The following is a 109179-nucleotide window of genomic DNA, read 5'->3' as shown; positions in this document are numbered from 1 at the left end:
GTACCAGAGTACAGACTGCATGGTGTAGGGTTAACATCATTTGTTTAGAGTTCAGTTGGATGAGGGACATTCGCTAAACTCCTATCTTGAATATGGTCCATTTTTGATCTACTCTACATTTCAGGGCCCGTCACTTGTCCGTTTCTTCCTTGTTTCAGTCTTTCTTTTGGTCTCATGGATCTTCTTTTGCCAGAATGCCAAGGTAATTTTCCACAAACGAAAACATTTGTGGTGATGTTGGAAGTGTGTAAAACCAGTACAACATAACCATCTAGAACAAGGTTTTAAGCCAGGATTTGGTAAAAGGGGTCCACAATTAATTTTCTTAGTTAAATGTCTTGCTCCGAACAACTGGGACTCATACCCACATTATGCTGAACAGAAACACAAGAGCTTGAGTTCGGTGCTCTTATCCGCTCGGCGATGACACCCCACCTTCCTTGCATGATTGGTCAGTCAGCCACTTGGCTGTGTAGAAAAATTAGAACACTTGACGCAACGAAACATACAAGTTGCTTGTAAAGATAGAGTTGATCAGGAACTATGTATAAAAGAGTGGACCAAAGGGCTCCTCTTAATTATTTAGAATCTGTTGATGTCAATGGATGTATATATTTCTAATCGTCAATCTAATACAAAGGAATTTTCCTATTTGTTGATCTTCTATTTTTTTAAGAAGTGTGAAAAGGCTTAAAAGTAAATGGACAGTGTGTAAAAACCACGTACAATGTGCCTTTGAAAGTTCTCTCACATGCTTTAAATCATCCATGCGTGCATTACCGTAATAACAAAAATCAGCGCTTATGGAAGCAGGTAGTTCCACGCTTAGGTATTTCACGAGTTAGCAGCAAATTTTGCTTGTGCGGGTTTATACCCCATGTTACTTGGCATTCTTCACCTACATAGCTAGCACAGAAATTTGGTGTCTGCCCTGTAACTGAAGATTAGTGATCGTAAGCGCAGAATTTTGGTGTTAAGCAGTCGAGCCATGAAATTAGGCTCCCAAGTTTATTCACTGACTACATTGTTTGACTTGAGTGCCAGGCTTCAGATATGAATTACCAAGGATGGTGTGGGCCAATTTTATAAAGCTTTTAAGCAGAAAACAATTTCTTTGCTAGGCAAAAAATTGGGGAAACCAATGGCAACAATTTAACCTTATGACATTTTGGTTTGTAACCTGTTTTAGCTATTAAAGGAGAAATTTAGCTTTGTTGTCAAGCAGCTTATTTCCATTCTCTCTCTATAGAAAAGTTAATGGCATTACAAAAATAGTCTGGTTCTACATATGATAAAAGATAAAGAGATCTTGTACATGTCAAAAAAGGAACTTGACAAGTTTTAATCTTATGTAAAGATACAGATTTCGTTTACTGCTTCAATAAGTATCCTCATTTCAAGAGAAAACTAAACTAAATTCATTTGCAGTTTGTGCCAAATAGTGTCAGTTTTCTTTTTTATATATTGATGTACATCTGCAGAAATCAGAGTTTAAATTTAAAAGGGGGTAAAAGTTTTATATCAACTCCCACCTTTTGTTCAAAGGGAAAATCCTTGATTTGAAGCTTGAAGTAAGAGCTGAAGAACTAAGCCCTTTTAATCCAATCCCAATCCCTTCCCTTGGTCTACATAAAATCTTATTTAGATGTTTGTTATTTAATTTTACGTGGGATTTATTAAAATGGCACTACCATGATTATGTGATGATGATGTCGTGGCCTAATTTCATAAAGCTGCTTAAGCAGAAAATATAGCTTAACAACTCGGCTACTAAGCAGAAATGAATAGGATCCAGTCACTAACGGTACTTGTGTTGTGGTTACCTTATTCCGGTGAGCATAATTTTGTTGTGCTTAGTATCTGTTTAAGCTTAAGTAGCTCTATGAAATTGGGCCCAGGTGTATTGGGTAACTTGTAGTTGTTTTGGAGTATTGGTGGAATTGCATTATTGCAATATTCAACTATTTTTGCTGTTTGAGTTGTTTGTAGTTGCTGCAAGCATAAGGGTAACACTTATCAGTTTATTATATATATTTTTAACACAAGAAAATCAACGTTGGATGATTAAGGATTACTGATGATTTGTATAGATTCTTTTGTAACTGTACATAAGTTTCATGTATATTCAATGAATATAATTATTGAAAAATCATGAGCACATTGACTGTGTAATCAGAAACTATGTTATTTAATTATGACTATCTTTATTATTATTTTCCCCTTCTTCTTATTTTTTTCAAGTAGATAACAACTTCAGATATTATATTTTTGGTGTTCATTCCACAGTAAACATCACATAAAAATGTGTGCGCTTTTAAAATAGGCAAATGATAACCTTTGAGCATTGGAGAGCTGTTGATAGTACAAAACATTGTGGGAAACAACTCCCTCTGAAGTTATGTAGTTTTTGAGAAAGAGGTAATTTCTCACTAAAATAATAAAAGACTTCTAGCTAGAAGTTTTTTATTCCTATCTGAAAGCACACAAATTTGTCTAACAAGGGTGTTTTTTCTGTCATCATTTTCTCGCAACTTAGAGGACCGATTGAGCCCAAATTTTAACAGGCTTGTTATTTTACGCACATGATGGGATACACCAAGTGAGAAGACTGGTCTTTGACAATTACCAAAGGTGTACCTTCCCTTTAATCCTATTTTAATGTAGATCCAATAAAACTAACCTGTGAAAATTTTATTTCAAAAGATGCTAGCATTTTTTGAGGTGTTGCTGAAAATCTGGAGTGACAAATCTGTGAAACATTTAATATGCAGAAACATTTCTCAGATTGAAATGTTTTTGAATCCCTCTGTCTTAAACCACAATCCTTAGAGGGTTATCGATTCTCAGAATTGTTATACATTATCAACAGCTGTCACAGTGCTTCTTACCAAATAAGATTTTATGGTCATTTATTTTTGGAGCAATTTTCAATGGTATACCACTGTACCCTCCAGAGTCCATTTAAGAACGTAAAAGAGCTGGGTTGAAAAAAAATTTGCTAGAAAAAGGTTGCATGTTAAAATCGGGAGTTGTGTGTACACAGTTTTTTAGTGGTTCCCAACTTAGTTGTATAGTTATATAATAGTAGCTCTATGAAATAGGGCTGTTGTAACGACAAAAAACATGCTGGGAACCACTGGAAAAAAAGAGAAAAAAATGCATGATGGTGATAATGTTCAGAAAGCTGAGCCTCAATTTATGATGGCTGCTTACCACATAATTCTGCGCATATAGCCCTTATGTAAAGCATGTGATCCTATGGGCTGTAAGCACAGAATTCTGCTGTTAGCACGGCATAAACTTGGGCCCTGCTTCAATAAAGGGCCAAATTCCGGCTTAAAATCCTCAACAACTGTTATATGTCATTCAAATTTCCTTCATTTATTTACTATTTTGAAATTGGGAGAAAGTTGTATTCAGATGTGGAAACAACTTTTAAGATTTGTTTGACAATCAATTCCTTGCAAGGAAGAAACAGTTTCCTATAAATCTGGTAGTAGTCTTGAAATCAAGTCGGTAATTGTTAAGCACGGGAGCGGTACACTCATCCTGGATCCCAGTATGTGTGTGAGTCAGTGGCAATTACCGCTACCTACGACCGTTGTATGAATGACTCGCACTGTGACTGTTGCATGAACGGCAGAATGTGTGTTTGTAACAAATAGGCAGCGCCTAACGACTTGTCATCAAGTCTAATCTGGTAGTAAAAAACATGACTGTCGGATGTCATTGCATTTGCCGGTACATGTACATGTTTTACTAAACTTACCATCTATGCATTGCATCATGAAATATATCTCTAGGTAATAGTAGTTGTTCGTTTGTTTCTCATTGTATTGTTCACAACTTGTGAATATATTCTCGATCTTCACACTAGTTTTAGTTAGTCTCAGATGAATTATTTTGGTCCTAGAGTGACCAAATATTTTAACAAGGCCTTGAAATCTGCTCTTGTAATTAGTCCAGATTGTTATTTTTCTTTAGTATTGTCTTAAGTGATCCCAACGACCACACCTAAACTTCCATTTCTCTTTCTGGATTTCAGGGCCTGTTGGTTGTCATTTTAATTTACTTTCAGAGATCATTAAAAAGCTTGAATTGTGCCCAAGATTTTCTTATCTCAAAAGTATCCTCTTATAATTTGGGAGATATGGATTAATACTCTATGATTATTATTTGCTGATTTCTATTTATTACTCAAAATTTGTTGCAAGGTCCGACATAGACGGTGCAAGTCTCACACATCATTATTCTTCTTGGACAAAGTTTGTCCCAAGTTGCTATTTGGGACCAACTAGTTGGTCTTAACCATATGAAGTCTTATGAGTGTGCGATTCTGTTTACCTCAAATACTTTAGTTTAGCGTAATTTATGGCTACAAACATTATATTATAAACATATGAAAGTCAAATAAATTTCACAAATCAACAGAGAAAATTCAGGAATAAGACTTGACTTCCGTTTCTGATTACCAGTCACGTACTTATTTACAATGTTGCCCAACTGAGGTTCATGTTATCATAAAACCTATGCAATGGTCATCCACAATCAGTCATGGTTGGCAATTGGGGTTTCTAAAAATCAAAAGCATCCTTATCACGAGTCTTGTGTCAATGTTAGTTTCAAAAAAACCATTTAGATAACATTCAAACTGAAATAGTATGTATTGCAAACTGCTTAGGGTGTACACACGTATATATACTTATAAGACTGGTATTCATAGAAAAGTACAGTCTTCATTTGAGTTATTTCCCGTTCTCAATACGCCCACAACTTGCAGTCTGTAGCCTTCAATCTGGCAAGAGTGAAAACACCCATACATTTAGTAAGGTTGGAAAATAAAAAAAAAACGAAAAATGGACATTTGGCCATTTCTATTGAAAGGTAAATTGCTTTCCACTTTTTCGTGGGTGATAAGAGTGTGAAAGCTGGCTACGAGAAGATGGAAGGAAATCACCGGGATCTGAGGCAGTTTATTCAAAAATACATCCTGCATCTTAACAGTTGAGAGTTACAGGGAAACTAATTTTATTAGACAACTCTGAACACAAGTTGAACAAATACAGTTACCTATAATAAGTAAACAAACCTCAAATAAAATACATTTGCATAAAAAATCTTTTTTTTTTTTTACTTCATTATGGCATTATACAGCAGCCAACAATTTTTCAGACCTGTTTTGCGTTTGGAAAAAAACTGTATAAATATTAATTTTTTCTTTATCCTTCTTTTTTTTGCACATGCATATTAACTATCAGTCAATGAAAGGTCTTCTATGACTTAAGCGAGGGCGCTATTTAAGCTTCTGATGTATATGCGCATAAGGTCTATAAGTTAAGTTGATATGGAAACATTTCAGGAAAAATAAACGGTGCACAGGAATTCTATTAGCTTGTCACTATAGTATTATCAATTTGTTTAAAGGCAGTGGACACTATTGGTAATTACTCAAAATATTTATCAGCATAAAAACCTCACTTGGTAACGAGTGATGGGGAGAGGTTTATAGTATAAAACATTGTGAGAAACGGCTCCCTCTGAGGTGACGTAGTTTTTAAGAAAGAAGTAATTTTCCACAAATTTGATTTCGAGACCTCAAGTTTAGAATTTGAGGTCTCGAAAATCAAGCATCTAAAAGCACACAACTTCGTGTGACAAGGGTGTTTTTTCTTTCATAGTTATCTCGCAACTCCGACGACCAATCAAGCTCAAATTTTCACAGGTTTGTTATTTTTATGCATATGTTGAGATACACCGACTGTGACGGCTAGTCTTTGACAATTACCAATAGTGTCCAGTATCTTTAAGACGTGTTCATTGTCTTTAAGATGTGTTCATTGTTATTTCACTAAAAAGCTTGTCCTCTGTAGGTCAACAAATTATACTGGAAAAAAACAAAACCGGCAAGAAAAAAAACCCAAAAGTTCAAGATATGCCTCAAAATCGGGATACAAGTCCCTGCAAAACTCAGCAAATTGCACACATTGTATCTGTAATCTAAGACAAAGAAACATGGATCATTAACAAGGATCGTAATCCAGCTAAGAAGCTCAAGAACAGTAACACAGTAACACAGTGAGGTTTGGCAACAAAATTATTGCTGCGTTCAATTAGCTTCCCTGGGTCTCCCCTGACAAGAACATCCCATTATTTCTCAAAACACAAAATCTCTTGGCAAATAACAATCCACCCTTAAAACCCACAAAGATATAACTGTTACGCCAATTTAATATTTTACGCAAAGCAGAGAGTACCAGTAATGGGCACAATAAATCATTAAGGCATCTTGGTTGATAACCTGCTCTCGGCATTCTTGTGAAATTTCTATATTCTACAAAAATTTTCTCTGCAAAGTTTAGCGCCTTCTAGTAACTGAGCTTAGCACTTGGATTCTGGGGCTTTGACTGGAGGAGAAAGGAAATATTCCCTGGTAAATTACAACCTTATAATTATTAAGAATTATGAATTCCTCTTTTGGAATTTTATACGGCACACATGTTTAAGTTGAAGTCATGAAAGTGTATACAAACTTCCTCTTACAGAGATTGTGTGTGAGGGGATGGTGTCCAAAAATTATAAGGAAGGACAATCTACAAAAAGCGCTGACAAGACTTTAGTCCACTTCCTCAATGGTAGGACCACCGCTGTTTCCACCAGCATCAGGAGCTTCACCACCCCCTGGCATACCGCCTGGCATACCCCCTGGCATACCCCCTGGGGCACCACCAGTAGTTTGGTACAATTTGGTGATGATGGGATTGCAGACTTTCTCAAGTTCCTTTTGACGATCCTCAAACTCATCTTTTTCTGCGGTCTGAGAAGAGATCAAACATTTTTAGCTTTTGGAAAGACAATTTTTTTGTTTTTATCTATAGTTATATAAGTTTGTAGATATGTCATCCTTGTAAGTGAAACCCAAAATACTTTGAACTTATATCAAATAGTATTTGATTACTCCTACACTTAACATTTGAATTCTAACTGGTCAATTAGAGAAACCAATCCATGAAGGTACCTACCTGGTTATGATCTAGCCAGTCCAAGACCTCCTTACATTTATCTAAGATGGTTTGCTTATCTTCCTCACTGATCTTATCCTTCAGTTTATCGTCTTCTACTGTGGACTTCATGTTGTAGGCGTAGGACTCCAGACCATTCTTAGCGGTGATGCGGTCAAGTTGAGAATCATCCTCTGCCTTGAACTTCTCAGCGTCTGCGACCATCTTCTCAATTTCTTCCTTGGAGAGACGACCTGGAGGCAAATACAGAATTCAAAATTGTGGTTTGATTGGTTGGACTGAAATTTGGTACAATGGTTTACAGATTTATAACAGTACTTGAAATACCCAGTGTACCACTGACAATTCATTTACTTTTTTAAGTCTTCCATTGCCTGCTTTATTTTTTATTTTTGCACCTAAAATTCCAAAATTTGTTTATGTTTTGAAACTATGTATTAATTTTTTTTTAATAAGTCTTTCTTACCAAACAAAATAAATCGTGCTGTTTGTGTTTCCTTGGTTCATCCCAACTTCAATAGTAATTCTTGAGTGATAAAGACCTCTTGTTCATTCATTACTATTCTTACATCTGTACTTCACAGAAGTGTTTACAGTAACGTGTAAAATGCTTGGACTGACCCTTTGACCTCATTTTGACCTGGACATGACCTCAAGGTCACGGACTCACCTTTGTCATTTGTAATGGTGATCTTGTTCTCTTTGCCTGTGCTCTTGTCTGTTGCTGCTACATTGAGGATACCATTAGCATCAATGTCAAAGGTCACCTCAATCTGTGGGATACCTCTCGGCGCTGGAGGAATTCCGGACAGCTCAAACTTGCCCAGAAGATTCTGAGGGTCGGGAAATTAAATCATTTACAAATCTAAAACAAAATCATTTCATGTAATAATCGTTGGTGTGAAGCCAAGGACCCTAAGAAAACAAACTTAAAGGAACACGTTGCCTTGGATCGGACGAGTTGGTCTATAAAAAGCGTTTATAGCCGTTTGTTATAACATGCATATGGTTGGAAAGATGTTTTAAAAGTAGAATACAATGATCCACACAAATTTGCCTCGAAATTTCATTGTTTTCTATTTACTTTGCGAACTAAGACAATCGGCCATTTATGGGAGTCACAAATTTTACTCCCATAAATGCCCGACCGTGTTCGTCGACGAGGTAAAAGGAAAACCGTGTAATTTCGAGGCGTGTTTGGGTGGATCATTGTACTCTACTTTTAATACATCTTTCTACCCATATGCATTTTATAAAAAAAACGCTTACAAACGCTTTTCAAAGACCAACTCGACCGATCCAAGGCAACGTCTTCCTTTAATCACTGTACTAGCCTAGAACCCAATGGAGAGTTTAGAAAATCAAAACAAAATCATTTAATTTAATTTCTTAATTCTGGTTGTGAAGCCAAGGATTCTCAGAGAAGCAAAACTTATTCACTGTACTCGCCAAGAACTTCATGGAGAGACGACAAGGAAGGAAGTTTCAGTTCTTGATGTGGTAGGAAAACATAAGAGAATTATTCCAGGGAAAACCAAATTAAAAAGTGCCCTGGGTTGGATTCGAACCAGGGGTCCCAGAGGTGGAAGGCGAGGGGACAAAAACACTACCCCAACCCAACTGCTCAGAATTTGACATCTAAGATATATTCAACTAAAATACAATTTTGAACTTGCAATATACAATTTTAAATTCCATTTAATAATAAACAAGGTTCATAAAAAAGACAATCAAATGCAAACAAATAAAAGCATGAATGAACATCTTAAATGACATTCTAAAGGCAAATTTAAAAAAACAACAACAACAACGATATAAGACATAAGATTTGACAAGAAGATGCATTTTCAAAAGCATAACAATTTTTATGATAAATATATACTTAAAGCTACATAAGATGCTAGAGATTTTTGGGTAATAAGTAATAATAAACAAAGACATATTTTATAAAAAACACAAATACATATTAAAGTTACTACATGAATGGAGTAATTTTTTAACAACCATTTTTTCCCAGAGAAATTATAAAATAAAAATTTTACAAAACCGAAAAACTTACATTGTCTTTGGTAAGAGGGCGTTCTCCCTCAAACACCTGGATGAGTACGCTCGATTGATTGTCAGAGTACGTGGTAAAGACCTTGGAGTTCTTAGTAGGGATGGTGCTATTTCTCTTGATCTGTGAAGTCATGACACCACCGGCGGTCTCGATACCTAGGGACAGAGGAGCAACGTCCAGGAGCAACAGGTCCTGTACTTCTTCTGATTTGTCCCCGGACAAAATGGCCGCCTGAACAGCTGTTAAGAGATATAATGGTATTGGTTTATTTGCTCATTTCATTACACAACCTTAAAAGTACAAAGTTACACAACAAAGAAATGTTAAATTTTAGCCTGAACAGGTTTGAGAGGAAACAATGGTATTGGTTTATTTATTACTGTTTATTACACAACAGTACGAGCACCAATAACATGATGAACAGGAAACAATGAAAAAATGGTCAGTTTTAGAAGTGGGGGGAGGGGGGGGGAACCCACACAAAGCTAGGACTGAAAACCCAATCCACATGAAAGGCTCTCATCTGAGGTGAGATTCAAACTGGGGTCTGTTCAGGTGAAAAGAAGGGAAAGAAACCACTGAGCCAACCTGACTCCATGTATATGACATTAGGATTATGGTCATAACAATGCACACTGGTTAATTATATTAATCATGTATATAATTCATTAAAAATATACTCTATCAAAATTCTGCAGCAAGCCAAGAAAAAGCTGAGGGAAAATTAAGCAAAATAAAATGCACCACAAGAATACACAGTATTGACAAACACCAGATTTGAAACAGTAGGTAAACAAATACAGTACAATTATAATACAAAATAGTACAAAACAGAATATTGCAAATGCTTTTTAAAACTTTGTCAGAAGTAATGAAGAACTACAAACTGCAATTCTACAAACAATACAAATTACTATGGTAATACTGACGAGTCATCTTAAGATGCATCTTAGTGCTTTGTGAAACAAAGCTCAGGTCATTCGTTAAAAAGAACAATCTTTCAAACTGGTGCCCTGTCTCTATCCTGTTAATTCAGTACAAAGAGAGAGAACCAGTCTACTTGATTGACATGCGATCTTACCTGCTCCATACGCCACAGCCTCGTCAGGGTTGATACTCTTATTCAACTCTTTCCCATCAAAGAAATCTTGCAGCAACTTCTGGATCTTAGGGATGCGGGTAGAGCCGCCAACGAGCACCACCTCGTCAATCGTTTTCTTCTCCATCTTAGCGTCCGACAGAGCCTTAGCGACGGGGCCCATGGTGTCGCGAAACAACTCGTTGTTCAACTCTTCAAAGCGAGCACGGGTGATTGACGTGTAGAAGTCAATTCCCTCAAAGAGCGAGTCGATCTCAACACTGAAAAACATTTATAAAAAATAACTTAAATTTTCGTTTGTTATCTCAACACTGAAAAAATATTTTAAAAAAATAACATTAATTTTTGTTATCAGATATTTCAAACTATTACTGCCACACCCTAAATCCCCACAGGCAATCACAATCACCCACTCTTATGTCACTCCTCACCAAATTGTTAAGACTTCAATAATATTTGTCTTCTTTGTAGGTACATGTATACATTGATACTCAAGAAGATTTGGAAATATTCATGAGACTCGTAGTCAACAGTGGAAGTGTCATGGCCGAGCGGTTAAGAGCACCGAATTCAAACTCTGGTGTTTCTGATCAGCATAGTGTGGGTTCGAATCCCCAGTCGTGTCCTTGAGCAAGACACTTAACCATTTCTTTGTCCTTCGTATGGGACGTAAAGCCATTGGTCCCATGTGTTGTGTAACGCATGTAAAAGCACCCAGTGTGCTTATCCGAAAGAGCAGGGGTTCGCCCCGGAGTTCCTGGCTGTGGCTGCTGTATGCGCCATAGCACCTTGTGAAACCCTTATAAGGTGCTAAATAATTTGGTCTCAGAGTTCATCACTGCAATAACCTATCCTCCTGAAAGTTTGTACATACTCTGCGCCTTGAGTACCTTGTTTGGTAGATACGTACGCTAGATAAGACTTCGATATCATTATTATTATTATTATTATTATTTCACACAAAGATATAATTATGTGATGTAACATATATGATGTAACATATGTTCAATTGGTAACACAAGACCATCAGGCTTTTCCAGTCTGGAGTTTACTGTCCCAGCTCTGAAATCACTTGCCTAGGGCTTGCGATCCAGACTTATTTTGAAGTTCCAAACTTACTTTGCCTGTGTGCTTGATGATAGAGTCCTCTTTGCTCGTTCACACGCCGTCCTAAGACGTCTTAAAGATCTCTTGTTGGCTGAGATGTCTTTCTTGTGTTTACGCTTGAACTGCTCAATAAAGTGGTTGACCAGTCTGTTGTCGAAATCCTCCCCTCCGAGATGGGTGTCTCCGGCCGTTGATTTGACTTCAAAGATGCCGTCCTCGATGACCAAGATGGACACATCGAAGGTACCGCCACCTAAATCAAAGATGAGAACATTGCGCTCTTTCCCGACCTATAACACCAAATAAAAAAGTTCCTTGTGTCAACCATCTACAAACCGTCAAACCCCATCTACAGTACCAATAATTGCAAGTCTACAAACTCATCCCCTACTTTCTTAGCAACGCCCTTGAGACTATGATCGGGGGACTAGTGACAAATAAAACAATTGTAGATCGCAAGGTGAAATGAAGTACGCCATTGCAGTAAAAACAACTTTCTTGCAACAATCTATCAGAGCAGACAATGACAATTTGGCGACTACTGAAATTCATGACTCGACTAGTTGCCCTACTAATTGTGGCTTTGACTCAAGTCGCACTAGTCACCACTAGGCCTACTTGAGACAACTCGCAATGACATTAGCTCATCTTAGAAAAGACTTCCCAAAAAGATTGACAACTAGCCTCTGCTTATGTTGCTGAAGATTGTCTGATTGTTTGCTTTCATGTTCACCAAACCAGTCGATAAGAAACTGGTTTGAAAATGAAAAAGAAAGAATTTTTCCTGTAGGCACATTGATTTTGACCAAGACGATTGGATTTACGTTCAAGGACAATTTTCAGAAATGTGCCTTTCAAGGTAAAAGATACCTTTGGTGTTTTTGAACCGTTGGATTAATTTCATTCTATATAAAAGTAGATATGCAACAAAAATAGCTTGTGAAAATTTCATGTGGGAGCGTTTTTAAGATATCAACGAAATCTGGAGCAATTATGTCCATGCAGGAAGAACAATCCGTAAGGTGAATACTGAGAAATGTTTCTTGCATGAAAAGTTTTTCATATTGAAATTTTTTGAATCCCTTTTTCTAAAACCAAATTCCTTAGAACGGAATCGTTTCTTAAAATGATAAACATGATCAAAAGTTGCAGTGCTTCTTACCAAGTTTTTATGGGCATTCATTTTTGGAGTCATTACAAGAAGTATACCTTCCCCTTAACCTCTTCTAAGAAAATCAAAAAGTTTGAAATAAATTTAATAAGAAGAACAATAGAGTGAAACCACTTACCTTCTTATCTAGACCATAAGCGATGGCCGCTGCAGTTGGCTCATTAATGATACGTAGAACCGTCATTCCCGAGATGGTTCCTGCGTCTTTTGTAGCTTGGCGTTGAGAGTCATTGAAGTAGGCTGGCACGGTCACGACGGCATTTGTGACAGTCTAGAGAAAGATTTAAAAACTCAATGATGTGAACGAAACAAACAGATTGTTGAAAACAGATCAAAAACAGACACAAATGCCCCGCAAGCCAGTCCTTTTCGCGACATTTGACCTAGCTGGTCTGTAAAAAAAAAGGCTTTGTATCCCAAGACCAATCCACACAGCAGCTCATATGCCAAGTCTTTTGAAAATTATCACTAGAACAAGTTTTCTGCAACACACCTTCCCGATATTGGGCCAGGTGTCAACCAACTTAGCATTCTCTAGAATGATCATAGGGCTTCACGAAAAGACAAACCTTTCCAAGAAATGCTTCAGCTGTCTGCTTCATCTTAATGAGTACCATAGAGCTGATCTCCTCGGGGAAGAATGTCTTGCTCTCTCCTTTGTAGTCGACTTGAATCTTGGGCTTACCTCCTTCCTCGATGACGTTAAACGGCCAGTGCTTCATGTCTGCTTTCACCACAGACTCGGAGAACTTACGGCCAATCAGACGCTTAGCATCTGCAAATGAAAACAGGAAGACATAGGGCATTTAAAACTCAGAATGTTTTTAAATCTGTAAACTTGTATATTTCAAGCTGCATAATTGCACATTGGCCCAAAATATGGAAAGTTTTAAAATTCTTAACAATAGTTGTGCTCTTTCCATACCTATTAAACACCAAACCCAATGAGTCCCTCATATCAACCATCTACAAACCATCAAACCCCATCCACAGTTCCAATCATTTCAAGTCTACAAAGTCACCACCAATTTCTAAGCAACACCCTTTGAGACAACTCAAAAGGATATAAGCTCATCTTAGAAAAGAATTCACAAAATGATCGACAACTAGTCTCTGCTTAAATTGTTTGCTTTCAAGTTCACCAAACCGATCAATCATAGACTGGTTGGAAAAATGAAAATGAAAGTAATTTTTCTGTAGGCACATTGATTTTGACCGAGACGATTGAATACGTCCAAGGGCAATTTTCAGAAATGTGCCTTTAAAGGCAGTGGACACTATTGGTAATTACTCAAAATAATTATTAGCATAAAACCTTTCTTGGTGACAAGTAATGGGGAGAGGTTGGTGGTATAAAACATTGTGAGAAACAGCTCCCTCTGAAGTGCCATAGTTTTGGAGAAAGAAGTAATTTTCCACGAATTTGATTTCGAGACCTCAAGTTTAGAACTTGAGGTCTCGAAATCAACCATCTAAACGCACACAACTTTGTGTGACAAGGGTGTTTTCTTCTTTCATTATTATCTCGCAACTTTGATGACCGATTGAGCTCAAATTTTCACAGGTTTGTTATTTAATGCATATGTTGAGATACATCAACTGTGAAGGCTAGTCTTTGACAATTACCAATAGTGTCCACTGCCTTTCAAGGTAAAGTATAACTAACGATTTTTGTTTATAATTCTGAACAATAGTTAAATGTCAAACATGTAGGTGTGTCATGGCCGAGCGGTTTAGAGCACTGGACTTAAACTCTAGTGTTTCTGATCAGCAGAGTGTGGTTTCAAGTCCAATTTCACAAAGATCTAAGATTGATCGTAACTGCAAATCAATCGTAGTTGCTAAGTAAAATGTGATGTCAGAATACAAATCACTATGGTGATACCGAAAATTTGTCATGCGATGAATTTTATTGCTTTGTGAAATCGGCACTATGTGACACCCTTCCTCCATGGTGACATTAAAGGAACGTTACAGAATTGGTAAGAAAAAAAATCGGGAAGATCACAGATTTACATAAATCTTACACGATCTGATGATGATGATAGCAGAAAACATCCCTTGAAATATTTCTGTCTAGAATTTCATATTTGATGAGAAATAAATAATCTAATTTCGCGTTTGGAGTTCATCGCTCAGTAAGCGTTTTATTCATTTTTGTTTGGGCGTCGGTGCAATGCAAAATTTGAAATCGGTTTTTCACTATTCTCTCGTGACCCAGATGGTCGATCAATCTCAAACTTCTACAGGTTTGTCAGTTTATGTATATGGTGAATTACATAAAGTGCTTACACTGCCAGCAACTGTTTTGCTAGCAAAACCAATTCTGTAATGTTCCTTTAAGCTATAGAACGTGTGTACTTTGGTTGGTAGTGCACGTAAAAGAACCCAGAACACTTATCTTGGAGAAGTAGGATTAATGGTTAACCCATGTGTTTTGGGTTCACACAGGTTTCCTCAGGCATGCGATGTAGAGGGACTAAGTTCACTTTGACGCATCCTTTGTTTCATGACTAACTCACCAAAGACTGTGTTGCTGGGGTTCATTGCGACCTGATTTTTAGCGGCATCCCCGATGAGACGTTCTGTGTCTGTGAAGGCTACATAGCTTGGTGTTGTTCTGTTGCCCTGGTCGTTGGCAATGATTTCTACTTTTCCATGTTGGAAGACACCTACACAGGAGTATGTTGTGCCAAGGTCAATACCGACAGCTGGAGCGGTGGCCATGTTGAGTTCTACAAACGAAATTTTTAAACCTTTCAATATTAATATTATGGTAATTTTGAATGCTGACAGACGGAAAAGTTTCCGTATGGCGCCACCACTCTTTCATTCGATATGAAATAATATAGTATCTAATTTACCTCAATGAGATATCCCTTTTTGTAAAAATGAGTGAAAAGGTGGTGGCGCCATACGGAAAGTTATCCTGACAGACACTCCCAGTACCTCAACAATGAAGTGAATGTGATGAACATAATCAATCAGCAGATCAGTGACAAATGTTGTATGCAAATAACAAACTGTTTATCTTATCTGAAAAGTTTCAGTATGGCGCCACCACTTTTCATTTGATATGAAATAAAACAGTATCATTCTTAATCTAACCTACCTAAATAATGAGATATCCCTTTTTGTAAAAATGGGTGAAAAAAAGTGATGGTGGCGCCATATTAATAATATATACGGAAAGTTATCATTCTTATTGGAAAAGTTTCCGTATGGCGCCACCACTTTTTCATTCGACATGAAATAGTATAGTATCTAATTTACCTCAATGAGATATCCCTTTTTGTAAAAAATGTGTGAATAAGTGGTGGCGCCATACAGAAAGTTATCCTTCTTATTTATTATTAAATAAATATTTATAGTCCATGGTACTTAATTGCTCCATGATGATGTTGATATGCGCTCTGTTGATAAATAAGCATAAGGATAACTTTCCGTATGGCGCCACCACTTTTTCACTCATTTTTACAAAAAGGGATATATCAATCAGGTAAATTAGATACTATATTATTTTATTTCGAACGAAAAAGTGGTGGCGCCATACGGAAACTTTTCCAAGCTTAATTAGAAATAATATTAATTGAATACAATGACATTTAGAACTACTATCACCACCCCCCCCCCCCCCCCCCCCCGCCGGCTAGGCCCACTGCACTGTTTGACCAAAAAAGGACAAAACCCAAAGTCAAAGCCACGAGGCGAGAGTACTCGTGGTGGAGGACAAATGAAAAGGGCTATGAATATTATTAAACCACCTTTTTGGGCTAGCTCCATAGGTTGAAACACCAAAGAGAAAGGGCAGATATTTATTGCTCTATGTATGCTGTGAATACACACATCACATCATCCTTGATCACGCCTCACATGCATAAAGCGATAAGAGCAAGGAATGCGGCATGCCATTCGAATTCTCAATCTCTGATGACCGAGTTCGGAGACGAAACATGAGGCGAGGCATATAATTATGACCACGCAACACATGACCCGAGAAAGGGAAACTACACATCATAAGAAATAACATTTTTTAACAGCAGGCGTGCAGCATGCAGGACGGGGAACTAAAAACAAACTACAGGAAATATATTTCCCTAATTAATATCTTTAAACAAAGAATGAATTCCCATTTTTAATAAGAAACGTACCAATTTAGTCCAGGTTTCAAGAAAAATGAGGAGGAAGTCCCGGAGTATCGAGCCCGTAACGAGCGATGATGATGATGAACCCGTTTACATGCGTTTACTAACGTTAATTCCACATGCAAGGCATGCAGCAGCTAGCTACGCGTACGACACATCCCCATGCAGCCTAGACTTGTGGACAAGTCGTTAAATCGGCCCCACGTGCTGAGATAGTGCTCCCCCGACAACACTGCTCTCGCGCGAACTCACTGCTCTCGCGCGAACTGATGGCTCCCCGATTTTGACTCCTCAGGAGTCAAAATCGGGGAGCCATCAGTTCGCGCGAGAGCAGTGAGTTCGCGCGAGAGCAGTGTTGTCGGGGGAGCACTATCTCAGCACGTGGGGCCGATTTAACGACTTGTCCACAAGTCTACATGCAGCCTAGCATGGACGCATCCGCATCCCCAAACTCTACGCATGCCGCGCGCGAGTGTGAAGCCCACACCAATCTAATGACGTCATCATCGAGCAAAGGGACTTTGGTGTGCAAAAAAAGAGAGTTCTGGAACCCGTCGGTAAAAACCCACATGATGAAAGGCAACACGTGCTCTGCTACTACTCGGCCGTCCATCATGTGAACACCACAAACATTCATACAAGGTGTATTATGAATTTTGATGGGTTGTGCCCAATTGTATCCCAAGGTTTTCTTATCCCCACCCATGGTTTAATTTGCCCCCCCCCCCCCCCGGAAGAAAAGAAGAAAAAAAAGTCTTCGAAAAAAAGTACATCCCTCCTCGAGATCCTCTGATAAATATGAATAGGACTTTATGAAACACCAGTGGCATGAAATGATGATGTCATGAATTAGCCTAGTACTAGCTCAAGTGGTATTAAAGTGATTTTAGAAATATTTAGTGGGTTGCTTTTAGTGAACACCCGGCCCAAGAGAGCTAGTCGGCAATAAAATAAATAAATAAATCTGGACAAATATAAATGTGAGTTTACAGTGAATTGTGATTCTTGGGTTGGGTATGGAGCCTATGTGTAAAGGATGTGGATGGACAAATTTGCCTGGTGTCAGATGCAATTGTGTCCGCCATGCAATACTGTCCGCTCCGGACACTTTTGCATATGCAATCGTGTCCGGGGGCTATGCAAAAACGTCCGGCGGACATGTACATGACTGTACATTTACATGTGTGTGCGCGCGCGCGTAAGCGCGAGCGTGCATGTACTGAACCTACGTATATGCAGCATGAATATTCACATATAATTATTATTGCAGCGAATATCCATGTCATTCATACATGACATGCATTTAGCTTGTAAAAAAAATCGCGATCGTGTTCCGTTGACCCGGGGCGTTTAATTTACTGCAATGACGGTTTTGCACGGGGCGGACACAACTGCATATGCAAATGTGTCCGGGCGGACGCAATTGCATTATGCAGCAGCGTCCGGGCGGACACGATTGCATATGCAAAACTGTCCGGCGTACATTATTGCAATAATGTCCTCCGGAAAGTAATTGCATGCGAGACACCGGTCAGAACGACCCTTTATCAAAATTGACTAGAAAGGACGGGTATCTAGTTTAGGGTTTGTCAAATAAACCTTGTATTCAAAAGCACTAAATACGATCGACCCCGTGTTCGGCTATGTACACAAGTACTACAGCCGGGAACGTTCGATAGTAGGCTGTCTTTATGATATGAAACTTCGGGCACTACTGCTGCGGCTGTTCGTGCATGTCTTGCGTGTCTTATGTAAGGGTTTGTGGCTGCGTGTTTACTTGAAGTTTCTTCTTTCTTGAATGGTTTGAGAATATAGGAGATTCTTTTACAATGATTCGGTAAGTAAGTGAGACATAAGCTGTGACTTAGTCCCGTTCTATGGGCCTGTTAACTCTGCGGTGGTGGTGTACTAGTATGCAGGGCCAGTGCTGACTAAAATTATTGTTGTGTTGTTTGGTATACGTAAACTTTTTGTGTGCACGTTGAGATTGTGTGGTTACATCAATTTATTTTTAAGGCATATGTAGGTATTTAACTAAGTGCAAAAGGAAGATAAAATTACTAAATGATATATAATGCTGAATATATCGGTTTATGTATCAATCATGCCACTACTGTCTTTTCACTAATTTTAATCAAATATTTAAATAAATTAAAGGAATGTATATCTCATTTTAAATTTATAATATTATTATGTGTTTTTATGGATACATCTTTCTACTCCAGTTTAATTCTAGTTAAATAAGCCAAGGGGATAAGTTGGGAACAATTCAATGTAACAAAATAGTCAACCATTCCATGGGTCAACTTAGTTACTATTCTAGTTGCGATAACTAAACACTCCTCCCAATGCCAGCAGGAGGGTTACGTTATCGCAACTACATGTAGTACTAATACTATTCATCCTTTCTGACTTTGAGAGACAATTTCTTGTTTAATTTTATTTTCACTATCTATGCCAATCAATTGATAAAATTAATTGTTAGTTTAACATGATAAACCTGAGGCTTTATCATGTTTATGTGGCAGTCAGTCAATAATTTTTTGGGAAAGGTTTACATTTGTTTAGTTCAGAGTCATTTTTAATCTGCAATCATTTTAAATAAAAAAAAGGTTGCTCAGAAAACAACAATAAATTTTAAACAAATCTTCATTTCATGTTTTTTCTAGGTAGTCCTAAAAGTAAAGAAAACGACAGAATACAGCATGGCATCAGCTGCACTGAGCTACGCAATGGATGCCTGTATCCTCTTCAGGTGTCATTTACTTGAATTGTATCGACCTGTACATGTTGCAAGATGGCTCTCCACTCAGCGGAATCTCACGCCTTGTCACTCTTCAAACTTTAACCAAGTTATCAGAAGAAGACATACTTTAAGTGAGATAGGATTGGGCAACCAAAGAAGCACAACCAAGGAAAGGCCACTTCTTGCAAGTCACTACCAGCAGAGAACTTTAAATAGACTTTTGGGGATGCTGTCTGAAGATGCCATTCTTGACCAGATTTCATCCATGACAAATCCTACGGAGGTTCTTAATCTAACGAGTCGCCTCCGCTCTCGGCTGACACATGTTCACATTTACCACGCCTTCAATCATATCTGGCAACTTTCTAAAGCCTACAGTGGCCCCGAGCATCGAAGCTTCATCAAGGCTGTTAGGGGCCATCCTGAATTCAACGCACTCTGCGTTTTAGCAGAGAACAAAGTGAAAGAAGTTGAGAGTGGTCTTCTCGTGGATACATTCTACGCAGCTGTAAGACTCATGCCCGATATCTTTCATCCGTTTGTACAAGAGCTTCGTACTGAAATCTTCTATCGCCTAGATGAGCTTGGAACTGATGGCTTGTCGAAACTAGCTGTCGTACTTAACGATATCAGAGATAATCGGAGTCCAATGTTTGGGGAAGTCCTTCGACAGTTTCTTGCAAAACTACGTCAAGTGGACGACATCCGTGAGTTGTCTGCCTGGATGAAGGAGATGATTCACCTCATAGCCCCAGATGATAGGACGCTCATCTACAAGAAGGCCAGCCAGCTCTTGACCAAAGGGAACCCAAATGAAATCGGCGACAGCAGCCTCCGGAGAATCATTCAGAGTCTAGCAAAAGGAAGAGATGTGAATATGCCTCTCTTAAATCAATGTTCTCAACTCTTGTTACAAATGGTGGATGGCATCCACATTAAGGAGCTATGTATCATTCACAACGTGCTGGGGTTCCTGAACTATGAAAACCAGGAACTCAATAAAGCCATCAGGAAATCAATCTTCAAGAAACTCCCGGATTGTCAGGAACCAGCGGATCTTGCCTTCGCAATGGAACAGGTTGGAGGGTTTGCCTCGGCCAATGTTAAACTTCTCCTTACGGACAAAGCAGAGGAGGTTGTTTCAGAACTGAAACCTTTCGCCATCAGTAATATGTGCGCGGGCTTACGCATGATGGGTTACCGTGCCCAGAGCCCATTGGTGCCTAAACTGGTACAAAGAATCAGAGAAGAAGTCGACAACCTACAGGTTGAAAGCATCTCAAGCATCCTGGAGTTCTTAGTCCGAGTAGATGGTGTTGATCCAGAGGTCTTCATCGTTCTTCAAAAGCGACTGATGACTATTCTTCACTTTGCTTTTTCTCCCGGCAGAGTTTTGAATGTCATTTATTGTCTGTCTTTTCTGCCAGATGTGGACAATCTTGATCCTTCTGTCCTAAAACGCATACGAAGTAGTATGCCACAGCTACATATAGCAGGCATCAACCAGGTGCTGTTATCCACGAGCAAGATGGCTCGCAAGTTGGTCAAGACGGAGGGACTAAGTTCGGAGTTTAAGGAGATACGCCAAGAGCTGTTTGACAAAGCACAGGCCTCCATTCATGAGGTGAGGAATGCTGGCTGTTTTTTACTTCTCTAAATCCTCAAAAAGCGTCCTCTTAAGTTTTGCTTGAGTTTTATGGATTCAATGCATAGCCAGAGACTAACCATGCTTGGTTTGAGACCAGTGTCCAATTTCACAGAGCTGCTCAGGCAAACAAGGTTGCTTATCAATTTTCTGCTCAGCAGAAATGAGTAGCATACCAGTCACAAATTGTACATGTGGTATGGTACTAGCTTGGCTGGTAAGCTTATTCTGGTAAGCACAGTTATATTGTGCTTATTAGCTACTTTGTGTGCTTTCAGCAGCTCTTTGAGATTGGGGCCTGTGTACATTTCATAAAGCCTGCTAAGCACAACAAAATCTTGTTGAGGGAAACAGGTTACCAACCAAAGTACCAAACAGCTACTACAAATGGTAGGCCTACCTCAATTCTTGCTTAGCAAACAACTCTTTCTTAACACCTTTCTAACAAATCAAGCCCTAGGTTGCCAATATTTGCGAAGTCAATCAATTTGGGTTGAGCAATTAACATTTTGCATGTGTTAGATTTGTACAGTAATATACAGCGTCGATTGGACTATAGATCTATACTTTATGCTACAGAAATGCAAAATTACACAATCTAGTTGGATTTTGTTTTAATGTCCCAATTACTTGTTCCTTGAGTACAGATTACAAGTATCCACTTCCTCAACAACATTGTGGATATCATTCTACAAGAAGGTGGCCATGTTTTGGTCTTAGATGCCGCTATGAAGCAATTCAAGCATATCCTACATAGATTGACCCCTCAACTCTCTGTGGACTGCGCAAGGAATCTCTTCAAAGCAAGGTACTTCCAGAGAGAGTTACTGGACGCCATGGCTGAGGTAGCGACTGAGAAAATCCACAAGATAACCCCCATGCAGGTATGTTGGACGGATGGGACGTAAGGCCGTTGGTCCAATGTGTTGTGTAACGCTTTGCAGTAAAAGAACCCAGTGCAAATATAGTTCCAATGCTAAGGGTTGAATGTTCCTAATGGTCGTGGGTTAGAATCCCACCCGAGTGAATTGTCTGTGGATTTTTTTTTCACAGAACTCAAGAGATTACCGAGTATACAGTGCTTAATACACATCAGTGTAAAAAACAAAAATTATACTCTTTATCCCCGATGCAAAACTAACATCCATAAAATATGTTGAATTGTTATATTGAGATTCTGATCATGATTTATCCACAGATACTCTACATCTTAAGTCCGTACTGCACTCTGAACTACCTGCCGCCCAACGCCCAAGACTTCTTTGCTGCCTGTGTCTCTCGTTGTGAACCTTTCTTGGACAGCCTTCCAGCGGGGTATCTCGTGGACCTCACCCACATCCTGACCTTCCTTCAACAGTTCCCAGAAGTATTCATCCGGAGGATTTTCAGTCTTGACTTTCTGACGAAACTGGATGAAGAGTTAGAAAGTAAGCTCCTTTTTACTTTATTTCTCTTCTTTTTCACTTTTGTTTGGAGGTGGGGGTTACATTCTTAAAGGCACTGGGCACAAGGTTGTCAAAGACCAGTATTCACCATTGATGTATCCCAAAATGCATGAAATAACAAATCTGTGAATTTTTTTGCTCAATTGGTAATGAGAGTATAAAGAAAGACACAAACTTCTTGTTCAATGTTTTTTTCTTCATATTTAGGCGCTAACAGCCTTCGTGTATTCCACGGGAAGTCCAATAGGTAAATTTGGGTAAACAATGCCATTCTTAGAATAAGAGCAAAAACAGAAGAAGAGCCTTTTTTCTTAAATTCATGTTTTACTCAAATTTTTTATATATACATATATTTTGTTTTTTGCCCCCAGCAATCCCTGATCGTAGTTTGATGTACCGTCGTAAGCTGATGTATTTAAATCGGACAGTCGCCCTGGAGTGTCCAGAGTTACAAGTCCCCTGGTTTCACGAACAGTTCAACCAAGATCTACTCAAGAAACGTGAGTCAAAGATAAATCATTTTATGGAGAAGACACTTTTCAGTTAACCTTTATTTGGAAATGTTTAGTTCCCCGAACACAAGCTCTGGTGTTGTCAGCAGCAGAGTGTGGGGTTGATACCCCGTCGTGACACTTGTGCCCTTGAGTAAGGCACTTAACCGTAATTGCTTTGTAAAAAGTTTTGAAAGTAGTGCATTCTGTTCTACCAGCCAGGCTCCTAGTGGATGATACCCATGCCTACATCCTTAGGGACTGTGAAGGGGGGTAACTCGGTTCAGCCCCAGGAGTAGGTGGCTCCTAGTGGATGATACCCATGCCTACATCCTTAGGGACTGTGAAGGGGGGTAACTCAGTTCAGCCCCAGGAGTAGGTGGCTCCTAGTGGATGATACCCATGCCTACATCCTTAGGGACTGTGAAGGGGGGTAACTCGGTTCAGCCCCAGGAGTAGGTGGTATCATGGTTTAAAATCCGTACCCCTCACCTTAAAGTGGCAGAGGTGCAGAAAAATAAGAAGAAAAAAAATAAAAATAAAAAGATAAAATTGTTAACTTCATACTGGGTGTATGTGTTTTACATTTTCTAGGGTCACTGAGCTTTGACCCCTCGTTGAGGTCAGTACAGACGACCCTTGTTGAGGTTTTAGGAGGTGCACAGTACCTACGCTCCTTTGTTGTGTCACCCTACTACTATGACATATGTAAGTACATCTTGCCAAGCTCTAAACTAACCTGAAGGATTTCTGTTCAACATAAAATATTTCCCCCAAATTTTTATTTTGTTCGGTTAATAAGTTATTATATAAAAAGAATTTGGGATTGAACAAAGACAAATTGACTAGAGCAGGATTTGAACCTGCGACCTCCAGATTAACATGCCATTGTTCTATCTACATGTAGCCCAATGTTGGTGCTCTCCCTACTTTGTTTGCTAGTAGCAAATTTCTCCTGAAACCTGCCATAACATCAACATCGTATGGCGATAGATCATTCTCAGCTGCTGCTCCCAAACTCCATAACATTTGCTAAGTTGTTAGATGTTTTTAAAACTTTGCTAAAGACCATCTTTTTATCTGTAATTAAAACCTGTTTCCCTGACTGTGTATAGTTTCTGTGTAATTTTCTGCATTTACATGTAGGTATGTAATTTTAACTTTTTAGTGTAAAGAATAATTTTTCAGATCCTTTAGTTGTTTGTAGTATTTTTAATGGTTTCATTTAGTATACGTGCAGGTAACAGCTGGTCTGGCCTAATTTTATAATTATTTGTTTTGGGATTTAATTGGGGAATTTAGGCCTATAAGTTTTGTTTTCTTGTAATGCTTTTCATTTTGCTGTTAAGCGCTTTGAGGAATGCCAATTCATATTGCGCTATATAAATACTGTTTTATTATTATTTGTCAATATCCTGGTTCGGTTGCCAGTTAGAAGCCTCTTAATCGTAACTGCTGTGTAGCCAGGGATCACACCAAAATTTATGAAACAACCAGAATAAAAGAAAAACTCAAATTGTTTTTGGCGTACAGATGATAACCTTTATTTCCTTTCAAGTTAAGATCGTCTGTATTATGTGTTATTTCATTTTTCATATGGAAATTCAATGATATCCAAAACGTTAAATCAGTGGAAAGGTGAACAAAAATTCACTTATTATTAATAATGCCTGAAAAGTCTATTTGGTCCTACACCATAGGTACATGTAGGTCGACCTTGTAATCAATTAAAGTTGTCCTACTTTTTTCCCAAGGACCAAATATCATGACTGTTTATGGTACATTCGCATGTATTTGTATAAAATATATTTTGTTTGCTGAAAATACATGTACACATGTACTTTAAAAAAAATACTGTCCCAACAGTTTGATCTGATTTATTTTACCAAAACAAAGTTGTATTTTTTAAAATTTTCCCACAGCATTTGAATGTGTGTTAGACAGTGACGGTCACCCATTAGCCTGTGCTGACTACGGTAGCGTACTGAACCGCTCTGGGGAGAAGGTTGCCAATAGCATGCTAGCTGATCTAATGCAGTGGGGTACCCAGACTAAACAGCTTCCTCAGGGAGCTCAGAGGTAGGAGGCACCAGTCTATTTCCAGCATTGTGTATTAAACACTGCAGTGCTTTTTGGGGACCCCAACCAAAGCCCAATCGACTCAGCAAGTCAGTTACCGGTTGGTCTGAGAAGCATCGTCACTATGCTCAATCGAACACGTAGAAATGCTTAAACGATGACCAATGTTTCTGGTTTGGGTCGCCAAAACGCACTCGGTACTTTCCCAGTTCTGTGATACAAAAAACCGAGGCAAATCACTCTGGTGGGATTTGAGCCCGCGACCTTTGCATTGCTAGAGCAGATTTCTTACCACTAGACCACCTTGCTAGCCCAGTGGCTAGAGGCAGTTCCAATCCTATGTTTAAGCAGCAGGTACCGCGGGTTTGAGTCCCAACCAAGTGATTTTCCTGTTGGTTTTTTTTTCTTCATATAAAGCCCGGTTCATACTTCCTGTGTATGCGAATGCGAAGCGAATTTGACGTGAATGGGACGTCATGACCCTCCTTTCGCAGCGATATTCGCAAGTGAGTAGAGCGGAGTTCAACTGCTGCGAATTATTCGTTGCGAATCTGTGACGTCAACATTCGCTTCGCATTCGCATGAAGTATGAACCGGGCTTAACTTGGGGGAAAGTACTGAGTATGCAGTGAAACGATGTAAGGGTTAAGAACAATTTATATTTTTAATCACAGACACAAAAAAGTACATCTATTCAGATATAAGTTTGGGGAATTTGTGATATCTTAAGATTTTGTTTAAAAAACCTTGGATTTCAACTCAAAAAACCTGCCAACTATTTTCACATTGTAATATGATTTGTTAATATTTCAGGGTTGCCATTGACTTCCTGCCCAGTTCTTTATTCTGCCTCAACTCCAGACATAACCTTGGAATGGTCGTGATGAAACAACGTCATCTAGAACTCATGGGCTACAGATATGTCCAGGTAAAACAATCAGTGATTCATTTCAAGTTAAAAATTTCGGTGAAAATTTTGCTAATTATGTCTACTTCAGTAAGTTGCTTTGGCTAGATGACTGCATGAAAGGGAGTGAATGTCGATATTGCTGCATCAGCCAATAGCCACAGCCAAACCATAGTGTCCATGGCTTACCTGTGGAGTCAAACATTTGGTTCTACAAAATGGCGGACCGTGTTACTTCACAAAGTTAAGGCGAATGTATAAAGGATTTATGTGACTCCTGAAAGCATTGCTCTGTGATTTTCACATTTTTCTCTCAACAACATGACGATTAATGAGGCTGAAACTTCTACAGGTAAATTAATATATAACAAACATCTTCATTCACAGTGAGTAGTGATTCATGTATTAGCCAAAAACTTGATCTACAAAGGTATAGGTTTCGAAAAGGACCAATAGTTTAAGATTCTTTAAACAACTGTCATCCTTTATCCCAACAGATCCCCCACTTTGTTTGGAGTTCCCAAGCTCTGGCCGAACCAGTAGAGAAAGTAGAATACCTCCGTCAGCTGATCTTCTTCCCGGAAGCCGATAAAGAAGAAGACTTGATGGCAAGAGGAAGTAAGATCTTGACCGGACAAGTCAAGGCTAAACTACCGAGGAACTTTGGCATCAAAGAGGAAGGATTGCTTGAAGACGAGATGGTCCTTAAAGTGCTTCATACTCTGGACAGGTTCAGATGAGAGTCAATGGACTTTACTAAAAGAGTGGATTCAAAAAAAAAAAATTGAGAATTGCCCAACTCATAAGGCCAGCGGCCACTTCAAGGTGAAGGCTACACTTAACTGATTTGGGCACAAGGATGTAGGCATTGGCGTCATCCACTAAAAGCCTGGATGGTAGAGCAGAATGCATTACCTTCCCAACTTTTTACACTGCTAAAGGGTACAAGTTTCATGACTTGGAATCGAATCTGCGCTCTGCTGCTGAGTTTACCTCTGCTGGCACATTGTTCCCTACTCCTGGGGCCGAAACAAGGTTACCCCCTTCACAGTCTGTGAGGATACATGGATTGGTATTATCCACTATGAGCCTGGCTGGTAGAGCAGAATGCACTACCTTCCAATATTTACAAAGCAGTCATGTTTCAGTGCCTTCCTCAAGGGCACAAGTTTCATGACCGGGAATCGAACCCACACTCTACCGCTGAGTACACAGGGCCCAATTTCATAGAGCTGCTAAGCACAAAAACTTGCTTAGCATGAAATTTCACCCTTGATGAAAACAGGAATGCCAACCAAATTTCCATGTGATTTTGAGGACAAGCAAACAACAGCTGAATACCAGTAAGAAAGTAACATGCAACAAATGGAAATTCTTTTTTAATCAAGGAAGAAATTTCATGCTAAGCAAATTTGTGTGCTTAGCAGCTCTATGAAATTGGGCCCAGAGCTTGGGTCCGGTGAACTAGACTGCTTGTCCACGACAGGTCAGAGTCTGTTTGTGATACGATGCTTCAAATTGCCCAAGAAGATCAGGACATCTTTGACAAAGTCTAGTGAGACATGAACTTTTGAGAGACTGGAGAGTAGAGTTGAAATAGACTTTGGTTCTGTTTGTGACAATTGTAATCATAATTTTGATACAAACCATTTTCATCTTTACTTGCAGCTGAGAAGCTTAATTGCAAAGATACCATTCTCTGACTGAGAAATACTAACTGCGTGATTTCTCAAAATTCAAATCTAAAGGCTTAAAAACTCCACTCCCTACAAAAAGCTTCCGATAGCGAAATGAAAGCTGCAGTTTACACAAAATGTATTTTATAGAATGTTTTTTCCATGCCAAATGTGAACAAAATAATAAATTATATAGCGATGTTCACAAATTGCATTTACAGTCTTCTTTCCGTTTGTATGCTGTTGTTGGTGTAGGTCTCCGTTCATAATTAACTAAGTAGAACGCATCAGATTTTATGAACAGGAATAATCAAGATTTGATAACGGCAAAATATATCTAACGTCCTTCCTACTTGACTTGGAAACACTCAAACTTTTGTGGAGGCTCAGAACCATAAACAATGAATACACATCAAGAAAAAGTCAAACAACTCGCAAGATATCTTTCTGTCCACCCGTATATTACTGGCGCTTTTTTATTTTAAGTGTAAGACAATATTATATATAGAAACACCTGTATAAGCATGTGGTTAAAACTCTGGTCTCTCTGGACAAATTTTCCCCATTTTTTATTATTATTTTTTTTTCTCAATGTACAAAATTTACTGTAATGCTGAATGCAAATAAACTAGCTGAACCAAATGAGGTCATATATTTTATTAAGAAGGCAGTGTATACATAAAACAACCACATCTTGGTTGCTAATACACAACCTGGCAATCTTACAAGAGGTTGGGGTTTTATTATTTAAGACAAAGCTATGGTGTGGAACTCTGAAAGGCAAAATCAAACTTCACAAATAAATTTCCTCTGATATTGTTTTATAAATAGCGCCCTTAATTATTTGATTTTTCCCTTTCAGCGTGAACACCAAAGCATCTTAACAAACGGTGTTAATATATCCCCAAACAAGCTTGGGACATTTGACAATTTTATATATTGTATTATAGAGGTCTTGATTACTTCAGCTAAAAGCATACGCCTCAGAGATACCTTTTCGTTGTCAGTTGGAAATATTGAAACTGCCCGCCTTAATCACATTGAGGCTGCTCTGAATCGAGTCTGGTGCCTTTGTGCATTAGTGCTGCACTCACCTGGCTACAGGGTACCAGACACAGATAGACATAATGTGATTTAGCGGCTAGAGCTACAGCTGGATAAGTGCTAAAGTCCGAGCAGACAATCTCTTCATGCAATCCCAAGAACATTATTATACCCATTTGCCAGTTGAATTATCGTTAAACTCGTTTCAATAAGCTGTACAAATGGCACCACAGTCTACAGGAAACAACAGCTGCCTCTTACAAAAAATCTCAGCCAAAGATCTCCTTCTTTGTGATACTTAATTCATCCTTAATCGATCAAACATGATTAAATATATCAATACACAAAAGAGACATATTATATTCCCCAAAACTTAGAATAAATTGAAAGGATGAGTCAATAAAATAAAAGGGAAAATAATTTTGTAAGAACTTTGGGGGGAAGCATGCGACGGACTTAAAAAAGGTAGAGGGAAATAGTAATATGTTTTTTTTTTTTTAAGGTAATGCCAGAGAATGGATGGTGTGAGAACTCAGGATTAGATTCAACTCCGAGGGTTGTGAGGTTTAACCCCTCTACAACTGACCTTTAACCTTTGACCTTGCAACCCCCTTCCCCACACCAATCCATACTCGGTTAAAGTACACGCATAACAGTACCAACAAGAAAGATTACAGTGTATTAGGGAATTAACAAATCAAATTAAGTCCGATAAGCAAAGGAGCTGCATTTTTAAATATATTTTTCTTACTATTTGGTTTTTTGTTGTTAAAAATAACAATTTAATTTTTTAAATAACCATCCAGCTGCATTTTAAAAACCTTTAATAATTGACGAAAAACATGATAAATGGGAGGCATAAAACCGGAAAATTCACCGGATTTTAAAAATTAAATTTCTTTAAAGAAAGTTCACCAAGTGTACAAATGTTTCTTAAGAAGATTGATTTACGATGAGGTTTTGTAAGGATTAAAAAACAAAAATACATTTTCAGTTGCAGGACTCAATAAGGGTAAAATATTAAAAACTAACCTTATTTAGGGTGAGTTACTTAAGCGAATAGATAATAACTGACTTTACACAACATGTAAAATACAAACACACCTAAAAACCTGTTATTTTCACCAGAGTGAAGTGAGCTTTAAAAGGAATTCTTTAGTTTCAGAGTTAATTTCTTCTCTTCATCTAAAGTTATTATGATGGTTTGTGAGCGAGTTGAAAGCGTTGTCTAAGATAGTGTAAAGGCGTAGCAAAGTTATGTAACGACATCTTACAGATGCAAACCTCATCTTAAATTGATAATTGATTTCTTTAACATCAACCAATCAAAACAGGGCGCGCCACTGGGTAGTCAAGATAAACAACATATTCTGAGCATGCTCATTAAACTGAAGTAATCAATACAGTAGTTAGCGTCGATGAACATCACATCACATCAACTTTACAACAAGAGGGGAGTCATTTCGTTCCACATTAACAACGTGACCTCCCTCTTCATGTTGCTACTGGTTGGTGAACCTACACAATCGCCCGTGTTTACATACCCGTAATGATTTCAGAACCCTGGTCGTAATAACCATCACCAGGGACTCTTTTTTTAAAAAACAAAAACCGGGCCATTAGTGCAGTCACCAACCGAGAAGTAACACAACTAGCTGAGCAGAGGTTTTCTACTTATTTACAAAACATTTTGGGGGTTGAACAAAGAATTGACTAGAGGAGGATTCGCACCAACGACCTCCGGATTAACGTGCCGGCGCTCTACCAACTGAGCTATCTAGCCCTATACTGGCGGTGTCCCTATTTTGTCAATATCTTTGTTCGGGGGTGCCAGTCAGAAGCCATTCAACCGTTAACTGCCGTGTAGCCAGGGATCACACCCAAACTACGATACAACCTGGGAAGCGGCAGCCAGGGGATCACCTTAAGGGGATGCGACTTTTTGTTTGATATTTACAAAACAATAAGAATACGAAATTAAAAATACCTGCGTTGGACAAACAAACCACAAAAATGTTATGGAAGATATGTTTTGAAAGTAAATTAACTACAATAACTTACATACTTTTACAACCTATTAAAAATAAAATACTTTGAAATCTGAAAAAAAAAGAGAATAGTTTTTCTTGTTTGGCCAACAATGTAACCGTAGGATCTCTGATGTAAGAAATGGGGAGAGGGAGTGAAAAGGGAATCAAAACCATTCTGTTTAATGCTGCCAAGAAAGAGAAAGAGTGTCAGCAATTCTTTTGTTTTTTGATTCAAATGTGTTTGTTGGTTAAATTGGGGTTTTTTTCTTCTTCAGAATTCACTTGACGTCTCCCACCTAGGTAAATCTTGAAGAGCCTACTTTGAGCACTCAGTGCTTCAATTGAGTGTACATTAAATGGACTGGTAAGAGGTGGTCATACTATAAAATAGACTCCCTAATGGCAGATCAACAGTGATAAGTAACATGTAGCATCAATGGCCACGCAAGTCTTTTACTGTGTCATATCTGAAAATGACAAAACAAGCTTTTGTGGCTTTGTCAAACAAATCGTAAACCTGAATAATATTACAAACAAATCTAACCAATCCGAAGATGACTTTCTCATCAAAAATATCTTCATGATGATGCCCTGGTGGGAAAGTAAAGGGGTGTAATAGGAGTACAGTTCGTTCTGGAGAAAAGGCAGGATATAGCGTAGTTACGCCATAACTTCATTACCAGTTATATAATATCACATAAGGCCTGTTCAAATTAATGCTTTGATCATTTCGTGAAATCAGGGCATAAACTCTGGTAACAGTTACCATTTATGAATTCCATTAAATATTCTGATTTCAATTATTACATCGAGGTATGGTATAAATACTTATTGTTTAACCCTCCTACTATTGGTACCATTAAACACTGACGTGACCAATCAGTTGAAACCTTTCAACTGCATGTGTCATGTAGGGTGGCACAATTGTGCAAAGAACCATGTACACATGTACTAATTAACATACCTTAGCTATCATTCAAAACCACAGTGGATGGTATTAAATGGTCATACAGTAGGAGGGTTAAAAAACTTAGGGCTGTGATTATAATAATACTTATATTATTAAAACTAAGGGTAGGCATTCATACTCTCTTAATTACGAGGTAGGGATATGTATCACAATATTTGCATTGATCAAAAATTTGAAAACATATTACTTTTGAGCAGAATGCTGCTGTTCACGTCGGTAGAAAAAACCTTTGCCTGATCAGATTAAACGCAGTAAGCATACAATAATTGCTAAGCACATTGTACATGTTATCGCACTATGACATAAGCCATTTTCAGCTTCCTGAGTCTAAATATGGTAAGCCAAACTGTCTCACATTTGTACCAAATGAAACAAATCTGTAGAGATTTCAACAACAAAACACTTTTTTTTCTAGAAGCTTTGACAGATTGCTCTCATAACATTTGTTAGTTGCCCCCAAATTTGTGAATTCATTCGAGACATACATGGTCAACTACCAAATTTGGGAGGAAAATTCTGCAAAATAATGGATCTTTTTCTAAAGAGAGACGCCCCAAGAGTGGTGCACGTCTGAGAATGTTGAGAACAATTTATGATATTGGATTTTTGGCTTATAGATAGTCCCCACTTGATGTATAACAGTATAAAATTGATCCTCGTCACAGACGGATACATGTATATCATTTTTGGATGCACAACTTTATAAAATATTGTAAAATGGTTAATCGATGTACCACAAGAAATTTTAACTTGACGCAGATCAAACCAAGAACCCAAGTTTTCTGCTTAGTTGGGAACTATCTATAGAAAAATAACCCAGAGAAATCTCTCTTTAGTTTTCAAACTTAACAATTGAGCTGTTTTCCTTCTTCGTTTCACTTTCTTGGCAATCTCTTCAGAAATGTCCACTTGGCACAGAATGAGGTTGTGCAACAGTCGGCTAAATATAGCAATTCTCACTTTGCATGATTTAACAGTAAACTAAACAGATTAGAACCGGACAAAATACATTCTGTAAATTGGAATTACAATCTAGGTTTGACAAGTTGTTTACAAACACATAGCATTAATAATACAAGCAGACTCTGGCACACATTAATCAAAAACAAACAAACAAACCAACAAACCAATTCACATCATGAATACATCTTTTGTCGCAAAATTACAAACACATGATCCAATGCAACCAAAACAAAAATACACAAGAAACATGACGCATGCACTAAGAATTCAGAACAAGACACCTTCCTCCCCCACCAACCCAATACTTATTTCTCAAAACGTTCCACTATCTTGAATAAACTATGTTATAATAATTTATAAAAGAGTCATGATTTTGTTTTTATCGGCACAGTTATCAAAGGAAGAAACTATAAATAAATAGTGAACTTGCGGGTACAACCATGTGTAAATCTCTTTTGTGTGAGTGTTGGCTCTGAAAAAAAACGGTTTGGTCTCAACGTTTCGAACAGTGTACTCTGCTCGTCTTCAGGACAGTATAGTCTGCTCCTTTTTCGCCTGTCTTCTCCTGAAGACGAGCAGAGTATACTGTTCGAAACGACGAGACCAAACTGGAAGAGCCAACACTCACCCCAAGAGATTTACACATGGTTGTACCCGCAAGTTTACTACTTATTTTTCTTCCTACTACTCCACACCATACAAAGCTTCAAACAATACTTTGCACAGTTCTCGTTGCACGTACAGCTAGTAAACGAAGTCACTCAGTGAGTAACACGCAGTCACTGACAGTTCTCGTTGCACGTATAGCGAGTAAACGAAGTCACTCAGTGAGTAACACGCAGTCACTGACCGAGTCTTTGAAATGCTTTTTGGCACCCGATCTACAAGTAATTATCCAACATTAACAGAACATGCACAAGAACGTTGGGTATGACATCGTAGGGCTACTGCAATTCATTGTAACTTCTGCAACCAAAGTATTATATTTATGGCAATTTTTGAGTGCCTTATTTTACTGGAGGGGAAGGGGTGTCCTTTCCAATGTGTGCTGCACTATTTTAAATTTTACACTTAAATGCTATATTACGTGTGCACCTGAATAACCAGTTATATCATTATTGGAAAAAAAGTTTACTTTCTTCTTCCATTTAAAATCCCCCCCACAGTAGTGTGGGTAGGGTCTACGAACGAATACTTACCTGTAGAGCAAATTACTACAATTGCATATTCCCTATGCCGCTCACAGGTCCCGACCTTTTTGCGGGCCAGTTCCAAGAATCCATGGAAGCTGAGGCCAAGCGCATCAAGGCGGCAGATAAGATTAATTTGAAGAAACCGGCTGCGCCCAAGGCCAAGGCGAAGAAGCAAGCCTCCTATACCATCCCACGGCGTCAACCTCAGCGGCCCGCCCGTGGTGGGTTTCGCGGCAGGGCCGACACTCAATCTAGTGTCCGAGCCGCGCCGACCCAGATGGGACACCAGCGCCCTCAATCGGGGCGGGGTTTCACGCACCAAACCCCCGATTCCCGGGGGCATGGCGCAAGTGACTCGCTTGCCTCAAGGCGGCCTCCCACCGACCAATCCGTGGGGGGCCGCCTTCAGAAATTTCTGGGGTCCTGGGGACAGGTTGTCTCCGACCGGTGGAGACTCTTTCCGAGAAAGAGGGCGATTGCGCATGGCGTTCGCGCCGGTGTGCACTGGGCGATGGAGGGCGCTGTTGCACTTGTTGTAAAAAAGTCTTAGTGTTACCTAGCGGCGCATAGGGAATATGCAATTGTAGTAATTTGCTCTACAGGTAAGTAGAGTGACGTAGACACACATGACATTGAATACATTTAAACATTCTGTACATGTCTTCTTCTTTTCTTTTTTTTGTCTTTTTTTTTCTTATAAATTGTATTATGTATTATACACGTTTTCCCTGAGACATAATTTTTAACACTTTATTTCTGAGGTAGTTTGCACTTCTTCAACAAATGAAAACCGTGCGGGAGAAAAAAGCAACACAAAATACAGGAAAAAACAAAGTGTATAAAATGCCTATGATGTATATTAGGTCAAACCTGTGCCCACAAAAACTGGTTTGTTGTTAAAGAATTTATCTTATTAATACAATAATTGTTGATGTATTTATTTAATTTTATATACATAACAGTATGGAAGTTGTTGAAGAGTGCCCTCAACGAGTGCAACGAGCAGAGTGCAGAGACACAAAATGCTACAATACCAAACATGGCGCTTTGACCCCAAATTTTAGATGATCGTCCCGTCCCATTTGAAACTGAATGCTATCAGTTAGAAGCACAGAGTGTTTTAATCTCTTTTCATTTCCACAATAAAATGCTCCATAAAAATAGACAAAAAATTGATTTTCATGATCACAGGACCGTGTGTGTACCTTTAAGTTCACCATCAAACCCAGGAGTCTTCTGTCAATAATTAAAACTAAAATGAAGAGTATTTACTACATAACTGTACAGTTTGTTTGAGGTGTACTTGGAATTCATCACCCTACATTAATGTCTCAAGACCTCAGAGTGGGCAAAACAAATTATGCGTCATTTCATAAAATTACTTTCTCATGGTGTTGCACTGTTGTTTTGATCTCCACTCAAATGTATGCAACCCAGACCGAGGTTGACAGGCAAAAGTAGTATGGTGCCTTGCCTTGTCTAGGAGAATCCTAGCATACAATTGTTATTCAGAGAGAGATACCAGACAACATGTCCACTGCAAGATCAAAGTCTACTGGGTTTATATCTTCACAATGATTAAATCTTTTCAAAGAATGGTTGGAAAAAAGCATCATCAGAATTCTCAATAAAATATTGTACTTTGGATCCCTGAATAGTGTGCAGAATTCCCACAAAGCAATTACCAATAGTGTCCACTGTCTTGAAACTACACATACCCGGCCGCTAACAATTATCCCACATTCAGACAGTTCTTCTGAACAATGTTACCATTTCTCTGTCACAAATGATCCCAAATTAACCTTCCCGAGGAGCAAACTATACCGTAGCATACCATGGCTGCAATATCTCAGAGCGCTTATCTAGCAGTTAATACTTCTGACTGTCATGATTACCATTAAATGTACATGGTAACAGCCTTTAAAAAAAACACCAGCCGAATTACACCATTTTGTGACAAGGTTGGGTAGCCTTTCCAATCGGCGGAGAAAATAATAAATAAAAAAATAATTTAAAAAAAAATTATATTTTTTGATTTTAACCTAATTCTTCTAATTCTTCAGACACAACTGAATTCAAAAGGGAATCAACACAAAGAAGAAACAATAAAAAAAAGCACTTAAAAAAATTATCTTCATAAAATTATAAACATTAATGTTGTATAATTCTTTGTTGAATACCATTATGGTGTCAAAGTTTATACCTGATCTTTTTCTTGAGTGAATTTGAAAACAAAACACTTCCCCCATCGTGGCGATCAAAGTGACAACCATCCAACTGCCACAAGCTGGCTAAATAAATACCAAAAGATACAATTCAAACCAGGTTTCTTGACCATTTCTTCTGAATTTTGTCTAGCGTCAGGTTTTGTTCTGGTATTTTTTTCACAGTCTCATAAAAATAATATTGTGCATCGAGTGTTCAATAAATATAATCCAAATATTAATTAACCTGATTCAGTCTCAATATCCACCGATCTGGATTTTTCTTTTTTTTAAACTGTTCTCTCTTTCTGAGAAAATGGTTGGTTTTGACGATGGGCTGTGCCTAATTAAAGCACTTTGGCTTTGGCTTTGGTTGCTACAGCAAGAGCCCTTACAATCCATATGTAGTCACAGCCAAAGTGATCAATCCAAACACTGTCTATCAACAATGTCACAAAATGTTGCCCGACACAGAACACTTTGTATTCTATGGGACCATTAACAACTACTTGAAAACAACTTTTTCGAGGAAAAAGTCAATGATCCCAAGAAAAAGATACATTTTCTTTCCAATGTATTTTTTTTCCACTTTTGTTTTAACATTAAATATAAATATTTTAATTGAGGTATAGATTGAAATCCCTGGGTTAAAATAAGAAAACCTGATTCTCTTGACGATTTTGTATCAATCTAAAAAAAAAAAAATTAACATTCTATAATGACACATTTTGATCAAATAGTTTTTTTTTCAACATTTTACTTGATTCCCAATAGTATTCTGGATTGATTAGTATCGATGTAACAACTAACGCTAAGACAAATAGCAATAGTAGTTCTTTGCTAAGGTCTTCACTGGATGGTCCATTTTTTGTAAGTATTTTTGCATCCATTTTTCTATCAGTGCTTTTTTTTGTTTTTTTTACTTTTGGATGTAATTTTTTTTAAATATACATGTATAATTAGTGTTGGTGTTTTTTTAAAAACTAAGTATTGATCTTGTATGCAATTTAAAGATTCTCCATTTTTTCGCACACTGCGAGACAAACAATTTCATGTTGTTTTATATTAATGTGACCCAAAAAATTATTATTGAATGAATGCAATGACTTTGCTTTTAAAACCACTCAGCAAGCTTCAATTAAAATTTGTCACATTGCAAATAACCTAGAAGTGGTCGACTTTAAACTTGAACCATGGTTTCACAAAACCACAAAATTTCCTCTTTATTTTTTACAAATGAAATATTAATTCCTCCTCTTTCCAGTCAATTGTTGTCTTGAACCTAATTTGTCACTTGATCCTTTTCCGATGCAGCATATCCCATGAGATGTGGTAAAGAATTTCAGTAAACTTTTTGCGTTTTTTTTTTTAAATTTTAAAAAATTTTTCTCTCTCCAAAAACAGGTCAAAGTAATGCAAGCATTCAACAATTTTTTTCTTTTTCTTTTTTAACTCCTATAGTTATCTGGTAATCAAAATTGTTCTGTCACCTACGTCTTCTAAGGCTAGCTTAGGGTAAACCAATCTTATATCCCAAAACCCTATCCAAGACTTTGTTCGACTTTGTATAATATGGCCCAGATAAACTTGCTTATTTGGATCTGGCTTACTACGCCGAGTCCAGATATTTTTAGTATATGAGGGAGTCTCATCACCAAAGAAGGGGGGGGGGGGTGAACTTAACATCCTCCTGCTTTTATTGACTTTATCTTCTTAAGATTTGTTAATGGAGCTAAATGAAGTGAATTGATTTGAATGATTCCTAATCAACCCAGAATCCCATCCAGAGAATCCAACCTGACCTTTCCGCCACGGATGCCTCTCACATCCACAAGAGGGCGCCCCCTCTCTCACAAGTGTCCGCCACACATCATAAATTGCATCACATATTTTAACTTAATAAAGCGTAATAAATACAACCGAATGCTCTATACAAATACATATACACTAAAAAGCAAAAATTAATAAATGAAAAAAAAAAGCATATAATCAAATTTCAGTATGGTGATACATGCTAACATCTACACATGTAACAATTTAGCAGCTATGTCAAACTCACTACTGAGTACCCGTAGTGATAATTAAAATATACCGGCCGGTGATTCTTATGGTCCTCATGAAGAGACGCTTCTCTCATCACAATCCACCCAACGCATTAGGAGTTATACGACTGTTTTACATTATCAATGCTTTCATGATATATACTCTCTTAGCTGTACGTAAACGTTCAATATCGTTGTCTTGAAGGGGTGTGGTCGGACGACGCCCAACCAACTCGTCGACCACCTCTTGCGATCTTCATAAACACCCGTCATGCACTGGTCCTGAGCACTATGCATTGTTTATGCTATCCATCCAACCAAGCACGACTTCGTTTTCATTTTTTGTTTATATATATATTTATATAATCAGGTAGAATGGTTGTACACATTGTTTTTAAACCTTGGTTTATGGTTAGTTAACCAGGTTTAGACGGTCGTTGACCCCGATCCAGAGCTGAACTCATCCAAGACACGGTTGAGGAAATCGGGACTGGTGTCTTCTCCTTGTTCCCAAGGCTCTGGTATGGCGTGGTCGCTCTCCCTACCAACCAACAAGGTGGATGTAACATTCTCCGCGGAAGGACTCCCATCGGAACTAGGCGTCTGTCTCTCCCACACCAATCCTCCCTCCTCACAGCTTCCTTCTGAGAAACCCTCATGTTTCATTCCAGGTGGGCGTCCACCACCCCGCCGCCCAGTATGTCTCGGCCATGTGAGTTCATTTCTAGCCGGCGGTGACTCCGTTGTTTTACCCGCCTCTGAATATTGTCCGCTAGTGCGACCTCTATTACTGCAATTAATAATATCACCCGTATTTGCAGTAAAGTGACCCTGAGATTGTGCTTGTGGCGAGGGGGTGGTGGAAGTTGACCTGTCACCCCTTGTGTCACCCCTTGTGTCACTGTATGACCCCGTTGACGAGTCAGTAAGCTGTTGGAGACTGGACCCGAGGCAGCAGGTCGCGCAGTGAGGTAATGCGGTTCTTGGCGTGCAGCACTGGAGCACGGTGGCGGCTACGCGGTGGCTAGGATCCTGAGTGAAGGGTGAGAAACCACCAGAACTACTGCTGGCTTCTGATTTGCCCTGGAAATAACGACATTAAAAAGTTTGAAGCTTTGCATGTGTGAAGGATAAGAATACACTATAAATAACAGTAAACTTGTGGTTTTTTTCTCCTGAAGACGAGCAGAGTATACTGTTTGAAACGTCAAGACCAAACTGTCTCTTTTCCAAGCCAACACTCTCCCAAACAAGACCCGCAAGTTTACCTTTGATTACAGTTTGTTCTTATACAAAAGCGTAGAATTGTCTGTCAATGTTCACTTCTGACTGGCTATGGAGAAGAGTGGATGAACAGAGAGGAGGAAAACAGGTTTGTGTTGGAGCAACTTTTCTCTTAAAATTTCACTCTTGAAGGAGAACAGCAATTTTCCTCTGGTAAGGGGCACTTTGTTTTGTAACTTCGCAAAGGGCACCCCAGCAAAAGCACAGGACACAATGGATTTTAATGGAATGAAGAGAAGCATTATTAGTAAAGCATCTTGCTCAAGGACACAAGTGCCATGACCTGGACCCGAACCCACACTCCTTTGACTCAACCACCAGAACATGAATTCGATGCTCTTAACCACTCGGCCACGACACCCTACTCTCTGTCTTATCAGGGAAGACGGACTACAGGTAGAGAAGATGAGGAAAATAAACAAACCTGAGAATTCTCCTCCCCAAGATCAGAGTTGGTAACACTCTCGCTGCCTGGGAGGAGTGCCACACTAGAGGCATCAGGGTCAGCGCTGCAGGGTCCCGAGGTTCTCGGGAACCGGGAGGGTATGCCATTTGAATAATGGTGGTGGTGATGATGGTGATGGTGACCTCTGACCGGACCATCACCGTTTATTATCAAAGGCGGCCCACCCTGGGGGAAAACAAATCAGATTCCGTTAGACATTTCTCTTTTGAGATTCTGTAGAAAACATTTTTTTATTATTGTATAACAAAATCAAATTTGCTGTTGCAAACTGCTTACCAACCAAAATGACCTATGGTATAAATACAAACAAAAGTTAATCGCAGAGTCGTCTTGAAGGCTTAGCTTTCACTTAGCCTTCCAGAAAGACTCTGCTAGGGTCGAAACATCAGGCCATTAAGTATTTTTTTGCATTTATACCATAGGTCCTTTTTGTTGCCAAGCTGTTTGCAACAGCTAACTCTATTTTCTCAAAAAAGGAAAAATACTCAAACAGGCAACAATTTTTTAGGAAATTGTGGCCGTACCTTAGTGTCAAGGTTTGGCGGTTGAGGTAGAACGGACATCATCGGAGAAAAGCCATTTTGTTGCTTTGCCTCCTCTGGCCCCATCACGTAGACCCGGTCCCCTGGGGTGCCATTAGCTGCAAAGCGTGTACACACTGCGGTACCGTTCATATGGGAGTGATTGGACGTACTTGAATGGGTTCTTCGAAGCATACCCCTGGGAGACAAGCAAAAGAACAAAATAAATATTTCTCAAAATCCAAATTAAGGTCATTTTCATTTAAATTTGAGATTAAGTAAGCTAACAGCACCATAAATAACCCATCTGACTCCATTAAGTCCTCAGAGGGTAATCAGATTGTACCAAAATGTCCGTAACGGCCGCAAATGGCCGCAATATCTGACCTACTTCTACTCAACCAAAACAGCCAGAACCTGACTAACAATTCTTAATGTTTCATCTACATTTCAAAAACCAAAATCCTATCCCAAAATATCCTTCGAAGCCAACAGTAAAAACAAACTCGTTGAAATGTTAGCCCCAGGTAAAATGATTGACATTCATTTTGTTAGTTACAATATGTTCAATTTTACCCCTAAAATTTGTAACACATTTTTTTTTCAACACCCTAAAACTTGTGCTACACTATTTTTTAGTCCCCTACAATTTGCAATACATTATTTATTTGTTTATTTATCTATAAAATTATTTAAATAATTAATTATTCATAAATTAATTGGTTAATTTATTCAGACAAAACTTCCACAATAGAATAGGATAAACGAAAGGGTACAAGCAATAGACCTAAACAAGCAAATTACAAATCACTATAACTCCAGCACGCAGGAACGGTCGCAGAGCCTTTAAAAAAGAATAATAAAGATTGTAAAAACGACCAGAGCAGCAAGCCAAGAGTGTCCAGATCATCACATTTGGGAAATTGGTTACGAAACAAACTTTTAGGACACTATTAAAAATACCACGGTTGACGAAGTCTACATTCTTAAAGGTTAAGATGAATTTTCAATTAAAGAAGAGCGCTGGCACAAACAATGATGGGTACCCTGCACCATGGTTCTGATTGGCAGTGTGGATTTGAATCGGTAGAAATGGTTTAACAAAAGCCAGAAATTCTGTTTAACTGCTTAGAAAAGTAATTGGAGATACACAAACCTAAATATGGGGGAGAAAATGTTGTCAAAAGATCATCGATAAATTTAAGTATTGGTGTGATGAATGGTCTCTGAAGGAAAACATGACAGGCAACATGTAGCTGAAACAAACACAATTAGTAGGCAAATACAAAAATTGTTGTTCATTAAATAATATGTTTGGACCATGGTTGATTCTTTTCAGGAAAAACAGTTTGTGATTAAGCGATGGTTTCCGGCTCCTTGCTTCAGCTTCAGTGACGAAAGAACCATCGTTATCTAGCCATAACGATAGCCACAGCCACTGTTTAAACGCTATATTGGGTTACACTACCTGGACACCATATTGGCTTTACACAACCATACAATGAATGGCCTCATCTTGTTAGGAATCATAATGGCTTACCGTCTCTTGCAGATAATGAAGATTGCTAGACTGATGATTAAGACGAAGGCAAGACAAACTCCTACGAGCATTCCCTCTTGCCACTGCCTCCCATCAATACCTAGTCAAAAACAACAAGAAGAGGAACATTCATTGCATGACAAAAAAAAACACGAACATCCACAGATTTCGTTTAACTTACACGGTGTAAAGATACCGATGGTAGAAAGCTTCCCTTAAAATAACTTGCTGAGGTGCTGTAGCATGTTCGAAATTAGTAAAACAATTTCACAACAAAAATTTTCGACACGAGAAGATTGCTGCCTGTACGAAACTCGTTAAGGTATGCACCTGTTCATAAATAGTGTAATAACAACCATTACAACTTCAATTTATTTATTTGTGTACAATTTCTGAAAAATTTGTAAACATTATTTTCATTGAAGATGAACAGTTTTCATTTTTCCTCAGTCTACCTTTCTCCATATCTATTGAGGGTTTCAGTGTAGAGAAAAAAAAAACCACTCATAATAAAAGTTGTCAAAATCAAAACATTTTGAGCACACACAAGTACCTCCTTTTCCCTTAGGGAGAGACGTAAGTGTCTGGGCGGCTACTGCGTTGGTCGGTGGCCCCTCGCCAACTTGCGTCCCAGCCTTCACCTTGAAGTAGTATGTTGTATCACTCGCTAAACCATCAACAAGGGAGTGGTGGGCTGTGCCTGAGAGTAAAAAGAACAAACAAATTAAAGTTGTTTTTTGAGGCCTTGCATGGTGAGGTATCAATACATATTCGGTTTGCGGTAGCACCATGTGTGTATCTACTTTGTTCTGGAAGATATGTTTGTTTGAGAACTTGTCTTGCTATTTATTCTACTGCTTTAAAAAAAATTCAGAATTCAGGAGACTTCTCTACTGTCGCGAAGTAGATTTATCGGATGTTCGGGAGACTTCTCAGTTTTGAAAAGAACTGCCCTGCATATTAACTACCTGAGCAAGGGTAGAAAATTGATTAGGACTTCTAGTTTAGCTTAGCTGATCGAGGGGACTTCTTGTTATTAACTACACTGCTGTGGAGTGAATTCTTTGTTGGTCTTAAACGTTATGACATCGTCAGGAGTCTGAAGCGTGTAAGACATATTGGAGCAAGACAAGTTCTCAAAAGAAAATAATCTTAAGAACAAATTAAACATACACATAGTGTTACCGAAAATTAAGTACACATACAATTTGATTCATAACATTGCTAAGGGGAAAATTGAGTAATGCGTGGTTAACAAAAAAATGCTAACAACCAACTCAAACAGAATATTACAAAAGTATTTCATCAGTGAAACATGTTTAAGTGAATTTAATCTATTTATTGTGATTGTATTTTCGTTGATAATGCCTTCAACAAATTAAATCAAATATTCACGATCCAAATGAAGTGAAATTAAATTACCATTCCTCGCCTGCTGATGCCATTTCTCCTCCGGTTTACTGACGTCTTCATCATAGAAGATGACATAATGTGTGATGATACCATTGGGTACCATCGGTGGCTGCCATTGAAGCTCTACGGCATGAGGGTCTAAGGGTTTAGCCAAGATGTCTTCTGGGGGAGTAGACGGCCCTGAGGATGATGAAGGAATAAAAATATCGTTAGTAACATTCTGAAGATGATATAAACCAAAACAAACTTAAAGGCAGTGGACACTATTGGTAATTACTCAAAATAGTTGTTGGCAAAAATTTAAAATTTCTTGGTAACAAGAAATGGAGAGCTAAGTACTGATGGTATAAAACATTGTGAGACGCAGCTCCCTCTCAAGTAACACAGTTTTTGAGAAAGAGGTAATTTCTCACTCAAATATTATAATTCTTATAAGCCATCTGAAAACACACAAATTTGTGCAACTTTGATGACCAATTGGTCCCAAATTTTCACAGATGTGTTATTTTATGCATATTTTGTAATACACCAAGTAAAAATACTGGTCTCTGACAATTACCAAAGGTGTCCAGTGCCTTTAAGATGAAATAAGCCGAAACCAAACTTAACCATGATGGAGAACTTCCCCCTCAATTTCTCGTCCCTAAAACCTTCAACTTACGGTCTTCGAGTGTCCGAGCAGCTCTAGCATCACAGTAAGGACCAACAGAATCAGATGTGAAGGAACACATATCAAACTCATACATCGTAAACGGGTCCAGTCCGCTGATCACAATCTCATTCTGCGTCTTATTCTTCCTGTTTAACAAAAACAACAACATAACAAACAATAATAATATCTAGTCTCATATAGCATAGGTTTTTACTAGGACTGGGTGTCTAGTGAAATTTACTACCCGTCTAGTCAGGCGTCAAATGGTCATTTCAATACTCGAGCCACATCTTAAAGTCAAATATTGAAGGTGCTTCAACAAACAAAAACATTTTAAAAGACAGGTGTTTTTTTAATTTTATGAACTTTGTGAAGCATCTTATAAGGGTTGACACGGTGCTGCAATTACCAATAGCTTAAATGGCAGAATATGAATGTCTATAACTTTTCTTTTTTTTTTTCTTCTTTTTTTTTACAAAAATGTACCATAAAAAGCTTTTGACATTCAATGTATTTCAAATAGAAACACCCTACAAGCATGGAGGTAGTATAAGGAAATCTTTGTGATGTCTTATCCTAGGAGCGGAATACTTACAGCCGATCTGAGGAGATTGTCAGAGAGCTCTGAGAAAGATTGCCACGAGGCCAGAAGCGGACTTTGTAACCAGCAATCAACTGGCTGGTAACAGGTGCATGCCAGGTCACCCTGACGGCGCGGGAGTTGATTGTTACAATCTCAAGATTGGTTGGGGCTTCCACAAACTGAGCTCCTATAAGATAAAAACAGATAAGCTTAACTTCAAACAACTTGTTGATTTCTAGGAAACTCATATTAAATTGTTAAGCAATATTACTAAGCACAGACAAATCTTGCTTAGCAAACACAGCTTACCAGCCCCAAAGTTATGTAATGTACATTGCTCTGAATTTCGATGTAGGTTGCTACAATGTGTTTGAGCTCATGCATGCTTGTGGCTTTGAAGAGAACTAACGCACAACACTACTCACATACGACCAAAGAATCTCAAATCAAGCGAGGGCCACAGTGATGAGAGGTTAACGCTTTACGCACTAGCCACCCATGACTTATCTCAACTGTTTCCCTGTTGATTTATACTTAGTAAACACATTTGTTTATAATATTTGCAAATAACTACACTGTGTAAAACAAGATGGAATAGATTTGTGTTGCTACCTGGATTATAAGAAGCTGTAGTAATGTCTTGAATCATCTCGTGTCCATCTCCATACACTGTGTAAGTCTGCAGTCTAATGATGTACACTGTGTCAGCATCTGTAATCAAAAACAACAAATAACACAAAAACGTTACATCATTTCGTCTCTCAAACTCTGTTTTGGGCCAATCCTATCTTCACATGAAGAACACATTTATTACCTCTGTCTCAAAAAGAACCAGTGCTTGTAGTTGCAGGAACATTGTCTGTGTGTACTCATGTGTTTTCAAGAAACATTGATGCATGAAAACCTAAAACTATCCCCAATCGATAAAGTCCAACAGATTGTGTTTTGAGTTACTGATTGGTGTTGGTCGGGGGACTGCACAAGTTAACTATGCTATACATGGGATCAGGCCAACCACCATGGTAAGAGTACAGCAATTTGGGTGTTGAACTACCTTTTGTGCTATATTTTGTTTGTAGAGCCAGGAAGGAGACTGGGGAAATTATCAATTATTTCATTTATACCACAAGTCATGTTGGTTTGCTACAGCTAATTCCCTTTCTTCATTTGAATTTAAACATTTTCTAGTTCTGGTATTTAGCAAAGAGATCACCCAACCCAAGCTGTGACTTGTAGTATGTTTTATTTACTTTTTAAATTTTTTATTTTATTTATTTATTTATCGATTGAGAATAATAGTGTGCCCCTCCCCCGTCCTCTGCTTTAACCAGTTGTGAATTAGCAGTGATGTCTCACTGGGTTTTACAAACTGAAAACTTTAAGGAAATCCTTCTGTTTCCGTCACTAAACTATCCCCTATCCCCTGCAGCCCCCTAGCTATTATCAAGACCTTACCCAGTCCAACCCAGCATCGACACTTAAAGAGCCAATCAGCACCAAGATAGTGAGCATGAATGACAGAACATTGGTGCTGTGCCAACTGCCATTACACATCTGGTCATAATTCAGTTGGAATGGCTTCATTTTTGCTCGGCAATGATAACCATGGAAACAAGTCTCTTGAGTAATTCCTACCAGTCATTCAGACAAATTGGCTGGAGTCTGTTCCCACCAGTTTCATATTCTAGTTACTATTTGCTAAATCTTTTTTGTTATAGTTGTGTCTAAAACCGAATCATTTCAACATCTGAACTGAGCTTAACAAAAAAAATTACACTAAACTGCCACACTAGACTCTTCCGCAGACTTAAAGATTTTCCAATGAAAGTGCTTGCCCTCTCGAAGACAAAATTTGAGGTCTGAAATATGGAGCTTTGAAACTTTTTTTTTTTTAATACTCAATTTGTTTATATCTATTTATTTGTGTATTTACTATTTTGTTTTGTTTATTACTAAATAATGTAATGACTTTAGGTTTTCTTGAATTTGCCAAAGCCAATAAAAAGGTTGACCCTATGTATTAGAGTGACATGCATTCTGAGATTACAATAACTTATCGCCAATAACCATTTAACAAAAATCTAGTATCTCACTACACATTAAATCCAAGGTCACTCCAAAAGGGCATTATAATAAATTAAGTTTAAAGCCATTTCCTTCCTTAATTGCCATTGTCACACCAGAAAAACAGTTTTAAAAAGAACTTGATCCATTATGCAGCGGAGAGTGCTCCAGGTGCATGCCTAATGAATCCATTACTTTCGATTGAGTAACAACAAAGCCCTGGTCGATTATAAAACAAGTGAAAACAATAACATGTTGTAAACACAACATCAACAAAAACACATAACACAGCAACAAAAAAGATAATTTCTTTAAGAAACGTTACAGAAACGGTAAGAAACAAAATCAAGAAGATCACAGATTTACGTCAAACTTACACGGTCTAATGATGATGATAGTAGAAAACATCCCTTGAAATATTTATGACTGAAACATCATATTTGGTGAGAAATAAATAATCTAATTTCTTGTTGGGAATTAATCGCTCAGTGAGCGTTTTATTCCTCTTTCTTTTTCATCGATGTCATGAAAAATGTGTAACCAGTTTTTCACTATTTTCTCGTGACCCAGATGGCCGACCGATCTCAAACTTCTACAGGTTTGACAGTTTACGTATATGGTGGATTACATAGAGTGCTTACACAGCCAGCAACTGTTTTGTTAGCAAAACCAATTCTGTAATGTTCCTTTGAGGAAGGGTTTCATCATACATGAAAAAAAAAAAACATAACTGTTGTATAAGGAGACATAAAAACATAGGAATTCAGATAAAAGACCATAATGTCACATACTCTGTTTTCACCTTAATTTCTCAAAAAAAAATAAAACACTTGATTCTTTCTACATCCATACATTTCAAGAACTCTTCCAACAATTCCACATTAAACTAGGTCAGCAGAGGGCGCTTTACTTAACGCCTGTTCCCATCCTCCGAGGTCGACTACCAACCACTCCCATTGCAATCCTTCTCCATTTCTCATAGCCTATATTTTAAATCCCTAGCTTTATTCACAACTGATATTGATGACCTTGTATGCAACTACTGAACTCTTTATCAAGAACTTGTCCTCCGTTGACCTCAACATTCAGCCCAAACCACAGTTCAAGGATTTTTGAAGCAAACGCTTAAAACCAAAAGTCAGCATGTTGGGCTAACACACAAAAGAAACCAGTGAAAACCATGGATCCCTGCCCCCCACCAACCACAACCTGTAAACAACAAAAGGTAAAAGAGACAGGAAAACCATATTTTATCCATGCCTTTTGGAACCAACAAAAAAGCGGGGAAGCAACAAAACCAAGGTGAGGCACTCTTGCACAACCAACAAAGAATAGAAGACACAAAAGAGATCCTGTAACCCTAGATTTAAACAGAATTTTATCCATGCCTTTTGGAACCAACAAAAAAGCGGGGAAGCAACAAAACCAAGGTGAGGCACTCTTGCACAACCAACAAAGAATAGAAGACACAAAAGAGATCCTGTAACCCTAGATTTAAACAGAATTAATCCAATTTAATCTTGTCGTTCTTGTGTAAAGTTCCCAGACAGTTTTTATGGATTTTTATTTCAACAACTCAGTGGAAAGAAAAATAGTTAATTCAACCAAATTTTGACCTCATGCCCGGTTAAGAAAGTGGTGACAGAAATTTGTACTTCAATTACACTGTATTGAACAAATGTTTACCTAAACTTGGGTCATCTCACTCCAAAATTCAACTAAAACACCCACTTACTATTTCAGTGTTGTTTTGGTTTTTTTTTTTTTTTTTTTTCCAATTTCAGATAAACCCCTAATCAATTTCCCAAGCTTTGGGAATTTTCTTTGGTTTCTTTTGAAGTTCTTGCATTTTCCTTCTGATAATTAATAACTGTTTTGTTGTATTAATATTAGGAAACCATTGAATTTACTTAACATAGGCCTTCATTGTCTTCTTTCAATGGGGGTTCTTGGCTTCCACGGTGATTAAGTTTGCTTACATCTGAGAATCTTTTACGTCAAAACCAGGATTAATTAAATAAATGATAAGGGTAGAGACAAATGAAATCTAAACTGTATTAGATTTCCATTTTAGAGACAATGGATTTTTGTTTTTGTTTTGTTTTTTAAGAGAGAGAAAAAACAGTTAAACTTGAAATAAATAAAAGCCACAATACTAAAATGAATTTCTTAGGTCCCAAATTGAAAATTAAAGTCATTAAAATTTTCAAAAAGAAAATACACTTCCTTAACAGCTTCAAACACAACATAAAACACTCCTCCCGAAAAATATCTGGATAAATGAGATAAATTTCTATTGAGGCCTATTCAAATGCATTCAGCTAAAGTAAACACAATCTAATTATTCACAGGCCAGATTGAATTCTGTTTGTATTCATCACCTTAGTAATATAATCCCCACTGAGGGGCCCCCAGTAGTTCTTGACCTTTGTAAGGACAAAAACCCCACCTTGCTAGAGGCCCCTGCTGGCTTGACCACATGTAAGCCTGCCTCGCTTGTAAGCCTGCCTTGGCCAGGGCCCCATATGGTCAATAGTCCATTAGGGTTGATGGGGGCCACTTTGGTCAAACACTCAAGTTACTACAAAGGCTCTATCTACCCTGATACATATCTGACTCTACTAATGGCCGCAAAACACACACGAACTCAGCTTACTGTTCCTTGTGATCCACATAATCATTCATTATTCAAACTACAAGACAAGATCCTTGTTATCGAGGACAACTCAAGAGCAGATGTTTTATAATTTCACAATTCCTCCTCCACACCAAAACAAACGAACATAATCAACAATGTTGTTGACAGCAAATTACATACAAGATAATCGCCCAATCAATTTCCTGAGCTGTGGAGATTTTTTTTTATGGTATCCTTGCTACTTTCTTCAGATGATTAATTTACTGTTTATTGGTTGTCCTAATTGTTGGGAAACTGTTATTAAATTTACTAAACATAGGCCTTCTTTGTCTTCTCTCCATTGGGTTTCTTGGCTATGGTGATAAAGTTCACTTGTTTGAGAATCCTTTTACATAACCTCCGGAATTAATAAATGAAATAAAAAAATTTAAAAATGATGCACTGTAACTGACTTGCGTGTATAAAACAGTGTCGTTAATAATGCCTTCAGGAATTACTAGTGGTACATTTCTGCAACAATATTTTAATCATAGATTTCTGCGCGGGGAAAAAAAAAAGTTGACTCAAAATTTGAAAAGGGAAATTTCCAAAATTCCATGGAAACTGAGTTTGATAAAAGCAGAAAGTTCAATTTTGGAGTGCTACACAATGTAAGTGTGATAAGATTACAATCCAAATTGGTTTTAAAACAAAGATGAGTGACATACTTCGTAACAACAAGGAGTGTTTGAAGAACTGCTTATCTACACCACCCTAAGATTGAGTCACTTCAGTAACATGAGGGAGTAAGTATGCTAACAGCACTCAGCACTCATCTTACGCTACCTTGATCATGTTACCATAGTAACGACCTACTTCAGGGGGGGTCAGTTAGTACAATAAGAACACTCATTGCTTGAACTTGGTCACCGAGATGACATCATTGTACAATTATTACACAAAAGAGAAGAGAAAATTACAATCATCCACTTCAGTCTTGATTGAAAAAAAGCGATTCTCGTAAGGACAACTCAAGGAACGTGTCATCGTTATCCTTTTATCATCATACAAAAGGGGCACCTGGTCACTTTGATCATAAAATCATAACCTCTAACCCTAAAATTTATATTATAAGTAACTGTCCCCTCCTCTTTTGGCACCATGCCAGAATGCCCCCTTTGTTGGTTCCGTGGGCGGCAAGTTGTGCAATCTAGAAGATGGAGTCGGCGCCAACGGTCAAAGATGATGACCTAATCAATCAAGTTGGATCATGCAAGCTTGATTGCTTAGCGTGACCAGCTAACTGAGCCAAGGTGGGCAAGGCATACATGCAATTGTAAAGTCTACCTTACATCTCCATCTGAAACAAAAAGGGTTCTGCTACTTGGACGAGTGTCAAAACTAATGTTTGCCAAAATCTCAACCGGAGTTCCCAGAAACATACTGACAGAGAGTTTGTACTGAAACTGATGTAATATGAAACACCTTTTGCGAACAAACAGGTCCATAAAACGAGCCTACTGATCGAAACTACCCTGTTCTTTTCAGAACCAACTCTAAATCAGTAAGAGATATTCACAATGGTGTTACCGCAAATCTCTCTTGGTTCATACAAATTGTAAGAACTCTGGAGTGCTTGAAACTCTCTGGATCTGTGAATTTATGCAGGTCGAAAAATCATTGATTGCTAAATTTTCAAATTACTTAGAAAGCAGACAGCTGGAAAAAGGTTTTAAACTCAAATATAAAAAATTAAAAAAAATACAGCACCTCAGCAAATAATTTTTCCGTAGGAGCTTTCTGCCATCATGATTGTTTAAAAAGTGCGAGTTTAAATAGAATCTGTGGAGGTTTTTGTTTTGTATCAAACAAAAAAGTACCCAAACCCTTTAAGAAATTTAAACTGCAAGCCAATTTCACCCTTAAAGATACCAACACTAACCAAAGTAAACTCTCAATCTGGGAATACATTTCTCTAGTTCCAATCCAACCCCGTGAACCTTGAATGGCTCATCAAGAGTACCCATTATTGAAAGTGGCAGAGTACACTTGGAACCAGCTGGGCCTAGTACCAGCTACTTGGGCGCCGCAGGCACACAAATCCCTACGTCGACCCACACACCTAAAAACAGAAACCCACCCCCAGTTGAAACCTATGTACATTTTGCATTCAATTTGTTCAATCGGCAGGGGACCAGGCATCGCCTTTGGTTCTCTGGTTACCGGCCAAGCCCTGTACAGCCAAGGGACATCCCACTGCTATGTGGGTTACTGGTTCACTGATGAATGCAGTGGTGACCTCATTGCGGGGTTTCACTATGTACACTGGGAGGGCACCGCTTTATAGCACCCAACTCTATAAAAGCAAAAGGCAATTGGAGTAAAACAACAACATCGCACAATAGAAACCGGCCAATGGTTGCGTGTTTGCGCGTTGATACAAATCAACTCTGGCACGGCTGGATTGCAATCAGGTAGTGAAGTTATCATCGATATGCAATTAACACAACAGTATACATCACAAGCCTTCAAATCATCAACCCCTCAGTATTAGTTCTTCTTTGAACCTGCGATGTAAATTCACCAGAATCAGTTTTGGTACTTCTTTATGTACGTCACAAAACACAAACACCAACATATTTTGTTAAACTTGAGGATAATGATGGTAGAAAGCTTCCCTTAAAATATTACTTGCTGAAGTGCTGTAGTCAACAACAAAAACGTAAAACAATTTCACAAAAATAATTGTTGTCTCACCAGGCAAAAACAATTTGTTTAAGATATAGAAGAGTTTGCGGTAAACACCATGTAATGATCTCTAAATGAGTTGAGGTGGTTCTGAAAAGTACCGTTGGTTTAACTCGACAATTCGATCAGTATGCTCTGCTGATCGTCTTCTGGAGAATGCTGTACAGCATTCTACAGCATTCTCCAGAAGACGATCAGAGCATACTGATCGAAACGTCGAGTTAAAGCATCGGTTCTTTTCAGAACCACCTCAACTCATTTAGAGATCATTACATGGTGTTACCGCAAACTCTTCTATATCTCATCTCCACCATGCAAAGTTTCAAATCCTACTTAATTTGTTTAAGCATGTACGTATTACGCCGCTCTCATGAAAACATTGCTCTGTGATTTTCTTTTTGTTTTCTCAAAAAGAATTTGACGACTAATGAAGCTGAAACTTTAACAGATTACTTACATCATTGCCAAAAACATGATCTACCAAAGGGTATCAAAACCCTTTAACCAAATAAGGTCTGACAGACTTCAAGAATGACATCTTCGGTGTAGTGGGTAGGACTTCCTACCCGCAAGCCATGCATTACTGAGAGTCATACCTCATACCTCCCTGGGTTAGAAACTCTATGGTTAAAATAATCCGATAAAGAAAACCAACTGAAAAAACCTCACTGCATTGTTGCATGTTGACCTACAAAGTAAGACCTGGGGCCAATTTCATAGAGCTGCTTAAGCAAAAAATTTGCTTAAGCACGAAAAAAGCTTGCTTATTTTACACATGTTACTGGCCAAAATTTCATGCCATGTACATTGCTTATGACTAGTTTTTAGCTGTAGTTTACTTAGCACAACAATTGAGTGGAGTCTTGGCCGGTAATCTGATTTTACTAAGCAATGAATTTTTTGCTTAAGCAAAACTTTGTGCTTTGGGCCTTGGTCATCCATGGAACGCTGTTCATTCTTTGCATCTAGTCGCAGCTTCCCTTTACGAGGCAAGAATTCTCAGCTAGAATTGTTGTAAACAGCGGAGCATGTGTGTTATCTACGTTTGGATACAAGTGCCTCTGTGTTCATGTCCAGCATATTTTAATTTGGTGAATCACATATAAGAAAACGGTCTTGTTTATAAGGACTTGAAGCAATGTACTGTTTATTTACAAGATGTTCTGTTTGCCTCAGCAACAAATATTCCAAGAAAAATATAAATTCAAATTCTTTGGGGGAAAATATTTTAAGTTCTATCCTGTATCCAGAATGATCAAATCATAGTTGGAGATTTTGTCTTCAAATGTTTTATTTTTATATTTTATATATTGCAGCTGCCAACATTTGCATCTTGCAATCAGGTAGATTGTTTACGACAAACATAGAGATATTTAGAAATTACATTCAACATATTATAGGGACAAAGTGAGACTTAGATGTAATTGTTTTTGGTTCATCAGAACGTGGAAAGATTGGTTATTTCAGGGGAATTTCTGCAGAAATTGGCAGCTCTTGACTATCCAACGAAACTTCTAAGATTTAGTTAAAGACACTGGACATTATTGGTAATTGTCAAAGACCAGTCTTCTCACTTGGTGTACCTCAACATATGCATAAAATAGCACACCTGTGAAAATTTGAGCTCGATTGGTCGTTGGAGATGCCAGATAACTGTGAAAGAAAAAATCACCTTGTCATACGAAGCTGTGTGCCTTCAGATGCTTGATTTCGAGAAATCAAATTTGTGGAAAACTACTACTTTCTCGATAACTACATCACTTCAAAGTGAGCCATTTCTAACATTGATTTATACTATCAACCTCTCCCCATTACTCGTTACCAAGTGAGGTTTTATGCTGATAACTATTTGGAGTAATTACCAAAAGTGCCCACTGCCTTTAAAGGCAAAGAGTACATGCTGCTGTAGGCTTCTAACCAATAGTTTGTGTTGTCATTATTTTTAAGGATGAACCAAACGTAAACCAAAAATACAAAACCATTTTAATTGTAAAAAAGATTAAAACTACATTCAAAGAGTCATCAATTTATTGTCTTAACTTCATTGTATGTTTTTTCATAAACTTGCTACTTGGAGAGGGAAAACGCTATTTATTTGAATCTCTAAACCAAACAAAAAAAGCCAGCGGTCACTGTGCCTCGCAGGTCGTGATTCACCGCAACTCCAGGGAATTTAAATTGCCCAAAGTCATCATCACTTCCTATAAATCGCATCCAGTAAATTGCGTTTTTCTGAATTGCAAAAATATGTCACGGTTGCCAAGTATCTAATATCAACTTTAGTCATCAATAGCTTCGGACATCCTGTGAAATGCACCGTTGATGGCCTACGCTCATCAGTGGCCAACTCAGAAATCCAACCCCCCGCCCGCCCCCACACACCCTCGGCTTTACACGTCAATAAGGATACACAAATCTACATACGTGTCACTTTCAATCAACTCTTTGAACTTGATTAATTTTTTTTAATGCATATAAATATGATTCTCAGAGAAATTGATGAATATCTTCCGTTGGCATGATGGAATGTCCAGAAGAACTGCTTTTTCTCTTTTCTTAATCATCCAAGTCTCCCTTGGGTTTAAGCCTAAATACCTTCAGCTAAAAATGTACTTTAGAGAACCCAACGAAAAAAATCACCAAATAATCTACTTCTACTCCCCATTACTCGTTACCAATTAAGGTTTCATGCTCATAATTATATTGAGTAATTACCAATAGTGGCCACTGCCGTTAATGAGGTCAAATAATCTTTATATATTCATTAATTTTTTACCGGCATTTTTTTTGAATTCCCTCATTCAGGCCTGCTAACAGTTAATCTAAATAAATATAGTAGCTGTATTGCATTTCAACACTTTTTTTATATTGGTATATTGGTATATTTTATTCACATTATCACATTGTGACCCGAAGGCCAAATTGCATGATAATTTACAATATAAAAACAACACAAATCATTGAAAAAAGGAACAAATTAAAAAGCTGCTCACAAGGAATATAAAGGCCCTATTTAGATAACTGGTAAAAAGTAAGCACGGACAGTTTTATTAATAATCAAAAAGCGAGTAATAATCTAGCACAGATTAGAGGTGGTGGCACTAATTAAAAAAAAAAAAAAAAAAAAAAAAAAAAAAAGTAATTAAAAGCTGTTCACAGAGCAAAATATTCTACTTGTTCAGCAAGCTGATGAAATAGGGTATTGGGCTGTTTTTGAATCGTGATGTCCTGGTGCGTAAGTGTGAATAATGATGTGCATTACGCAGGTTGCGGGCGTGAGACTCCCGTCTGGTAGGAGGGAGAAGATCATATGTACGTTCTGACTTGGCAAGTCCTTCGGCCAAGCTGAGACAATGTTTCACCCTCCTATCAGCAAGAGACTCAAGCCCGCAAAGCTGCATAGCATCCGCATACGAAGTATAGCGCTGTGCCAAAATTGTTCTGCATGCACGTTTTTGCAGGTGCTCCAGAGTCTTCTCCTGGGCAGCAGTAATTGAGGAAGACCAAGTAACATCCGCATATTCAACAGCAGGCCTCACATAACTTTTATAAATTGTTATGAGTTCAACATCATTAAATCCAAACCTCTTAAGCAGTCGGAGCATATACAGTTTTTGATTGGCTTTCTTAGAAATTTCATTGATATTTTTATCCTTAGAGTGAAGCTTTTGTCCGGCCAACCTACATGGTCCTACACCTGCTTCTATTGATGATATGGGTCACCTATATGAATAGCAGACACAATCTGAGAGGTCACCTCAGTGTTTGTCAAACACTCAATAACACACAGGGAAAACAGACATAAATCAAGCCATACTGACCGCCATAACCTGCTCAGAAAAAGAGAGAAAATAAGAGACCAAACTCACAACCATTTCCTCCCTCCACCCACCCACAGGCGTCTGATAAACTGTTAAAATATAAAAAATAGTCAACATCCTTAGGCACCGTCCAAACAGGCCCTTGTTTTTTTATCCATCGCCAAATTACCATGACAGGGCGGGCGATCTATTCACTATAACGGCGGCGCAGGAAAATAAACAAACATGACAGGTCATCATGAGAAGAAAGTTTGACTTTGTGTGATAGGTTAGAGGGTTATTGACCTAAACCTTGTCCAAGCCCCGCCCCCTGCCCCCCCCCCATATCAAACCATCTTCTCGGCCAATCAATACAGTAGCGTCCCTTTGATGATTGATGTGGTCATCTCTATTCTGACCTTCTTTCCTGACCACAACCCCACCCCTCCTCTCCCTTTGGCTAAGAGCAGCCACATATCCTAAAGCCAACCGCACATCCCAAAGCCAAAGGGGGGGTTCTTAGAAAAGACAGGAAAATCAACTAAAAATACCTTCTGTTGGTAACACTTGATCCATTCAGGTTTCTTCATACAATCACAACAAATAGAAAACACTCCCCATTCTATTTAAAACCATACGGGGAGGCCAACATTTGCATCTTTCAATCAGGGAGACTTTGTACTACTATCACAGAGATATTATGTTCAATGCAAGATATTATGTTCAACGGAACAGGGACAAAGTTTCCATAATCAGGAAGTATTGTGAGACATTCAGTGAGAAATTAAAATTATTTTCAATATAAAGGGGACAGGGAAGATGCCATTATCAGGGAGATTTTCAAATTTGTTCACCAGAACATGGACAGATTTACTTGAACGTTTTTCAGTAGACAAAATTTGCTAATCACCATTTTCAGTCTGTAGCTTAACAAACTTCGCAAGGGGTAAATTTCAAAAAGGCCTCTAAGCCTAAGAACATGCTTACCAGAAACAGGTTACCAGTCAACAAACCATCAAATCTTCACTGTTGACCCAATAATTTGTTGCTTACCAAAGAGATTTGCTACACAGTATTTGCTGCTAAACAGCTTTATGGAGTCAGGCACATCTATGTTACTACTGATGAAGACATGAGAAACCAACTCACCTAATCCTGTGACGATGTACACGGTGGTGTTAAGAGGTAGTAAGACAGGCTCCGTATTCTCCACTCCTTGCTCCTTGGAGATGAAGAATTTGTACCCGATGAGGTTTACATCTTCAGGTTGGGCCAGCATTGGATGGATGCTGATAGCGCTGTAGTTTAGTCTCTTTATCTCAGCATGGGGTGCTTTAGGCACTGTAAGGTCAAGAAAAACCATAATTATTATCAAATAATGTTCTTGTATCGTACACTTGTATAATCAAATGAGAAAGAAGCTGGGTTTGGATCTTTCCTGCTTTCTACCAGGGCCCAATTTCATAGTGCTGCTCGAGCACCAAAAAAACCCAAAGCACAACAACAAAATATGCTTACCAGAATAAGGTTACCAGGCAAAACAACATGTCACATGAGCAATAAACACTGAGAAAATAAATATATGGACATATTCATTATTAAAGGCAGTCCACCCTTGTTATAAAAAACATGTTACAATTAGGATTTGAAAATTTGCATGGTGGAAATATGCTTTTTCTCCAGAAGATGATCAGAGCATACTGATCGAACTGCGAGTTGAAACCAATGTTTTTTTTTCAGATCCACCCCAACTCATTAGAGATAGTCATTACATGGTGTTACCGCAAACCTTTCCATATGTTACAATGAGACTCAAGTTCGGAACCTCACAGAGCACTGTTTTTAGGAGAGTCGTGTACATCCGTTGTACATTCTAGAATTATTTTCATCTCACTGAGATGAAAATTATCTTTGTGAAATTGTTTTACTCATTTCTCAAAAAACTACAGCACCTCAGGAATTATATATTTTACGGGAAGATTTCTACTATCATTATCTTTAAACCATGTCATTTGAATGTAAATCTGTGGACGTTTGTGTTTTGTGTCATACAAAAAGGTTTTAACACAAGGTTTTACAATTGTGTTGTTTAGTTCTAGTTTCCTTTTGAGAAAACAAAAACACAATTACATTACATCGACCACTACACAAGGCCACACTTGCAATTATTGTTCTAGATTTATTGACGATTTCTCAGTTAGATTTGCCACTGAAAACAATCCTTGACAATCACATACGAAAATTGCATTCAGTATGGTGACAAGATTTCCTATTATTGTATCATTTACAACTGTGATATTGGTCCTTCATCCAGTTAGCCAACAAACCATACTTAAGGTTAAAGGGTATGGTTTTTTTTGGTACGACACAACCGTCCAGACATTTACATTAAACTTATAAGTTTAAAGATAACTAGACATGATTGCATTTGTACACAAATGCACAGCTGTTTTGTTAATCATATTTTCAAGTTAATCAACTGAATTAAAAACAAAAAACCAGATGACATATCCCGTCTATTAAAAAAACAAACAGATTATACCATGTTCAGTTAGCAATTAATGACTTAATGTAGCTTTCCTAAAAACATTACTCTGTGATTATCACCTTTTTTTTCTCAAAAAACCTCACGACAAATGAAACTTCTACAGGTAAATTATACTACAAAAATCTTTATCATGGTCAGAAATGTGATCTACAAAAAGGTATCAAAACCCTTTTAAAGCAATGTGCTACTTGTTATGAAGAAACAGCAATAAAAGGCCTATAATTTATTCTGACCTTCAGTGACCCAGTTACAAAGCACAGAGCTTCCTGGAATTTTCACCCATTAAATGTTAATTGCAAAGCTTGCTGCAATGCCAGGGATGGACTCAGCGATCCCTGTATATCACCACGGGCAGGGCATACAACGCAAGCATGGAGTAAACATGGCATTAGTGCAAGCAGCTTAGCCACTCAGTAAGGGACAAAAATGGTATAAATTTAAGGATAATTTGTGGAAACGTGAACTGGATTTCAACCTTGAGGTGGATTACTGGTCAGATTATATTCTTGGTTTGTATGGGTGTTTTTGTTTTTTTATTTATTTTTATTTTTTTTCGGGGGGGGGGGGGGTACTTTAGGACAGAAATAAATAAAGTGCAAATAAACGCGATCATGTCACGCTTCCTTTTCTGCGTTTACATCTAGCAATCTCAAACATATCACAAACATAACTTGACAAAAAATATTATGCTCCATTAACTTTAACCGTTTTGAGCTGTTCGATTTCCTTTTCAAAGAAACTAAAACTGGACCACAGTCCCAAGGCCAGTGTTTTTAGCATTGGACCAGTAAAATCACTGGGTTTTCCCGTTATTTTCTCCCGACTCCGATGACCGATTGAGCGATTCACAGGTTTGTTGTTTTATATAAGTTGTGACACACGAAGTGTGGGCCTTGGTTAATACTGTTTACCGAAAGTGTCCAATGGCTTTAAAGAACTACTTTTTGTGGAGTATTTTGGTGAAAAAATTTACAATGAATCTTTCGACTCTGGTGAGTATTGAAGTAGCGTGGCAAATGAAATGGATGTGCTCTTAACGGTACTGGGATTGGTTTTCACAAAAAGGCTAGTCTTATCTTGAGTTTCATGTAGGCCGAAGTACGCGACCTAACTTTGAACTTTTCTTAACTCCAAGGAGTAGTCCCTAAGTTAGGACTACCTTCGTGAAATCGACCCCATGTCTTGTAAAATAAATTGTGGTCCAGTAAAAATGTTGAGCTACAAACCCTGCAGTCTTGTTGATTTTCCAACCAACTTCGAGGCCTTTCCACCCTGGAGTAAGGTGAAAACAGGGGGGCACACCCACAGGATGTTTAAAAACAACCAAGAACCTTCAACAATAAGAGAGCCACATAAATGGGCGAGGTTTCTGGGGCAGTTCCTTTGGGAGATTCCCAAATGTCAGCTGCTCTATGACCGTTCAGTACAGGGTTTTCTTGAAGGATATAAACTGCCAACGACTTCCGAGGTACGCCCTTGTTCTTTTCACCTCTTATTTTTTTTAAGATCGTTGGTTGTATTTGGGATATTTATCAATGTGAACTTTAACATGTTGTCACGTCGGCACAACAATCGTCTAAGACAGAGGTTTTTTTTTTTTTTTTCAGTAAAACAAAATTTAAGAATACTTAAGGGTCATTTGGATCTTGCTTTGAAAAAAAAATAAAGCTATGACTGTCTCTCCTACAACTTTCACTTGGAGTTTGAAGACTGATGATGTCAAATTTCATTAATCGCGATTATATAGAATATCGCGATATATTGTCGGCGATATATCATGAATAAAATAAATTGATATCGCCCAAGCTTAGTCGTGCTTTCTTGTTTTGATTCGGGCCTTGTACAAAAGTTTCTAGTCCAGTTAACATTATTGGTTACAAGCCCTGGTCTAGCCCTGATATTTTAAACCGGATGAACATTTTAATTGCCATTATTTGCCCTGCGCAAATGTAAATGTGATGTAAATGTTCTTGTAATCTATACAAATCCCCTCAAGCTTGACTGTATACAAACAACCACTTAAGTTGCGCCTTGGAAATGTACACAGTTTAAGATATGCAATGAAAATGTTTGCATCTTTCCGCCTAATGACTTAAAATGTTTGCTTAGTACCTTGTTACTCAAACCCAAATTTATGTCAGTGTTACGTAACAGGTTGGATTTATGGGGGTGCATGCATAAGTGATTGTCACAAATATGCATCATAAAGTTTAACAATAAATACAAATATTGAATTTATAGCAAGTTTTTTTATTCTACATTTTTTTCCCTTGTTATTTTTACCCCTATTTTTTATTATTTTATTTTTTATTTTTTTCTTCACCAACTAGTAGTGTTTTAAGACATCAAATTGTTTTGCATAGGCCTCAAACCTTGTTACTCAAATCCCAATTTATGTCAGTGTAACATAACAGGTTGGATTTATGGGGGTGCATGCATAAAAGATTGTCACAAATATGTTTCATCAAGTTAAACAATAAACACAAATATTTAATTATTAGCAATTTTTTTTATTTTTTTTTTATTTATCAATTAGAAGTGTTTTAAGGCGTCAATCACATTGCTCCTAAGAGTGATTTCATATTACCTTATAAATGGAGAATGACAGCAAAACAGTAAAAAGAATGCAGCAGGTCTCCTTAGTGGGAACTCTAAAGACTGGGGTGGGTGCTCCACAAGGAATTTTGTCTCCTTAGTGGGAACTCTAAAGACTGGGGTGGGTGCTCCACAAGGAATTTTGTCTCCTTAGTGGGAACTCTAAAGACTGGGGTGGTTGCTCCACAAGGAATTTTGTCTCCTTAGGGGGAACTCTAAAGACTGGGGTGGGTGCTCCACAAGGAATTTTGTGTACAAGGTTTATGGGAAGATCTTTACTACAGGGACAAAGGAAAGAACAAAAGATGGCTCCACAGTGCAATGTTTGGTCACTAATTGTTAACATTTAACTGGCGTTTTTATGGAGAACTTTCAAAATTTATTATCTCCAGCAATTACTTCGTAAAAAAACTACAGAGTTCTCTTAGACCCACAGGGGTCATAACGAAACTCATTTTCCTACCATCTTTTGTGAGAAAGGCCTTTTGACCCAATTTACCCAACATCATCATCCGGCTAGTCAGAATAATCTTGAATGCGTCATTTGGTGGGCAATGTCACTGTGCATTATTCAATGAAATGTGCATTTTAGGCGTTCACACGTAAACCTATTGCCCGCCAACATGGTGAGCATGGCACAGTTTCACGCGTGTGACGTGCGTGCAAGGGGTCAATAAGTGAAAAAGTTGTTATAAACTTACATGAGTCGACCACAACGCGAGTTTGCACAGTAACCCATGAGGAATAGGTGCTGTAGCCTTTATCGGTAGACGCTGCCATTCGCACTTGATAGATCCTACCGGCCATAAGATTCTCCAGTGTGTACTCCGTCAACGAAGCATCAACATCCTCGTCGATGGCCTCTTCACCGGTTTCCCGTACCGTGATGCGATAACCGGTGATGATTCCGTATCTTAGCTCCCGTGGGATGGGTTGCCAGTCAATGGTAATGGTGGTAGGTGTGTTGCTTGCTACTCTGAATTCCGGCGCTGATGCTGGGGCTATGAGCAAAAACATCAAGTTGCAATATAAGTCACTTCATTCTCTCAGGCCTGAAATTACATGGAGGCCAAAGAGACTATGGCCTCTGTCGCCCTTTGTCTTGGGCTTTGTGCCCCTTGTCTTGGGCTCTGTGCCCCTTCAAAAGTTTCCCATAGACTTTAAGATTTACCAATGAAAAATAAAAATGGCCTTGCTTTCTCAAAGATGAAATTCAATTCAATTCAGTTCAATTTATATTGGTCCTATCATGGAGGAAATTCATTTTGAAAACATGCAATACAGACAAAATTAATATAGCACAATCATAAATAAACTACTGGAAATACATCATATTAATTAATCAGAAAACTACATAATAAACCACAATGGAATCATTGTCGGACAGTAGGATAGTTATTAAAAGAGAAAATTCCAGGCCTGTTCTCTTTTAATAACTATCCTACTGTCCGACTTTTTTGTTGATAGACCCCATGCATTGGACATTATTCGCTCAAAAATCCCCCTCACTGGGGTCAAAAGGGGCAAATCATTGGATGATAGCTGTTCTTTGTGCGTAAACCGTGCGCATGACATCAGTTTCCCTGTTGCATTTCTGGATGAGCAAGAGGTCGTCTGTTGAACCCTACTTAATGCAGCACAGTATATGTGATTTTAGTTGACTGCTAAATTCAACAAACTACAACAACCGTTACCACTTGGAGCGTTTTTAATGTATTTAACAGGTAGGGATAAGGTTAAAGTCTAAGTGATGAATCTACTTACTGGATTGATCCGTGGTGATGTAGTAATGGTCAGACTCGTCGCTGGGACCATTCGTTGACCAGGCTTTCAAGAAGAAGGAGTAGTTGGTATGGGGGTTCAGATCATTAATAATCCCTGTAAATTTCTGTTCAACGAACGTCGACTGATGCTCAAATCCATCTATAACACCAAAACAAATACATTACATTTTATCACAGGTTTTCAAATTGTATTATTGCTGATGCATTTTTGCCAAAATGACATTACCAAAATTTAGAAAATTTTCAGGAATACAATTTTCCATGGCGGGAATAGATAGAAACTTATGTAAACTTGCGGGAAAAAAGCAAGTGAAGATCTCTTTCGAGTAGTGGTGGCATGTTGGCGGTCTACCTATAAAGTCAATATCTTTGCTCGGGTGTGAGTCCGAAGGCATGCAACACGGAACTGCCATGGAGCCAGGGATTACACCCAAGTGTGGTTCAATTCTTTGCTCTGGTCAATTTCTTTGTTCAACCCCAAATCACTAAAAAAATCAAATGAACCCATCAGTTTTCCTGGTGGTTTGTTATTTGGTACTAAGATTTAAAGAAAACGATGGATAGAGATATCTGTGCTGCAAAAAAATGTCATTAAACCTCTGAATCAAAATGGGAAATAAACATGGTGAACCTGTACGAAGAGAGGTTTGCGGTAACACCATGTGAATATTTCCTTTTGAGTTGTGTTAGTTTTGAAAAGAACCGCTGGTTAACGACTCAACATTTCGATAAGTATGTTCTGATCATCAAAAAAGGTGAACCTTACCAATGACAGGCCGATGGTGCACTGTGTAGGCGATGATCCCACTCCCTGGGTCCTCGGGTGGGCCCCAAATAACCATGACTGAACGAGCGCTGATCGGTACAAGACGAATATTCACAGGTGGAGTTGGTAATCCAGCTACGGCAAAAACAAAAAGGGATCTACATTTTAAAATCTTGTCTTTTTAAAAAAAAACAGTAGCATTCAAATCAAAGGCCAATTACAGAGAGCTGCTTATTGCAGACATGTTTGCTCACAATTTTGCTTGCCGATTACAAGTCAGAAATAGTGAATTCGAAACTGTATTTTGACTGGTATCCTGTGGCGAGGATCACTTTGTTGTGCTTAGCTACTTTTTATGGCTAAACATTTCTATGAATATTGGCCCAGTTCACTAAGGAGGACACAATACCATGGAAACTTCTGACACAACATACATAAGCTAGAGGCTCGTAAACTGGCATTCAAATTTCTGTATTTGTTGCCGCTGTTTTTGTCAGCAGGCCCAGTGTTGCATGTTTGGTTTGCGGTAAGTGATGGCCAAGTGTTGTGAGACACTGTAGCAGACTGCTCATTTACAGGCAACTGTTTAACTGACCCTGCTGAAGATTTTGTGTTTTCTTCCGTTGACTGTGTACAAATTGTGCCTGCAGAAAGTCCATGCTCTGTGGCTCTTTTGTGAACACATGAGGTGCGTTTTCACGGTCGTAACCAATAACTGTTCAGGTTCAATTTGCCATTTGTTAAAGACCGAAACAGTAGGTTACGACTGCGAAAACGCACCAATGGTCACATGGTCTATACCTAGGCACTCTAAAAAAGTTTTGAATGAAAAACTTACGTCCAACTCTGACCCGTGCATGGGCGCTCCACTGTATACTCCCGGCTTCATTCTCAGCGATGCACTGCACCAAGCCTCTCTCATCTCGCTTGATACCAATGATGACAAAGTCATCAGACTGATCGGAATGCTGCTGCACAAGACGCTCGTCATGTTCAACAGGGTATCCACCTAGAAGCCATCGGATGTGAGGCTCGGGGCTACCTGTTGCTTTACAGGAGAAGCGGACTGTGCTTCCTATCGGCCCAAAGAAGTTTTCCGGCTTGACCCTGAATGATGGGGGCACTGAGGTGGGAAGGGAATGAATCATTACAGTTATATTACTTCAGGTGGACATTAACAGTTAGTCTCACTACATGTCTGAGACTCAACGGATTTCAAAAGTGTTTGTGGTAGAGCTATATGCCAGCAGCTGATTTCACAAAACGATAAGCTCAATCTTAGCTCGAGTTTGGATGAGTAACTCGTCCTAACTTAGGATGGGTTCAATGCATCCTAACGTCTATGATTACGGAGTTTAACTCGTCCTCAGTCCTAAGATTAATCCCAAGTTAGGAAGAGTATGGTGAAATTGTCGGCTAGAGTTTTAACTTGAAGAGAGCCAATTTTTGCTTTGCAAAGGGTATTGGAAAATGTTATTGTCTATTTGAACTGTTGTTAGTTAGTTTATTTTCAAGTTGTGCAAATGGAAATAAAATCAAACAAATAAACAAACTTACCAATGACAGTCAGCCTCGCCTTAGCAGTCACAATCACACCAGTATTGGTATTCTCTGCTGTGCAAACATACACCCCATCATCTAAGAAGGAGACCTGAAGGAGTTGAAGATTACTTCTACCGAGGTAGATAACATCCTGAGTTCTGATTGCTTCTCCATCTGTATGAGAATAAACGACAAAAAATACTGTTTTCTAAAAATCTGTTACACGTGACTACTCTTTCAGGAGTTTGTTTTTATTGTACAGGGGCGAAATTCATAGACACAAGAACTTAACACTAGAACTTGCTCAGCACAACAACAAATGCTTAGCAGAAACAGGTTACCAGCTATCATTTCATAAAGCTAACATTGTTGCGACTGGTGCCCTGCTCGGTTTTTTTCCAAAGAAATTTACTAAGCAGTTTTTCTTCGTCTGCTAAACAGCTTTAAGAAATTTGGCGCAGGACTCAAAATAATCACTGGATTGCTGACCGGAGGCCGGGTTTTTAATAATGGGCCAGAAATTCTAAACTAAATAAACTAAATGCAGTGGAGTGTTTTTCATATACAAACTTTTCTAGACTCTTCTACTAATCTTATCGATGTTGATTACGCTCTTCAACTTTTATCCTCCTTTAATGAAATTGTTGATAAAATTGTGTTAGGTCGACAGGCTTGTCAATGGTAGATTGGGAAAAACAATATATAAATATGAACATATTTGTTGTATGATACATTTTTGTGAGGTCAGCAGTTTGTTAATGGTACATGTAGGTCGGGTTACAGGTTGGTAGCAATCCAACAAATTATTAAATAAATAAAATTATTGATAAATTTCGTAAGGTTGGCAGGCAACTCAATGGTAGATTGGAAACAAATATTTTTGTCTTCCTACATTGTGCAGGAAAAAGTTGGTAAAAATAATTGAAAAATTGATTTGTGATACATTTTTGTGAGGTCGGCAGTTTCTTTCAATAGTAGGCCTACATCATGAAGGTCGGTGACTGGTTGGTAGCAATCCAATTTAAAAAAAATTAATATAAATATTGATACAATTTGTGAGGTCGGCAGTTTGTTAATGGTAGATCCAGTTATAGGAAACAAGCAACAAATTTTGCTTGGCCTTAGGGATTTTCCCAACGCAGAAATCATTGAAGGATAACAATAACATATTACAGACAACTTTTCATCGCTTTAAAGCGTATCAACAAAGCGGGGTGGGGGGGGGACCACACATATATTGCAATGAATCGCAACCAAATATTCAGTGAAGCTGATCGGATGATCTTATTTCACAATGTGGAACTATACACCATTCAAAAGGTTCAAAAGTTGTTCAAAAGATCATTAGAATTTAGGAATCGGAAAAAGTTGCGCATTATAAATGACTACATCCATGTCCAAGCCACTGGGGTGCCATTCAAAAACAAATGTCACGCACTACGGTTACAATAATCTTTTCCAACAAACCGAATCAGAAATAAACAAATATAAGGATTGACAAAATGCTGTTGAGTGGAAAGGTATGATGTGGCAAAACAGATCTCTTCTTCATATGACGTGGCAAAATAGATCCCTACTTCATACAATATTAATAATAAAAACAAATTCTAATGCGCATACAGTACATGTAGCTGTAGCTGAAGCCACAGCTGAAGCTGAAGAAGCCAAAGCTGTAGCCGTCGCTGCCATTTAGAGAAGGCCAGAAGAAATTAGGAGGCTGCTCTCCGGGGCATCATTAAGAAACATACAAACAGCTAGCCAAGGTCTATCGTTTAGTTTCTCATAAAAAAAAATCACTAAATAAATAAATAAATAAAAAATCCTTTTCAAACCAAACAAAGGATATTTCCCCTTTAATGGGGAAATTAACTGAATATCCTAGCTAGGCCTTGTGAGTATAAGTAAAAATAAATGTGTTTAGGATTCATTAGTCGTACAATATATGGCTCTGCAAGCTATGTAAACATGTTAATTGAGAAAAAAAGGTTACAATAGAGAGTTAGGGGGGGGGGGACAACACAAGATTGAGGGTATGGTAAAAATTGTCATAAATGGACGAGACAATTACTACATCTGAGCTGGAAGGTTCCTAATTTCCTGTTTCTTTAATGGGCAATAATGAGAGATAAATCTACTTAATTAGCAGGTACAGGAACAACCTGCAAGCCAAACACTACATGACAGTACTCTCATTCATGGTCATTTGTATCTTCCTAAATTGCTCATAAGTAATGACCCTGACATCGTCAATGTCGATGTCCTCTAGCTGTATGGTACAAGAGTGTTCATTCTTGTTCCACAGTCAGCATATTTTTCAGAGGCGCCATGGTGTCAGTCAGATGAGCATATTATGGCAGCCTGTTCTGCATTTGGACACATTAGTCCTCAATATATTTGCGGTTTAAGCCGCGTCTAATTCAACAGCTTGATGGGCCATGTAAACAAGTGTTGCAGCATAGGCTGCCCAGTGCCCATAGTAACTGCCTTAGTAACAGCTAAAGCCACTAAATCTTGTAAAATGACACAATGTTTTATAATCACTCTGCTTTAAAGTTCAATCTAGATGATCTGGGCCCAGTTTCATGAATCTGCTTACCGCCGAATTCTGCGCTTACGAACACGATTCCCTGCTTACGTGCAAGCGCCGAATTTCTGCGCTTTGAATGCCTAGTAACGTGGAGTACGCACGTGTAGAAGCAAAAATTCGCCGCTAACCCGTGAAATACGCTTGCCGTAAGCACAGAATTTCCTGCTTCCGTAAGCGCCGATTCTGTGCTTACGGTAAGCAGAGCCATGAAATTGGGCCCAGTTGGCTCGTTTCCCAGATCCTGCCTTAATACTGAGCTCAATCACCCCCCCCCCCCCCAACAGAAAATCACCTCCCTGCAAGAACAAATTTCTACTTGAGATAACTTATTGGCATGATTTACTTGATGGATATGTGTCATCTCTTGAGGTGACCTTTATCTATTGGATTACATAGCAAAGTGGGCAAGAGGTCAATTTATTTCTAAGTTGTCAACTTTTTATGAAAATGACCATGATAACTGATTACCAATATAAATAATGAAGAACAAATATCAGTAGACATTGTTTCAGAAAAAGTAATTAAAAAAACTGACATCTTATTTTTTTCTTGACACTGATGCCATGTCATTTAAGCTTCAACTGCAGATTTAAGTCTTGTTTGAAAGTAGCCGAGGGGAATGATCGTCATCCTTGCCCTTGTAAGTCTTGAAAGATAAAGAAAAACGACAAGCACTTTAAACACCCCAGGAGAAAATCTGACAGTAGAGGCACAACTGACAAATCTCCAGGAAAAAACTTTATCCCAACACAAAAGGTGGAACAAATTAACCATCAATATTTAAACACTTCACATGGAAGAAAAAATCATTACTATTAATAAGGATGCCCTTTTCTACATTTGCTTCACTCATCATTTTGAATTGAAGTCAGACATAAAGTAAGTTGCTGCTGCTACTGCAGAAAACCCAATGACAGATTCATACTGAAGAAACACAGCAACTGACTCCTTGCACGCGCATCACACGCGGCGACTGATGCCACGCTCACCAGGTTTACGTGTAAACGCTGTGTCGCCTAAAATGCGCACTTCACTGAATTACACACATAGACATTGAACACCAAAATGGCGCATCCAAGATTATTCTGATGATGACGACAGGGGAATTGGGTCAATAGTTTCAAGTTGGGAGTACCAACCAACCCAATCCAAACTACTCAAAGAAAAATATCATGATTTTTAACAACCCAGCACATATTTCAAGCAATTGCCTCTCATACAACTTTGTTCCTTTTTAAAAATCAATAGTCTTATCAGAATTATTCTCAGTACTTATGAAGGCTGATAATATCAGTATACTCCCCCCCCCCTTCCCAAACCCCCAAAAGCTACTATAGAACCCCCGATTAAACTTAATAACACAAGTAAATTGAACTTCGTCCTTATTTTAATTTCATAATATTCCCTGAGTAAATATTACTTCTACAGAAATGGCAAAATAATTTGTCAATTTTTTAAGAGGAAACTATGTAAAAGCTGTCAATAAACCTATTAACAAAACCTAGGCATTTTATTTTGAAAATGCACAAAAATAAAGGTTCACTGAAAGAGTTAAGTTCAAGATGAAACTATCATTGTATTGTTGACACACACGCAGATAACATGGTACCTTTCCTATTCCTTTTTTATTTATTTATTTATACATCTGTACTCTTAAAAATCAATAGAAATCAATGTTTCATTTACTAATTATGAACCGACAGGTGGACCAGTGGAAACACCACCACGCTCACAACTTCCTCTTAGTAAACACCCCCCCCCCCCCCATCAGATCTTGTCATAGTGAATAAACGGATGTTCTACTGACAACTAATCACTTGATGGGGGGCAAGGGAGGAGAAAGGTAGGGGGATGGGAGTTGTAGCATGAAGACTTAAAAGGCACTGTACACATTTGGTCATCGCCCATCATAAGCATAAAATAATAAGCCTATGAAGATTTGGGCTTAATTGGTCATCAAAGTTGCGAGAAAATGCTGAAAGAAAAAACACCATTGTTGGACGAATTTGTGTGCTTTCAGATAGAAATAAAAGACTTCTAGCTAGAAGTATTTTATTATTTTAGTGAGAAATTACCTCTTTCTCAAAAACTGCGTTACTTCAGAGGGAGTCGTTTCCCACAATGTTTAATACTATCAACAGCTCTCCAATGCTTGTTACCAAGTCAGTTTTTAAGTTAATATTTGTTTTGAGTAATTACCAAACGTGTACCTTCCATTTAAAGGAGATGTCAATATATTAAAAACTCATTAAACATGCATAGATCCATGTCTGGAAATAAAAAAAACTCACTTTGGAGCCCACAAATAACCAGGGTTCTCCCCATGCACAAGCTAGATACCGGGCCGTTACATGAGAATTGCGTGCTTTTACACACACAATTTGAGCGAATCTGATTTTGAATCTGACTGGCACCCCTGAACAAAGGTATTGACAAAGTAGGGACACCGCCAATATAGGGCTCAGTTGTAGGACTAGGCGAATTATTTGAATATCCGATTAATGGCCAATAGGTTTTCCTATCCGTAACCGCGAATGCCTTTTTTTTCTTAACCGGATATCCGCAATACCTATTTATAAACCGGATAGTTCTGTAATTACAACCAAGTAACCGGATATTCTTTAATATCCGAATATCCGCGGACGTCGGGCGACAACTGATATGAATGTTTTGTCTGAATCCTTATGAAACTTTTATAAAGACAGCATAACACAGCATAAATTAAGTATTTAACTATGCTCACCTCCGTGAAGAGTTAAAACAATGACATTTCTGACGTAATTTGTTCAAAGATTACAAAAGTTTTCCTTCACGTAGAGTCAATCACGATCAAAAGAAAAAGCAAATCGCCATCTTTAAATTAGATCCGATCATTTTTTTATTTTTTTTTTTTTTTTAATAGCGCCCTCTAGCGGCAAAAAAACTATTTGAATATCCGGTTAATTTCGGATAGTTGGCCAGCGGTATCCGAATAACAAAATTTCACTATTCGCCTAGCACTACTCAGTTGGTAGAGCGCCAGCACGTTAATCCGGCGGTCGTAGGTCCAATCCCACTCCAGTCAATTATTTGTTCAACCCCAAAAATCACAATTTGAGCGATACGCAAACAAACAAAAAGTTATCATGATAAAACCATTTATATTGGTCCAGAATGCACATTAGGGCAAAACCAAGATTAACACCGCGTAGAAAACATTCCAAACACCTTGTTTCATTTCTATAAAAAAAGTCAGTTTCGCATCAACAAATACACTCTTACCCTCACGGCTCCACGTTGTCATCAGTGCATCCCCATCTGAGAGACACTCAAACAAAGCCGTCTGCCCCACCCGTACTCTCTGCGCTTTGGGTCCAGCGACGATCACAGGATCCCGGCTCCCTGGATCTACAGTAACAGAGGGTTCTAGCACAGTAACACTGAAAACAGGGCTGCGTCGTTTGTCTGCGATGTTTTGAGTTAAGCACCTGTAGTTTCCAGCACCACTAGAGTCAACTCCGGTGACCTGGAGTACTCCGTTGGGTAATACGGTTGTCCTTTAGGAGAGGGAAAAGACAAAACAATGGTTGGTTTGATCATTTTAGCTCCATGGTTTTATGGGTATCTTACATGTAAATCCACCACTTAGTGTCACAAACTCAGCAGAAGTGTTAAGCCCGATTCATACTTCCTCCGAATGCGAAATTAATTTTGACGTCACATGGCTGATTTTGCAGCAAATGTTTCGCAGGAGTTGACACAGTTCAACTGTTGCAATTATTATTCATTGTGAATACGTGACGTCAACATTCGTATTCCATTCGCAGGAAGTATGAGCCAAGCTTTAGTGTTATTGCTTTGTGACAGGTGAGCGTAAAGGTTTATCGTAATATCACAAAACTGCTGTTCCCTTGTAGCTATCGGGGCTGATGTCATTCGCTTACAGAGCGAGTGCCAAATTTCTGGTACAGCTGTGTACAAGATAAGTGCTTTGAAAGGTGGACTACAAACACTCACTTGTAAGCAGAAATTCTCTTGACGTAAGCGCAGAGACATACCTGCTTCCGTAAGCGCCAATTCTTTGCTTATGGTAAGCAGAGCCATGAAATTGGGCCCAGAGCCCCACATTTGTTATTGCCCCAAATAAATGTCACAAAATTTAAAAAAGCTTTGCCAGCCTGATGAAGTTAATTTTCAATGAATGCATGAACATGAAAACATGCACCCTTTTTTTAGGCTCATGCTTGAACTCCATTTTAATAATGACACTTTGGAACATAGCCAAAGGCGCAAGTTGTGGTTTCAAATGGCCTACTACATTGACATTACGATCTCACCTGTCATCTTCTGTGACAATGTTTTTGCCCAACCGCCACATCACATCTGGAACGGGAACAGCATCTTGTGAGGCTAAGCATTCTAATCTTAGAACTCCTCCCCTCTGTACTGGATCTGGTGACTGGTGAACATCATATCTTGGTAAATCTGGAACAAAGACGCAATAACAGAAACTAAGACATCTTGTTTGCAGTTGTAAAAATAAATAAACCAATCATCTTTAACAGGCAACATCAAATCCTTCAGCATACAGGCCAGAAAGGACAACAAGGGCGATTGTCTTGATCACTGCCTTGATGCCCTTGAAGTGATTGTGCCCTTAACCAAGGAGAAAATGCGCTGGTGCGTTTGCCCTTTCAAAACCAAAGCATACATGCTTGTGTAACACTCCATGCTAGCCAAATAAAAATACAATCATTTAAAGGCAGTGGACAATATTGGTAATTACTCAAAATAATTTGTAGCATAAAACCTTTCTTGGTGAAGAGTAATGGGGAGAGGTTGATGGTATAAAACATTGTGAGAAACGGCTCCCTCGGAAGTGCCATAGTTTCCGATAAAAAGTTATTTTTCACGAATTTGATTACGAGACCTCAGGTTTAGAACTTGATGTCTCAAAACGCACACAACTTCGTGAGACAAGGGTGTTTTTTTCCTTTATTATTATCTCGTAAGTTCGATGACCGATTGAGCTCAAAATTTAACAGGTTTGTTATTTTATGTATATGTTGAGATACTTCAACTGTGAAGGCTAGTCTTTGACAATTACCAATAGTGTCCACTGCCTTTAAAGCTTGTTAACTTTACTTTTTAAGTCTTACATAATAATAATATTAATAATAACTGGGTTTTTTATTCAGGCTTTATCTACAAACCTCTCACAGTGCTTATTATCATTTATTTCCGGAAAGGTTTTCTAAAGTTTTGAATTATGAGACCCATGCAACACCTTTTAAGGGTTTACAAAGGTGATTATGACACACTCAGCAGCCAAACACAACAACATAAACAACAACAACAACAACTCAAAACTTGACCTGTGTAGAAACAGAAACCAAAGTTTTGAGGCACAGAAAAAGGTTAATTCCCTATCAAACTCCGACAATAAATGACATTTATTCAAACCACACAACCAATCTCTTAGTTACAGACAGTGGACACTATTGGTAATTGTCAAAAACCAGTCTTCTCACTTGGTGCATCTCAACATATACATAAAATAACCAACCTTTAAAAATTTGAGCTCAATCGGTTATCGAAGTTGAAAGATAATAATGAAGGAAAAAACACCCTTGTTACACGAAGTTGTGTGCATTTAGATGGTTGATTTCAAGACCTCAAATTCTAAATCTGAGGTCTCAAAATCAAATTCGTGGAAAATTACTTCTTTCTCAAAAACTACGTCACCTTACAATGTTTTAAACCATCAATCCCTCCCCATTACTTGTTACCAAGTAAGGTTTTATGCTAATAATTATTTTGAGTAATTACCAATAGTGTCCACTGCCGTTAAGTAATAACAGTTTTGGTGGGTGGTGGGTGTAACCTTGTAAGGCTTCAAAGTTCAAAGTAGAATTTGCTGATTGTTAAAACATGGAAAGCCTTTACATCAAATGAGAAAGGTCAAAGCACATCCTTATTTTATATTTTAAGTTATTGCTAATTCATGTATAAGCCTAAATAACAAATATCTGGACCTTGGACTTACCAATCATTATAAATGTAGGTCATGCTAGTAAGAAATTATTATCTCTCAAATTCTAATTGTCAAAAATTGTTCTTGATAATGCTCCACTAACCTTGTCACAAATTACACACTTCATAAATACACTTATCGGAATATCACTATGCTGATGGCATTTTTTTTCAAAAGATAAAAATATTCAGTATTTTTTTTCAAAACAATAGAGAGTGGCTACAAAATCAATCACCATATTGTGCAGATAAGTTTGCAATGTGTTGGATTAACCTATTTAACGTGTTGATTATGTCAGCAATAAATACAATGGGACATTTTAATTATATGATTAAGGAGTGAGGTCATCATTGAGGTCATGAATATGCATGAAACCACAACCACATATTTTGAGCAGCTTGTGTGAAACACCATTATTAAAAAGAGATTTACAGATGTTGTTGCTATGACAAACCTCACCGATTGTACTTCCACCATGCAAAGATTCAGAATGCATTTTGTTGCAGAAACCATAGTAACCAATCAACCAGCCTTTTGAAATTTTCCAAAGCATATTTTGTGAAAATTTTAACAAATGTTAAATTTGACGTGGAGCACCAGAAACAACCCACTATCAACAATTCTGACACCTGTTACAGTCTTGTTGACTTTTTCTATTTCTTCAGGTTTACAAGAGACTCCTTTGATATCAATCAAAGATGACAAACCAATGCCCCATTTCCTTAGGGAAGACATCAATAACGCAATGATTCAGATGTTCATACGGCTCACTAGTGGACTAATTAGCAAGCTTCATTAATTAATAATACTCTGAGTCTGCATACTAATCACTATGACACAGAACGAGTGGGTCGTCTATGCATACTGATCTCCCATTACTATACAATGCATGTTTGATTAACACTTTAGACACACTCTTAATAATTACCCTGATTAGCTTTTAGGGGGCAATTAAATGTTGCTCATGGTGTTTCGTGTTCCACTTTTTTGGTCTCTCGCTACGTTGATCAAATTTTCAATTAAAAACAATAAAACTGAATCGATGCCTTGGTGTGCACTCTAATGCCATCCGTTTTGGCCTTCAATGCAGAGCTGTCCACGTTTGCCTCTTACAATCAGGGAGATTTTGTACACAAAAAAGGGAGCTGTACATATGTATTTTACACTACACATAATAGGGAAGCACCCATAATCAAGGAGATTTTGAAATTTGTTCATCAGAATGTTCACAGGCAGGTTTATTATAACAAGGAAATTTCTGCAGAATCAGAGAGAGTTTGCTAATCTGTGTGACCACTTACAAAACTATAAAAAATAAATATTTTATTTTACGGAAACCTCCTCAATATTTTAAATTATAATTTTAACTTCAAGAAGATTTGTAACCAACCGTTGCATCCTCAATTTCTCTGTCAAACATAATTTTCTAAAAGATTTCCTTTTTATTTATCTGAAGCCCTCATGGTTCCTAATCCTGACCCCAATTTCATCATTACAATTAAACTATCACAGCTCTTTCTTCCTTAAAACTTTTACCACTAAACCTCAAACCGAAAAAGAAAAAAGAAAATTCGGGAAATTGAACAGTGTGAGAAACAAACTACAGAACTAAGATTCACACTGATGATGAGTATTGGCAAATTGCCATTATCGCTCCACAGAGATTACAAGTTGATAAATAATTTGATGATTTTCTATATTGGAACTGACAGAATTGGCATGTGTACATGTGTACATACACACATAAGATTCACAACTCGTGTTTTGCCATAAATTATTAATCAGCCTTAATACACTTTTTTTTTTCTTTTTCTTTTTTAAGTTTACCTGCGCTTACTGTACAAGACAAATCTCTTGACCGACTGCCAAATGACAATGATGCATTATGGGTACATAGTAAATAGTAAAGCAAAACTGATCTACCTGGAACACTTCCAAAGTGATTCTTGACTTTAAAGACACTGGACACTATCTACAGTAATTGTCAAAGATCGGTCTTCTCACTCGGTGTATCTCAACAAATACATAAAATAACAAACCTGTGAAAATTTGAGCTCAATTGGTCACCGAAGTTGCGAGATCATAATGAAAGAGAAAAAAATTCCTTCTTTCTCGAAAACTATGTCCATTCAGAGGGAGCTGTTTCTCAAAATGTTTTATACTATCAACAGCTCTCCATATACTTGTTACAAAGTAAGGTTTTATGGTAAAAGATATTTTGAGTACTAACCAATAGTGTCCACTGACTTTAAATAAACATTTAGGATTCATCTATAAACAAGTTGCTTGTACATATTTTGTGGGTGTGTACTCCGACGACCAATTGAGCTCAAATTTTCACAGGTTTGTTATTTTATGTATTTGTTGAGATACACCAAATCTTTAATAAACATTTAGGATTCATCTATAAACAAGTTGCTTAAAGGGATTTATTTGTTACCATAGAGAGCTGCATTTTCTCAACATTTTAGCAAGTAGAATCATCAGGTAAGGTATGCGATAACAGAAAGTGTAAATCTCTATTGACAAGTGCTGCAGAACCATAAACTAGAGTCCACACTGGCCTATACGTGACCCGGCATGCACGCAGGCGGCCATTTTCTAAGTTGAACAAACAGGCATTGCTTAGCGTGTGTTTGTGCGGCCATTTTGTGTGTTTCATATTCAACGCGCGTGCTGAATGGCGCGCTGTCTCCTTATGGTGGTCCCATTGCGTTTGTTCAAGAAGCATTACCAGTGCGCCCTCTATAGTTCGTATTTGTATAACTCTATAGATGTGCAGAACCTAAAGTAATCAAAAGAGATGTATGGTGCTACCCCAACCTTCACTGATTTTACTCACACCAAGCTGATTCAAATCCTACAAATAGAATCAAACACAAGAATAGAGCTTCAACTTTGATTAGTTTGTGAGGTTTTTTCTTCTTTAATTTTCTTTATTTGAATAATGTTTTTGAATGCAGGTCTGATATTTAGTCCTTTGAAACAAAGTATGTTTTTTTTGTACATGCACGGTGAAGGCTTTATTACACCTTTTTTTTAAATGAAAGTTTTCAGATATTTCCTAGAACAAAACAGCTGGAAACCAAATTAAAGTAGGAAGATTATTACGCCTGTTAATGGTTGGTCCATAGTCAATTGTACCTCAGATTACTTCTAAAAACAAAATTTTAAATAAAAACCTGCAATTTGTATCTCCTTGTTTGATACAAACAGCGTAGGGAGTTTGAAAACAAGCAGCATCGCAAAACAAAATACCCGTTTCCCACTATTGTAGGCATCGATCGTCCGCCCTATTTATAGACACTGTACCAGTTCAATTGAAAAGAACTAGACCAACCAATGTCAAGAGTTCAGTCCCACATCATGTAAATAAATGAACTCATGCTGATTCAAATTAAAGGGTGGTATAACATTGGTCACAAATCCACTCCTATTTATCTCAAGGGTGAAGTTTGCTAAGTTGACTTACTTTTACTCAATGTCTGAAACTGTTCAAATTACCATTCGAATCTTAGAAAGGTTTCAGGCATGAAGCCATTTTTTCTTTAAAAGCCTTAACAATTTTTTAAATACTTCAGGCCAAAAGCCTTTCCCAGCCTGCATCTGAAAACACACAATTTTATGCAACAAGGGAGTTTTTTAAATTCATTATTTTTTGGCAACTTCCATGACCAATTGAGCTCCCAATGCTTCAGAGGTTTGTTTTTCTATGCATGTTGGAATACACCAAGGGTCAGAGGATTATGGTCTTTGACAATTACCAAAAAGTACATCCCGCTTGTATTATACTATAAGGATTTATAACAGTTCAACAACTTCTAAGGATGAGTTTGCTTGTGAAGACATAAACATCAAAGCCTTTTTTTGTTTTAAAAGCTAGCACAGATATTTTATGCTAGCCCTAAAAGGGGAGAATGGTTATCACAAGTCAAAAATTCTGCAAGAAACTGGGCCTAGATCTTCCTCATAATAATAAATTTGATGCAAATGGATGACTCTTCAAGATACCAAAATTCATTTTTAGAAAAGAACAAAAAAATAGAATGAAAATAAATCTAGACTCCATTTATTCATTACGATTACTATGAATGATTGTCCCAATTTCCTGTTTGAATAAAAAATAAGTGAATATATTTGCGCTCTCCACTCAAACATTATGCAACAGTGCAACATCAGAATTTAGTGATTTCAAGACACTCCAAGGAGGTGAAGTCCTCTTGATATCTTTTCAACATCTCCCAAAATTATTCCAGCTCAATCTTCAGACGGTATTTGCAGCATAAAAACCTGCAATTATCCCTCAATCAACCTTTTTTCAACCTACTCAGAATCTTGATTGACAAAGAAAATTTGTAAACACATCCTTTCTCCCTCCCCTCCTTTAATGATAAAACAGTCTCTTATCATAGATTCTCAAATCCCCCATTCTTATCAAACTGCTGTGTTGTGGTTCCTCCTAACCTCTTGCTAAGGAATGTATCTTTCCCATTTTAACAAGTCCTCTAACACAAACAAACAATACCTCCCTGCCCCCTCCATGCCAACTGATCCAGAATAACACAGGCCACAAGCATGAGGTCATCCTTCTCAGCCGGAACTACTTTCTTCTTCTGACCATATCATCAGATTCATGGTCAGATAGGAGGGGAATTTTATTTGTGTATGGGGCAAGGGTCATACACAGTCAATATGTGTGTCAAGTACACTGTAGTATACGAAGGTTGTAAACCCTTGATCTTATGCAGAGGTCAAGGGTCATTCAGGATACAAAGTGTACAGGAATACATAAATCTCCACACTGTACGGAGCCAACCTAAATACAAGCTTTCCAGGGTATTATTTCCAATCATGGACTTTCAGCCTAACTGAGATGTGCACACACAATAACCTGCCTTGTTGTTGCTGTTTGCGCCTGGCTACCTCGGCCTTGTGTACAACCTAGATTCAGAAGGCTGTGGGGGGAGTGAGTCCGGTACAAGGAATGGCCAAATGGTGGCCATTGCCATAATGTCCTCAATGCAATGCATTAGCATGTTTAGGGGCCTTTCAAAGGGGATAGTGGCGATGGTGGACTTATGCATGCCGTGTAGCCACACTGGGTAGCCACACTGGGCTATGATAATATAGGCATGTGTGGACACACTGCAGTACAGGGTAATAATGCATACAGTGTAACATGTATAGCGTGTGGATGACATTATATTAACCAAAATGTGTCATTCAGTTACTTTGCGTTTCACAAAAGCTGTGGAAATCGGCAAATAGACGGGTTCAGAGGGCATCTGGGATGAAAAGATCATCGCCATTCTTTTTGACAATAGGTTTCTACTTACTCTTTCTTCAATTGATAACAATTAGGATTTAAACTGAATACCAACCAACAAGCCAAAACTGTAAACCTCACAATTTTATCATGGACTGTTGATTCTTCGCAAAAATTCTCTCTCCAACTTGATATTTTTGTTGACAACCCAAAAACTGCACAGCTAATGGGCCTAAATTTCTCAACAGGATTATAGTTCAACAAAATTGTTGAAAAATCACAAAGAAAAAAACCTAAAAGATTCAAGGAACTGAGGGAAAAGTTATTGGTCCCATCTTGCTCTATGGTCCCATCTTGGCAAAATCTTCCCAATCATCAAATAAGTCTCTCTAACCCCCCCCCCCCCCCCCCCCCCGCCGCCGAAAAAAAGAGGAGAAAAAGGAGAAGAGAGTAGGGTCTATACACAAAGAAAAATAGCATTAAAAGAAAATACGTTAAGATACGTTGAGTATACAGCACTGAAGGAAGTTGCAACTACCAAGTAATGTTTACTAAAAAAAGTAAACATTTAGAGAAATTGCAATCATCATAAATAATTCAAGTATGCCACCGTGCCGAATTTATGCAACATATTGGTGTACAAGTACTTGCCCTAAAATAAAAAATAAGAACTCCAAAGGAAAAAAATCCAGCTGCAATAGAAGACTTCGCTAATTACATCCTGGATTAATATACTAATTGGATTAACTCCGTAAATTACACCGTATTATTATCTCTTTCCCGGGTTACAACAAGTTACATGTTGATCATCCCATCATTGAAACCATCATAATGAGAAACCAGCTGATCACTGGCATACAACCATTTGTTCTGATTACATGTTATGAAGACATGTCAATGACATTGCAATAGCTGCATAAACAGAGTCAGGTCAGTCCTGGTTGTCAGTAGCCTGACGTCATTTAAGAGCATCATTAAAGAGATGTTGGAAAACCTGCCATATCTTGTTGTTTTTGTATTTCTTTATGGGTTTTTTTTAATGGCCCCACTCAAGTCCTTGTTTCACAAAGGGCCAAGATCACACCGAGTTCGTGATTACACTGCACTTTAGATACGGCAATCTCCGAATCAGAATCTAATGGCTCTGAGCCAACATAAAATCTTCTCTGGTGAAGAGTAAGGGCTGATAAAATTTGCCTCAAAGCCATTTTTTCCATCTATTTTCTTTAGTTTTGTATTTTATATTTTAAGATGTCTTTTATTTTGGGCCCTGAACATCCCGAGGCCACTTAATGCATGTGAATAGTTAATATTTATCTTTTGAAATTGAATGCGGGAAAAAAAGACACACTTCAATAGCGTGGTACAAGCGACTAGCGTGTGTTTTGTTGTTGAATTGCATGTAGCAAAGTCCTGTTGTGCCAAGCACCTGTAGCTCCAATGTAAAATTATTAAAAGTAATATTATCTAAGAGCAAACAAATAATGGCATAAACAATTTTGTTTTGAATCTTAATCTAATCAGATTAATTTTTCAGGCATGATATTTGATTAATGGAAAAAAGTAGGAACATTATATCAAAGCAGTGGACACTATGAGGTAATGGGGAACTGTTGATTGTATAAAACATTGTGGGAAACGGCTCCCTCTGAAGTGACGTAGTTTTCGAGGAAGTAGTAATTTTCCACGAATTTGATTTTGAGACCTCAAGTTTAGAATTTGAGGTGTCAAAATCAAGCATCTGAAAGCGCACAACTTCGTGTGACAAGGGTGTTTTTTCTTTCATAGTTATCTCGCAACTTCGACCACCAATTGAGCTCAAATTTTCACAGGTTTGTTATTTTATGCATATGTTGAGATACACCAAGTGAGAAGACTGGTCTTTGACAATTACCAATAGTGTCCAGTGTCTTTAAGTAGACTTACATGTAAAGGGTTAGGCCTTACCATGTACAAATAGTGTAGGCGCTAATACACTTTTCAGGCTATATATTTCAACACAATTTTTCTAATTTTTCCAAAGGGCAAAAATCAAAAATCAGACTTAAGTAGGAAATTATCCTGCCTGATATTTCCTGGACAGATCATAGAGTCATTATATTTTCAAAACTTATCGATCTCAATTCTCAAAAACCTTGTAAAAATGTACAAAATATTTGGGCCTCAATTCTACCCATCAAACCTCAGGCAAAAAACACAAACTTGCTCAGTTTTGGCTTAAAATATAAACCAGTCCCTAAATTGTTTTGGACGCATACTGTAGCTACTAGCTAGCAACAACCTTGAAAGAAAATAGCAGCTATGTGTTCTTTGTGATAAAATTTCTTCAATGTCAATAATGCATTCCAGTAATCTATTTTCAGAACAACTAAAATCTTTTTTCAGTAAATATTAACTACTATCGATTCACCGATTTTAAATTTACTCAATTTAACACAACACTCAATATTCCTGGCATGTCATTTCTCAAATACCCCTAAATATTTTAACATCTAACAATTGGCAATTTCCTGAGGTCTTAGCATTGGTGTTTTAAAAGAAAATCTCTGTGACCTTTCCATTTTCCGATAAGAACATCCTCTTCAAGAAATACTACATCTATTTTACAAAGAACCCTGCGCACCTGTTATTGCATCAATTAATTATCACCCCCTTCACATGTCTCTTTCCTAAATGCAGTTTCAAACCACTACATGGAACAGAACCCAACATCAAAATATGACAAATTTAAGGGAAAAAATTATACACTATGCACAGGGAATAGCTGTTGATGATTCTATCGGATGGTTAATCATAGCATTACAGTAGCTTCTAGCGCTACTAGTAGATATACATACGTACATGTACATAGTAAAGGTGCCCGAACCTACTGCATTATGCTATTCATTGCTTTATTAAGATATTGGCTTTGTTCCAAGTGTGATTCAATGCCAGGGCCCCTACAGAAAAATAATTGTTTCTCCGAAAAGGATGGGTAAATATTCTTCAAAATTCCGGGGGATCTGTCCTGAACACTGAACTTGATTCAATCTCTTTTCTTTTTATTGAGTACAGTGCATTACTCAGGGTAGTTATAATAATGGAGAGATATTTTATCAAATAAATTATAAAAATAAAAATTGTTTGACTGATGTTGTTTTGCAGTGAAATGCTCTGTGTGAAAGCCATTATACACTTTTGGAACAGAAAAACGAAGTTCACAGATTTACAAATAACTTACAGGGTTTACAGAAGGTACTGGTGAAAGACTTCTCTTGAAACATTATTCCATGAAATGCTTTACTTTTTGAGAAAACATTAAAACAATTATCAATTCTCGATATCGAGAATTACCGATTTATTTTAAACACATGCCATGACACGGCGAAACGTGCGGAAACAAGGGTGGGTTTTCCCGATATTTTCTCCCGACTCCGATGACCGATTGAGCCTAAATTTTTACAGGTTTGTTGTTTTATATAAATTGTGATACACAAAGTGTGGGCCATTGGACAATACTGTTTACCGAAAGTGTCCAATAGATTTAAAGGTGTGGTGTTTTGGTTGCTTTTTCCCCCTGGACCACATTTGTTTTTAGTATTGTGGGTTTTTTTTTATGGTTCAAGATTACTCCACCATTGAGAAAAATGTTCATGTTGCCTGGCAATGTCACTGTTTGTTAAAGTTTTATATATATATTTTTTTGTTTAAGGAAATGTAATCAATTCTCTGAACCAGTGTCGGAAGGGCCTTGCTATAAAGTCAAGAATTGCTAGTGGTTACCAAATAAAAGAATTCCTGATTGTACCCTTTTTAACTTATCACAAGCATAAACCACCATGGAGCAAGGGTACCATGCTTGAAGCAATTTAAGAGATTCACTGGCGGTCCGGTAGAGTCAATAGCAAATTATACCCAGTACTGGGGTTTTCCAGGAAATCTCTTTAATTAGCATAAACACATAAAATGGTTATGAATATGCATGTATAGCCAGATCTTTGTTAAAGCTTACTTTGTAATGCAGTTCTGCTGGGGTGTACAAAGCAAGTCACAACTTGTGACAAAATCTTTACTTTCTGGTGGGATTGTGAGATTACACTCTCTTTGAAGTTAGATAAGCGGAACAAGATGCTAAAATTCCACGATGACAAAATTGTCCCTAAACTTTACGATTTTCCAATGGAAGTGCCCTAGGCAAAAAAGGAGGTAGCCTTGCCCTCTCAAAGATGATATTCCAAAACCTGCATTTTCCAAAGGTCAATTTTAAAACCTTTAATTTTTAAAATGGGCATCAAGGCCAGCCAAGACCAGGGCCTTACTGCAATACCAGCCCGGGGCAATGTGTTGTCAGTTTGACCATGGTTTGACTATATGACAATACGCTTTGTATTAAAGAAATTCATCCGAACAATGGTCATAACATATATTTGAGCAACTCAATAATGATGAGAAATGTTAATTGTCATCAAACCATTGAGCACGAGGGTAGGCTGAAAGTTCATGCAGGAGAATGGAACTAAAAACCATTCAGAACAGTAAAATCAATTTCAAAAAAATGAAATAAAAATACGAAATGGCTTCATAATTATCTATAAAGAGTTGAACTGAAAACCTGTGATATTTGAGATCAAAGGTCTTCAACATCAATAGTTTTTTATGGCTTTTCCTGCCTGGCTTAAACAAACATTTACTTTGTAGTTTAAAATCGACGATCACGGCCAGCTAGGTTCATTGACTCCCTTTTGTTATTTTTTATAAGAACTGAATTTTGATTTTTCAGTTTTTCTTTTGACCAACCCAAAATTTCTGATTATTTTTCTTTTAACCTTGACTATTCTGAGTTGCCCCTCAGTTTTGTTTTCACACCACACTAATTGCAATCCTACATTAGCAAACACTTTCAATCCAATCCCAATTAAACAATCCAAACATATGGCGAAAATATACATAATAAGGATCTCCCATAAGATAAACAGTACACACTAAGTGTTATGCCAGATGTATTCTCTGCACTTTTCTTCTTTTTTTTTACATCCGAGAAGTTGATGTGGAGTTCAAAGAAAAGTTCAGCCAGAGTCCAGCACATTACAAAACTAGGGCATAATGTGAACGCAAAACCTCAAAAGGAACCGACTAGCATTCTTTATGGCCTAGATGTAGAAAGATGTTTTTGTTGGCAAACGACCAGGGTGTAAAAGGTGCAGTACAAAGAATAAACCAAAGCGCTACACCTCCTATCAGGACTGTCACTGTCATTCTAAGAAATCAGCCCTTGAAATAACCCACATCAATGGTTGTGGTGCCCTGTGCTTTTGCTGTGATGCCAATTGCAACGTTCCAATACAAATCAAAATTTTCCTCATAGATGCCCCTTTACCAGAGGAAAATTGATGTGCCCCAAGAATTGAAAGTTTGATAAAAAAGAATACCCAGTGAAATTTGATTGATTTCTATAAAAAATAAAAATGACTCAGAGATGATTTAGGGGCAGGTGTCACTCACTGAGTCACAACTTTACCCCGTACAAGATTACACAGAGGCCATGGCCTCTGTTGCCCTGGTCTTGGCCTTTATGCCCTCTCTAACAATTTCCTGTAGCATTTAAGATCTTTTAATTGAAGTGCCCATTCATTGCCAAATGTTTATTTGAAAATTTAAAAACTTTCTCTTTAAGTCGGTACTTCTATTTCCTCATTGTAAAAGTTCTCTCAGCACTGTAACCCATGCATGCTCAATCAGTTTCAACTCTCCTTTCTAAAAAGGCATTTGCATATTACCCAACAAAGTGCCCACTGAGAAACTTCTGACCTTGATCTTGCAAACAGCAAGACTCTTTGTTGGGAGGTCAAACAAACACCCCATCCCTTTTAAAATATTTCTCCCCCAGTGATTTATTGTGAAAAATGGCCGCTCTGTGCCAATCTTAGGGGCTGGTTCGTAGCCTGCCAAAATTGGACAGGTCCAGGCAGTTATTAACAGAGCGCGAAAAGGGAAGTTTAAGGAAAGGTAGTCGTTAGGTTATCACTCCTAAAATTAATGGAAATCTTACTTGATTAGAAGTAATGTACAGCAGCTTTCGATAGTATAAAGCATTTTGAGAAATATTTCACTTCCAAGGACTGTGGTTATGGACAAAGATAACAGTTTTTATTCCCAAAAAATTTGAGTTTGAGAAACATTGAGAAGAAAGTTACTTAAGTCAGATGGGTTTCACAGATTGTGTTTTTCAAATCCGAAAATGTATTCTGCCTGAGAACTAAACCATTTCAGATTTTCAGCGCAATATCAAAAACGCTACCACCTTTTGAAATGAAACTTTTACAGGTTAGTTTTATTGTGGTACATTTTCTTATAGCTGATGAAATAATTAACGATTCCAAGAACTAAAAGGTATTATATGTTCACCTTACCAATCCGCGCACACTGATAGCTTTGTAAAATACTCTCAAACACATCTCAATTGCTTTCTGAAGAAAAGCAAGCTTTTTCAATTTTCTTCACATGTTGAATTAAGTTAGAAACTCTGGGTTCCAACAATCAAAAACTGTTCAAATACATTTACAAAGACCACATGTAGTAGCACCGTCGCTTGCCTACAGGTGGAAAACAGCCAAGCAAATTTACAGAGGAAGGGTATTATTTTAAGAATACTTGCAGGTACACACTTGAAGTACAATGCCAGCAACTCAAGAAGTTTTAGTACCCAGCATTGACAACTCAAAATGTTCAAGTACAAGAAATACAGGCTACCAGTACATTGTTTGTCATAAAGAACAAGTCAATTGCAAGACCAACTACATGTAACGTACATTATGACCAGAACATTTGACACTGTATGACCCCTGGGAATGGTTAGTCAATGTTCAGTATGTCAATCATCTTTCAGTATATGTTGACGCTCGTTGAAGAACAAAATTGACCCAGCATCACTACACATTTGACGCACTTCCAACTTGTATCTTAAAAACGATTTTAAAAAAAAGACACACATTGCTGCACTTCTGATCAGTAGGCCTACACAACCTTGAAAAAAGGGGTAATGATACCTTGTAGAGAGCAAGGCATGATGGAAAAACTAGTACGAATTGCATGAAATATAATTAAAATGGGGGTTTGAGATACTTGTCTATCACACGTCATCCAAATGGAAATGGGAGTTGTCTGTTTCCCTACTCGCTAACATATTGCTGTATGGAATATGGAGGAGAGAGTAAGACTTGATACCCTTTCCAAAACCACTGCTTTCTGAAACCGGCTCCTTGTTTGTTTTTAAGATTGCTGATCATAATTTTCTTTTTTATAGTTTAGAGATCTAGATTCCTCAATTAACCTTCCTCCTCCATAGACTGAAAATGACCCGTCTCTGGTCCACCGGGTCAAACAACCTGAACTCAACACAAAGGGCATCTAAGACATTCACGCACATGATAAGCCCAGAACAAATGCAAGTACTCGCCATGCCCATGACCAACACAGGAAACCAAATCCAGTTCAAAAATTAGGTTATAATTATCTTTGGAACCCCAGTATAAGTACGTTGCACTACACCTGCCTCAAACCATATCAGTTCTCATTACCAACGAGGGTCATCTTAAGTGCAAGGAATTGCAAGCAAATATAAAAGATATAAGTATTTTTTTCTCGCTGGGTTACTGGGTCAAAGATAACATACCAGTTAAAAGAGAAGTAGATTTTCATTTTATAGGTGTGGACAGAGATGATTGACAGTCCCAAAACTTTAAACCAGATTTCTAACCTTGTTAACTTGTAGTAAGTTAAATAGAAACACCCACCCAGGGCTGATCCCCAACTTTGTTTCTGGTGATCTTGTTTCTGTTTTTTGAACTATTTCAACATGTCCGACATGATTCGAGACTCAAGTGTCTGGTTGAGTGTCAAAGATTCATTGCACGGTTTTCAATTTCTACTCCATCTTTAATAATGACTACTTCATTTACACAAAGTAATTGATTGAGATTTATTTTCCAAACCCTTAAGGTTTAAAACAGGAAAATCATCAAACACTTTATACAAAACAGTGGTTACCTCAAACTACTATTCATCAACTAGAAACACTGGCGATTCACAAGGTTTGCCAAGAAATTTTTGAGTAACTTGCCAGCAGGACCAGTTAGCTTGTCATTTCACTAATTCGTAAGCCTTTTCACATAATTGAATAGGGATGCTTTTCAATACTAAAATGGCCTCCAGTACATGACCACGTTGAGTGAATTTTGACTGGTCGTCGGGTGTTTTAAAGTGGCATTTGCCCAGCAAACCACTGTTCAAAAGGGAGAACACTGACTAAGATTTTAAAATTGGTCAATTTATAATGCTTTTCCTGGAAACTTTCTAAAGAAACCTTGCTAAGAATGTCCAGACAATTTATGTAATTGAGACCCTGAGTTGAAATACTCTGCAGGCAGAATACCTTAGATACACAGAATTATCATCCAGCTATATATCCCAACTGTCCTGACACGGGGCTTTAACTGTCGTCAAAAGCCGGAAGTCACTACCTCTGACATCTACTGCCTTGGTCTTGTCAAATATAGTTTCCAAACACGTTAAAGATTTCCTTATTATATAAATGAAAATGGCCGTACACAATCAAAGATAAAATTCCAGGGCTGGATTTTACAAAGTACTCAACATAGCCAGGCAAAAATAGTGACATCGCAATTACAAATCACTATGGCAACAGTGACAACAAATCACCAAGATGTTATTGCAAAGTTGTTGTTTCAGTTTAGCGTTTAGTTTTCTTTTCTCCATCAAGTCCCTTTCATCTAAACAAGCTTCCCATATTGAATGAATTTTTAATTTTAAGCAATGTTTTTAAGAAATAGTGATCATTGATTTTTATAACAGGGACAACAAAACACCTACTTCCTGTGCTGAAGCAAAGAGAAAGCACCATGTGGTCCTTTCTCTATGGCTGAAGTAACTTGTGTATTTGTCTTTGTTTATTTTGCCTGAGCCCCTCTCCAGAGTCTTAATTTGCATGCTCGACTGCTCTTTCTATACAGTAAGATCCCTGGCCTAGCCAAGATGTTTGCTAAAGGTGATAATGAAATGTAAAGTAGGACAGTTATATCAGCCACATGGTCCACCTTATAAAAGGTCCACAGCCAGCTAATTAGGGACCTTCTTTAATGATAATTTACAGTTATGTAAGGTTGAGGTACATGTAGGTGGGTGCAGCTATAATACTGAATGTACTGAATGTATAGATGCTGTTATATAATATCAAGCGGGCATTGTAGGTGTGCATTGTGTGCCTCTTTGTCCACCACAGGGGTGTTGGCCTCTGCAAGGTTTTATCCTTTCATACGAATTGTTTTCATTTAACTTATCAATCAAAAAAAATAATACATGAGAGGGACACATGCCGAACCTTCCTTGTCCTAGCATCCCAAACCCAGTTAAACCGGTTCCATGGTTAAACCCTCCTTTGCTCCCATTGCTAGTTTAGCAAGTGGGCGGAACAAGCAACCATTAGTACACTCACAAAGAAAGTCACTAAGTATTTACAATGATCCTTTCAGAGAATTCTGTTCTAACATTCAAATGAACCCCAAAGTCTTCCGCCTTTTGATCTTAACCCTTTCATTCAATACCACTCGTTGTTCCCAATATCCTTCATTGAAACATTGAAGTGGGTCATCGACGATGGAATACCGATTTTAATATTGGCCCCCCCCACCCCCCCCCCCCCCCCGGATCTCGCGCATACATAACAATCTCAATCAATAGGACTAGCTAACTCTTTACCCCTCAGAAAGATCAGGGTCTTTCCTTTGTGTTTCCCTTTATTTTTATCTGCCCACAGGATTACCACATGATCTACATGTGTGGGGAGTAAACCCAATAATGGAAAAGCTACTCGCTGGTCCATGACCAGTTAAATCTATTGACATAAACAGGATGGCATGGTAGCCTTCGACACCAGTAACCCCTGGCTAGCACCCATCGACCCCATGCATAGATGCATTTCTCAGGCTAACTGCACCAATTCAAGAACTGTGGAAGTAGGTTCGGAGATCTTTGGCATTCTTTCCCCTCTGTCTTCTTGTTTATCGTTTTAAGTACTATTGTTAATTACGTAACACTTTCGCATCATCTCAAAGAACGTCTTTACATTCTTAACTTCTAACACCAGAAGAGCATTTCTTACTCAGAAGAGGCCGACGAAAAGTTAAGAAGGGAAAATGATGGCTGAGAATTTGGGCGTTAGTGAAAAGAGCATCACAGCTCACTGGCTTTGCAACAGCAACGCATATGTTTAGTGTACCTCTCCCACCCACTTCCTAATCAACTCCTCTAATAAATATATGTGTACACTATAACATATCTATTTTATTTAGGAGGGCACAATAAATTTTAGTTACACCGAACTCCCACCACGTTTTATTCTGAAGAATAAGCCACAAGAATCTTAACATTAAAGTATGCAATCATTTACACTTTGATAAGATTTGTCGGACTGTACAAACTTCTTGTGGTTTACATGTGCAGGCCGATTTTTAGGGCAAGGCCACTTTGGCCTTGAATTTGTCAAATTTTGAAAGGGCACCAAGGCCATGGGGTAGGGCACCAAGGCCAACTTAAAATTTCAAAAAGGGCATCAAGGCCATAAAAAATAAAGATCATGAAACAATTTCTGTTCAGGTCCATGAAGGCTATTTTAATGAACCATTTCATTACTTTTGCTTTCCTTTAACAAAAAAACATCAAGTATTTTTAAATGTATTTAATTTTATTGATTAATGGGAAGTAAAAGTATGCATCCATTTTTTGTTGCGATGGCCAGACGTAAACAATGAACTGTCACTTAACTGTGTGCAGCGGAGATTTTGTTGCGATGGCCGGACGTAAACAATGAGCTGTCACTTGACTGTGTGCAGAGCGGAGATTTATTCAACGGACATACATGTACATGTACCATACATGTACATGTACCTTTCATGTACATGTACATGATGCGTGATTTACGTAACATGGCCCACGTGCACAAACATGTACGAGTACCAGTGAACAAGCACAATACCAGTGGAATAGGCGGACGCCCAACCTCGAATGAAACCGAAATTGTGATTAGCTGGTACCCATCATGGACAACCTTGCGTGGGTACGCGTGTTGCAAGATGAGTACCAGTGCGATTGTTCTCAAATGGTCGTTGCAAGTACATCCGGCCCGTGTATAAACTTCGAGTACACAATGTCTATGGATGCACGTCTGTCGTTCGTTCTGCATCGTGCACACACACATGCACTGCATGGATATGCTGCCGTCCGTTTAAATTCCGTGTGATGAGCATTCAACCGACCGCGCTCTGTGTGCGTGTATTAATATAGAATGTACATGTAAGTGTTTGATTTTATGTGCACACAGACGGATGGTGGTGTATCAAAACATAATTAATTTTAATCTCAAAAAGGGCACGGCGGCCATCGGAGAAAAAGGGCACGGCCTTTTTGGCCGCGAAAATGTCCGATTTTCTCGGGGCACCACGGCCAGTAAGCAGGGCACCGGCGGCCATGGCCGTCGTGGCCGCCGGGAAATTTGAGGCCTGCATGTGCCCTGCCATACTTTGACAACAGAGAAATTCTGTCTCAGTTTTCTTTTTCGAAGGCGTTCATTTTAAACTCAAGAATCCTTCCTTCCATGATCCTTTACAGCAGAACATCAAGTGAAAGATTCCTTACAATTTTATGCTCAATGTTTTTGAAAATTTTACAAACAAAAATAGCAACCAGTGTGTCCTTTTTCAGTCAGGTGCCAGTTTCTTCAAAGTCTTCATTGACTTCATTAAATGGAACAGTTTTCCTGAGAGCAATACCAAGACATTTGTACCACATGGTCGAAATGTGTACTAGAATATTCTTAAGCACCTAACAATAAAGCCAATTGACCAAAGTAACAGTGACCAGAAGGCCATGGTCTTAGTATATTTTTCAAGGCCAGCCGTAAAAAACAAAAATATTTATTATAAATTCAAAAAAATTCCAAGGCTGATTCCTGTGCCCTTGAAATGCTCCAGCTCCAATAGAAATTTACAATTTACAATTTCCTCATAGCGTGCACTTTACAGAGGAGAAAATGTCTTGGTGCCCTTGCCCTTTCAAAAAGGAAAAACACAGGCTTGAGGCGTGCTAGCTGGGTAGAGAATAAATCAGATCCTAGTGCTAGTTGAAATGATCTAAGACTTCGTAGGGGTGGGGGGAGGGGCGTAAGGAGATTGAACCAGGCCTTTGACTCAACCCTCTCACTCATCCAGCGATGTAGAACTAGAACAATCTTAAATCACTTGATTCCTTCCTTCACAAGATTCTGACTTGCCTCCTTGATGTTGACACCCAAAGGTCAATATTTATATGACGATGTTTATAATCGACAGTCAATCCTTTTTGCAGGAAACAGAAGCCGGGGTCTGCAGTTAACACCTTATGGGACTTGGGCGAGCCTACTACTTGCCCCAATGTCAGTGTTCCCAAATATACAAAATAAACTAGACAACTAGTGTGGGTCACACTGGAGGCATTGTAAAGGCAGTAATAAAGAAGGGGCGGTGTCAGTAGACCTAAGCTCTTCTCATAAAAACAACCCAAGAAAACTTAACAGCATAGTGCCTACTTATAGCGGCTTTTCTACCAAAGCCACTGGGATATATTGATATTGAGTACATCTTCTTTAAAATGGAAATTGCTAGTGGCAATGAACTTCAAGAAAGTACTAGAGGAGGCACTTATCGTACTCTTGACCATTTGAACCCATAAGTTACCTTTAGTTGAAGTACATGTAGTGTCTTTCTTAAAGGTACTACCCCTTAGCCCTACTCTTGACCTTTGAACCCATAAGTTACCTTTCCTTGAAGTAGTGCCCTTCTTAAGGTACTACCCCTTAGCCCTACTTTTGACCTTTGAACCCGTAAGTTACCTTTACTTGAAGTAGTGCCTCTCCTAAAGGTACTACCCCTCGCCTCCGTATAAAAGGAAAAAACTCATTGTCCTTTCAAGCCAAATATTTAAGTTCAAGGTCCAGCTCTGGCTCCATGTGTATTCATTGAGCTTACAGGTCTCTAGCGACCGAGAAGGTATCGCGCAAACCATAGAGCTATTCAAGAACAAGTCACAGATTGTGAATCACCCTATCCAGAAAGTGAACTGACTGCAGAAGCGTGGCATGTCCCCCCTAGATGCATTTGTCGTTATCAGTATGTCATGACTCATCAGTAATAATTGAAAATATCAAACCTGTTGCAAAATGAATATGACCTTGTCCTCTCACAGATGAAATTCAAGGCCTGTAACATGCTTGAACTATCATTTAAAGGCAGTTGACACTTTTGGTAATTACTCAAAATAGTTATTATCATAAAACCTTTCTTGATTACGAGTAATGGGGAGAGGTTGATAGTATAAAACATTGTGAGAAACGGCTCCCTCTGAAGTAATGTAGTTTTCGAGAACGAAGTAATTTTCCATGAATTTGATTTTGAGACCTCAGATTTAGAATTTGAGGTCTCAAAATCAAGCATCTGAAAGCACACATCTGCGTGTGACAAGGGTGTTTTTTCTTTCATTATTATTTCGCAACTCCGACAACCGATTGAGCTCAAACTTTCACAGGTTTGTTATTTTATGCATATATTGAGATACACCAAGTGAGAAGACTGATCATTGACAATTACCAATAGTGTCCACTGTCTTTAAATAAATTTTAAAAATGGGAAACTTCAAATCCCTAAAAATAAAAAACCTTCAAATCGCTATTTAAGCCTTGTCACACTTAAGGAATAGTGAGTTACAGCTAGTACTAGAAGAATGTCACTCGTGCTGCTGGAGTGTCCCTTTTGCATACAGTGCAAGTGGTTGTCTGCAAGTTGCCTGAACAAATGTTACCCTGTGTGACAAGGCTGGCTTAAAAGCCCCTTGAAATAATCTCTACAGTTTTCCTGGAAATCAGTATGACGTCTTTCCTGACTTTTAACTGTCAGAAGACCTTCTCTACTTTCTTCTTATATTTCTTCTTTCATCTACTTCTTCTGTTTCTTTATTCCTGTGTCCATGGTTCTACACGTTATATGGGTTCAAAGTGGATGCTAAGTTTGTAAACGAAGCACAGTTTCTTGCCATTTCTAGCAGTTGTGACCACACACAAAGCAAAAACCATTATTGCTTCATCTATTGGATGGGACCTGAAGCCATTGGTCCTGTGTGTTGTGCAATGCATAAAAGAACCCAGGTCAGTTGACAATAAGAGAAGGGGTTTGCTCCGGTGTTTCTGGAAATGGCTGCTGAATGCACCACAGCACCTTTATAAGTTGTTACATAATGGGTCAAAAAATTTGAAAAAACTTCAAAAAAAATCTGTCTTCAAAAATCTGTCTTCAAAACTAATTGTTACCCGTATTTATCATTATTACAAGGTAACAGTTTATTAAATGTGAATCTTGTCATACTTCTCCCTCTGTGTCATTCGCCTTCTACCTCCCTCCCCAGCCATCCCCACCCCCTTCTCAATAAATAAAAAACTTACTTGCGATAGCGACGGACACCGGACAGCTGCATATCCTTCCGACTTCATTGGACACACAGCACTGATATTCTCCACTATCTCGTTTGGGAAGCACACTTTTAAACGACAACGAGCCGTTGTTTACAACCTGACGGTCCTCATTAGGACTAATAGCCTGTCCATTGAGCACCCACTGAACGGTGAGTGGCGGCTGGCCGGTCACACCGCAGCCCAGCAGCAGTGGCCGGTTGCGGACGGCAACCCTATCCCTAGGCTCCTCGGTAAATTCTAAATTCTCAACAGCAAAAATTCCTGATGAAGAAAAAGAAAATTAAACAGAATGGTTTTTAGTTTTCCAATAAACAAAACTGAAATAATTTATTTTTTATATTTTAACTACTGATGTGCTTATCTACGAAAATAAGAAATCGCGATAAGCAAATGCTTTCCTAGAAAATTTCAGTTACTAATTTCATTTACTCTTTTCATTTCTTACTCCGATCTGGTATTTTGTTTCAATCAATGATGCAGATAGAAATAATCAGGCCATGACAAAATGTTCATGCCACCAAGCGGGATAGATTTCCACGAACTGAAAGACTTTGCTTAGCAGTAAAAAAAAATAATAATAATAAGCTGTATATTGTTTCTGGTTGGCTCCCCACTAAATTGCTAAGCGTATCGATCCATCATTTCCGCTCTGCGGAACTAGGATGTATCATTCAATCTTTTTGCAGAGTCAAATTTCTATCATTTCTTCCAAGTCTTAATAATTAATCCACCAATGGGCGAAGAAAAAACTGTTACAAAACCAGCCATCTATTGAACATTTGTATGCATAATTAATTATGATTTAGCCGTTTCTGAGCATGATCTCTGAAACATTTGAGCTTTTCGTTATTTATGGAGGAACAACCTAATCATCTATTTGAGACTCGACGACGCTTAACTTCCCCGAATAAGGAAAAATTCTTCAGGAAAAAAACAATCTTCTTAATAGCGCATTTTACAATAACCGTAATAATGCCCTAGTCATTGGTCCAGTAACATTTTTTAAATCATTCCACGGCTCCTTGAGAGTACAAAGTCTGAGCTGCCTTGGCGCTAAGGCTTTTTCAAACACAACCTCGAGGTACCCATTTATACCCATGGGTGGAGAGAAGCAAATTAAAGGACCACCGAGGTAGAGATTGAGCAAACTAGGTTAACGAGACCATTACAACTCTGAGATTTACATATTTAAAAAAATATGTTAATATACACATACTCTAACGAAATTTGAATACAGTTTGCTGTTTCATGACATCTCTAGGAACTGTAATCAGGGTCCAATGATGTAATTGATGATTTTATTGCACAATGAGACCAACATGTATTGCATCATTCAAGGGGATAAACGCACAATGCCTAAGTATCTTGCAAAAGGACCGAAAACTTTCCCTGACAAGTACACATTTTAAGAAAACTGTCTTGCTAAATATTCTACTACCGTGAAAAAGGTTTTTCTCTGGTTTTTTTTTTCCGGGAAATTTCTCAGTTTTCAGTTCTGGAAAGAGTTTTAACTTATTTATGTAAAGGTCATACCAATTCCAATCCTCCAGAGAAATATTGCAGTCTGATATACAATCAAAACAAGGCGATACAAGGTACATGTACCATGTAACTCCAAAGACCTCACAATTCATCAGTCACACAAATCATCAGCTTTTATTTATCACAATGTCATAAATGTCATGAAAGCTTGGTTTGGGTGAAAGCATTTATATACCAAGAATATGGCGCACGTGTGCATGTGCACAACATTTCTGGGTAAACAAAATTACCACTAAAAGAGTATTCACTCAAGTGTGACTAACAAAGTGGATGAAATATTTTGTTTTGATGGTTTGTTTATTCGTAGAGAAAGTAAATTTACTGTTTCAGAGAAAAGATACATTTCCCTTTATGTTTGATGGTTCAAGTCCCCAGATAATGAATTAATTAGGCCCCACCTGCTATTAAGATCCATTGCAGGACTGTAGCCTTGACTCAAGTCACAATCCAGTGCAAGGCCCTTCCTTTCCTCATTGTCAGAAACTATTATTTTGCGCTCTGCATTCTCCATTCTGTTCCACGCAATAGCTACATTTTGTCGGTGAGGGCGCACTGGTATCATGTGGCTGGTTGCTAGTGAGGGAGCAACCCTAGTATACTGTGGCTTCATGCAGGCGCGTTACAGTTAGGGACCACGCAAGAGAAAGGGACTTGAATCAAGTCTAGGGGGACAGTGATAAATATAAAATCCAATCCAAATGATTCTAATTAGCAGAGCTAACTCTGTTGATGAGTGCGAAAAGATTTACGTCTGTTGATTTGATAAGGGAAGGGAACAAAACAATTCCAGATAACCAGGAAGGAAATAGCAGGAAACACCTGAAGAATGGTTACAAAATCTATCTTTACCTTTGTAGTAAAGGAGGAAGATTTGGTTGGGGATCATCTCAAAAGGTTGCACATGCAGTCTACTTTTGTCCCAATAGCTAGTCTTCACTACGCCTTACACTAGGTTCAACTAACATGTCCCCTAAACTGTTACACTTGTAAGATCGTTTGCAATTGGTTTCCTTAGGGAGTCAAGTGATGTAATAGTTAAGTAATAGATTTTTTTTTTTTAACTGCTCGTTAAAATTTGTCTTGAAGGATGTCAAAAGGTTCATGGATTGGAATTGAGAGAAAAGTGCAATAATAAGTGGTTAAAACCATTGGACACTTTCGGTAAACAGTATTGTCCAAGGCCCACACTTCGTGTATCACAACTTATATAAAATAACAACCCTGTTAAAATTTAGGCTCAATTGGTCATCCGAGTCGGGAGAAATTATCGGGAAAACCAACCCTTGTTTCCGCACGTTTTGCCAAGTCATGACCAGTGTTTAAAATAAATCCGTAATTCTCGCAGTCGAGAATTGATATTGTTTGTAATGTTTTCTCAAAAAGTATAGCATTTCATGTAATAATATTTAAAGAGCAGTCTTTCACCATTACCTTCTGTAATCCCTCTAAGTTATTTGTAAATCTGTCAACTTTTAGGTTTTTTTCTGTTCCGTAAGTGTCTAATGGCTTTAAAATACAATTGGTTTTACCAGCTTGGTGTCAGCCGCACAAATAAATAAGTTTTAACTGAAATCTTGTCTTGTGGTGAGGTCACTGGCCCGATGCAAAAATAATTGGCCTTGGGTCTAATTTTTACGAAAACTTAATATCCTATTTGAGACAATAAGGCACTAATTTATTTTATAATGAATATAAAATAAAAGTGGTGGCAGATTACAGAAACTTGTTCAAATACAGTAAGACTATTAGAGGATGTTATTATAATCTAACCACTGTGAGACTATTTAATTTGCCTTTTTTAGCGTATGTGCCAATCATTCCAACTACGCATCATTACCGAGTTCCACAGTATTTTTTTAACTTTCATTCATTTTTTTGTTTAGGCCTAATTTTAATTTCAAGTAAAAAAAAACGTGGCTTTACTTCACTAGTGCAAAATAATTAAAAATTCAGTTGTTTAATTTTGTTTTTCAAAAGAGCATGGGAAGATTTATTTACAACTAATAATGTACTCAAGGACAGAGGCCTAGTTAAAACAGTTGCATGTTAAGCGTAAATGATGCCATGACATGTATCAATTAATTATAATGAGGCAAAAAATTAGGCAATACCACAAGTATAAAACCTGCATCAAACAATTGCTAAGACCATGTGACCGGTGACATAACATTTTGTTTAGAAAAGAGACACAAAGCCTAGCTAGACTTCCCGCTGGCAAAGTTTGTACGCAGTCCAATGGTGCAAAACATAAAATCTTATGTTTTATGGAGAACGCACTTGTCTGATTTATTAATAACTTTTGATATGAAGAAAGGGGCATATCTCATCATCATAAAAAATGAATGTATGACTGAGGAAATTATGTAATCTTTCCCATAAAATTACCAATGCATTTTGAATTTTGCCTTTTTCATTTGTAAACAAAGCTGTTTACATTTTTTGAAATATATTTAACATTGAACAAAAATATGTCCCTGAAAATAACTCCACTAGTGATCGAGGCATAAACATGATAACATTAATAAATGCCCGTCCTTAAATTTAAATTCAAATTGTCAATTAATTTCGGTTAAAAATCAACAGTTAGTAGATTGTAGATTGGTAGTAAAATCAACGGATAACTTTCCGTATGGCGCCACCACTTTTTCACTCATTTTTACAAAAAGGGATATATCAATCAGGTAAATTAGATACTATATTATTTTATTTCGAATGAAAAAGTGGTGGCGCCATACGGAAACTTTTCCAAATCAACATCTAAAATCCTACACACAACAAAAAGGCTCGTGAAAACGGTTCTAAATCCACATTCAAGCCCGTCCAGTCGGCCGTCCATTTGACCTTCCAAGCGCTAGTTTCATTCCGTCCGTCATCGTTTTTCAATGCGAAGGACATACACTGAGCAATGTGTCCATCCAATGACAAGGCCGTTCCATGTACACACAGAACACGACCGTATGCCATCAACACACACTGACCGTCTCTGTCCTTACTCTATGGTCCAACCAACAAAACCACCATATTCGGTGCAAACTCACAGCCATTCTTAACAATCTTACCTTTAACTATCAGTATGTATACGAACACGACAACCAGAGGCCTGTTTTGAGCGCTTTTGGACGCCATGTAGCCTTGTCGTCACGGCCTAATATGTGAACTTTCCATGTCAGTGTAACCTCGGACGATGGGCTTTTTTGGCTTGACTGGTCACGACCTGGCCATGGGCATGAATACGTACAGCTCATTGCCAGTGGTAGGGCCGCGATTGACCTATGCTCCACTCCAACCACATTTCGGCATACGCGATTCAGTAGGGCGAACTATTTGACCCTGTATACTGCACTGACCGCTATTTTTCCCTCTGAAGGCTTTTGAATTTATTGGATTTACTCCCTTTGCCCTTTTATCTACACCGGCCTAGTTAAGAATGCGTACTACAACTACTACGCATGCATACAGTAGAGTGCGTCGTTTCTGTTAGCTTATGATTTTACATGGATATAGTATAATAATTAAATGTCAGTGTAGCGGTCGTTGACTCAATTATTACAGTGTGTTTACATTGTCGGCCAAGTTCGTATGCATCTAACATAGAACATTGCGCATAATCGCACAACATGCAAACAACATGCAACAATCAAAGGGCAGAATTATTTTGATAGAAAAGACTTTAGGGCCTATATTAATTTATGGCGCCACTTATTGTGTAGTCTTCCTTTGCATCTGAAATTGGATGGTTTGTAGAGTTCATGTTTGTTTTTTGTCAAAAATTCCATCTCAGGTGAAGGTGAGGATTTTTTAAATGAAAACAGCCGTGGTCATATTAATTTATATAAATATATACTTTTTCATAATGATGTACAAATTAATTCAATTCATTTCCAGCCAATATTAGTGACTTTATGCTTCGATGATCACAAAGAAGTGTTTACATCATCCCAGCATGCAGTGGGGCCTACCATCACGCAACAAGTTCGCATTAACTGCAGTGAACACATACCCGACCCCCCCCCCCCCCACCCCCACCCACCCCCCCCCCCCCCCCCTCACAGCCTTGTGGACAAAGACCATGACCCCCGCTACTTTTTGAGGTTATATATTACGCGCATCACGCATCCTCACCCACCACTTCTCTCTTGGTACGCCCCCAGATATGTTAAAGATAAAGAACCATGATTAAATTGTTTTTCTTTCGTGGTGAGACCGAAGTCCGTATTAGTATTATTTTTAAATTTAGAATTACTATGTCAGCAGTGACGTATTTATTGCGTACACGGGCCCGTTTTGGTTATCAGGTGGTATGTATAAATCGCCCATCACGCGTGCGAACGATTAGGCCTAAATCACATTATAATACAACAAAACAAAATCACTCTCAAGATAATTCATATAATATTTAACATCTAGGGAAAACAAGCAATGAACTTAATTGTACATTGTACATTAGAAAGAAAAAAAAATAGGAAATGCGCATTGAAGACAAAATGGTTCATACGTCAGCAGGCCTGGTTTCACGACCCAATTTAATAGAGCTGTTACGCACATAGCACATTATCTGAGGTCAACTTGATCCCATACCATCTGAGGTAAACTTGATCCCATCTGAGGTAAACTTCGATCCCATCGATGTCAACTTGATCCAATCTGAGGTCAACTTGATCCCATCTGTGGTCAATCCCATAAGAAGTCAACTTACGCACATAGCACACGATTTGATGACAACTTTATCCCATATCTGAGGTCAACTCCCATCTGAAGTCAACTTATATCTAAGCGGGTCAACTGCCATCTGAGGTCAACTCCATCTGAGGTCAACTTGATCCCATAAGAAGTCAACTTACGCGCACAAAGCACATGATCTGAGGTCAACTTGATCCCATATCTGAGGCAAACTCCCACCTGAAGTCAACTTACGTCTAAGCAGGTCAACTCCCATCTGAAGTCAACTCCATCTGAGATCAAGTTGATCCTATCTGAGGTCAACTCCCATAAGTCAACTTACACTAAGCGGGTCAACTCACATCTGAATACAACTACGTCGAAATCAACTTGATTCCATCTGAAATCAACTTGATCTCATCTGATGATCTGAGGTGAAGTTGGTCCCATCTTAGTGGACTCACAATGGTCAGCTCCCACCTGCATTTGCCAATTCAAGCTAATTCCTGTTTATTTAGTAAACTCCAATTAGGTATAGGTGTGGTTGCTGTATAGGATCTAAGATTCAAGTTCATTTTAGTTTCATCTTGAGGCCTATACTGTTTTTCCCTTTTTAAAACATGCTTTAAGGATCATTTTGTTCAAAACTTAGTTCCACATGGAGAGTCCATCTTACCTAAATAATAGTTACACTCAATAATAGATGCATGATCACACTTCGTGTGTATATAAACCGTGATTTGCGAAAGCGCCCTCATCGTGCAGCCATACACTGGTGCTTTGCTCACCACGCAGACAAGTTTAGTGCGATAGTTATTAAACTGGTACTCAACAGTTAAATAAATAGATGAGATCAAAAAAAGGGTTAAAAGTCAAAAGAAAGGTCAGAAAGTGATCGCGAGGGTAGAGATTGGTTCTTCGAGTCATAGGCGGTTTGTGGGAGTGAAGAGATTTCCTTTAAAATGAGTTGTATAGGTTATATGCACAATTGTTGCTTCACATGTGTCCCCCGTCACTAGTTGAGTAGGACAGGGGCCGATTTCACAAAGAGCTTGAAGATTGATCATACTGCAAATCAATCGTGTATAGTTGGTAAGAAAAGTGTGATGTTGCACTACAAATCACTATGGTAATATTGACAATAATACGCCTCTCTTAATGCATGACGTCATAATTCTTACCCAAAATGAGGCTATGTGCGCACTTCCTCCATCACTTGCAGTGGCTGCGCCCATCGCCTCGTTTTGAGTTAGCATTGTGACGTACCTCTCGCCCTCGGCTAGAGATCAATGTTGCGTTGGACCATCTTGTGCGACGCGCGTACTTCATGCGTTTTCTTCCACTCTTTGCAGGGAAGCTTGATGACGTCACACAAACCGATGAGATCCTTTATGGCGTCAGACATACTGTTGCGTTCTTCTGCGTCACAGAACTTTGTTGCTAAGCGCGCGTGTTTTCCCCTCTACCATACTCAAATTAAGATATCCCCTTAGTAGCGATGTATTATTTTCTAACAATAACTACACAGATTCTACTAAGGTGCAGTGAAAGTTACGTGTTCTTGTCAGGTCTCTTGATTTTCAGTTGTTTTATAATGGCTATGTATGGATCCCCGGTGCGAAGACCAGTGACGCAGTCCAGTGGCGGCGGAGGCTCAGCCAAGGATGATGTTGTAAGTTCGTTACTTAATAATATTTTACCAGAGGGTTTAACAAATTATATCTTACCCGTGACATTTCCCTTTCGATTGAGAGTCAATTTCAACGTACAAAGCTGTACATTTTATACACAACATTATCACCACACCTATATACATTTCTTCTGGTTTTGCCTCAGTTGACTTAAATAATATAATATGGATGTATAATGCGCACTTCTCCAGACACTAATCAAGGCGCCGACAAAAAAATAAAGCTTTGTACAGTTAAATGAAAAATGATGGATATGAAATATAATTTGTAGTAAAGGCCTAGTTAAATTAATTTAAATGTAAGCCTTTGTAAACTATTAAGTGTGACTTCAGTTCCCTCTGGAAGTTGTCGAGTGATGTTATTTTATGAAGTGTGACGAGTAGATATTTCGCAGGAGCAGCTTTGGCAAAAAAAAAAGGTTTAAATTTCGGATTGTTCTATACAAAAGTTAAAAAAAGTCATTATAAAGAATTTGTTTATCAGGGCCCTGGGCGAAGAGATGGTTCCTTCTTAATAAAATCACACTTTGGAGAATCTCTGAATAGTATAATATTATTGACGGATTCGTAAAAAACAAGTATTTTTCTTTATATTTTCTCGGACAGCCAGCAAAAATCAGGCAGGAACTTTCTCGGTTTGAGCAGAGCATAAAAGGTGAGCCAAATTGTATGATTTACATTTTCATCAAAATATTTTGTTAAACTATGAACGAATATTAGCGATGTCAACTTCATTGTTATATAAATAACTTATTTAGCCTGTTTATTTATTTATCTTATAATATAAAATTAGCTGTTGGAAACTGCTAACAAAAAGGACATATTGTTACTGTAATGCGAACATAGTTAATGGCTTGACACTTTTGAATTTTGATGTCTTAAGATATGCAATCAAGTATGAGGTCTCTCAACGAGACACTTTCTGAAGTTTACGGCGAGTCGCTTCCAAGAGCCAACGAGTTTCAGAGAGCACTCCAGGTAAAAGACTCTCGAACAAAATTGATTCACAAAAAAATATAAACACACTTTTTCCATTATTTTCAAGTACTAACGTCAGATAATATGATACTTCAGTTCAGTTCAGTTCTTTAATATTTATTTCCACACTGTTATATACACCAAAGTAAGCAAACTTTTTGTCACCTTAAATAAATTATTAAACTTTTCTTTACAAAATTGCCCTTGAATTCTTGTGACTACTTTGCTTTTTTAATAGATGAAAATTAATGATGTATATAAATATTCATGATGTATATAAATATTCATGATCCGTTCAGGATGAGAACACCTTATTGGATAATTTTGCTCGTGACGTACATGGGGTTGATCAGCCACTGAGACAGTTCGAGCATCAGTACGACAGCGGCGGTTCGTCAGACAATTCCGGCCTGGCCAGGTGAGATGGTTGGACCCAGGGTGGATTGGGGAATTCAAGATTCTCCTACCCCCCCCCCTCTCAAAAAAGGGGGAACATTTTCAGATTTAACAGCCATATAAGGCACTCATCGACAAAAATGTTATACTAGAAGAATAAAATCCGGTTTCATGTCTCTCAGCAGCCGGTTGGTCAACAGAGCACTTATTATAGATTTTATTTCTGAATTTGAACTAGAGTAAAATGGTATAAAAGTAAATACATTCAGCCATAATACTTAACTGTTCTTGGTTAAAAAAGAAGCATTCTTTCGGTTTTGAAAGGTATTATGAAAATGTCTTCCAAACATTTTTTGTTTCAATGTTTTTAATGTGTTCATATTTTTTAGTGCCAACAAGAAAAGCGAGTTTGTAGCCTCCGTTCTTGGAACACTGTTCGAGGGCCAAGACGTATTCTTCTCAGAGAGTTTAAAGGTAAATCAACATTACCAAAATCTTCTTCTTCTTGTCATCTCCAGCATAATGCATGGTAAAACTGGTGACATTATGTCAAAAACTCAAGCACAGACCCGAGTCCCACGGGGACTCCGAATTGCTCACAATTTAACAAAAATCCATGTTCAAAAGTCAGCAATCCATTTTCTTGGAAAACAAAATATTTCGTTTCTTTTCATAATGATTTTAACCACACTAACTTCACCTGAATGAGATTTACACAACAAAATTAATACTTGTCAAATAAAAATATTATCAATATTGTACCCCATAACTTCAGGTTTCTCAAGTTCTAATGAACATAGTTTCACAAACCAAGCACCTTCCGACTCCGAGAGAGGCAAGACTTGCTAAAGAGTTAGCTGAGGAAATAGGTTCAAAGAGCGTTAATGCGTTAACGTCTTCGACTAAGAAAGTAGTGGGAGGAACGTCCCCGTTTGCACAGGGTGGGCACGGACACCGTGGCCCAGGCGCGCTGGTCGGTGGAGCTTACGGCAGTCAGCAACCCCGTAAGTTGAAGATAGTGTCGCCCGACTCCCAATTTTTGTGTGTGCACAGTTTGGAACTGTCATCCTATTTTCTTTTTGAAGGATTCCCTTAAATAAATAAAAAACACGATTAAGACAAAACGAATTTCCATTGAAAAGTACTAGGACAGTAGCAATTATGAAGTGCAGAAATAACAAATTTCTACCCGATTCTAATTAAGCAAACCAACTGTATACACTACACAGAATTGGTCCAAACATGTTTTTTAACACAGCCACAATCATGGGTGTACATTTCTTTTGAGAGAAATTGCTGACAACACATCTGAATCTAGGATCAACATTTAGGAGGTATATTGAAATGATGACATTTTCACCTTATTGTGACCCCTTGGGTTTAGTGTCCTCAGCAGCAATAGAAAAATAGATTAAAGTGCAGGATTTATTTACAGTATGTGTACAAAAAGAACAGCTGATTTTCTTCATCAGGTTGACTCAAAATGTCTGAGTTCCCTAGATCAATGCCTTGATAGATGTTAAATTTGCATCAGGGATAAAGAAAATATATTCTGGTTTTACCCTGACTTGGGTGACCACTGTATACTGAGTACTTTCCTAAATTCGTGGAAAAACAAAATTACAGGTATTACTCTGGTGGGATTCGAACCTACAATTCTAGAGTGTAAGGGTTAAGCCAAAGTTAACATTGCTTTGACTTTTTATTTACAGAGTCCAGAGGCGCAGGGGTCAAGCCAGCATCGAGATTCACCTCGCAACAGTCGAACGCACCTAACCGCGTCTATATCTAGTCTACTTCATTGTTTACATATTTCAAACACCGATTGCGAGCTTAAAATAATACAAACGAGTTTCACAGAACCTAGCTTTTGCAAAAGTATACACAAATCAAGTAGGAATAATAATCAAGTGAGGTTTATGGAGATGGTACAATCTAGACCCAATTCCATAAAGCTGTTAAGCAGACATTTACTGCTTAGCAAATTTCTTTGATCAGCGAAAAATTAGTAGGGCACCAGTAGCAAACTTTATGGGTTAGGCTGGTTACCTGTTTCTGCTGAGCAAGAATTTTCTGTGCTTAGCAAGTTGAGCCTACAGGCTTTAGGAAATCTGGCCCTGTATGTATTTAGGAGCACTGATCGAAACATACAATTCTTAAACCACTGGTCTTCTAAAAACCAACAAAGGCTCAAAAACAAATTTATTTTATGGTATTTCCTCAAACCTCACTTGATTGTATTTCAACCACGTAAAGTTTCAAATCTCACTGCAGACCATTATTAGTAAATCAGCCTCACCAACATCAACAAAAGAGTAGACTTATTTGCCAGTCTAACCCTCAACACATAGAACTGCGATGGGGTAAAGTTAGCTTCTTTATTTCTGTTTTATATCAAATAAATTGAATATAAGGTATTGTATTAGATTACCTCAACTGGTAACGCATTCTGTACACTGAGAATTTCATAAATTGTTAGTTAACAAAAGACTTGTACAAGTTTAACAATCTGGTTTAGATGATGTAACGCTGATGACATAAAGTTCATAGAGAGAAAACAGGCTGATAATAACGATTGATTACATTATAATAAAAAAGAAGAAGCAATTATCAGTAATACAGGATAATAAAATGTCAGGGACATAAATTAATAAAGAAAAGCCACAAATTTAACTGATATATTGATTCCATTCTTACCGGTTCCATAACTTGCAGAGTGATAATTTGATACAGACCCATTCATCCTTGCAGAACACCCAGGTACCCTTACAGACTGTAAAGAAGTATTTTCTGCTTAAGCAGCTCTTTGAAACTGGACCCAGTACAAATCCAAACGAGGGTCGGCACCTTTAATGGACTGTGAATGTTTCAGTCAACTAATTCTTTTCTTCAAGAAAAAAGAGGAAAAAAGGAGTGAACCCCCCCCCAAAAAAAACAAAACAAAAAAACAAACAAACAACCCAACAAATTTGTAAGATTAGTTTATTATGAGTGAATGGTTCCTCTCACTTAGCATCCTGTCTAAAATTAAAACAAGACAGCAGACACTTTGGTGAACCTGGTGAAACAAAAGATTTTCAAAAATCTGTCAAAGCCGAACGGAAAATATATTCTAGTAACGTGACGCTTTAAAATTTTGCTTTATCCTCATCCTTTTGTTTATTGTATGGTTAAAACGCAGTGAACTAGCTGAAAGTCCACGTGGGCTGTTAAAAAATATACAAAGTTGATCTATTCAACGAAACCGTAACTGAACCTCAGATCTGATTAATATACAGGTCAAAGTTCATAGGTCAAGTCAAACAATGTCCCTAAAGGCAGTGACCAGTTTCTCTCTATACACCTTGTCCAGTAAGCAGTGACAAACTTTGTATTGTCTTGTCTTAAATCTCCTCGTCAAAATGTTACTTTATAAAAAAAAACTACTATATACACAACCTTTGATAGTAAACCTATGGGTATCTACACAAATAATTTTAATTGATAATAATATTAATTACTGGTACTGTAATACATTTGTTTTCTGATTATCTATGCCACCAAGGTTATAAATATTATAGAAATTATTACACTAAAAAAGAAGAAGACGGAAGTTTGTGAAAAGGCGTTCAAATTGGCCGGTTTATGTAGCCAAGGTTTCATCATGGCATTTGGACTTGGAATCGTTTGCTGGCTGCACATTTGGTAAGCAGAAGGTTGTTTGTGCTTAGCTACTTCAGCAACTTGATGAAACTTAGCCAAAAGTTATTCCTATCCTAAGATGCTCGAGAACAAGAGGTAAATTAAAATACATCCACCCCCCAAAAAACAGAAATATATATTAAAACAATGTATACAAAAAAAGTTAAAAAATTGACAAAAATAAAACGCTAACAGAATTTGACAAGAGGTATAAACAAAATAAGCAGACACAAACTCTACATTTTACCACGCAGCACACAAAAGATTCCTTCAAAAGATAGCTGTTCAGAGTTAAAATTTCACAAAGCACTCCAGAGTCATCTTAAGATGAGTTGCCCAAATATCGCCATGGTGATTTGTATTGTGACATCAGACTTCGCTCAACAATTAAAATTGTTACCCATCTTACGATCAACCTTTAAGTTTTTGTGTGAAATCGTACCCAGAACAAATAAAGGCACTTTTTTACATCAAGTGCATTCACACGTTTTCCCATTATAGTAAACCATACGACTGATATTGCATTACGTTTTTAATTTTGCAAATACATAATTCATAAACACAATATCTTCCCTTGATAATAAGAAGTTTAGTATTGCGGCAGTTATTATCATTATTATTTCATATCATCTAGTCTACTTTTTACTTAATCAGTTTATAAATCAACCTAAACTTTAGATACACATTATGATTAAAAGCTTTTAAAAAGGAAAAGCAATAAATACAAGGAAATTAAATTAAAGTCAACACTGATTTTTTTTTCCCCAGCCCACACTTCACCGACAGCCATCTTTGGTCTTTCTGTATTTCAAGTCCAGAGGGCTTTCTCGAACCTCAGCTTGGGATCCGTTTCAGGCTTTGGCTACGCGCACTGCATGTGCAGTGTAAACGCAACTCAGCTTTCAGGCCTATACATGTTTTGGAGCAGCGGGTTTTTTGCCTACGGTGGTGGTCTGAACACAAGACAGAACCTGGAGCCGGAGCTCAAGCAAAGGTTTGAGAAAGGCCCATTGTTTACTAGAAAGAGGCTTTTTTTAAAATGTTATTTTGTTGTATTTTATGCAAGTCGCCAGACACACAAGGCCTGAAGGCCACTTCAAGGTGTGGGCTACAACTATTTTTTCCAGAGGCCGTTGCCACCTACTGCTAGGGCTGAAACAGGGTTACCCCTTTCACAGTCCATACGAATGTAGGCTTGGGTATCATCAATTCGAAGCCTGGCTGTGAAGAAAATAGTCTGACCCCCTGCTCTGTCTGTAACAGTCCAACACTATATTGTATCAGGGTACCAGGGCTGAACAAGATGGAGGACGTCTTGGTTTTTTTGGAACACTGTTTTCTTCATGATTATACATGTACAACAGACGTTTTATTAATAATACTATAAAAATGATTTAAATACGCATTAAAAAGAAACACTTATGACATAAAAAGGAACAAATATACCACACACTTCATGGATTGGTCAGGATGTTCATTACATGTACAAGAATTAATCAGCATGAAACCAAAAATACATCAAGGGGATGATAATGGAACAACCAATTGAGCCTGCCTGACTAATTGAAAAATAAGAAAATCAAAATTTTCCAGTGTCTAGAGACGTTCTCAAGATGTGGCTCTGCTCACCACCAAATTGTCCACTTAATGAGCAAGCGCTGAACTTCTGCGCTAACTGTGTAATCATAGAGTGCCTAGTAACTAACAGGAACAACAGAAAAGGCTCGTTCAATGGGAAGCCTGCTTAGTGCTACCATCTCAAAAGTCCCTGATAAAAACTAACTTTCAATCCTACCCAATCTCTTCAAAACTTACTTTGGTCCAATCTATTAACCATTCTACTAAATGTCTCATCCTCAACTCAAACTTTCTGCGTTCTTTCCTTCCCCTCCGAAAAAACCAAATCTAAAATAAACAAAAAACTTACTGGACTGTGATTAAATAATACAAAATTTGTTCCAACTTAAAAAGGGGAGCTTCCATTTTATGTACAATGTCTCGCATCAAATGTATATATACATGTACATATTCCAAGCTTACGTTTGTTATTAGTAAAATACATCATTATCATGCACAATTCTTTATAAATGTACTGCTTCATAGTGACTGCAGCAACCGCAATTCTTCTCTTTTTTTTATACAAAAGTACTTTTGGAAATTTCACCATCTGCCCATTCCAGGGTCGATTCAACAATATCTACATACTACTGGAGACGAAAACAAAAAAATTCTACTACAAAAGCTTACAGAAAATTACCAGAAAAATTATTTTCCTAAGAAAGGTCAAGTTCAACATGTATGCAAAAGTAGATATTTTAAAAAAGTTTTGTGAAAATGATCCCTGCTAAGTAATCTCCAATTTCAGACGTCTCAATTTGTTACAATTGTGCGCTCCAGAAAATCGAAATATAAACCCAGCTACAGTTCCAGCAAAGCGACATGTTCTTCCTTTCAACACGAAGTTGAAAACAACTTGAATCTAAATGCCAAACTAAGTTCACCGGACGCCTGCAAGATTATCTCGGTCCGAATTACTGACCTAAGCTTTCACTTTGGGGCTAAGGATATATAGATAAAAACAGTTCTAAAAGTACAACAGTCCAAGTATTCTTGTCATTTTTTTCAAGAAAGAGAACTTTCCGACACAAGTTGTAAACAAATCAAGCGGAGATTGTCAGTGAGTTTGTATGTAGCCTTTGGCTTAGAGTCGCTATTCCCGTCTTTGTTTTGTGCCGCAAAACTAAAAGCTGGAATCTAAAAATCACCAGATTTAATGTCAATCTGAATCTTCCCCCATCACCTTTAATCTACATCCGGGATAAGTCAAAATATTATTGTGTTTGGAGGATGTACTCATG

The 109179-nt window shown here is 38.0% G+C and overlaps 4 protein-coding genes across 6 annotated transcripts; 2 read left to right on the top strand and 2 right to left on the bottom strand.

The window, feature by feature from the left end:
- Positions 1 to 6513: 6513 nt before the first annotated feature.
- On the bottom strand, positions 6514 to 16743 carry LOC117288505 (heat shock cognate 71 kDa protein). The gene is made up of 10 exons (XM_033769388.1): positions 16607 to 16743; positions 14978 to 15190; positions 13025 to 13230; positions 12574 to 12726; positions 11297 to 11574; positions 10160 to 10437; positions 9079 to 9317; positions 7690 to 7852; positions 7020 to 7252; positions 6514 to 6814 (listed from the first exon to the last, which is right to left on the bottom strand). The coding sequence occupies exons 2-10, from the start codon at positions 15180 to 15182 to the stop codon at positions 6614 to 6616; spliced, it is 1956 nt and encodes a 651-aa protein (XP_033625279.1). The 5' UTR covers positions 15183 to 15190; positions 16607 to 16743; the 3' UTR covers positions 6514 to 6613.
- A 1565-nt stretch (positions 16744 to 18308) lies between these two features.
- Positions 18309 to 27142, top strand: LOC117288423 (FAST kinase domain-containing protein 1, mitochondrial-like). Of its 3 annotated transcripts, none has more exons than XM_033769279.1 (9): positions 18309 to 18437; positions 19270 to 20970; positions 21639 to 21875; positions 22190 to 22418; positions 22808 to 22936; positions 23522 to 23635; positions 24850 to 25006; positions 25820 to 25934; positions 26411 to 27142. In XM_033769279.1, the coding sequence occupies exons 2-9, from the start codon at positions 19306 to 19308 to the stop codon at positions 26651 to 26653; spliced, it is 2889 nt and encodes a 962-aa protein (XP_033625170.1). In that variant the 5' UTR covers positions 18309 to 18437; positions 19270 to 19305; the 3' UTR covers positions 26654 to 27142. The 3 variants fall into 3 exon arrangements, with proteins under 3 accessions (XP_033625170.1, XP_033625174.1, XP_033625173.1); XM_033769283.1 differs by lacking the exon at positions 18309 to 18437 and adding an exon at positions 18483 to 18555; XM_033769282.1 differs by lacking the exon at positions 18309 to 18437 and adding an exon at positions 18585 to 18622.
- A 5959-nt stretch (positions 27143 to 33101) lies between these two features.
- LOC117288137 (protogenin B-like) lies at positions 33102 to 98190 on the bottom strand. Its single transcript, XM_033768841.1, has 19 exons — positions 97977 to 98190; positions 93346 to 93636; positions 71862 to 72009; positions 70807 to 71081; positions 64974 to 65132; positions 64255 to 64539; positions 63417 to 63551; positions 62631 to 62789; positions 61568 to 61867; positions 56873 to 57064; positions 45107 to 45205; positions 44507 to 44681; positions 43921 to 44057; positions 43269 to 43439; positions 42400 to 42546; positions 41847 to 41946; positions 40310 to 40505; positions 39744 to 39950; positions 33102 to 39118 (listed from the first exon to the last, which is right to left on the bottom strand). The coding sequence occupies exons 1-19, from the start codon at positions 98041 to 98043 to the stop codon at positions 38462 to 38464; spliced, it is 3900 nt and encodes a 1299-aa protein (XP_033624732.1). The 5' UTR covers positions 98044 to 98190; the 3' UTR covers positions 33102 to 38461.
- Positions 98191 to 101170: 2980 nt separating this feature from the next.
- Positions 101171 to 104432, top strand: LOC117288488. Its single transcript, XM_033769367.1, has 7 exons — positions 101171 to 101248; positions 101873 to 101921; positions 102150 to 102244; positions 102544 to 102662; positions 103030 to 103114; positions 103416 to 103644; positions 104353 to 104432. Exons 1-7 carry the CDS (start codon positions 101171 to 101173, stop codon positions 104430 to 104432), a joined length of 735 nt encoding a protein of 244 aa, XP_033625258.1.
- The last annotated feature ends 4747 nt before the right edge of the window (positions 104433 to 109179 follow it).

The sequence above is a fragment of the Asterias rubens genome, chromosome 3 (assembly GCF_902459465.1).
Source record: "Asterias rubens chromosome 3, eAstRub1.3, whole genome shotgun sequence".
NCBI classification, from domain to species: Eukaryota; Metazoa; Echinodermata; class Asteroidea; order Forcipulatida; family Asteriidae; genus Asterias; species Asterias rubens.
Note: the sequence above shows the minus strand (reverse complement) of the source record. Positions and strands in the feature narration are given on the sequence as shown.

Excerpts from the sequence above, each read along its gene's own strand:
- LOC117288505 (XM_033769388.1), bottom strand. The coding sequence starts at position 15,182 with ATGGCCACCGCTCCAGCTGTCGGTATTGACCTTGGCACAACATACTCC. Across the intron at positions 10,438-11,296 it reads TCATCAAGCACACAGGCAAA|TGTTGAGATCGACTCGCTCT; the intron begins GTAAGTTTGGAA and ends AATGTTTTTCAG. Across the intron at positions 9,318-10,159 it reads GGCTGTGGCGTATGGAGCAG|CTGTTCAGGCGGCCATTTTG; the intron begins GTAAGATCGCAT and ends ATCTCTTAACAG.
- LOC117288423 (XM_033769279.1), top strand. The coding sequence starts at position 19,306 with ATGGCATCAGCTGCACTGAGCTACGCAATGGATGCCTGTATCCTCTTC. Across the intron at positions 22,937-23,521 it reads CCAAGATCTACTCAAGAAAC|GGTCACTGAGCTTTGACCCC; the intron begins GTGAGTCAAAGA and ends TACATTTTCTAG. Across the intron at positions 23,636-24,849 it reads ACCCTACTACTATGACATAT|CATTTGAATGTGTGTTAGAC; the intron begins GTAAGTACATCT and ends ATTTTCCCACAG.
- LOC117288137 (XM_033768841.1), bottom strand. The coding sequence starts at position 98,043 with ATGGCGTCCAAAAGCGCTCAAAACAGGCCTCTGGTTGTCGTGTTCGTA. Across the intron at positions 62,790-63,416 it reads GCACCATCGGCCTGTCATTG|ATGGATTTGAGCATCAGTCG; the intron begins GTAAGGTTCACC and ends TTGGTGTTATAG. Across the intron at positions 39,119-39,743 it reads TTGGGGAGGAGAATTCTCAG|GGCAAATCAGAAGCCAGCAG; the intron begins GTTTGTTTATTT and ends CGTTATTTCCAG.
- LOC117288488 (XM_033769367.1), top strand. The coding sequence starts at position 101,171 with ATGGCTATGTATGGATCCCCGGTGCGAAGACCAGTGACGCAGTCCAGT. Across the intron at positions 101,922-102,149 it reads GTTTGAGCAGAGCATAAAAG|ATATGCAATCAAGTATGAGG; the intron begins GTGAGCCAAATT and ends TGATGTCTTAAG. Across the intron at positions 103,645-104,352 it reads TTACGGCAGTCAGCAACCCC|AGTCCAGAGGCGCAGGGGTC; the intron begins GTAAGTTGAAGA and ends TTTTATTTACAG.